The sequence below is a fragment of the Phasianus colchicus genome, chromosome 14, assembly GCF_987193195.1.
Source record: "Phasianus colchicus chromosome 14, bPhaCol1.hap1.1, whole genome shotgun sequence".
Taxonomy (NCBI): domain Eukaryota; kingdom Metazoa; phylum Chordata; class Aves; order Galliformes; family Phasianidae; genus Phasianus; species Phasianus colchicus.
Window position 1 is genome coordinate 17,078,147 of NC_143449.1, and position 144,179 is coordinate 17,222,325.

The 144,179-nt window shown below is 44.2% G+C and overlaps 2 protein-coding genes and 3 long non-coding RNA genes across 12 annotated transcripts in view; 1 reads left to right on the forward strand and 4 right to left on the reverse strand.

The window, feature by feature from the left end:
* Positions 1-26,513: 26,513 nt before the first annotated feature.
* Positions 26,514-99,352, forward strand: LOC149916045 (uncharacterized). 4 transcript variants are annotated; one of them, XR_016471155.1, is made up of 3 exons: positions 26,514-26,648; positions 51,094-51,263; positions 99,229-99,352. It is a non-coding gene; the product is annotated as an uncharacterized LOC149916045 (long non-coding RNA). The 4 variants fall into 4 exon arrangements; XR_016471158.1 differs by lacking the exon at positions 99,229-99,352 and adding an exon at positions 69,600-69,721; XR_016471156.1 differs by lacking the exon at positions 99,229-99,352 and adding an exon at positions 66,769-67,063.
* LOC116229431 (uncharacterized) lies at positions 70,424-105,152 on the reverse strand. Of its 4 annotated transcripts, none has more exons than XR_016471152.1 (5): positions 79,445-79,533; positions 74,200-74,294; positions 73,103-73,326; positions 72,528-72,628; positions 70,424-70,805 (listed from the first exon to the last, which is right to left on the reverse strand). It is a non-coding gene; the product is annotated as an uncharacterized LOC116229431 (long non-coding RNA). The 4 variants fall into 4 exon arrangements; XR_016471153.1 differs by lacking the exon at positions 70,424-70,805 and adding an exon at positions 71,610-71,956; XR_016471154.1 differs by lacking the exons at positions 70,424-70,805; positions 79,445-79,533 and adding an exon at positions 104,848-105,152 and having other exon boundaries at positions 72,246-72,628.
* Positions 105,153-110,681: 5,529 nt separating this feature from the next.
* On the reverse strand, positions 110,682-115,544 carry LOC149916046 (uncharacterized). The gene is made up of 4 exons (XR_016470977.1): positions 115,115-115,544; positions 114,357-114,850; positions 113,900-114,249; positions 110,682-110,977 (listed from the first exon to the last, which is right to left on the reverse strand). It is a non-coding gene; the product is annotated as an uncharacterized LOC149916046 (long non-coding RNA).
* Positions 115,545-121,954: 6,410 nt separating this feature from the next.
* Positions 121,955-126,968, reverse strand: LOC116229618 (protein FAM162B-like). Its single transcript, XM_031594196.2, has 5 exons — positions 126,803-126,968; positions 126,219-126,290; positions 124,751-124,847; positions 123,748-123,856; positions 121,955-123,066 (listed from the first exon to the last, which is right to left on the reverse strand). The coding sequence occupies exons 1-5, from the start codon at positions 126,966-126,968 to the stop codon at positions 122,959-122,961; spliced, it is 552 nt and encodes a 183-aa protein (XP_031450056.2). The 3' UTR covers positions 121,955-122,958.
* Positions 126,969-138,376: 11,408 nt separating this feature from the next.
* The window catches only part of SLC6A14 (solute carrier family 6 member 14), a 15,512-nt gene continuing 9,709 nt past the window's right edge, over positions 138,377-144,179 (reverse strand). For both annotated transcript variants that reach the window (XM_090150386.1, XM_031594195.2), the window contains exons 8-14: positions 143,728-143,956; positions 143,521-143,646; positions 143,308-143,426; positions 141,974-142,073; positions 141,616-141,725; positions 140,296-140,463; positions 138,377-139,702 (exon numbers count right to left, since the gene is read on the reverse strand). In XM_090150386.1, coding sequence (XP_090006512.1) covers positions 139,553-139,702; positions 140,296-140,463; positions 141,616-141,725; positions 141,974-142,073; positions 143,308-143,426; positions 143,521-143,646; positions 143,728-143,956 — 1,002 coding nt within the window. In that variant the 3' untranslated portion in view covers positions 138,377-139,552. The remainder of the gene's footprint in view (positions 139,703-140,295; positions 140,464-141,615; positions 141,726-141,973; positions 142,074-143,307; positions 143,427-143,520; positions 143,647-143,727; positions 143,957-144,179) is intronic.

Consider the following 144,179-nt stretch of genomic DNA (forward strand, 5'->3'; position numbering starts at 1 on the left):
AAGGTTTCATTTATTTTAATCCTTGTTTGTTGATAGGAATCGTTTGGATCTTGGCTCTCTGAAATGTAGGCTGGAGTTCAGCTGCAGTGATTCCACGTGAGATGATTTCTGATCAAAACCATACTGTTTGCATATTTCAGCCACTGATTTTAGAGCAGGTCGGGTTTTCTCTTCAGTTTCAGCTCTGCTGCTGAATATTTTACACGCATTTTGTCTTTCTCCAAGCAGGCTGGGGCACACAGAGGCCAAGTAGTTGAGAATATGAGTGTGACCTCCTTGTGTCACCAAGCATATGTCCTCTGTGGTGATGCTGATGAAGACAAAAAGATGCAGCCCTGTTTGCTCCCCTCCTCCTCACTTCCTCTCCAAAGAAAACTCATCCTGTTTGTAAACATGTTTGTTGGGGTAGGCAGTAGATCTGGGAGTTTTACAGAGATCTGTTCTCTCCCTCACTCTTCATTTTTTTGCTGTCTATTCCCAATGAAGATGAATTTCTTAGTTTTCTTTTAACAACACCATATGGTGTGAGAAACCATGCATCTTGCAGCGTAGGATTACTCCAGAAAAAGTACTTCTTAAGGAATCACATTTCACTTTTCTATCCATATTTGTATCTGTGTAAATATGGATGTTCTGGAATCTAGTTAACTTGATAGAGATGATGTGTGCCATATGGTTGCTGGGACAAATCTCAGCTTCAGTATCACAGGCTGAACCAACATGAAATAGTTACTATTTTGAGCAGTATAAAATGAGTCTGTCAGTTGGTAAACAAGTTAAAAATTACAGAATTTGCTTTTTATAGGGACTCAGGGTCTTGAGTTTTCCACTCCGTGCTCCACACAACATTGGCTTTGCACTGAAGTTTAAACCCCGTGTTCGTCTCGCTCCCCTGGGAATGGGTTAATGTTGAGCAGAGCCCATGAGCGGGGCTGAGGGGTTGTCCCAGTAGGAGCCATGGTTATGGGGGTGGTAGGGATGGGTTCGTGTTTGGACTGGGTGATCTCATGAGAGTGTAACACATCCCGGTTTCCTTAACTCTCCCATTTGCTGAAGGAAGACCTTTCCTTTTCCTGTATCTTTTCTAAACCACTTGGGAAGTCTGTGGTTCCGTTATGAGCCAATAACTTAGCACGTGTTTTGTGTGTGCTATCAGCTGAAGTTTTTAGAACTTGACTTAACTTTGGCTTTTTAACTTTGGCTTTGCTTGATCATTCTCAACAGCTCCTTCGCTGCTTGTGCTCTGTCAGAAGAGAGAGGTGGGATGGGTTCAGCCCTTTTGGGGTATCTATCCACTTGGAGGATACTGGGCAGCAGTGGTGTGGTGTATCTTTCAGAGATGGAGAGCAGTGTTTTGGAAAGGGAAAAGGCAAAAGGCTGTGCAGTGCTTTTTTTGTTTGTTTTTGGATGTACTAATTGTTTCTTTTTGTTGTTGTGGAAAGTCAAAGTGTGCAATGTGTGAGGACTGCAGCGAGGGGAGAGCCTGTGTTTGTGGGTTTTCTAACACTTGAGAGGCTCGTTTGGGTTACAGCCACATCAACATGAGTTGTAAAACTCTACACTGTGCTGGGCAAATATATGGCAGTGTGAGCACTGCTCCTCTATGAGTGCTAAAGCAGTTCCTAAAGGCCATCTCCCATCACTGCTTTCCATCATGAGGATGCTACAGAGGGACTGTGGTTTACAGTGACAACTTGTTTGTACAAAATGTACATCTACATGAGCCATTTCCCCAGCAATCCCATACAACATAACGATGGATATATTATTTAGGCACACAAGGAAGCTCTATAGTCTGTTCTGTCTTTACCTGGTGTAGGGAACCTGCAGGGGGGTTGGACTCGATGATCTCTGGAGGTCCCTTCCAACCCCTACAATTCTGTGATTCTGTCCAAATGGTGTTTGACATGGAAGTGTAGATGAAGCAAAGGTATGAAATTAATTCTGCCTTTTGTATTTCTTCTCTAATTATTTTTTTTTAATCCCCAAAGCATTGCTGTGCATTTCAAGAAGCACCAAAGCATTGCTGAGTACTTTGTTAGTGCAGTAAAAACAAACCCTATGTCTGTGATTGGTTTTGTCCTTCTGACACTGTTCTGTATGGTTACTGCTCTTTTCTCTCCTGTCCTGTGTTCTGGACACACAGTTCTTGTTGCTGGTATGAATGGGAGAACAAACCTTGAGAGACAGAGATGGAAAGGTAGGCACTGATTGATCAAACCCAACCATGTCCAAAATGGGGTCCTCTGACCAGCATGCTTCCCATGAAGCTCTTGGTATAACCTAAAGAATTTCCAGACGCTTGCTTCAAAACATTTGCAAGAGGGTGTGCTTCAGAAAGAAGACAGATTGTTTGAAAGGGCTGCACAGGGCTCGTGCTGCTTCCCCAAACTGGAGTGTCTCTGCAGGGATGATGTGAAAGGAACTCTTTGGGGAAACTCAACCAGCTCTCTGTGGTTCAAAGGCAAGATCTGCTATTGGAGAAACATTAGAAAGATGCAAAGGAAGAACCTGAGATGAGCTTTGGTTGTTGGAGTGGAGCACTTTGTGTTGTTCCCAGCTGCTGTGTAACCCTGCCAGGTCCACGTGGCTGGAAGACCTCCAAAAGCTGCCATTCAGGTAATGGAAGGATTCAGCTGCAGGTGACCCAAAGCTTGAGCACAGGGAGGAGCACAGTATTCACCTGAAATTACTGATGCATCATGTCGTGATGTGGGCATTTTAGCTGTTATATTCTAAACAGGAAATCACAGAAGTGTTTGAGTTAGAAGGGATCCTTAAAGGCCAGCAAGTCCAACTCCCCTGCGTTGAACGGGGTTACCTACAGCTCTGTCAGGTGCTCAGAGCCAAAATAATGGAACACACTGACTTTTTTTTCTGCTTAGCATAAAGCCATCATTCGATTTCTTTGATGTCTCTTCCATGCATTAGTCTGCACTGTTCCACTAGATAAGGCCAACGTGATTTGCTAATGAGAATAGCTGTCTTCACAAAGACAAACCAAGAGTATTTTTAGCAAAAAGAAAGACTAACCAGACCACCAGGAGATGTGGCCGCATTAAATATCCCTGTATAACATACAGACGTAATGCACGGGATTAGGCACTGTAAATCCAGTACTCTTTCCAAGGAGGATAAGTATCACTTTGAAATTATATTTAATTGTCCACTCCAGACTTTTTATGTCATTTAGTTTGTCTGGCCGTGCTATTAGTGCCTTATGTCAGGGAAAGAAAGCCTGCTGTGACCTTACAATGCGCAAACCTCCAGGCAGAGCCTCTGCATCCTCCTCTCAGAACAATCTATTGTGCAGGAACAAAGGCTCAGCATAAAGGAAAATTAACTTAGGAAGTTAAAAAGGCTCTTACAATGTGCAAAGAACCCCTCAGGCTGGTGGTCTCCTGTGCCTGGATGGTCTGGTGGTGATGGGCCCTTGAGCTCTGTGTCTGACCTACTTTGGAGAAGGTCCTGAAGTTGCCACTATGGAAACAGACCTGCTTAGAGGCTGGGAGGTCTCTGAAAAAAAGAGGCCTTTAAAAACCCTTCCTTTTAAAATAATTAAACCCAGGGGTTTAGCAGTAACTAAAAATGGGTTAATTTCCAACTGGAGATGCCTCTCTGTTGCCTGACCTTGTGAGTGCTGACATGCGGAGTTCCCCCAGACCCCTGAATGAACTCCTGATGGCTTTCCTCCTCGAGTAGGATTAAAGCTGCCTTCCCCAATTTCTGGCTGCCTTTTTCATGTAATAAGTGCAGAAGCAAGACTCACTTGTGCAGCAAGCTTGCTGATCAGAGCGCTCATCAGCTTGTTTCTGGAAATGACCCCAGTGGGCTGGTTACAGATGTACCCATCTGAAGCAAAATGACCACTGCAACACATTGCCCAGCACACCAGAAGGTGAGGCATCAGGGTCACAGCTTGCTGATGGCTGATGCTGTAACAGCAGCATTTGCTCAGTGAAGATTTGCAGCCTTCACATCTTCAGCAGCAGCACTGCTGCTGAGCTCATTTGTGCAGTGCTCATTAATGCCCACTGTGTGTCCATGAAAGCTTTCCCTGATAGTGGCAGGACTGTGGGCAGAATCCCCTTGCATGGTGTGGAAGAGCCTGGGCTGTAGAGATATTGCTGTAGAGATTCCAGCTGTTTAAAATGGGATGTCCATCAGATAAAGGCAGCAATCTCTCAAGGAAAATATTTGTTTTATGTGGTTACTGGTAACTAGCAGCACTGTGTTATTTCTTCATGACTGACCTGTAAACATGAGGGGAACAGACCAGAGAGGTGATGGGTGCCCATGCAGTCACCTAAGGTCAGGCTGGATGGGCTCTGAGCACTGATAGAGCTGTGGGTGTCCCTGCTCAGTGCAGCAGTTGGACCAGATAGCCTTCAAGGGTCCCTTCCAACTCCAACAGGTCTATGGTTCTATAACCTGGCTGTGGGTCTTAGCACAGCTTGGGTGTTTTGGCTGGGGAGAAAACTATGGGACGTACTAGAGAGATGGAAGTGTGAAGAATAAAGGAATGCAGGAGCAAGGGAGCACTGAGAAAGGAGAAGAGTGGGATGGTGAGCGGAGCTCTCTGGCTCCCTCGTGTCTCTGCTTTAGCTGCGTGGTGACTCTGAATCCGTGCCGTAATGAGATAGTCACACAGAACAAAAGGTAGTATTAAATGAAATTAATAACTGTCAAAATCTATGACAAAAAAAAAAAAAAGTCAAAGAAAAAAATAGATTTCTAATTACCCATGTGCTGCCTGGTACCCCCAGAACTGTAATTTCCAATTTCATCTTCTCTGGGTGGCCGTGGATATGAATTCATTCAAAGAGCATGGAAAGAATTAAGATTTAATTTAACCAAAAAAAAAAGAAAAAAGAGAAAAAAAAAAAAAAAACTACTAAGGAATTAGATTGGATTCTTAAATTAAATATAAACCTGTAAAAGGGCTGAGCACTCCCAGCCTTCCTCCTCGACAATTCTCCGCAGTAATAAACCAAAATACTGCCAAGAGCCTTGCAAGAGGCTCTGTCCCCAAGCAGCGGGATGGAAGTGAGCTGATTTTTACAATGTTTTTGTTTTCGGAATGAAGCTGAACACGTGGGTTTACCTCCTCACTGTGCTGCTGATAAACCCAGCCTGGCCCAAGATGGGGACAGCTGAAGCTGTTGGCACTGGGAGGCGGGTTTGGGGCACAGCCTGGGCTGGATGTCATCCCTCATCAGCCACAAAGCTGTACTTAGCAGCAAGGTATCAAGGCGTGTGCATTATAAATAGCACTCTGGGTTTAATGGTGCTTTCTATCTGATGGCACTCTGTAATTAAAACTCACGGTCTGACCTCTGCCTGTGGAGGGGAAGGCGGCTCTCGTGCCCACCCTTCACTTATCCTCCTGCTGCACAGACCTGTCACCACGGAGATAAGGACTGAAGCAAATTAAGATGTAGGGATTTCTTTTGGGATTCTTCTAGGCAAAAAAAAGGGTTTTAATTGGTTTTCAATTCTGCGTCAGCCAAAGGTCGTTAATTAGGTTTTACATCTTTCTCTGTATCGCTCTCCTCTTCTTGTTGAGCCCGCTGTGATTTGGGTTCTTAAAGCAGATAAAAATTCAACATTTCTCTTTGTTTTAAAAGAAACAAGGTGCTGATTGAGTCCGTGTGGACACCAAAAATAGCAAACGGCTGGGACACAAACCTGCTAAAGGCATTGCTTTAATGGATTTAGCTATTATATTTAGATTACCTGACAAATGCAGCGTTAAAAACCTCCTAGCTTTATTCTCATTTCTCTTATTTCTTGTTTTCCTTGTGTTCTCTAGCTTGGCAAACTGTCTTTAACGTTCCCAATTGGAGTTCTTAGTTTCTATTCACTTCTCCAATTTATTTTTTATTTTTTATTTTTAAACAAGTTTGCCTGCAGCCTGCATTGCAGAGCTCTGCTGTGGCAGTGACACCCCTACAACTTAATTCTGGCTCGTGTCAATCCACAGTTGCCATCCAACCTCATTGACTTCCTCTGTCCTTTTCTTCTGGTCAATGGAAGCAGCATCCCACCCGAGTGGCCAGGAGAAGTTTGGGAAGGGATTTAATAATTATTTTATCATCATTCTTATTAATGGAGCCTGCACTCTGCAAAGGGATGGGTCAGTCTGGAGGATGTCAGCCTTGGGAAGCAGAGGTTGAGCTGTGCCACCTTCCAAAGTCAATAGAAGTTGTCCTTTTGTCTCAGGCAGATTTGGCACCAAAATTGATTGACTGTCCCAGTAATATTCCCCGTGGCAGATTGTTATTCAAGTCCAGACAGTGGATTTGTTAAGAACCAACCACACAAGTGTGGAGCCGAACTGTTATTCATCTTAACTGCCTGGATACGAACTCACTCTTGGGGCTATGTCATTTCCTGGGAATTTCCACTAATTTCGCTAATGTTCCTAAGACTGAATGCTGCTCTGAGCATCTTTTTCTTCCCAGTGAGCAGCGGTGCTGCTTTGGTAATGTTTCCAGTCCCCATGGTTTGTCTAAACCTGTTGGGACCTTCGGACACGGATCCTCTGTGGTGCACCCATATCCCATACCTCTGTGTAGCTCATGGCAGTGCAAGGCAGGAGGTTAATCCCAATTACAATGAGGGCTTATGTTAATAAGTAACTGATAATATAACAGCTTTACCCAGGGGAGGGGACAACTCAAACGTATGGCCAAACCACATCAGTTCCACTATTTAAAATTATTATTATTGATGTTGTTATTATTTATAGGACAAAAGGTAATTGCCTTATGTTCAGCCGTGGGAGGTTCAGGTTGGATGTTAGGAAAAATTTAGTCTCTGAATGCGTGGTGATGTATTGGATGAAGTTGCCCAAGGAGGTGATGGGGTCACCATCCTTGAATGTATTCCAGAACCATGGAGATGTGGCACTGAGGAAACATGGTCTAGGGTGGACCACAGGCATAGATTGATGGTTGGACTGGATGATCTTAGTGGGTTTTTCCAACCTTAATAATTCTATCTTTATGGGGAGAGGTTGCTGTGTCTTTGCCATCACTGCGCCAAGCCTCTTTCATGGGATTGCTCTGAAATGCAAAGGGATCTGCGGGAGGGGGATGTAGATTTCTTTGGGCAAAGTTGGCAAATTCAGCGTGCTGAGAAGTTGTGGAGTTTTGCTTTCTATCCTGGGAAGGATTTCTAGAGGAGTGGATGCTCAGCAAAATCTGCTGCTTGATGCTGACTCTACATCTGGTCCAAAATAACAGTAATTTTTCTATAGATATTTATAAAAACTTCTTTGTGCTTAAGGTCCCAGTAAAAATACTTCAATTAATGTCTGTTTGAGCTGCTTTGTCATATTTTTCTCTCCTTGACCTTCTTTCAAAATCACGTTATTTTCAGTTTAAAAAAAAAAAAATCAATTTTTCAAAAATTGAAAAACACCACCTGTTTTTCTCCCTGTGCAGTTCCTGGTGAGCAGACCCCTCTGCCAGAGGTGTGCAATGATGAGTGGGGCTCAGCAGCTCTGTCTGCTCCCAGTGGGGCTGGTGGTACCCCAGTGGTACCATGGCTGAGCCAAAGGCATCCTGCAGCCTTCTGCTCACAGAGCCCTTGCAGACAGCTGGTGTGATGAAACCCCTTCTATTCCTCCACTGTGTGATTATTTAGACACCAGGTTTTTCTCGGAGGCAAATGGGAGCAGCTCATGCTCCATGTCTTGCATATCTCCTTGCATGGAGGAGCTCAGATGCCATCTGGGCCCCCCAGGCTCAACACAGTGAGCCAGCACTACTCTGACCACGCTGGACTGGTTAACGCAGCATCAGTGTGGATAATAAATGCTGAGCTGTGTGTGTTGGAGGCACTTCAGCAGCGATACCAATGGCTCTTCAGGGTAGATGATATTGGTGGAGTGGTTTTCAATTTGTTCCTGGCCCATATGTCTCTCCTTTTCAGCGTCGTGATAGAAATTGCTTCATTATGAACTATCTTGCAGCAGCAGACCTCAAAAGTTTCTGAATTAGAAACAAATTGCATCGTTGATTACATTTTTTTTTTTTCAGATCTTCATTCTTCAGGAGATGAAACACATTTTTTATTGCTTCCCTTCCCAAGGGCTTGGGGCAGTAATTACCAAATTACCAACCCAATGTGGGGCCATGTGTCCTCGCAGCACACCCTTCAGCCCGATCAGTCCCTCTGATATCACCTCCTTTCCTCCAGCCCTCAGTTCAAGATTAAAAAAAAAAGGCAAATCCTAATGATGCTGTGCAGTTCTGCACTTCATCTTGCATCTTACTTTGTGTGACAGTGATTGCCTTGAGCATAAGCCTGACACATTCCTCAAACATCACAGCTGCTTCTTGGGCCAGCGGACCTTAATGGACACCATGAGTGGGATTGCTTCCTCCAGTAATTCTGACCCCACAGAGCTGTTCCCATTATCCATTCCCAACTGTTTCACCTCAGAGCTGTGAATCCCACAGGGAGATTTCACTGGCTGCCATGCTATGGATAGGTGAGAGCAGGTATATATATTCCCTGGTCCAATTCTTTTATGAGGAATGATGTGCTAATGGTCTGGCCTGATTTCCATAGATGAAAACATATGGCATTTGATTCCACTTTCCACTTTTCTTCCCCGTCTTGTTGTGTTGCAGATGATTATTATGTTCAGGTAGAGCAACAGAGATGCTGTCCTCTTAATTAGATTTATCACAAATGCCCAGCGTCACGCGTATTGACAATTAGAAAGTGTTCTTTGGATGGAGGTAATTGTCTGATATGGGAACATCGATAAAACAATAGAGTGATTAACAAAATGCTGAAAACATATGGATAAATCTGAAGCTGTTCTCATGGCAAGGGGGTAAGTAATAAGGTTAGTCAGAGGACGGATCCATCACCATTGTGAAACCAAATTGTTTTTTATGGGGTTGTGTGATTGAAGAGCTTCTCGCAGGCTGATCTGGCTGGAGGCCAATGACTGCAGGCACTCGGGGAATGGCAGCACCTTCGCTGCACCCTGCAGTCATTGCTGTGAGCAGGAAGGATAGTCAATACCCGAGTTCGTGTTGTTCATGTTGTCCCTAATTTATCTCATCTCACGCGTACGTCTTCTCCAATATTTTTTGCTCTCTGCACTGGAGTGGAGAAATGGCAGAAATTATATGCTTTAATAGAATTTGGCATTGACTCTTGTACCAGAGAACGGCTGAGATGATGGAGGTTGTGCTGTGCAGCCACTGCCAGCCAAGGCTGAGCAGCTGGGGTTGTTTGGGTGGGGTGGCATGGACCAGCATTAAGAAAAAGAGAGATAGCAAGTCCTGGGTTCATACAGAAAAGACTCAACCACTGTATGTAAGCACTGCGACGTTCCAGCCAGCCTTGTAATCAGCTGTGCTGTACAATGCCGAACCCTTGGGCTCCAGAGAGTTGGGTTGACAATGTCTTCCTTCAGTGCGTGCTTTTTTTTTTCTGTATCTCCATTTAAAGTGTGCTTCTGTGCCACCTATCTTGTGACCATTTCCCTTGTGTCTCAGTACCTAAAATGTCTTTTCTGAGAAGCCTAAAGAAGTGTGGCTGATGTGGTGTCTGACCCCAAGCTTTCCCACTCAGGAGGAATGGGAGGTGATTTGGGTGTCAGCTAATTCTTACTGTTGTCTCTGCCTTATTGTGTTCCTTGTCAAATGACTGAAAGGGAGTCACTATTGTTTTAGGCTTCTGTTTGGAAGTATCAGTTCCATAGCTAATTATGTATGAAATCAGACTGTTTTTTAAAACTCTTTGAAGTTTCTACAAGCATGACTTAAAGTAAGGAAATAGACCAATATTTCCCCTTACTTTGAAGTTACTAAGACCAAATCTAATTGCAAAGTGATTAAGACTGAGTCACCACAATTGTGTCTCCTCTGAACAGTTTTCAAGCAATATTAATACTCTTAAGTATAAAACATTTTTCGTAAATAGGAGCACAGAAGCTGGGAGGTTGGGCTCTGAGCAGTCTGAATTTTATGCTGAACTTCAAGTTGCCTTTCAATGAGTGACAGCATTACATAAAACATCAAAGCCATTCTGTGCACGGCATGGAAAAAAGACCTACCTGCTTAAAAAAGCAAAATCAATGATGGAAGACATTGCTTAGTTGTCTGTTTCTACAACTTTTCCGGGTCCTTTTTTAATAATCATTTATTTATAAGCTGCAGAATTAATGCCTGAGCAGCTTTAAAATGAGGGCCTAGGGATACTCCAAGGTTAACAATTGTATTTTTATTTTCATAGTGTGCTATTTCAGTTATTAAAAGCTATTGGAGCCGATGATAACAGTCACCCATAACAACAGATAATTGAATAGATTTAATGGAGCCTTGATTTTAAAATACTTGCTTTGAATGACAATATGCAAAGCTAAATAGATGATGGATGAGTAAGATTAAATGGAATGGAACTCTGCCTTACCTAATATCAAAGACATTAATATAATTCTAAAATATATTTAAAAGGCCATGAATGTCACGGTCAAGGAGAACACCAATGCCACTTGCAAATGGTAGAGTTGTAAAGGTTGGAAAAGACCACTAAGATCTTCTAGTCCAACCATCCACCTGTCACCAACATTGCCCTCTAAGCCATGTCCCCAGGTCCTGCACCTACCCTTTCCTTAAACACCTTTGGGAATAGTGATCCTTCCACCTCCCTGGCCTCACCACTCCTTCTGAGAATGTTATGCTAGCCAAAATTGAAAGGTAAGTGCCTAAGCGCATCCATAGGGATGCACACTTGTTCTGACTCAACAGCGTTGGCAGCTCATGGAGGTTTGTGCTGGTTTGGGTTTGCACTCAGTCGTGCTGCAGTTGCGTGTTTTGCAATAGCTGGCTTAGGAAGATGGAGGAGTGCTTTGTAGGTAATTAAATTAAAGCAGTTTGCAGTGTGACATGGGGTTAGATAGTTGTTATCTAAGAGTCCAGGAGAAAATAGTATCGAAATGATAATACAGTTAATTAATAAGTCACGAATCTGTCCTGATCTGTTTGTGCACTGTTAAACTTAAAGGAAAGGTGACCCCCTGTGCTGCCTCCTGAGACAGCACAGAATCATCCACAGGGGGATAAATTTGGGTCTTTTTTATTCAGGCCACCTCATTAAGGATTCAGTTCAGATCCATAACGCTTCTGCACTGAGTCATCTGGATCAAGAATAGGACTGTTTTCAGCCTCCAGACCAGGGTGATAAGCAGGTCTCATTAGACATCTTTCAGGGTCACGGGTTAATATGACCATAAATCTAAGGGTAATTTCTCTGAAAGCCACAATGAAGTCATAGTCTTGGGCGTAAAATGTCAGCTTTATTGTTCCAACATGATTTATTCAAGAAAAGCAGCTATAGGTAATTTGTGTTTTGTGCGAAAACATGAACTCGTGCATAATAATCTTAATGGAGCTTGTTTACATCTTCTTGTGCATAATTAGTGAAACATATGATCCAAGTTGTTCTCATTTAGAGCCCTGTTTTGGCTGGGCGATGCGGTGGAGTCGGCGTTGCCAAGAGCTATAGTGCGTAATGCTTTCTGATGGATTTAGTGCCATATCTGCACACAGCAGTGGGATCTGCAAATGTATGACAAAAAGATCAGGGCTATCATAAACAGCAATAGCTGCTGGAAAGGAAAGCTGTGATTCCAGCACTGGCAATTCCTTGGTGCCACACACAAGTGAGTGCCATCAGCTGTGTCTCATGCAGAAGCATGACATGGAGTGACTGACAATACCAATTAGGTGTTGCTGGCTGGACAGCCATTAGCATTATTAAATATTCTTAAATTCTTTCATGTTCTTGGTTATTGATATGTGGTTACTGGAAATCAGTGTTTTGGGTTGATCTTTTATGCTCTCTGGTTAAATTAAAGAAGGAGGAGGATGTTATTTCATATTTTGCTGCCCAACCTGTAGGAAAGCCTGCATTGTTATTGACACTGTAGTTATGATAGTAGAACTGAGCCTGATCAAATGTTTGCTTCCAATTAGGATTGGGTGAACTTTTACCTTTTTGCAGCTTTCAAGCCCATTCTGACTCATACAGATGTAATGGGTTTCTGAGAAATGGTTTATGTAGCCTGTTCCAACAGGAGACATATTTACAGATAGATCATCTCGCTGAGTTACCTCTCCCCTATTCACTCTTCATCATGTTGCGTGGTGTAATTTGCTTGCTAATTACGTTCTTTGCTCCTGTGTTGGATTTATGAAGGTCTTTTCACAGCAGAAATCAGCAGGATTCAATGACCCAGCTGGAAGATAGCTTCAGTGAGTAATCTGCCCTCTGCATGCCCTTTGCCCATGCAATGCCTGGCCCCTGTGCAGCCTCTCCGTGCCCTCCCAGCCCTTCCCCTGCCCCAGGACAGGCTTCTCTTGCTGCAGCCTTCCCTTCCCTGCTTTGCTCAGCAGGAGCTGGAGGCAATCCCCAAACAAGCACCTGGTGCAGAGCCCATGCTTCCCAGTTGTGATTCATTTTGCTGGGGGTGGATTTTCTCCTTATTACCCCAGCCCCTGGCATAAAGGGCCGGACAGAAAAGGAGGTTTGGGTAATAGATATCTGCTTGTTGTTGAAAGTGCTTGCATGAACTAGATAAGGGGAAAGTAGTTCTGGAAGGACGGAGAAGATCAAACTGTATGGACACCAGTTCTCATCAAATCCCCATTCTCGGTCCAGCTGGCTCCCATTCCTGGAGCTGATGAACATCATCTCTGCACAAGGCAGAGCTGTGCCAGGGAGCCAGAAACACAGAGTTGTAGCTCCATTCCCAAGTCAGCAGCTCCATCATTACTTTGTTTGATCACCTCTTTCATTTCAGCTGTTTTCCAGGGCACAGCACAGCAGCTTTTGAGTTTGAGCTCTCTCTTTCCACAGGAAAGGCCATCGTGCCTCTCCCCCATACCTCTCTGTGCTTTCACCCTGCTGCAGGATCTCTCCCTTGGCCTTGATGCTGAGATCTTCAAGTAATGACTGATCATTAGCACACTGTAGCCAAGCTTTAATTTTCCCAAATCAAAAGGCTTTTACAGCTCTGCAGTGTGTGTGATCTGTGCAGAAGGTGTATCGGCTCCAGCTGGAGATAACAGGTATGCCTTACACACAGCCGTGTCCCATGTGCATAGGCAGAAATTGCTTTTCATGTCTTTCCTATAAATGAGGTTCTTGCAAGTAGTTACTGAGCTCAGCATGGAGCGGTTTCTGAAAGAGAGTCTCATCTGAAGCCTTGTACTTCTGGAGCTTTCTGGTCCTGCTAAACCACAGAGTGCTCCCACCACGCAGGATGGGAACTGGGATCCAAACACCCTTACTGAGCTCTGTGGCATTACTGCACCATCAGATCTGTCGGTACCTCAGTAATTCCTAAAAAGAAAGAAAAGAAAAAAAAAAAGAGACTTTCCTGGGTATTGCAGAAGAGAGGCTGAACTTTCTCCAGTGCATTTAGGGATCATCTGACATCAATGAATTATTACTGTTTCAGGGGTGGAATTTTGCTGCTTTGGTTCCTGATGCTGCAGAGCGATGGCACAGAGGCTCTGCTGGGTCATCTGCCAGCACATGGCTGCACGGAGGGGTTGGAGATTCATGATCCTTGAGGTCCCTTCCAACCCGGGCCATTCTGTGATTCTGTGACTTGCAGCACGTGGGGCTGCCCTCCAGCAGCCACTCCTCATCCATTTCCCCAGGCACCACTGTGTTCCCCACTGACCATGGGGAACCGTGGGCAAGCATAGTGGAACTTGGATGGTGACAAAGGGTAAATGGTGTTTGATTTTCATCCAGAGGGATGCCACAGAGCTGGCCAAGCACTGTCCCATGGATTCTGTTCCATCGTGCCAGCACCTTCCTCCTTCCTCAAAGCACACGGGTCCCACCCCTGCAATATTTCAGAAGATGCCAGGCTATTTCTCTGTGGCTGTTTTATTGCCCCAAATGTTTTTCTTTTTATTGCATACTTCAGATGCAATAAAATCAAAATAAAGGGGCCAATAAAAGAAAATGCTCTTTCCTGGCACATACCCTCTCTGCAGATGTTTCCAGAATTGCTCCTGCCTGAATGCTGCCTGTTCCCCAGCACCACTTGCCCTGTTACCTCCCCAAAGACACTTCCTTTAGTTGCCAACACCATTTTCCTGGGGTTGCTTTCCCAACACTCCAGCCCTGCTCTGTGACATGTTGGAGACTGCCAGCAGATAGGACATGGTTGGAAATGCAAAGATGAAGGAGTCTCTGGATGTGCAGCAGCCAACACAGCTCCAGGTCTCTCTGCATTTATTTCAAGCCAGGCGTGCTGGTCCCAGCCCTGCTGACAAGCTTGGCAAAGTGCTGCTCATGCATTCTCTCTCCATTTTGCTTCTAGGGCGTCAGTAAACCAGGGAGCAGACCTGGAGGATACAGGGCTGATCCTTATGGTTTAGGAATGCAGCTCCTTCTCCTCTCCTGGCATCAGTCCTATAAACAACGGAGCAGACTGGAGGCTTCCAAAACCACTGCAGTGGGATGTGACCATGCTGTGCAGAGGCCTCTCATGAAGGAACAGGAGTCCATCAGCTTTGTCAGCCCAGGAAATGGGTTCCCTCTCCATCCCTTACAGGTACCTCTCTCGTTCTCTCCAACACTGATGTGGGAGGCAGTAAATTATGAGTTTGGTATTGAATTCTTCAAATGCAGCCCTTGCTTTGCAATTTCTGCCATCTGCTAGGGTTGAAGGTACCTTGAAGGCATTTATTTTAAATCCTACTTCATAACCAGTAAAATATTAAAAGAGGACGAGATAACCTTGTCGGACAGATTAGATACCAGATTTCTGAATGTTTCTTTATAATATGTTTACAAGCTTGGTTGATTAAGGTAAAAGGCTTATAGAAGAGGACTCCCACCTTGAGAAGTTTTTCTGCTTCGAAAATAACGTGAAGAATTTATGATCATTAGCAGCATGATTTATAATTTATAATCATCAGCACCGGGCTAGTGTAAGATAAGCTGATTTTAGAATAGCTAAATGAAGGCTGAAGCACAAAGCAAAATAAACGTAGGCAACATTGGAAAGATGCTGAAGCCTTTGCGTTGCAGATGAGAATTTAAGGTTTAGTGAGACCACCTGTTTTAGTGTGTGTGATGGCCCTGGGTAAATAACTCAGGACTGGCGGCTGATGTCAGCTCTGTTAGGGCTCAAAATCTGAGCTTGTCTCTCTTCTCCATGCTGTGGAAATGAGAGAGGCCTTCAGCCCCATCCTGCACCTCCTGGGGCTGTAACGCACACAGGAAGAAGCTGTCCTTGGCTCTTCCTTTGCCCAAAGGTCATACAACTTTGTCTTGTTTTTCCATTCAACCTAGCAGCCTCTCACAAAGCCCTACACTGAGAGGAAAAGCTCTCTTTGTGCTGGCGCTTGCCACTGTCAGCGGAGACTTAATTTGTCTTTTACAACGTTGCCTGGCTGCTCCAGGCGTGACCCCGTCCAAGCAGCAGTCAATACTTTCTGTGGATGGAATTAGCTGTGATCTTGTGCAGACAAGGAAAAATCTCATTCTGATCTTGTCACTAGAGGCTGTTTCAGTACTGCCGTACATAAGCTAACAAACAGGAGAGAAAGAGCTGGCAAGGCATGGAAACCCTACCATGAGTTTCACTGGGGAAGTCCCTCCCTCTCACCGTTTACCTCTCAGTTTAACCTTGGTTTGAGCTGACTTTTGCTGTCACTGCTGTGTTCCTACCTGAAATTTCCCGCAGAGGCCCCAGGCAGCAGTGGTGAATCCAACCCAGCACTCGATGCACAGCCCCACGTGGCTCTTGTGATATGTAGGTTTAGTTTTGTGTTGAGAAAACATATATTTATGAGCATTTTGGCACATTTCTCTCTCAATCATTTATGGGTAAAGTAACTATGAGGGGATTTCTTTTTCCTTTCCTCCCCTCTTCCTTTCCTCATCTTTTTTCATTTTCTGATTGCTTGGCACAGCTCTCCTAGCTGAAAGAAGACATTCATAGGTGAGTAAAGGTGAATGTTGATTCTTTATTTTCATTTGGGTCTTTTTGTAATATGTGTGAACACAAACTCCACGTTCTTTCTCCACTGTTGCCCAGTAAGACTACCAGAATCAAAATGGTTTTGTTTTTTGTTTTCCTGCTTCTTCATATTAATTCTGAGGTCTGAGCATCTCCCAAGGAATTGTTGGTATTTATCAACTCATGATGGGTTGATGGTTGGACTTGATGAGATCTTTTCCAACCTTAATGACTCTATGATTGTGTGATTTATGGAAACTACACTGACAATAACATGATTTATCTCATGGGATATTTCAGAGAATCAGGCAAAGCCTCCTGAGCACCTTTAGAAACATTAATAGAATTTTTTTCACAAGGGCTCCTTTTGTTTCCTTGGGATGCACTGCAGATGCCAACGGAGGAATTAGAGGAAGTTCAAAGGTATGAAGTATTGAGTGGTAGAACGGATGGAGAGTGCAGGTGGTTCTTTGTGCAGTGCTTGCCCCAGGGCAGGAACCACTCAATGTCTGCATGCCCTGGTCCCATCCCAGGAGCACAGGTGGATCAATTTCCTGCATTTACAACCATGTAATCCTCTCCAAGTCCCACTGCCCTCTTTCAGGAACAGACATCAAAAAGCACTCTTACTGGTCCACTTCCACATCTTTTTGGCATGCAGTTGGCGTTTCCTTGCTTTATTTTGGGGAAAGTTTGCCTCAAGTCAAATTTCACCCCAATGGCTCGCCCAGGGTGATTCCAAACACATTGCAGTCAAGCTGGGGATGAACTTGAATTCATGAGTACAAAACCACTGCCCATGTTATCTCCTTCCCGTGCACTTCTATTTTCTGCTCTGAAGTGGTTAAGTTTCAAGCTGAAGCTTCTTCGGGATGACTGAAAATAATGGCATTTTCCGTTGCAAGAGGCTCAGCTTTGCTTCCTTCCCCCTCATCGCCTTCACGACATCTTAAAAGGCACCGCCAAGCGCTGCGCTGCTGCTCGGAGCGGTGTTTGTGAATGTGACCGTGTCACCCACACACTTCACAAGGCCAAAGTGAGAAAAGTCACCGAGCAATAACAAATCTCATGCTGTCCGCAGCTTCGGCGAGACAAGCAAACCAAGGCTCTAATGGCTTTGGGCAACAGGCCTTCCGACAGCAGCTTCATGGTAGAGACAGTTACATCACAGGATAAAATTAGGCTCTGGCCTTGAAACTTATCTGTGGCAGAGCAGGAGCTGTAGCCTTGCAGCCATCCGCATCTCATGTAATTCTCCAGAAATTACGCGCTTTGAAAATCCCTGCCTTTCATTCTGACAAGCTGAAATCTTTTCTTATGGCACAAAGTGCTTTCTCTTCTGGACTTTGTCTCCTTCTCTCTCTCCGCCATGCGTTATGTTTAGAACATTTTCTCCTAGCTCATCCTCACCGTAAAATATCCTTTTTATCATGCATACAACAGCATGAAGCAGAGGGATGCGCAGATTGTCGGCTCTTCTCAGGAGTTACTGCAGCCTGTGTGTTTATCTCCCAATCTCAGCTCCCCCTGGCAGTCCATTCATGGGCAGAAAAACAACACAACAGCAAGCACAGATTGTAAATCATATTGCCTCTCCACAAAGCCGACGTGCTTAAAAAGCGAGCAAGCAAAGAGAAGTGCACGCGATGAAAGCCTGTCTCTGCCTTTGTCCTCTGAATGCAGGCTTGCTGCTCTTGGTGTGAGAGTATAAATGAGCAAACTGTAATATAATCAGAAAGCTGAGAGATAATGAATGTTTTGGTACCTCTATGTAGTGACAATGTCAACTGGCCCTCCGTTAATAATAGGTGTGTTTTCAGTGCAGAGCAGGTGTAATAAATCCATATTAAGGCTGGGGAGATATCACTGATTTCCACTTCAATAGAAGCAGATAGCAAAGTCAGGTCTTTTGTGAAACCTAATCGATGACAAACCAACCAATAACGCATGTATACAGAAGTGCTAGAAACTCCTGCAGCCCCTGTGGGCACCACGCACTGCAAATGGGCCTCATTCAGTCCAACAGGAGTCGCTACCAAGGGTAATCCATTACCACATCTATTTAATTTTATGCAAATTCTAATGTTCACAAAGCAATCATACCTGGTAAATCGGTGCAGGAGCTGTGCTTTCTAATTAGTTTTTGCACAGTTCCTTGCTCTGAAAAATTGTTTATTGACAATTATGATAAAAAAGAAAAAAAGTTTTCAAATCAGAACTTTTTTAAAAAGACATCAGAGCGCTTTTCAATGCATCTCCCCCAGGATTTTATTAAGATGGATATTGGAATAGCTTAGGCCTATGGTTTGGTAGGTACATTAATCTATGCAAAAATGCATTAAAAACAAGACAGATTTATTTCAAATCCTGAGAGCTAAAAGCCATATTTTTTTTTTTTTTTTCTGAAAAAGGAAAATTTTAAAGCTCAAGGTTTCCTTGGAAGTCTGCTTACTTTAAAAGGAATGATTTAGTGCTGGCTGCAACCTTGATTGTTTTTCCCTTCAGAGCAGCATGGTAAGCGCTGGGTCGCTCCACTGACTGCAACGCTCACTGTAAAACAATGTGAATAAACCAATGCTGCAGACTCCGAGTGTGAATCCATTTCTCCTTTCCTCCCTCACTGAATATCAGATTGTTAACGAGCATTCATAGTAATATAGGCTGCTTTCACCCTTGTCAGAGATGGTAACTTTGTCTTACTCACAAACACCCCAGATAAGGGTGGGTAAGGGCAAAGCAGAGACTCGGATGAGGCAGGGGAATGTTTGCTCTTGCAGTGACAGGATTAAAAGAATCTCCCCATCCATAATGCATAACGAGGGACCAGGAAAGCGCAGTGCCCTCCTGAGACAGCCCAGGAGCCCTTTAATAATGGAACATTCACCTCTGGCAACCGTGGGCCTTTGGAATTGCTGGGTCTTGGAAGAGCTGATTTCTAGTTAGATTGAAAAGGTCTGACTTATACCATACAAACCTCAGGTTGGACTGAAATTGTGTCTTTGCTCCCAGGGATATCTATGCTGTGCTGGGGCTGTGCTTAGTGGTGCCTTGGGTGTTGCTTGTTAGGCACAGGAGAGACTTTCAGAAGTTCATTAGAGGATAGATTTACGCTCCCGCTTTCTCTCTTTTGGTCTCATGATCTCATCTGTTCTCCTTTCTTTCATTAGAGCTTTATATCATTTGACGCTTCATCAGCGTGATGGTCTGTTTACTGTATGCAAATAATTCCTGAATTATGCATGAATAATTACGAATTTGTGTATCGGTTTCCTGAACTGGCTCAGTGCCATGTAAAATTAGCTTCACTCAAATGCGAGCACAAAAACACGCCGGCACAGTCAAATTAAAGTTGAAGGAAGAACTCACCTTGAAGCGAGCGCAAACTATTGAGCACTGTTGGAAAGGAACAAAGTACAGCTGGAGCCTGGCGGATTCTGCCGTGATCTGAGAGCTTGAAGAAGGCAATCGTGTGTGGTGCAATGTGGTCTTCTGCATTGGAACGCCTCTTCCAGGTGTCATCCTCATGGCATGGCTCGTCCAGCCTTGCTGGCAGCCTGTGGGGCCCTAACACAACTGGCTAATTGTAAATCAGTTGATTAAATTGTAATGAGGTATAGGCATTTAATTTCTCTGCCATGATGATTTCCTGCAAAGCCTACTTCCAAGCACCAGCCTGCCTCTGAGCAGATGAGATGACCTGCTCAAAAGATTTCAAAAGCTGAAGGAACCTGCTGCATGCTGTGCTCCATTGTTATCCTATGAAATTCTGCTCTGAAAAACCCTTCAGCAGATCCATTTTCTGCTGCAGATTTAAGAGAGGTGAAGAAGACAGCAGTCCTTTCAGTGGAAAGAGAGCAAGAACCAAAGTATTTTATTCCTTTCTAATATTTCTGCCAAGAAAGCCTGAACCATGTTTCAAGAAGGGCCAAAGACAGACATTGCATCTTTCTAACTTAGGTACAGAGAAACCATTGAAAAAGCCATTCTCAGATAGCATAAATGCTCATTCTTAAAATCTGAACCAGTGGACATATTAGTCTCCCAGTCAGGCTGTCATTCATCAGAGTTTGCTGTACTCACTTTTCTCCGTGAAAAAAACAAACAAACAAAACAACAACAACAACAACAAAACAAAAAAAAAAACCAAAAAAAAACCAAGAAATCATGGTAGTTTTCCCATTTTGTTAGTGCAAGTCTGGTTTCTTAGCAAATGGAGACATCTTTGCAGTGGTTTCATATGGCCATGAACTCAGTGACATCTATACAAAGGTAAGCTAGTGCCCCATGCTCCGTCCAGCATTCAACACAGATGACCAAATGAATCTGAGCGTATCTTCAGCTGTGGCCAAAGCTGAAGGAGAATTTAATGACAAATTCTGAAGAATCAGAACAGATAAGGCTGCTTTATGACTTTTAACTTGTTCAGTAGCATGTCTCCTTCAAATTCAAAGAGTAATTCCACAGTGCTTCCTCTTGTCTCCCTCCTATTTCAGCTGGGCTCCTGCCCTTGATTAAGGCCAGGAACTATCTTTTGGCTGTGGGCTCACGGATCATCCTGCACGAACGAGCTGTGAGTGATGCTGGGCTGCTCCAGTCTCTTAAAAAAGTTGTACTTCAGCTGCCTCATGCTGTAGTGAGTGCTGGAGTCCTCTTGACTGGGCTGCAGAGGGCTGTAGGTACCCACATGGTTCCGGCTCACCCACCCCACTGGCCACCTCCATCCTCTCTTATCCTGATTTCCCTCTGCCATATGCTCTGGCTGTGTTGGGCCCGATGCTATCTCGTGTCTTGATGTTTGTGATGGTTTCAGAAATTCAAAACGACCCTCTCAGTTTGCAAACGTGATCTTCTGGCTGGGGATGTGAGCTGGCAAAACACAAACATTTTGGCTCCAAGCCACAAAGCCTGGCTGGATCTGAGAGGGAGAGAGCAGGGAAAGAAGGAGGAATTTCTAGGTCTCATCATCTCAGGATGCAGGAGATGGGCAGGCTGTGAGGCAGCTCCTCCACCAGTGCCAATGGGCACAGCTTGCTGGAGTGCTGTGTGTGCACCCACTGACAACCTCTTCTGAGCCAAATGGGTGTTTAATTGGCATGGAAATGAGCCAGCAACATCCTACATCTTCTTTTCACTTCTTGGAATCTCACAGAGAGGGAGAGTGGGGATTTGAGCTTTACAGAGATCTGAGATGCTTTTTCCCTAAACACAAATCAAATATTCAGCCTACTTTGCTTACGCTCTGTCTTTTTATATTTTCTCTGTTTTTCATCTGCTATCCATGTTTTTCTTATCATGACAATGGCACTAAAAGATAAAAACAGCAGCCAGCAATGCTATTCTAATAAAGCAGCAGTTAAAATAGCAAAGAGAATGCAAATTAAATACCATAATCATTTAGAAGCTGTATTTCTATTAAATATAAGTGCTTCCAATCCCAGCCTTAGAACGTAGGTGGATTCTATTAAATTTAATTATTTTTCTAGCGGATTGAAGGGCAAAGGTGTTTCACAAATGCACAGCTGGCAAATGAAGGTGATCTCTTTTAAAAACTGTACAGAAAGGTGCAGTTGTTTAATATATGGATGATAAAGATACTGTTATTGACTCAAACTCTCTTTTCTCTTTTCAAGTCTGCTTTCTTCTGAAGTTGTTCTCCAAGAGCTCCCAAAATGAATCCTTCAGAAATATTAATTCTATATTTATAAATATAAACATCAGTAAAGTTTGATCCATAGTGCATAGAAATGAACTTTCTTTTTGACTTCAGTCAGAGCTGGACTGTGAACCCAAGAGCTGAGATTTTGAGCTTTGTAGGGAATTCTTTGCTGAAATACAGCTCTCTTGGCTCTTCATGAACCATGAACACCTGCCCAGGGAGTGGTGGGGTCACCGTCCATGGAGATGCTCCAGAACTGTGGGGATGTGGCACTGAGGGACATGGGATGGGCATGGTGGGGTAGGTTGGGGTTGGACTTGTGGATCTTAGTGGTCTTTTCCAGTCTCGATGATTCTATCATTCTAAGAAAGATGCAATTAAATGATGGGTGATGGGGAGAAAAAAAAAGAAAAAATAACGATTCTCCCAAATTTCTGCTCCACAGCTCAGAAGCAAATGCTGAAAATTTTGGGAGTTTTTCTCATGTGGTGTCTTTTGGGCCACAGAGAGTTCAAAACACGTGTCAGTTGTCTGACTGGAGATACTCTGGGATGGTCTCAGGTCAGGACTCAGTTCTATTAGGCGTGTTGAATTAGCTTTTCTAAATCTCTCTATTGCCATGTGGAGAAATCACCTCCCTGTGTGCCTTCTCTCCATGTTTACTTGCATTACAGCAGCTTTGCTGAAGTTGAGAAAGTCGAGCCTGAGATAAACATGGCCATGTGAGAAGAAAATTAGCTCCCAGATTGTTTCATTCCATGTAAGCAAAACATTGAAAAAGCCTGAGGATATTTTTTCACTGCTTTATGGTGAAAATAGAGTGAAGAAACAGATTCTAGGAACGGTTGGTGCTAAACTTCATCATCTGTATGTGAAACTTGGAAAGGAGCTATTAGTAGATCTTTCAAGGTTAATGTGACTGATCTTATTTTGTTGATTGAATAAATGATTATTTCCAGAGGGATTAATTATAATCCAGAAGTTAACACTTCATTTCGTCTTTGATGCTGTTTGTACAAATCTTTCATACAACCTTCCAGGCAAACAGCCCTGCTGGCTCAGCATTTTGTGTTGGAGGATTTGCTGCAAATCAAACTATTGTTGTGCATCTTCTTGTTAGAGCTGAGGGGCACTATTCTGATAAAACACGTCCTCCTTTGATAGCGCTAATTTACTGAAAATGGGATGTTTCACAGAACTTCTGCCAAGATGTGTCAGCCTTCCTTGTTGCTTTGCCAGTTGGATGGAAATGAGTCCCGGGTTTCCGCACCCACTTACCTCCAAGCATCCTGCCTTCCCACATCTCCTTTTAACCATCAGGGCGGTGGGACCCAGCTGCTCTCTGGGGCTGCTGAGGGCTGGCTGGACACTCAAGAAATGGGTTCAGGGAAAGAGAAGAGCTCTGAGCTGGTTTGCTTTCAAATATAGTTCCTGTAACCCACAGCTTCCAGGGTTTGGGTACAGCAATGATTTCGGTGTTCTGGATGAAGATTAAATGAGCCGAGACCCTGCAAGCTGCACTCCCTAGACTGGCACACCTAATATTTCATAAGATGTAAAGTTTTCCCTGGCTCTATTTGCTGTTTTGTGTGCAAAAATAAGAAATTATGTTTAATCTGTTGTGTCTGTCAAGACGTAGTCCTAGTGGGGAAGAACCCTGCTGAAGGGGATGTGAGTCATTCCCAACTGCTGTAATTTCCTTTTCTTTTATATTTTTATACCCACTCTCTTCTTTCCTGTTCTGGGATACCTACCTAAAAAAAATCTGTACATCTGTAATGAAGAGGGGAGAAATGTGGAAGCCATCTATGCTCGGTTCTACATTTAGTGCTCTGTTCTGTGGGATTTCCCACAATTAGCTTCCTTCAGCTGTCATCCAACCGGCATAAAGCTCTCCCAGCATCACTGCACCTTAATGGACTTTTTTTTGTGTGGTACAAAATCAGATCTGTAGCTGCACGTATAGATGCACTTCTACTGTGCACTGGTTTCTATTGCACAGCTTTGAATTCATACGTGGAGAAATTGGCACTGCAGATCACTTCTGTTGCTGAATGTATGCAGTATGCCACCAGCGTGTATTTCACCTTTCTTATCACGTTTATGGGCAGTTTTGTTCAAATGTGTGTTTCCCATCACTCGCCTGAGAGCTGATTTTCAAAGCCTGGTATTTTAAAATCAACATTCTTAGCATTTTGCTGTCAGTTTCCCAAAAGATGGCAGTTCTAGGAAAATGGAAGGAACCAGCCAAACGTTTAAAAATTCTTCCTAGGAGATGATCAATCTTTCTCAAATAGAATTGTGACCACCAGCATACTTAAATTACTATTGATTTCTTGGAGAAAAACATACATTTTTATTAGTTTTTCTTCTATTTGGCCTTTGCTCTCAGATCCCTCAATAACAAAACTGGTTATACAAAAAATTTATGATCATATAATAAATAGTCTTCACGATTTAATTAAAAAGTCAAGTAGAAGAGCTGTTTATCAAGCCAAATGAAGAAAAAGCCTGCCATTTTTATGTGATAAATCAGAATATAGACTGTCAGTTTAATCTTCTCTGCTCTCAGCTGATGCACCGTGGCGTGACCTTGTGTTGCTACATGCACATAAGCATTTTCTGAAATTCTTCAGTGTTACAGCCCAGTGCTGCAATTCTGCAGATTGCACTTGTGTTTCTTACTGCCCTCACCAGTGCTTTAGGTCTACCTTTTCCTAAGCATGTATGGCAGCAGGTAACGTTGACCATGATGATGTGTGGTTGCTTGTCCCTAACCCAACCATGCTTTGAACACCCATCAGCTCTTGCCACAAGATGCTGACATTTTCTGGATGTGAACGTGTTGCTTAGTCATACGGAAATCCATCAGGACCTATTGGCACGTTGACATTTTACTGCTGGAAAGGCTCGTAATTTAATGCTTTCTATCATTTATTCTGGGTAAGTTGATGGCTCCATTCACCTGTTGTCCAATGAAAGGTCAGCAGTGGTTGCCTAGCTGGGAGAGGCTGTGAGTGGTGAGGAGAGCTGGCACTCACCTCCTTGGTGATCCTCCAGAATGCAATTTATCATGCAGGGTCATAACATTGTCTTCTTGCACAGCTCTGGGAAATGGCTCTGCATTTCTATATTGTCCAAGGTTCATGGCACTGTAACTGTGCTACCTCGGTGGTATGAAAACTGGGAGATTTCTCATCACCATTCTCCACCGTGTTGTGGTGTATCATGGCTCTCACCACTTCACTGTGATTTCGTCATCACCGATGGTGAAAATTCAGACAAATTTTTTTGATATGTATTCATCCATGTGTTTTCAGAAGTTGTTTCTTTCGCAGTAGTACTAATTATTCATCATCAAATAATTTAAAAGAATTATGGAACTAGCTTTGAAGAGAACAGCAAAAAATAAAAAAATCAGCTGTCAAAGGTAGAGTTAAGTCAGAGAGAGCTTGGATATCACCTAGCTAAAAGACTAAGCCAGTCGTTCCTGTTGTCAGCTCATTGATCCTCGGATTTGATTAAATTTTCTGCAGTGTGGAGAACAAAATACCTGTGGGCACAAATCCTTTGTGAAGATTTAATGGATCTACCCTGAGTGCTGCTTTAGTCACTGAATTAAGTGGAGATAAAAAAAAAATTTCTACTCGCATGGTAATACTCATCATTACGTCTACACAATCAGTTTGCTGTATGTGCATTTGATCTTTTGCTGGCACATAGCAGGGGCCTACTTAGTGTTTCAGCCTGAAATTTGTTTATTGGTGGCAAAACACAAAGACAAAAACGAAATATCAAATACATGACGCACGCCTTGCACCTCTTGCAGACGTGTCCTGTTCCAGTGCGTGTATTAACATAACAAATGAGGATCTTTGAATAGTTTTGCCTCTTGTTAACAATATAGCAAGCTATGTTTGGATACTTAGTGCAAATCTGACCCTTCTTTCATCTTTTCCAGCCATGGCAGAGCACTTGCATGGGAGCCTTGAATATATCAGTAAATGAATGCTGGAATGACCTCAAAGCAAACTAGGATTTACAAAACATGAAGTTGGTGTTTGAATCTCAAGCACAGTAATGAAAGGATCCTGCAATGTGCTATCTCAAAAGTGGGTGTAGTGATTTTGATTCTGATCCCTGGCTCCAATTAGCACTGCTCCATCTCAAAGCCTCCCAGGATTCACAGTGTGGTCGTTAAGGAGCTTGATTAAAATGAATCCAAACTCTTAGCTCCACTAACTGTTGTTCAGTTTCAGTTCAAAGTGAACACGTAATTTCTTCTAACAAAACAAAATCAAAGCTTCTGACTCTTCTGTGACAGGAACTTATTTTAAAAAAGACTAATTTTTTTCCCCGTGTGATTGCACTTATAAGAACCCAACATGCACAGAGTGTGGCTGAAACCAGGGCACTCCTCCACCTATTTCCAGTGTAATGAAAAGAGTAATTCCACCTGATATTGCTGAGACCCCTCAGCCATGGGACTTTTGAGGAAAGAACCTGGGGCACCTTTGACATCAAGAAGGTGGTGCAAGAAGGGCTGAGTCTCCAAAGCATCCTTACCAGAAGACCTTCCAAGCTCTGGATGCCTCACTGTGATTCTACTCACTCCTATCTCCTTTTTCCTTTCACAAAGGTAAGCTTAATTTTCTCCCTCCACATACTCACGTTTTCTGTTGATGTTTCATGAATTTCTAAATGCTCAGAAAAAAAAAAAAAGGAAAGAAAACAAAAGCAAACAATCAGCATTGTGCTGTGGGCAGATGGAAATAATGGTCAATCAGCATAATGGGGTGAGTGCAGACATCAGTCCCAGGTGTGAGAGCACAACATGCCCTCAGCTGTGAGATGCAGAGTGCAGAGCTGAGCGTGCTGCTGAGATGCACTGGTTTTGCTGGTTTCCTGCTTCTGTCTGCTCTTGCTGTATGCCTGAAAATGGAATTTCTTGCTCTTTCAGCCTGCTGAATACAGGTATTCATAACAGTGTCATGAGGGGATATTGTAGTGCCTCTAAGAGAAATACCTGCTGTGCCCTGCTGTTGTGTTGCACGTGTATTAATGTAGTTTTAGGCTGCCCTGGATTTTATACTGGGAGAGAAATAAATTGCCTAAATGAGAATGTAAAGCGTGGTATGAGCTAATTGTATGGGCTGGGCCAGGCCAAAGAAACCTGTGCTGGTCCTCCTGGGAGTGATGCGACAAATTGTAAATTGGGTGTGAAAGGGTATGAGATGCTGCCTAGCACCTGCCAGGCTGATCGCTGGAAAATGTGTAGGTAAAGCAGCGACCGTGTGAAGAATTGAAATTCAGTTCAAGCAAGGCCAAGCATGTGTTTGTTCAGCAGATTATTTAGTCTTTAATCACGGTTAAATCTTTTAGTTGGATAATTGTTTTACCAGACGATAATTTAAATTGCATCGAAGAACAACATACTAAAAGAATTTTCAGCAAGAAGCAGCAAAAGGGAGGGTTTTGAAATCCTTTTTGTTCATTTCTTGTACTTCATCATGTCAGTTTTTACATCTTCTAATTAATTTGGCTGCACTGCCTGCATTCTTCCCTGCAAACGCTGACTCCAAACACACACTGACTGCCTCTGACAGTGTGCCTTGGGAAGCTGGGGCTCATTAGCCAAGGTTGAGCCTCTGTGCAGGGTCAGGAGATGGTTCCCCTTCCAGCTGTGCTGTGGGAATTGGGGCAGATCACCCAGAGAGGTGAGTTATTCTCTTGTGCAGTTTTACATTCAGTGTCTGCATTTCTCAGGTAAAATAAGGTTTACCAAGTCCTTCGTGTTGCTAGAGAAACATCCAGTTTCAGACACAGCACTAAATACGATTCATCTAATTTCGTTTGTTTAATTAACTTTATTAATTTGCCATCCAGCAAACCTGGAAACAGTATAATGATCCATGGTTGTCTTAAAATTTACTCACTGCCTGTTGGGCTGCAAGTCTGGGTGCTGTTGAAGGGAACTGGGAGTGCTAAAGGTCTGAGAGGGGAAGCTGACGTTGGAGACACTGGCAAATAAGAAAGAAATGGGAAACAAATATGGAAAAAGTGATATATTTGTTGTTGTTGTCATTTATTTTGTTGGCTGTTTGCTTGCTTATTATTATTATTATTATTATTTTGACATACTTCATTTTCAGTCTGAAGAACGGAGGGATTTTGGCCAGAGACCTGAAGTAGGATTCTGAGCTCTAAACTCACTTCAGAAGCCAGACACTGTTTTGCTTTGCTTTGGAAACTAGCACGTGTTGGGATTTGTGTTCTAGATGCCAAAAATTGTGTTTTCCCAGGTGGGAGATTGCAGGGGTCCCACAGTCCCCAACTGAAGCTCTGTCCCCAAAGAGAGCAAATAAGAGAGGGAAGGTTGGATTGAACTGGGTGATTCTGTGCCGTGCTGGTGAAGGACCAGTGGTCTGTGATATGTGCTTATGTGTGGCACTGATCTCTGTCCCCATGGGCTCTGCCTTCTTTGAGTGCAGCTTTGGAGCCTGGTGCACAGGGCTGTTCCATGGCACAGCCCATCCTGCAGGATGGAAACGAGCCTCATGTTGAACTGGGAATTGGGTCCTGCTGCCAATGATGCCAATGGCAAGGTGCCGACTGACTTCAGGACTAGGCAGACTGAGCCAAAATTTGCTGCTGTTATGTCTCATTTGCATGGAAATTAATTACCTATGCCTTCAGGCTCATTTATCTTTATGGAGATGGGTATTAAGTCTGGTCCCCATCGATATCTAAGGGTGTTTTTGGGCTGTTTTGGAAACGCTCTGTGGCAAGACCCATTTGAAGCAGTTCTCATTGTGTTGTTTTCTTTACTCTTCTTTGCAACGAGTGTCTCAGTTGAGATAAGTTGTGTATTTCTCCCTTCTCTGTTAATCAAGCTGTACGGAAACAGACCAAGAACAAAGAAGAGAAGTAGAAAATCTACTTGGACTGGCAGTTCATCTACTAGATCTGAAATTTGTAAATGGTTGCCTGAATACTGCTCAAAATGGGGTTTCTAATGGAAATGTATGAGCATGCAACTCAGAGAGACCTAGTCCAGTGCTGAATTTGGCCCTGCTTTGAGCAGAGATTGGGTTATGGGACTCCAGAAGTACTTTCCACTCTTTATTATTCTTCTCTATTGACTCTATATTATTCTAGCCTACAGTGGTACATTTTTCCTAACTTTTTATCCACACTCAAATCCACTAATAAGGCAAGAAATAAAAAAAAAGGAAGAAAGAAAAAGCTTGTGACAAATCATGAACCTGGTAATGAATGTAAGATTACTAATTGCCTATGGCTGTGGAAGCTCACTTCAAGCTGTCAGCAGTTGTCATTCTGCAATAGAAATTTTCCTGATCTGGCTAATAAAATGTAAAGTTGGATGTGTGCCTTTAAGAAAGGGGAACCTTAAAGTGGGGAAAAGTGATACCAACTATCTTGGAATCATTACAGGCTGCTATGAGATGTCTGTGGAAGTTCAGGAGGCAGCAGGGCAATAATTAAGCTGAGACAGCTTCCCTGTACACAGCATCTCTGAAAGCAGCACAGAGCTAGGGGGTATTTTATGTCTTTTTGTATTGCAGCTGAAAATACAGTAGTTGTTATTGTTTTTTTCCTGTTATCTTTGCTTTCCCCTCCCCCCACTTATTGCTTCACTTGTTTCATGGATTTAATGATTATTATTTACCATTAAGAATCAAATGAGGTTTGCCTGAAAGATGATGAAAATGAAGTATTCTGCGCTACGCAATTGGATCAGCCATCTATTTTCAGGCTCTTTGCTGTCAAGATCTCTTAAGGGTGGTGAGGTTTTGCTTGCCCTTCTTTATTTGGTGAAGAAACAGCAGTGAGAAGGCAGATAAGAGAAAATAGTAGAAAATGGAAAGTGCACAAAGAAAACCAGGTGAGGGTAGTAAAAAGGGTAGGGAAGCAGCTTCACTGCTTATAGAAGAAAATATCTGAGGTGTAAGGTGCAGTGTTCCCTGGGTTGCTATTAGACAGGGACAATGGCAGAGGCTGGTGTTTAGCTCTGTATGCAAAGGAGTGCTTGAGAGATGAAGAGCCCACAAGGTGAAAGAGGTGCATCAAAAATTCAGGAGAAAATAGCAATCAAAAGGTTGAGGTGAAATAGATGCTGCTTTTTTCATGGCAAAGGTTGGCGGCCAGGACTTGGCATTCCTGCCCTGGCTGCCAGGCTGTTCAACACCTGTTTTAATAATCTGGTGAGGGAATAACATAACCATCCTGTACACAACACAGAATCAGGAAGGACTGCGGGGATCTTCAGGTTTTAAATGAGTGAAAGCATTGGGTAGTATAAGGGGAATGCTCTTAAACCTGTTCTGGATTACCCTAGGCTGTGCTTAGCTCAGATTTCTCTTTTCTTCCCGTCTTTGTGACACTTCCTAGCTTCTTTCTATTTTCAGGTTTTAAAAATGTGTATCAGTTTCTTTCCTAAACACAAGAATTTGAAGAGCAGAATTTTAGCTATTAAGCTAAATCAGCCTAAATAGATGATGGCTGCTACATCAAGCAGCAAGTGTGCACCCATCCATGCGACCCCGAGAGGCAAAATTACTTCTGTTTCACATGATGACTGAGTTGATTAAAATATTTAGTAGGGTTTTTTCTTTTTTTTTTTTTTTGGTCATGCTTTGTCATGAATATTTACATTCTCCCCTAGTAAGAAGACAGCACAGATTTCCTTCTTGGCACAAAGTCTAAAAATGGCCCTGTTCATCTCAGTGTGTGTTTGATGTGCATGTGGGTAGAGGTTCATGCAGAGCCTGTCCAGTGGTTCAATGTTGGAACACATCTGTGTCTCTCAGTGATCAGTTCTCTTAATTTTGTGGCACACTTGGAGGTAGCATATTGCCACTGTTGTGTGGGTAGGGGTGTGGGAACTGCAGGACAGCACAGGAAGGGACAGGAGTATGTCAGGAGTCCTTTGTGGGCACGCTATGGGTGGCCCAAACTGTAACTCCACTGCAGAAATCTCACCTTTGTTTTATTAGGGAGGATGCTTTGGCTGGGTGACCCAAACCAAATGCTTGGTTGGCCCTTTTGTGTGTGCATGAGACACAGAATCATGGAATCCTTAGGGTTGGAAAAACCCTCTAAAATCTAAGGGGAAATACAGGAGAACCATCTGTGGTTTAAACTGTGATTAAATTTACCTGGTCAAAAATTCCTTGGAGACAGTATTGCCTTTTAATCTGGGCAGAGCTACAGCTAAAGGGCCGTAACATTCCTACAGGTTCATAACACCTGAATGATCGCAGTATTAGAACACTATAAAGAGTTCCATAAGTCAGTGTCACCTCATTACTGTTCAAATGAATGTAATGCTAACAGTGACAACTGCAGAACTCTGGTTGCTGATGGTACAAATTGCATTCAGCTGAAGCTTCGTGCTTCAGAAAACAAGGAGAAACCATAAGATGGTTTAATATATTTAGATGTTTGGAGTAGTTTATAAGGTAAATTGTATTTCATGCTCATTTATCAAGGGGTAGGGGAAAAACTCAATGGCTCAACATTGATTAAAACTCTCCTTGCTGGTAAAACTAAAATCCTTTTTCACTTTGAAGCCCTCTGTAAAAAGATAATGTGTTTTAGATTGTGTTAACACAGAGATTCATGTTTGTGTTCGCTGGGTAATATTTTTGCTCTCGAAAGAGCAAGAAGGAAAGGGCAGCTTTTAGCTAAAGCCAACAGCTGGATGAAATATGCCGTGTGAAAAAGCATTTCTCAAAGGGACACGCTGGAGGTCAGAGCCCTCCATTGGTGGCAGTGGGGACACTGGGGGACAGAGGGGCTGTGGCAGAGGCAGGAGCAGATCCATTCCCACCAGAGCACGGCCAAGAGCTGAGAATCCAGCTTTGTCTGTGCTGAAAGGTTTGGCCACCATAGCAAAACACAATTGCAGCATCAAAGCTGGTTTAACGAGCAGAATAAGCTCAACTGGCAAATGTAGTTATGCTGGCACTCGATATCATTGCCATGTCTTTTGCCAGCTGAAGAGGTGTATTTTTTTTCAAAAAATTGCAGCACTAGTAGAGCTTGGTAGAGCTTAGTGCAAAGCTGGCATGAGGAGTCAATTCCTCTGACCTATGGAGAGCTCAGGGAAGGACTGAAGCCAACACCTCATCATTCCTGGACTCGCTGAAGGATGTAATGAGGGCACTAAGCAGAGGCAAAGCCCCTCAAACTCTCTACTGAAGCACCCCATGATCCCATAGGCACATGGGAAAAGAAATACTGTCCTAACTCTGATTTCCAATGCGGTTTTAGAGGTGTATCTGCTAAACACAAGAGTCAGGTCTGCACAACCTTCCAATATACCAACACAGGGGCAGAGCCCAGTGGTGGCTGCAGCCTGGACCAGTGCTTCCATCAGCTCCATTAACCACCATGAACCTCTGCTATTGCTGGATGGATCAGAGAGCCTTCGATCCACGGAGCCATGCATTTCAAGGAGAAAAAGCCTCATCATCAGGCTTTTTTTCCAGCTTTTCTGCTGGGTGCAATCTCCAAATACCTTCAGAATGGGAAATTCCAAACTGTTCTTCATTGTTGGGTTTTGTGAGTCTGGTGGTTTTGTCTGATGCTCTTTGAGCTATTAGCCTTGAAAACGTGGGCACTTGAGGCAGTGATTTAAGCAGTTTTAGTGCTTTTCTGGGAACTTATAAATTTTTGCTGCAAACGCGTTGTTACAAAACTGTATTTATACTGCTGTTGGCGGAGCTCTCATCCAGAATAGCACAGATCAGAGTTGCACCTGGTGCACTGGGGTTTATTTTCACAGCTCTTTATGTCGGTTTTTAGAAGCCAGGCTTCTTGGCAGGGGAAGGGAGGATGAGTCTTTTTTAACTTGCTGAAATTAGCAGCAGCCAGAAACTACCAAATGATGAAGGCATAGTGGCAATTTTTCATTCCTGCCCTGCTCCTTCCAGGATGGATGCAGTGAGCAAAGATCTCTTTGCTTGATAAATCTCTCTCCAGAAGCAGCAGTGCTGGCTGCTGCTTGTGGGGCTGTGGGGTCCCATGGAGGAGTTTGCAGGGCTCCACGTTCCTCTTCCATGCTCCTGTCTTGTCTCATGAATCTTATAGCAAATTCTGCCTGCAGTTTTCATCTTTTTTTCTCTGCTTTTCCTTGCTTTTCAACATGCGTATGGGTATTTGAAATAACATGAAAAAATGTGAAAGCTGAATGTATATATGTGTTTCTTCCTAGTGCCCGAAGGCTTGTATCATCTGAAATCCAGCTTATTTGCTGCACTCAGAGTTTTCCACAAACAAGCTGCTCATTGTGATGGTGGGCTGATGGCCGGACAAGATGATCTCAGTGTTTTTTTCCAACCTCAGTTATTCTAAAATTCTGTGCTGGACTGTCAGCCAGCTGCATGTTGCAAATGGAGGAGAGGGGTGGGAAATGGGAAGCAGATTGTTCACCTCCAAGCAGGAAAGTGCTGCTATGGAGAAGAAATGGAGCTGTATCACCTTGTGCAGTTCTTGTTTCTGAGTGGAGTGCTTTGGAGAGGACCTGGGGGCTGTGCAGCCCAGCTGTTGCTAACGGTGTCTGAGCAATTAGTGATTGGAAATGATCCTTGGTGCAAAGAGTAACACTCTGGTCTGCACTGCCAGTGCGTGGCTGTGATGGTTTTATTTCCATGCTGGGGAAAGAAAAGCAGGAAAATGTGGTAATGAAGGAAAAAAGGGAGGAAATAAAGGTAAATATCAGCTTTGTTCCTGAGGGAGGATGAACGTGCAGTGGGGTTTGTTGGACGAGATGCCTCCTCCATGGGGCACAGCACTGCTGCAGCCTCTGCTCTCTTCACTCCTCTTAGCAAGCAGAAGATTCTTTTCCCAGCTCTCGTTGTGCCACTCCCATCAGCAGCATTTGTCCAGGCAGAAACTGCCTTGTCCAGAATTACGTCCCTTTTCTCAAATTGCCTCAGCTGCTGATTGCTTAAAAAGAAATCAAATGGCTGCCATGTCCAGCTCTTAAATGTGTGCTGCTCAGAGAGCAACTCAAGGGCTCTCTAGAGAAGTAGCAAGTAAAAGTCTCTTCTGTTTCTCAGTCCTTTATCTGCTCTGAAGGAGGAAGGCAAGTTAGCAGGGATGGCAGGATCCTCATTTCCCTCTGAGCTGTGCTGAGGAGCAGGCAGGCTGGCTGTGCTGTGCGGGTTGCTCGTCCTCCTTCTGTGCCTTGGCTTTATTTTTGCTTTAAAAAACCATGCTCAGAGCCAAGGTGGGAAAGGAAGGCCAGTTATGTGCAGGCTCTATGGGGAGAGATGTGGGCCAGAGTAAGGTCTGTGAGCTGGAAAGTGTCTGGTAGAGTCACAGCTTGAGAAGGGGTGGGAGGAAACAAATGCTTTTAGGGTGGGAATGAGGTTATTCTTTCCTGCCTTTGGCTTAACAGAGGGATGTTGGGGGTTGAGAGCTACTGAAAAGCAAAGAGTTTTTCTGGCAGAGGGATGTGAGCCTCCTGGCTACACCCTGCTGCAACGAGGATTTGGCACCCAAACAAAGTGTTTCTGTGCCACGGCGCTCTCTCCCAACGGTCTGTTTGAGGGGAGAAAAATAAAGAGAAGGAGAAGAAAAACAGCCAGCAGAAATCTCTTAGAGCAGCTCCTGGTTAACGCTGTGCTGTAAGCTTTGAAAATCAATGTTGACAATTGCAAGGTGCTGCACGAGGAGAGGAATGATTTGCATTGCAGACACAGAGCCCCACATTATTTGTGGACACCTGAGCCATGCAGCAGCTGGGAGAAAACCATGGCTGTAAGGGCAGAAGTAGAATTACTGTAGTGTGATTCAAGGGGCAGGTGATGAAAACGTCAAATGGCCTCAAAATCTGGCAGTGACACCATTAGATAGCATGCTTAAATCTTGGGGGTACACTGGGAGAGGTCGCTGCTCTCATCATTTGGAAAGCAAGCAGTATGTTGGGGACCGAAGTCAGAACAAATCTGTGCTCCCTGAAGGATAATAAGGATGCACCTTTGTGGGACCCCTCCTCTCCCAGGAGCCCATGGTGACACTGCATGGGGTCCAAACACAGAAATGCTTTTAGAAACCCCAATCCCAGGGAGTGCTGAAGAAGGTGTTCAACATCATCTACTCGTGATGCAGAGCAGTGCACTGGGCAATGGGCACTTACCACTTGACTGTGCATTTGGAATCAGATGGAAGACCTATGCAGGCTCCTGTGCTGTGTTTTTCTCCTCTCCCTGACTGTGTCTGTTAGGTGAAGATTTCTGGCTTGACCGTATGTGTCTCTGCTTTCCCTGACTTTGTCTAGCATTCAGCAATGGCTCAGGCTCATTCCTACTATCTACATGGGGATATCTGAGCTTCTTCAGACCTTAGAGACCCTTTCTCAATGTCAATCTGGTCATGTTGTGGAAGCTGTGTATAAATACTTGTTTGTGTTCAAGTACCATTAGTGGGCAGGATAGTCCCTTTGTGTCCCATTATCCTCAGTTTTGTTCTTCTCTGTGAAAATCTCAGCTCCGTCTTCCACCACAGACAGGAATCACCCCTGGTTTCTGAGGTATCTCCTCTCGGTTTAGATTGAAACTGCTGTCAGGCTGCGGAAAAGTTTGGCTGTCCCCTATTAGTTTGATTTTGGTGGGGGTGTGGGCAGCAGAAGTTTCAAAGAGCCCATTTGTCAGGTGTGTCTGCAGTGATGCATGTAACTGTATTTCTTTTCTCGCCCATGCAGAGTGAAATATAAGTTTTCAGTAAGGGGTGGAATTTGCCAATTGAATTTGTAGCTTTGGATCCACCAGATTATAGGAAAAGGAGGCAAAAATGAAATGAAAACTCACGACTAAAACCAATGTTTGCAAACTCAATGTTTATTAAACATTATTTTCTATTATCAGGAAGCAACACGCCGGTTTTAGTATCATCCAAACAGAATATGTAGTCTATATGTCTAAATAATGACAACTGCACCTCATTGCTCGTCTCCCAACCATTTCTAATTTCAGCTGAGAAAAAGATGCTTGCTATTCAGCACCAGGCTTTCAGAGAGCACTGATTTTTTTCAGTAGAACATTATGAAGTGTTGAAGACTGAGTGGGTGCCACCAGTCTAAGACTGATGCTATTTATATTCTGCATGTCTGGTACAAGTGATAAATCTGCATAGGATCATATCCTGCAACCCATCCTGGTAAGGGTATTCCTTACCCATAAATTGAAAACTAATATTTATTTCTCTTTAATTAAATAGTCCATTAGCCAAAGACTCTTAAAATATTTAAAAAGAAGTAATGTCATCAGTGCGCCAACTGTGCAGTTACAAAAATATCTCATGCTCAGTAAGTGCCAGGTTTCCCCTCCTTGCTGAATTATGAGACCTTCAGAATGGATGAGGGAACTCTGTGGGTTGAGATTGCCCATAAATGCAAAAGATCTGTCGTTTTTCTTGATCTTCATGAAAGCACTTCTTAGAATCATTGAGTGTTTTGAGCTGGGACTCTTAGAGGACATCCACAGCTCCATCAGTGCTCACAGCCCCATCTCCTGACCTTGGGTGTCTCCAGGGATGGGGCATCACCACCTCTCTGGGCAACCTGTGCCAGCACCTTACCATCCTTATTGTAATCAACCACCTTCCTTACATCCAGCCTAAAGCTCCCCTCTTTCAGTTTGAAACCATTTCTCCTTGTCTTGTCACAACAGACCTTGGTACAGAGTCTGTCCCCTTCTCTCTTACAGCCCCTTTAGAAATTCAAAGACAATTGAAAGCCTTTTCTCCAGGCTGCACAACCCCAGCTCTCATCCTCTCCTATTAGATTCCAGTCCTGGTTTAGTATCACCAGCCCTGGGATCGAGCTGGTGTCTTAATTGAACTATTCCTCTTTTTCTCAGGAGTATTAAGTAAATGTGTTGTATATAGGCATGCATGTATGTAGGAAGTTCTTATCAAAATAAGTTGATTGTGAGAAGCAGTGCGTTTTGTGCTCCAAAATGGCTTACTCTTCATGTTGATGAATTATATATTTTTTTGTTTTCTTTCTGCTGGCTTGGTCACACCCAAGCAAGAAGCTGATGGGAGCACTGTGAGATGCTGTTGTGGTGACTTTCCCTCTCCCAGTGAGCCCTATGTGGGATAGGATCATCTCCCTGCTCCCTTCCTTCAGTCTTCACAGCAAAGATGTGCTCATGCTCCCACACGACTACTGATTTCCATCCAGAAGAGGCTTCACATCTCAGAGGCACCAGATCTTTCCTAACACGTGCCAAAAAAAGAGGAGAGAGGGAATCACAGAATCATTAAGGTTGAAAAAGTCCACTAAGATCATCCAGTTCAACTGCCAACCCATTCCCCACCATGCCCACTAATCAGGAAGGAGGAACATGGAAATAACTGGGCAGAGCAGTTTGCCTACTTCTTCCTCTCTGATCCCCTGGGGATCCAGCCTAAAAGCAGATTTTAAAGCACTTTAGGAAATAAATGTGTTATTTCCAGTAAAATAAATATTCTGCAGTCACTCCACTCCCTGACTGGTACCCGGAGGAGCTAAACCAGAAGCACAGCATCTGATTGAGTGTCCGTGTGCTCTCAGCAGGTGCTTCCTCCTGCCCTGTTATTGCCTTGCATGGTGTCAGTCTGACTGAGGTAATCGAGAAGGACTTTTGCAGCTGTTTTCTCTTACAAGAAAAATATTCCTAGTGGCATGATAAAAAAATAAAATAAAATAAAATAGTCTTTGCGAAGATAGTCTATCACTAGGATTAGTTTACATGTACTTCTAATGCCAAGAGCCCCAGACTGCTTAAAAATAATAAAAACGAAATGTCAAGCAAATAAAAGTTAATTAAATGCACAGTGAAGGAGGCTTAATTTTAGTCCTAAAAGGAGCCAAGGATTTTTCAGAACAGATCTACAAAGGTGGTGAAATCCCTGACTGCAAGGTATAAAACACAGCAAGAAATGAGACAACACCTGAGGTGTATCTGTTCCCCAGGCACCAGCAGGTGAGAAGAGATTATTTACTGGGGGTTTGGGGAAATAAGAAGGCAGTGAACAAACATACAGACTGTGTGCATTGTCGTATGTGATTAATATCCTCAAAAATCTTTGTATGAATGGAGCTCTGAGTTATTCCAAGCTGAATGCAACGTGAGATTTAAAGGTCAGCTCCTTCTCCTTTGGAAGTAGATGGAGGTTTGTGTTTTGCAGGAAGCTGGAGCAAGTTCCAGGCTTTTCTCTGCCTGCTTGTTCCAGCATTTTGGAATTGTTGAGGTGATGAGGAGAGCTGGAAGAGCGAGGGGCACACGACAGCAAGTTGGCACCTCGGTCATAGAGGGGACAGAATGGACTGGCACTGGGGTTCTGGTGCTACAAGAACCTTCCTGGTCTTGGCACAGCAGGTGGGCTTTTCATAGGAGTGCTTGTTTCTTGTTTCCCCTATTGAGACTCTTAACAAGCATAACAAAAGAGTTAAACTGGGGGGGAAAAAAAGCCAAAAGCCCATAGAGGAGTGACTGCCAAACCAAGGGAAAGTGATGCCAAAGCAAAAATTACAGCAGGTTGCAGCAGTGAGAGGATCTGCCCAAAGACCTCCAGCCTGTGCTCTGGTACTTGACACTGCTTCACAGCCAAAGGAAAGGTGTAGGGACTCATTTGGGAACACCCAAAGCCACCCTGAGGTATCCTCAGCTGTGACCATAGCAGAACTGCCCGGAAGAGAGAGAGGAAAAAAAGGTTTTGTTTTCAGTTTTACTTATGTTAAAGGATTCCTTGCTACATTTTATGATAAATTAAAAAGAAAACCACTTAGCAACAGAATATACGAGGCCTGATGTGTTCAATCTTGGAGTCTTGCAAGACTTTCCTTACCTCTGACACATCATTTGCAGCGGGATGTGTGTGCTGAGAGTGTGCTGAGTTTCTTAATGGATGGGTTAACGATGTTTCAGATCCCAAGGAGAGATAGGATGCCCAGAATGTCAGGTCTTCTGTCAGGCTCTTTTCTTTATTCTTCCTCTGTATCTTGGCTGTTTTTTCTTGGTGCTGCCTAAGAACCATTTACACCAAGGAGCTGATATTTCTATAAACTCTTCATATTTAGTCTTTAACAATACAGCAGCTTTGTTAATCACTGTAACAGATTAAGTTAAATGCTCTTTCTCCGAGCTGACCTAGTTTGGAGGTTAAAATTATGCAGCCTAGATGGAAAAAGAGAAATCTGAAAAAAGCTCTCCCTCATCCTATCTGTGTTATTTTACAATATAAAAGGAAGAGGAAATCAGCATCATCAGGAAAGTAGACTTGATCTTGACAGGCAACTTTGGTGATGTAACTATAGGCCCAGAATAGCAGTCTGGAAGACCCCTAAGGAAAATCAATCGTGGCTGTGCTGCAGTTGCAGGCAGTGTGGCCTCTGGAAGCACTGATTTCAGTCTGTGTCACCTCACTCTCAGCTTGAAGTGGAGCAAGGGCTAGAATTACAGGCGGGCTGGGAAATGGGTTATCTTAAATGTAGTTTTGGTGCTGTTGGGCTGCTGCTACAGCCCCCAACCTGCGTGCAAGCTGTCTGCATTGAATTGTAGAGATCTGCTGATACCATCAGAGGCATACAGATTGAAACTGCCTTGGGCTCCTCGTCATGGGTGTGGTGAATGGCTGCGGTGCATGGCTGCCTTTTATATGCAGGGGAAAGAGGTAATAGATTGGTTGTCTTGTCCCAGCACTGGGTCAGACTGCATTTGATAGTATGTAGAAAGATGTGAACTGCTTGTGAAATCCCTCTTATGTGACTATAACAGCTTGGCACTGGGATGATCCTTGGTTGGTCTGTGGGTTTGGTAGTAGGCTCCCTGTGGCATGGCTGGGAATATCCAGATAAGGCAAGTTAAACCTGATTTGTGGGCTTGTGTTCAAGGAATGGTTGAGACGATGCTTTCTGCTGTTAAAGTTTCTCTTTCCACTGATCTCCGTGCTGGTTCAAGAGCTAAGGTCCTCCTCTGGGATGTCTACAGCACAGGAGGAGAAAGGGGGGAGAAAGAAGAGGATGATGGTGCAGTCATAGTTGTTGGGTGCTGTTTTTTTTTCCTTCCAGTTTTGTTTTCTTTACCAGTATTTATGAAAGAGACAGATCTTGCTACTCCATAAAGCTTGTAGTGCAGTACAAAGAAAACCAGCTGAAATGTTGCTGTTAGATGCACTGTGTATTAAGTAAGTGAAAACACAAGAATGACAGAAGGGCTTGGGTTGGAAGGGACTTCAAAACCTATCTAGTGTCACTCCTGCCATGGGCTGTGTGCCCCCACCAGCTCAGGCTGCCCACTGCCCCATCCATGGCCATGTACCTCTGGGGATGGGGCACCCACAGGTCTGGGCAGCAATGCTAGTGCTTCACCACCCTCTCAGTGAAAAATTTCTCCCTGACACCTTACCTAAATCTCCCCTCTATTAGTTTAAAACCCTTCAGGCCCTTTGCTAGATGGTGGCAAACATCCAGTGAAAGCAGTGATAGATCAAAGCTTGTTTTGGTAGAGGAGCTTTGGGATTACCTGTACATCTTTATATGATCACTTTGAAGGAGAAAAAGAATAGAAAAGGGAGCACTTTGCTAGTCTTATCTACCAGTGATCGATGTTATGGGCTCTGGGCAAGAATAAGTGTATAGAGGGAACGTGCAGTAAAACAGAGGCAGTGCTGCAGAGAGCAGTTGTGTCCATGCTGCTCTCCTTGCCCTGATTCCTTCTGCACCCCTGACCACTCCCAGCAGGACAGCTTGCAAGGACCTGCATGGAGATGCCAGTCAGCCTGGGGCGAGCAGGGGGTGGCACTGATTTATTAAATACCTTTTCTAATTGTATGTCATTAGAGAAGTTTTAACCAATCATGGCAAAGGGCATTTCTTTAGCTGTTAAAGTCATAAAAATTAAGTGGCATTTAAATTACAGCTCTGCTCCTTTCGTTTTTACAGAGGTCTATGGACACATTTAATTTCCCCACTCATGACCCTATGACTTGTCGTGCAAGTGTAGCACCCAGAGCCTTTCTTGCTGCTTTTATTTGATACCAATATTCCCAGTGACTACGCAAAGTGTTGCTGCTTGTTGCCTGCTCCCTTCAGATTTATCAGTGCAATTTGCATATGGTTAATATTTGTACCTTGCTGACGCAAAGCTTGATTATTATTGGCCTTTATTAACTTTTTATTTTTATTTTTTTGTAAAGGTCGTTACGTTGCTTTATGGAGATGCTTAAAACTTGCAGAACTCAATGTAGATGCTTTGATTGCATACATAAAACTCGTTGGAGACACCATAATAAAGCTTATTGAGCAGCTAGAGAATGTCCTCCAGTTTGGAATAACTGGATGTGCTTCATGTTTCATAATGAGTGACTCATTGGCTCTGAGGAACAATTTTCCATTAATCAGGGCACATCTCAACCACAACTTGTCCTGTGTCTGTGGGTTAGTCAAGGAGTAAATGCCACCTCCTCGTGAGCCTGGGTTTGCTGGGAGTTGTTCTCTATTGCCTTTTGCCAGCGATGACCTCTTAATTTATACACTGTAATTCTTCAATTCTATTTCTTTTAACCTGCAAGTAGACATAAAAAGCAATGAATGCTTAGTGCTGAAGAGGAAACGGTTTTGTTTTACTTGCTGGCCGGATATTAAAAAGGAAGGAAAAGATCTTTTGTCTCTTTGGAGTGGCGGTACAAGTCAGAAAAACAAGAAGCAACGTGGGAAATCTTTTCTGCCAGATACAATATGTCTGTCCAAATGGGCTTTCATGTTTGGCCATGGAACTCCTGTGATCTCTTGTGGCAGCTGATGGTGTTAGAAGAGGAAGATCTGAACTATACAAGGTTAAATAGGCTTTCAATCTTTCCTTGATACTGAGCCCGAAAATCTCTCAGGACTGAACTCAAAAATTTCTTGAATAATCCATCGTTTATTTTCTAGATTTAGAGGTTCCTACTGACTTATTTCCAGTTTACATATTCTGTACTGGTGTCAGGAATGAATGTCATGCAATTAATTCATTTATCAATCACATTTAGTAAATGGAGATTGTCTGATGTGAATTACAGAGAGAAAAATAAGGCAGATTTATGTCTTTTCTTAACTGAAGCAAAAGCAGTGATTGGAGCTGGCTGAATGAGCCACAAAATGAATTGCCATCATTTCTGTAGGCACAAGCGGATCCTGTTGTGTCTGGGGTCATGTTATTCAATGTCCACAAAGCAGTCAGGCATGTTGGCAAAGCTGGGACGTTTCAGAACACCAGTCGGTGTGGTAATTCATGCCAGACTGCCAATACTCATTTTTTATTGGCCTTTATCCTTTCAGAGAAGGAGGAATAGCTCTGTTTTCTCCCTCTCCCTGTCAGTGCCCAGCCATTGTGGGAGAAATTGATGACAGAACCAAGGGGTTTAACTCACAGATCCTGCTCATACAGAGTGCAGCAGAGAAACTTGCTATGGCCAGGAACCCAGTGCCCATGGGGGAGCTCCTCCAATATGCTGAGGCTCTGGCAGCAGAATCAGAATCATTCAGGTGGGAAAAGACCTTTAAGATCCCCAAGTCCAACCCCAGCCCATCCCACTGTGCCCATCACCACATCCCTCAGTGCCACATCTCCACAACTCTGGAGCACCTCCAGGGATGGTGACCCCAGCACTCCCTGGACAGTGAGGGAGCTGACACGCTCCATGTGTATGATGCTGAACTGGAAACTATGAGCTCCTCTAGGATGAGGTTTGCTGGGCAAATAGAGCCTAAAAATGGGTGTCACTGGATGTAGCAGAGCTGCCCCGTGCAGGGCAGAGTGTGGCATGGTGCAAACTGCCTCAGCTGAGATCAGAGTGGGAAGTGGGATGTGGAGCTGGAGTTTGTGCTGCTGGATATATAGGAGATGGAAACTGTAGGGTTCAGACTGCTGACAAATTCAGAAAATGCATTCAAATTGGTCCATGGGGTGCACACTGCCAGTTAGTTGTCAGTTCCCTGCAGCACCAGGGATAGAAGCTGAAATCACTGGAGACCCAACGTTGGTCTGACTGGGGTGATGCCATCCTGACTGCAACAGGGGAAAATAAATCCATCTTGTAGAGCAACAGCTAACCTGGGCAGCCCACAGCTTTCCTGACATGAGTGATAGCATCTGACAGCTGCCCAAAAATCACATTACCTCTTGGGAGCGATGTGAAGGGGAAAGGAAGAATTGGCTGTTGTCTCTTTTCTGCTTCCTGAACCAGCTCACTGCAGTTGGGCTTTCTAAAAGCAAAAGCCTGCCCGGAGCTGAGCAGATTGTGGGAAAGCAGCTCCCATGTCACTGCCTGCTCCTGAGGAGCTGCTGCCAGCAGAGCTGTGCAACCAAGTTACACACTGAGAGCACAGAGCTGCAGAGCTAATCTCTGTTCTTAATTTGCCATTAAAGTTTATTTTCAGCAAATTATTCACAAACTCCATAGCACAGCTGTTCCACATTAATCTTTTCCTTCTTGCAAATTTTTCTTCACCGAGAGGCAGTTTCTCTCTATTTTCGTTGCTGTTGTTGTTGTTGCAGAGCCAATTACAAGAGGTGGGTGGGTGACTTGAGCAATTGGAGCAGGGTGGGAGTTTGCAAGATCTGCAGCAGAGCTGAGGAAGGGAAACCCTTCTCCTGAGCCCTCTCCCTGCTGTCCAGGCACATCAGGGCTCAGCTCACCAGATTTGAATGCTTCTTTAAAATCACTTCAGACTGCGTTGAGCAGTGCCCATTCTTGTTTTGGAGAATAACAGTGGAAAGTGAAGTAAAATGACCCTATATGTCTCTAAAAGCTTGTACGATTGGAGGCAGAACAAAAGTTTTCTTCGATGGAGCTGAGCAGCCTCAGTTCCTTCCAATGGGGCAAGCCTGTTGTTAAAGGATATTTTGTAATTGTGCCCTATTCCCATCCATTGCAAAGCTCTGACGAAGGAGCAACATGATGATCATGATTGTATGATTGCTGTTATCTGTGCAACATTCCTCTGAAAAATAGACCTCAGTGTTTCAAGACTTCCCTATGGACATGAGTCAGGGGACAGTTCTCTACCTTTAGTGCCAAGTCTTTCCTGAAAACATTCTGATGTGACAATAGCTCATCAATGTTGTATTCTTGTGAGCAAGTTACAGTGATCTCTTAAAAATCAAACAGTGACCTGAATTAACCATTAGCAGAAGAAAAATGGATGCCTTTGGAAGAACTTTAAGCCTGATTTCTATGCACAGTCACTTAGTCTGGGTACTTTGGGGTTTGTGGTTTGCAATTGCTGTCGCCTTCTTCTGTCCAGTTACTTAGAAACATGTCTGAGCTGCTGTGATCTTTTTCAAACAGCAATTTATTTTCCTGGCCAGTTCTATTTTTCCTTGTTAACAGGCTCTGAAATAGTCCAAAATAGAAGGAGAACAGGCATTCAGTCAAAGCAAGGAAATGTCAGATGTGTAAGCTGGTAAATGTTGCATATCTCAAGGTGGGGTGTTTAATGTAAGCAAGAACTGGAAAATACATACAGCATCATTTTTCCTACAAATTTAAGGCTGAACTCTTCTGACCCACGCATCCCGTGTGCCGTGCTGATAGATGTAGGCCTGGATTGCAATATTGAAACTAGTATGAGGAATATATGTCTTATTTGAAAATGTACCTTGCTTGAAATCATTTTATCCATTACATTGTGTTTTTTCTAATCAACTGATCTTGAGAATTCAATTTACATTTACTCTATTCAGTAGCTTGAGAGCCATTGTGTGTTTCAACAGGGTTATTTTCCTGTTTATTAAATCCCCTTGGATCCGAGACAAAGAGTTTATAAGACATGCAACCAGAAATGTGTTTTGGGGCTGTCTGGAGACTGGACAGCCTGGCCTGGGGCTGGGAGCCACAGACAGCCAATAACATTGGATTAGGACTAGAGTGGGAAAATGCATCTCAGCAAATTTCACGTTTGTGACTTCAGTTGCCTTGTAGGGCTGAAATCCTTGAAAAGTCCTTGGCTGGAGAAAGGGAGCTGGGTTTTGATTTCTCTTGAGTCCTTTGGCTGGGGAAGCTCAACGCAATAAAGGTTAATGTTTTATTTATTTCTTTTCTTCCGTTGCTCCGTAGGCAGAGAAGCAAAAAGGAAGGGAAGCAGGTAGAGGATGACTGGGGCATTGTAAATAGGAGAAAGATTCAGCTTAGAGGATGTCTTGTTACCACGTTCTAGCTGTGGTGTCTCTTTTCATCGCAGGGGAGTTGGACTAGACGACCTTCAGAGGTCCCTTCCAACTCTAAGGATTCTGTGATTTATTCTATGTAAAGTAAGATAAAGAGACTGGAGCAGGGAAACATCAGAGCAGGAAGGCAGAGAAATGGGGGTGATCTGGGAGGAAATCCTGACTTCCCTCATGTCTATAGGACATTTTATGTGGATTTCTATGCAACATTTCTGCTGGCAGTTCGCTCTATGATCTCAATCATGAGCAAGATGCTTTTTCCTACCTAAGCATAACTTGCAGCAGTTTAGTAACACACCTCCCAGAACTGGAGGTAAAAAAGCAGTCTATTAGACTTTTCCACCTACCCTTCAGTTTGAAAGTTTGATCTTTGCATCTGAAAAACCCACTGAGTATTGGATTCAAGTGCTCTATGTAGACTTCATTACTGCCTACACAGACCTGCACAAAGATCCACAGGAGGGAAAAATTCACCTGCTTACCACCATCTGGCTCTGTGTTTGATATGGAGCTGGGAAGAACGACTGATGAGTGTAACCTGGGATAAAAGTGCTTCAAATATTTTCTTATCCAAGATCTGCTTCAAATTTTCTGAGGTTATCAGGAAAAAAGGAAACAACAGGTGTCAATTTTCTTAAAGTTAATGAGAAATTGTGGTTTTGAGGCATCTGTCTCCATAAGGGTTAACTAAATAAAATGAGTTTTTTAAGTATAGTCTGTAAAAACAGCTCAGGAAAGACCAAAAGTCCAATTTGTGCCATTGCAAATGAAACTTCCAAAATGGCATCTTGAATTGTCCAACACATTGCTGTCCCAGTCACGAGGCTTTGGACTTCATGGTTTTTGTGCAAACAGCTCCTGAAAACACTTTTGTGTGGCTTTGGTGTAAAAGGGGAAATCTTTAAAACCTCAGAGAATCTGTAAGCTACAACTGTACCCACTGAGGGTACAGGAGGTGCCCTATAGGAGCTCACCAAACTGTACCTCCTCCTTTCTTCCAGCAAACGGAGTCTTACCTAAGCTGTCCTTTTCCATAAGTCAGAGCAGAGCTGAATTTCTTCCCGTAAGATGGAAGTAATTTCCTTCTGACACAAGTTTCTCCTGATGTAAGAGCTAATTGATAGCTTGCAGGGCACTTGTGTTTTCCAGGCTGTTGGTTTTGCTCTAAGCACGAATTTACTCAGTGATGAGAATATTTTGACAACTTTGCCTATCTGTGCTCAGGAGCTGCAGTTTGGTGTGAATTTTCTGGGTGTGCTGACCCAGTTTTAAAGCCTAAAATGAGCATGCTCTCCATTAATATGGAAATACCGTGGCTGGCAAAATAAAACAAAGAAACAGTAAATAAGCAGTACGTTCTGCACAAGAACTTTGGGGAGAGTTTTTGCTTAGCTGTCTGCAGAGTGCTTTTGTCCTTACACTTTCTCCAGGAGGCGACTGTTGAGAAATGATTGGATTCAGCACACACCAACGTGTTGTTCTGACCCACTTGCATGTCCCCACGACCACATCTTCCCAGCAAATCCCTGGCTGTGAGCACACAACCATGAGCACATCACATCAAACAGGATTAGTTTAGAGGAGAAGGCACGTGTTGCTGCCTTATTTCTTCACCTTCCTGGATGTAATGAACGTCTCGTTTAGAATTCTCTCTCATTCACGTTTGTGGTGTTTATTTTTATGTGCTTATTTTCAGGCAACTCATGGATCATTCTTTGGAGTAAAGGAATCCTTTCTTTTTTGTCTGGGTGTTGTTGTGTTTGTTGTGTGAGCAGAGCTGGGAAGGCTGTGCTTGTTTTCTTTTGATGATATAACAAATTAGCTCCTTCCAAAATATTATACTTCAGGGACTGTGATTGCAGGAAGCATGAGAGAACACTGGAATACATCACCAGTTCTCTGTGTGATATGTGTATGTTTGTTGTGTATTGAGTAAGGATTGAAGTAGAAATGTTCAGTTTTTGCTATAAACTCTCCTGGCAGTGCCTTTGTGCTGTCCACAGGTTGCCCCAATCAATAAATACATTAATTAATGTGTAAGACAGCTGATATTGGCATGTACTTCATATGTGGGAAAACATTTCTACTGATTGCACACGAAAATAGAGAAGAAAATCTGTGCTCATCTCTTTTATTTTTGTGGTCTGAAATCTGGCTGTAACTAAAAGCTCGTTTGCTTAATGGGGAATTATTATCACTTTGCTTCACCGTTTCTCTCTTAGGTAGAATTAGCGGGGTTGTGAAGCCATGCAAACAACCATGGCGAGCCCAGCTGTACGCCTGCTGCTCCCATGGAGTTGTCCCTTGTGTTCTGCTGCCTTCTGTTTGTTTGTGAGGGGCACACAACTCATGGTATTGCCATTAAATGTGAGTTCACCTCGGTCATCTTTTATTCCAGTAGCTGGTGGGAAGGTAACGTGGATACCTGCTTGGAGTTGCTCCTAAGATGCCTTTTGTTGGGACAGAAAGAGGAATAATAACTGCAAGCAAAGCTACTGCCCAATTGGATGGCCCTGTTGTATGGGAGCAACCTATTGCTGATTGAAGCAGGGAATTATGATGCTGAACATGGCTCAGAAAGTTACCATGAAGACATTTAGTGTAATTTTAACATGAAGCCTCATCCACAGCGTGTTCTGTATGCAGAGGAACGGCGCTATTTGCATTTGCTCAAGCCAAAATGTCTAATTTGGATCAGGCTTACCTTGTATTGAGGGAACGAGTGTGGGATTGCACATCTGTCCTTTCAGGCTGGGCTCTGTTTTGATACACCACCAGCAGCAGTTGCACTTTTTGAGTAAAACCATCAGAAATTGCTTACCAGAAACTTACAGTGTGGTGAATAGCTTCTTATGACTTCTAACGTTGGCTTGATGGGTTTCCTGTTCCTCTCGTTAGCTTTCATAACGAAGGGAGAGTCTAAAACAACAAAACCTGTAAGGGAAAAAAAAAAGATCCAGTTGGCAACTGCAAGCTGTGTGAGCATTCAGACCGCCCCAAATGTGGGTGTCTGCGGAGTTACTGCAGAGTACGGCAATGTTCATAAGCAGATTACTGAGTCATGAACATGTTTTGAATGTGATTACAAGCAGAGAGACAGAATTAGTCTTTGCTTTCCATAAAAAATTAATGAGGGAGACAGAGAGGGACAGAGAAATTGAAGAGTTCACTTGGTTAATTTTCTAGCCAGCAGCTATCGTAAATGTTCCTCTTATTTAGCAAAGAGAGATACTAAATCTATATTGGTTATGTTGGCCAAGAAAAACTATTAGTGTGCTGGAGGTTTACCTGCAGGCAAACTGTCAGCAAATTGAAAAAGCAACAATATGCTCATTTTTGGGACATTTTGATGCATCTTCCACAAGTGCAGTCAATTAAGAGCTCCTCTGGAAAGTACGTTTTGCTGATGTGCTCCTGTGAAGCAGCTTTGTCTTCTTGTGAGCTCTGGGGGACCCATTCCCTCACTTAAAAGCCAAGTCTGGCTGTGTTGCAAAAGGGGGTTGTTCTTTAGGTGATGCCCTGTTACAGATAGGATGAGACCATTGCTTAATAGTACAGATGCAGCAAGTGCAGCTCCTCGAGGCTATTGTTTCACTTCTTTTATTAACAGCTGCAGGGCAGCTTATAATTGAAATAATACAATCCTAGCAGTGGGACTCTGAAGCAGGGTAGCATGGCTCAAATCCTTTTCCATAGATTCTGTTCTGAATCTACCAAGGTCTATTTACTGATTTGAACCAATATTTCACTGCACCTCATGTGAGCCATGATCCCTGAGCTCTTGCTCAACGCAGCCAAATGGCCACTGCTTAACAGAAATATCTGCAGCTCTAGATTGTTTCAAGGAGCAAAGAGCTCAGATACCATCATGTGCAAAATGGAGCTAGCTCTGAATTACATAAAATATCAATGACTATTTTTTGTAGATATTTCTGGTCCAGGTCTAATGTCCTGCTGCATTGATACTGTTTACAGATGTTTAAAGGAGGAAATGATGAGTTCAGTTCCTACTTAAGCTCAATTCCCAACAGAACCATGGAAGCAACACTTTGAAAAGAGTGATCATCCTCACGATACAAGAATTTTTTCCCATAGAAAATGTATTTTTGAGCTGATGTCAACTTTTTTTTCCCCCCAATCTTGCAAAATGCTTCCTTTTGATAGAAGGCATAAAAAAATTGGTCTTTTGTTGGATATGAGCAAATCTGGCTGGATGTTTCCAAGAGATACATTCTCTAAATAATAACATTAACGAAGATTTCATTCTAGGGTAAATTTATTTAGTATGAGGATATTGATGTACTCTAATTGACTGCACAAACATAATACAGGAAAACTCTTGCCCACTATATGTAGTAAACCAAGTACTATTTCAGCAGACATGTTATGGAATCATTGGCAGTTAAGTCACATATTTAGCTTTTGCTTTTATATTCTCTGTTATGATAGTGTTTGCATCAGCATCTTTGTGCTACAGAAATTCTATAAATAATTCATGCCTTTATTTAAATAACTGTGGATTTATTTCCAATTGGCATGGAAAAAGCCTTTATTTTCTGTATCATTGTGCACAGTTGTCATGCTAGCCTCTTCTTTCAAAATGTTTGTGATTCACTCAGAGCACATCAGTAAATCAAATTACAGCAAACTTAGCCTGAAATTTAATTAGATGATCAGCAATCATAGTTCTCTATTTTCCTAATATAAAGCATCTTATTGCCGAGGGTTTACAAGGCCCTGTCTCTGTACCCGAATCCATTATTCTTGAAACAACATGACAAAGCATTAAAAAGTTCTATTGATTGGCCTCTGTTGAATAACAATGGGCCCTAAGAGTCATTCTGGATTACTTAATGATGTGTAACTCATCTTAGCAAAGCTGCAAGGAACATAACTGTTCTTATGGCTCTTCAGCCCTTGTTCTTGCAGTGCTGGTCAACTTCTGGCCTCAGAGTCCCTCATGGTGGATGGTGGTGAGATACACTATTTATTATGGTTCTGTGAGCTCATTTAAGTCTTTAAGTCCACATCGTCCCCTTGCTCCTAGAAGGATGTTGTAAAGAGCCCAGAGAGGCTTGGGGCAAGGACAGGATACATCCACCTCATTCCTGTCTCCCTGGGGTTGAAAAGAATATGAGAAAAGGTATTTGAAGGAAAGAACAATGACATCCTTCTGCTTCTTCCCCGTAAATAGCATCTGCTGTCCTTGAACATGCAGTAGAACTAATCATTTGAAGGTACTGGCTCACCCCTTTCAGCCGTCCCTCTATTTTCCAGGAGTTTCTCATTTCCCACTTTCAGAGCATTAGGGCACACAGCTTAAAGCAACACTTCTCAATTGCAAAACACATAGCAAAAGAATGTCTTCTAGCAGAAGAAAATTTGGCAGAACTAATTGAGTAGAACTAGAAGCGTTCTGTAAAGAACCACACAATAAAGTAACCTGCCAGGTCAGCAAGCATGGCCGGAGGACACACAAAATTCACTTAGTGATGTGAAGAGAAATAAAATGGGTAAATTAAAGCAATCAAGCGTGGGTGGCAACCACAAGCAGCACGTTACAGCTGGAACATGGACTGCTCATAGTCATGTTGTTGGTTGCTGAACTGTGCATGGGTTGGAAGTTTGTGGATAAAGAATGCAAAGACACGCAGGATAAGTTAGAACAGAAAAACGAGCAGGAAAAGAGTTCAGCAGCTCAGCCTGGAGAAATGTGAAGAAATGCAAGTACTCAGAGGGGGAAGAAAGGGTAAGATGAACATGTGCCTTGATTTCATACTACAGAGCCCAAAAGGGGCTTAAGAACAAGCAAGAAACCCTGCTGACAGACCTGTAGGAGCAAATAGTCCTTCAGTATATTTAGTTTTCCTATTTTCAGGGAAGAAACAGCACAGTGGCTGGGATTCTCCCCAACTTTCTCTTCAACTTTTATGTTTGTTGGGTGTGTTGCAGTTTTCACTACAGATCATTTCTGTGATTTTCTTTCAGATTCTTTGTAAGCATTAGGCTGTAAGCCACTCCTCCATCATCAGAGAAACCACTAAGCCCTTAGACCTTTATTTCACACCTGTTATTTTAACAGTTCCCTTGGGTGTGGGGAAGCACGTAGAAAAACGGTGACTGGACTGGATGACCTTTTCCAACCTTAATTATTTTACAATTCTGCGGCTGAGATATTTTTGCCTTTCTCAAAGGTGTGGAGATTTTGGAGCCTGCAGAGGTGCATCTCGCTGACTGCAGCTCGCAGAAGGGATATGAAGATCTGGGAAGCCCATTCTCATGATGCAAGCCAAGCTCTGCTGCTCAGAAGAGACACAGGTGCTGCATCAAGCTGACACAGCCCTGGCTGGATGTACATTTCCAGGTAAACATTATATTGAAGTAATAGGGAAAGTAGTGTTTGGAAAAGTTATATCATTCTTATCTTTAGCCTAAGCTGGGATGTGTTCAGAGCCTGCTAACATGCAATGACTTTGGAAACAAAAGTAGGCCGTGTACTTGGAAAATGTGTAAAACTGTTTCTCTTTTCCTAGAGGTATTAAAACTTCCTTTCCTCTGCTAAAGTCCTTAACCTAAAATATGTCAAATGGTCTAAGCCTTGATTATATATGCCATAAGCTTATCATATATAGAAAAGAATACCAGTGTCCTTTGTTTGTCTAACAAAGGCTAAATTTAATCTTCAGGGCATAGTGCAAAGAATATCTGTTTATTTAGATTTCTAGCCTGGGGGCTGAGAGGCACAGTTTGTATTTAAGACCTCTAGCTGACATTTGCTAACTTAGTTTGCGTGCATTTAAATGTGTTTTTGGTACCCCTAGGCTTAGAGTGTAAACTGATAGAATATACATACACATATGGCCAAATTGTTCTTACTTACTTATTACTGAGTTATTCCTACTGGAATATGAAGGAGAAAATGAGTTTTGGGTACCCTAAAATCCCCAGATGTTACCAAGGTTCCAGGGATGCAGAGCTGGATGCACTTGAATTTTGCAATGCGTGGAGCAAACAGGGAGGAGAAGCTGTAAACCTGTCTGGTTGGAGCCTTTTCTTGCTTCGGGCAATTGCTGCAGTTGGGGAGCACTAGAGGATGCATGGGCTGCCCTTCGTGTCAGTGTCTGGACTCACAGCTCAGCTCTTGCTGGCTGACACTGTGTAGTTTGGGGGCTGATTGACAAGGAGCAAATAATTTGTGACAGCTCAGAGCAGGATCTTGCAGTGCTGTTTTATGTAACACTGGAGTATGATGGTTGATTACTGTTCAGTTAGAGTCTCTATGCAATCCTATGATGAAGGGTGCAGGCTATAGAAAACGACCTCCAGAAACACTGGTAGGTTGAAAATCAGCTGCATTTCCTTCTCTACAAGTGACTCAGGAGGGTATCTGTTGCTTGAGCATGAAAGAGCTGAAACTGCTGTAAATGGGGGCTCCCCTCAGGTCTAAACCCTTCCAATCTGTGTGGCCAGGTGTCCAGATCTATGCACTGTGTCCATTGCCAAATACAACTGCAGTGGTATCATGCCACACTGCCTACAGCACTTTGAACATTGCCAGCATGTGAGCACAGGCTGCATCCTACTTGCTGGGGTACACCTGGCCCCAGCAGGCAACCATCTCAAGCTGCTCCATGAGATCCCTCTGGCTCATCCTTGCTGCCTGTGGTTCCTTGTTCACCAATGCAATCCTAAGTCTGCAAAGAAACACATTTGCAAGAAAAGCCTGTTTCCAGTAGAAATTACACTAAAAATTCTTGGGAGCGTTCTTACTGTTATGATCGTAAAGAGCTTCTCTTAATGACATCTAAATGTGGGGGTAAACTTCAGCTGATGGCATCTCATTAAAACCAACAGAATAAAAATTCAAATGTGTATCTTCCCCTAAGTGTTTATCTAGCAGCAGGAGTCTATTATCTTGTGTGACAATGTTATCTGCTAACGCCTGTGTATCTGTACCAAATTGGAGATGGATACATTTAGACACAGAGGATTCTGAGTGTTTCTGATGATGAAGATAACCAACAACCTGCTTAAAGGATGGGTGTCGTTTACTTAATGTAATTAAATATCCAAGCACGTTTCTCCATTGTGAAGGTTATTGCACTACAGCAGTGAAATGGGGGCTTCTTACTGCTGGATGCATAGAGAAAGTTTAGATAAGTATTTATTGGTGTGTGTATCAATGCATGGGAGTATACACAGCCTGTACAACTCCTTTCCTTGAGCACTTTTCTGTAGTGGGTGAAAGGAAGCAAGCTATTGTTGTGTCCATTGTCAAGTTTTCCTTCAGGAAAGACTTGATGGAAAACTTCTCTTCTGATCCATTGTGGGGCTGATCCCATCAGCACAGGCAGCCCTTTGCTCCCAGTTCTTCACAACTCACGAACGTACTGGGAATCTTGCAGGTAGCTCTATCGTTTTCTTCTCCCCTTTTTTTCCCAAAGCACACTGTGTTTGATGGTGGTAACAGCCGAGCCAGTTTGCAAATGGGCAATGCACCTCAGTTGGGCTGCAGCAAGGATACCCACAGATGCTATTCAAGTGTCTTGTTCTTGGTCCTGCATACATCAGAACTCCCCCAAGTGCTGCATGCTAAGTGCTCCTGGGGCAGCCCATCCCCAAGGTAACTGCTGTCCCCTGCCAGTTCCCATTCCTCTGTGATACTCAGAGAGAAAATTAGGAGCACTGCTTTATTCTCCATTACGGCTCAGAGGGATTGCTGCTTTCCAGGGCAGAAAATCTGCCTTCGTGATCTTCCATTTCACAGAATGCATCTTTGTGGGAGAGTTTCAAAACCTCACGGCTGAGCCAAGGCAGTCACTCAAGTGTTACATACAGTGAGTCGATGTGCTGCTGCCTTCGAGGCCCTGTGGCCCTTGAGGTGTGTTCCATCAGCTCTGTATGCATTTCAGTATCACTCAATAGGGCGAAGGCTTATCATCATTAATTATGAAGGTTTATGTTGCCAACCACTTAGTTCCTATGGTTACATCTCTAAGAAATTGTGAAATAGGCACTTCAAGGCTCTGGGCAGAGAAACAAATTGACTGTTACAGAATTCATGAATGATAATAACTCATTTACTTATAATGCTAATAAATAATTGGTGTAAAATCATCCAGTGCAGCCTTAGAATGCGTAGGGTATTTAAAGGTCAGAGCTGCTCTTAACTCTCCATTAAAACCTCCATATGGCAATAATGCATCCCAGATAGCAATTACAGTGCTTCAGAGTATTCACTTTGTGAATTTGTCATGTGGTGCATCCCATAGGGCTGCTCTGTGTGTGCCCTGCCTGGTACCACAGTACACTATCTATTCTAAACTGGAATGGTGTCAGCAGACCCGTTGTTTGCAGACACAGCTGTGCCATGGAAAAAATAGACAGTGTCTTATTGCCTCATGAGGCACTTTGGGTCAGATCCCATAAGGAGTGGTGCTCTGTGATCTCTGTAAGATCACCCCTGCTTTAGCCTGCTTCTTTCTTACTATCTCCCTTGACAGATGTCTTTCTAAAGCAAACTCCAAGTGAAGGAACACCACCCTTCTCTGTAAGTATTCTTTCATCTTTCCAGTATTGCTGCTCTGGATGTGATACATCCTCACATTGTGCTTTTGTCCATCATCAACGTACAAAGTAGAAGCTTTCCTCAGCTGCCTATGGCAATGCCACGTGGCTTCAGCTAGTTTAGGGATTCCTGATATGTGAAGGTAATGTTAAGTGGTTTCTCACTTGTTCCAGGCATAGGCTGTGGCTCTGGGCAGCCTGGTTTTGGTGGTTGGTGACCCTGCACAAAGCAGGGGGGTTGAAACTAGATGATCATTGTGGTCCTTTTCAACCCAGGCCAGTCTATGATTGATGAACCATGCTGAATCATGTCCCTGGAGGAAATAATTCCTCCCATCAGCTGAAAAATGAATCTGTTTCTATTTTTCTCATAGGAAAGATGCCATTTTGAATGTTTTACTTAGATAATGTATAATGTTCCCTTCCAAACCATGAGGCCAAACAAAGTGGTCAGTTTGTTACAAGCTCACAGACATGGCATGAATGTCAGTGATAAAGCCTCAGAGCAAGCAAATGGTGTTTGGAGAAGGAAGTCCTGCTCCAAACCAGGATGCATCTGAAAGCACCATCCTCTAGAAATCCAGGAACAAGTTGTTGCTTCAGAAAAACAGGGAAAACAGGCCCCTCACAACCCAGATTTCTGAAAGTCTTTGTAGGCTCTGAGAGCAAGGCCAGGACTTGGTTCTGTGCTGTGTGTTTGACAGCAGGCATTGCTGTCTGTTGGCAAGGCTGTATACTAAATTAAAGGAGAAAAAAAAAAAAAGGCAAGGAACACCCAGAGATTGATGTTCCCTAAAGAAGTCATAGAGATATGATGCTACCTGTAGTGATCTTAATTGTATTTGAAGGTTGAACACTGTATATTTAATGCATTAGCTATGATTCACCATTAGTTTTGGGGGAAAAAAAAAGTGACTTCTTTCTGTCCTTGGGCCAAAACCAAGACACAGACTCTCTCAAGATGAGGTTGCAAAGGCTGGAGATGCTCTGGGCAGCTTGTCACTTGTTTTCTATCACTGCAGATTAGCAAGATGTGAGATGGAGATACCAGTGATGTGAAGAAGTCATGCTGTTGGCAGTGTGATAGGGCAGGAGGAGAACCATGGGCTTGGAGCACTCAGCCCTGCAACTCCTATGTCTGCCCACACTTTCAGGTACTTGATGCAAAATACACATTTCTGTAAGCTTTGACCCATTTGGAAAATGCCCTCATCTTCTAGGCGTAAGGCTGAGGTCTACAGCACAAACTGGAGCTTGTGCCCTTTATTCGTTATGTCACTTCCACTGTTAGCTAAATAAAGAAAACTCCTGCTTCACTTAAATTTAAAATGACACCAAATCATGATTCAAACCTGCACTGACATTTATCCAGTTAGCTGATGTTTGCTAGAGGTTGAAGGGACTCATAAATATAGTTGTCTTCACGTCTCAGGCACATTTCTCAGTGTTTCTTGACAGTTATTAAGTGCATTAATTCTTCTGATGCTAATTTCTTTGTAGGGCTGATGAAAAATGCATTTTTCCCAGGGAGCTGGCACTTGGCAAATATCTCAATGGCAATAAATTAAAGTACGAACGAAGTTTCTGTTGCCATGGTTTTGCTTTCCACTGATACATACAGTAATGTAGCAAGGTACAGGAGCAAACCTGCAGCCCAGATCACCTTGATGCCTGCAATGCATTCCTCTCTTGGCTCTCTTTTGTGTTTTCCCCTGCCAGTGCTATTGCTCCTTGCTAGTCTCTGCACAAAGAAGTTATTCCTAGGTAGTCTCATTGCATACCCAGATTTTGGAGGGGTCTGGGCCTCTTGAGATGGGAGAAGAAAATGGGTTTTGTTGAGGAGTTGCCCATGTATTGGAGCACTTTCCAGCTTCTTTTCCCTTGACACACCACTGCAAGGCAAACCCTGCCAATGCCACATCTCTCCTCTTCACCCTCACCATGTGATGAGGCTGAAAACAGATGGTTGAACTGGAAACGTTAAAGGAGTAGAAGGTTCAGCGTTTGATGCTCTCACATTATTTAAGCTCCCTGAGGCTTCCCAGAGGCTTTAAAGGGTGGGCAGAGAAAATGCAATGAGTTAACTGAGCCGTGCCCTGTAGCAGAGGTTTACTTAACAGGCCTGGTTCTGCAGAAACACCTTGCTGTTTCTCAAGAGGAGATGGTGGAGGGTGGCAAGAAAATGCTGCTGCTTCCAAAAGTCAGGAGAAACCATGGAGATAGCAGTGATCAGGATATGTGCATAGATGCTGTGTCAAAGTTAAAAATTGGTTTATTGGGAAATTTTACTGTGCCTGTGGTCCTTCAGCTGCAGCACCCTGCCTGTCCCAGGTGTCAGCAGAACCCGTCTGGCTATCATGTGATGAGTAGGTCTGGCTGGAGGAAATGGAAGTCCTTGGGAATGCTGCTGAAGGCTTCCCTCAAGCACTGATATTGCTATCAGCTAAACTTGGGTAGGATCATGGACATCATGTGGAAGTGAAATTTCCCAGCGTCCTAACCAAGTCTTGCCTTTTAAAGCAATAATGACATCTGTCTTAATCCAAGCTAAGTGAGATTCATCTGCCAACTAGTACAGCTGTGCAGCATCCTCCAATATATGTTCTGCCCAGAGGAGTTGTTGTTTCCCATCCCTGGAGGTGCCAAGACCAGACTGGTTGAGGCCCTGGGCAACCTGATCTGCTGGGGGCAGCCAGCCCATGGCAGGGGTTGAAAGTGGATGATCTTTGAGGTCCCATCCAATCCAACTACTCTATGGTTTTATCATTTTCTTTCTCCTCTCACCTCTGTCTTCTGCTGACCACAGCAGGTGGGCAGCACATAGTCAGCACTCTTTTCTACGCTGATCTCTCATCTTAGAAGGAAAACAAACCCTGCAGTTATGCATAGGAAGTTGAGAACTCAGCATGTGCATATTTTTTTACTGATAATCTCATTATTAATGTAAAATCATTCACCCAAGCAAAATGGAACAAATATAGCTTCACAGAAGCTTGTTGCTTTCAGAAGGAAATAATGGGAACTGATTGCATGGCTGACCAGGTCTGAGCTGAGTTCCTCTCTTTGATGGACTGGAAATTGCTCTTTGCTCTTCAGCTGGAGAAAAAACCTTTTTCTCCCTGAAGAGAAAAACTGCAAATAAGTTGGTTTTCCTCTTTCTTTCAAATTACGAATGCATTTTTCTTCTGTACAGAACAACTGCTCTTTCTGTTCTTCCTTCAAAACTCTTATCTTGTTGGTTTTATCAAGGAAGACTTTCAGCTATTTTCCTTTTAAATGGCGTGGCTAGATAGAACTTTCAGCATCATTTTAAGCCCACTGAATACAGTTAAATATTCTCTTTGAATTGTACAAATACCATTTTCTGAATCAAATGCAAAAAAAAAAAAAATCCCTTCTTTGCACTGATTCGGAGATGTCTTCTCTCTGAAGCAATGGCGCACTTGCAAAGTTTCTACTCTTAAGATGTATCTGTTTTACCAAATGCTTTTCCATCAGGATTACAGCACGGTGCTGCTGTGATGGTTGTTTATTTATACTCATAGGACTTGATTTAAGCACAACAGCTCAGCAGCAAAACTATCATTGATTTATGGCATGGGCAAGAGGTCACAGTGAGATACACTCTGTGATGCATGGATTTGCAGCCTGAACAGAGAGGAGAGGCAAGGGAACTGATTTGTGTGGTTGCAGGTATCCGGCAGCTATTGCATGGCACCTGCTTGTCTCATTCTGTATAATAAATCTTTTAAAAGTTTGATTGTAGGGACATAATTTTTTCAAAGACAACGGAGTCCCTTTAATAGGCAACAGAGTCCTTTCTTCTCTTGCATCAATTTGTTACTGTAAAAGTAATAATGATATTCCAGCTCTTTTACTTTAAACAATGGCACATCTATGCCTCATACATTATTGAACGTTCCTATTTTTTTTTTCCAGTGAGCTTTTTTTCTTATTTTAATATCACCTGATCTTTGTACAGTTAATTCCCTTGACACCAAGCCATGTGAGTACTGACCTCTGAATTTCAGAATAACCTTGGCCAAAAAAATACAGTGGCTTAATTTACATCTGCATAGCTGAAGGCTCTGAGTTTTTTCCATTACAAAAACCCAGTTTTAGCAGGCTGGACAATATGGATTGGTGAATATGTGCATTCAGTTTTCAGGAGGGAATTTATTCTTAGAAATTGGGTCAAAGAATTTGGTTTGGCAGGCCTGACTCAAAGTGGCTCTGGCTCAAAATAGAAAAATTGCAAGGCAGCTCATTACCAATTAGCTGTAAAATTGCTTTATTTTAAAAGTGGGAATAACTGCTCATCAGCTAAATTGTCCAAAAGTTGACCTCACAGGCAGAATGCACAAAGAAGAGCTGTCCAGAAGAAGAAAACAAAGCCAAACAAGGTACAGATTTTTTAATATACTTATCCTATCTTGCTTCCTTAATCCTTCATAGTTTCAGTACAATTGGCTCTTTCTCAATATTGTACATCTTTTGTACAGTTAACTTAGATGTTGAGCAAAAGGAGCTACGAAGTCTGCTTTTGGCTGGACTCTGAGCCTCCACTGATGTAGACCTTCATTGAGAGCAGCTCAAAAGACCTCATTATGAACACTCTACCTTAAATCCTGCTGTTCTCTGCTTCCTTCTTGCTCTGCTCACAGGGATCTCCAGGGCGTCTATAGGAAATGTGAATCATAGAATCATTAAGGTTGGAAAAGACCTCTAAGGTCCAATCATCCACCTACCGCCATTACTGCCCACGAAGCCATGTTTCTCAGTGCCACATCTCCATGGTTTCTGAACACCTCCAGGGATGGTGACTCCAGCACCCCCCTGAGCAGCCTGTGCCAATGCCTCACCACTCTTTCAGAGAAGCTTTTCCTAATATCCAACCTGATAGCAGGGATGCTGGGGTGCTTCGTTTTCCCCATCACAATGAGGGTGACGTGACCACACGCCTCCTGCTCTGCTTGTGTGCCTTCACTGTGTCAGAGGTTCTTAATGATCCCAAATCAGCTTGTTTGACGGTATATTAATTGGGCAATTCCTCTGAGATGTGCAAGTATGCAACATTTGTGAACGCTTGTCAATTAACTTTTTCCTGTCAAGGACTAATGACTCTAAATAACACCTTGAGCACTGCACTGCATCTTTCCCATGCTGGGTAAGGCTCTAGAGCTGCAAATACACCTGAGAAGATTAAGTCTGCAATGCTAAGCATCAGAGCTATCAATATTTATACAATGGGCAGAATTCATATCAAATCTGTCAGGCAGAATCTGTCACCATGGTGTTTCTGAAAGGTTACCAGCCTTGTGATGTCTGTTTCTCATTTATAAACTGGTTTTAAGATGAACTGCTTTACACTTGGAGTCTTAGTCCACAGGTAAGCTGCCTGATTCATCACTGAAATCATTTCTGGTCTATACATGCAATGTGAGGGGGGAAAAACAGTATGTAAGGAAATCATTCAGGAGATGCATTTTGGAGAGGAGACTCCATCGGGCAGCTCATGCCCTCCCCTTGCTGCTGCAGCTCCCTGCAGCGTGCAGGTGTTGTACAAGTCATGCAGGCAATGCTGATGCTGCCCGTTTTCTGTTTTTGCAAAGGTTCCTAAGCTGTTTTTGCTCCAGAAGCGGGGCGAGAAAGTGTTCAATGCCCAGAGGGCTCTGTGATGCCCAGGCACCACATTTGCTCTGCCAGCAGTGGGTAGGAGGGGCACATACATAAGCCGTGTCGCTACGGTTGCTGCAAACATCAGGCTTGCTCTCTCATTCACTCTCTTCTGTTTGAGTGGAAAATGAAGAAAACATTGGAAAAAGCAAGCCTGGCATTAGCGTTGATACCTTATGTAAGTGCTACCTCTCTTTTGTAATCTGCTTGCTCTGTTACATAAATTTGTTCTGCTCTTTTATTCCCACTGACCTACAAAAAACGATGCTTTTCCTCTTAATGGGAAATTAGTTGTATAGTAAAAATATTTAATGAGGCGTAGAGATGCTGATCCATTTCCTGTTTGAGTCAATAGAGAGGCTGTTCTTGATTTCAGTGTTTTTTTGAGTCAGGCTCCACATTTTGTCCATTTTTTGGTAGATGAATCTGCTGCTTATGGGTGCTTTATCAAGGTTAATGGTCACCACGTCTGTGTCTCCTGGAGAGGAATAGGAGCATAATAACAGAGAGTAAAAGCGATCACTTCATAAGCTGAAAATATGTCATTTTGATGGGATGAGAGGGAATGGCCTCACATTGCACCAGGGGAGGTTCAGGTTGGATGTTAGGGAAAATTTCTTTTCCAAAAGTATGGTGATGCATTGGCACAGGCTGCCCAGGGAGGTGGTGAGCTCACCATTCCTGCAGGTGTTCAAGCACGTGTAGATGTGGCACTGAGAGACATGGTTTAGTGAGCAATATTGGTGATAGGTGAACGATTGGACTGGGTGATCTTAGAGGTCTTTTCCAGCCTGAATGATTCTATGATTAGAATACAAAACTGTGGGTTACGTTGGGTAGGTGACATCACTTTATCCTGAAGGTCTACAGGTATGATGGCTGAACGTCTCTTGGCATTTTTCATCCATCGTGTAATAGCTGACCATTTCTTTAAAACCTGATGCAACGTGACATTTATGTCACATCTGATCTGCTTGCATTGTTTTATGTTATGTCAACTGATGTGATGTAACCAGACATAGCCTAATAGCCAGTGATGTGCAAAACAGGCAAGTATTTTTCTTTCTTTGCTTGGACCAGTGTAAGACATCACAAATGGCAAAATAATCTTTGACTGCATGGATGTGACATTGTCACGTTATCGGGGAAGAGTGACTGCAGGACTATGTGTGACCCCATCATATTACCCATCTGAACAGGCAGCTCAGCTTCATCTTCAGAAATGACAACAAAACACATGAAATCTCCTTAATGGCATTGGTGATGCTGTGTTTCCAGGGGGTCAAACTTCATTGTTACCAAGGTGTTGAGGATGAGTTCAGCAAATGCTTTATGTGTGGCTGTTCACCTGAGTGAACAGGGAAGAGGGAAAGTGTACAAAGAGACCACATTGCTGGGCAACAGACCTGCAGCAGAAATCTGCAGAGAGGTATAGGCAGGAAGTTCTGCTGATGCTTCTGACCCCAGCAAGAGCCATGCAAACGTGGGCTCCTTTGAGCACAGTGCAATTTGGAGGTGCTGTGCTTAAGTTTCTCTGTGTGCAATCCACATCCATGTGTTTGTGGGGACAAAATGCACCCCACCTGCTGAGGGACAGTGCTGAGTGTGGCCATGTCATGGAGGATACATGGCATTAAAGGCCATTAAAGGCACAGGTGAAGTGTTCTGTTGAGTTGCTTTTTCTGAATCGACTCACAATGTATCTAAATGCCTGAACTCACAGACGCAGTATTTATTGTGTCCGGCTGCATTTCCGTGGGGATTTTCCTCCTTTAAGTGATGGGTTCAGAGCAGCCAGCTGACACATGTTACCTCAAAGGTGACAAATATTTTCAATATTCCACTTTCTGCAAGATGAAATACAGTTGGTGGGGAAAAAAAAAAAATCTTTAAGCAGGCCCTATAGGTACAGCGTTGATTGATGTATTTATGGCTGTATGAAAAATAAAGCTAGGAAAATTGTTTGTCAGAAAGCAGAGGGCCAGCTAAATTATATTTGGTTTGCAAAGGCACTTAGGAACACTCGAAGGAAATCAGCATAGGTGAGGAAGGAGGAGTGGCTGCTGCTTACCCCAGGTAACTCTCAGCCTGGCTGCAGGCAAAACTCACTGCTAAACGTGGTAGGGACCAGGATTAGAGAACCTGCCATCAGCTGCAGCATCCAAAGCCAAGCCAGGAGACTGGCACATCTGCTCCTTTGCTCAGTGCTGTTATCCTAAATTGATTGCATCGAAGCGCATCTGCAGCGCTGTCACCAGCACTCTGCTGGACAGCTTCATCTGCTGAGCAGCTGGCTTTCCTTCGTAAGACATGACAATATTTTATTAGACCAGCAAATGGTACTTGATAAAAAGAGTCTTAGCGGTGTTTTAAGAAAATAAAATAAGTTAAAAGCATCAACTGCGCTGGGAATTTGGTGCACAGGCAATTCAGGGCAGCGTGCCCAAATGGGGCTGGTCCCACTCCTGTTGTGCCTCTGTGCATCTTGGTCAGAACGTAGATTTCCTACAGCTGATCCCCCTCCCAAAAGCTGCCAAAAGCAGAGTAGGGGCAGATATTTTCTTCTTTCTGCCCTGGTCTGAGCTGCACACACATCTACAAGCTCAAAGTCAGCGAGAGGGAAATCAACTGCATTAGCAGTGATGATCTGATTAGGCTGGCAGCAGAGCACAGACAAACACAAGCCCTTCCCACCAGCCATTATTATGTCAGGAAAATTTCTGTGACACTGTAAAGGTCCTTTGTATTTTGGTTAGTTGCTTCCCCAGAACAAGCAATGATTAATTTTAATGTACTACTCATTATTTTTTTCCTATTTTGAAAGTTACGGGAGTTGCGATAGCATTTAAAAGGCAAGAGGTGAACTGTGCCAGCAGCAATCTGCAAGCCCTGCTCAGCCCCTGGCATTTTGGGAGGACCCTTGTTATCCACCACACTGCTCAGCTCTTCCCAACGAGATCACTTCTGTAGCTTTCTCCCAGAGATGTATTTTCTTCCCTGGCATTATCTTGTGCTTCCTGTAACTCCAGCAATTCTCGTGTGCAGATGTAGTTTGTAGTGCACTGAAAAACGAATTGGTTTGTTCTGATTTCTCCATACTAAGAAAAGGCTCACAGCTCTGAGGTGGCTGCTGAGCAGTAAGCAGGGCATAACCAGAACTGGGCTTGGAAATTATGACCAGTCATCAGATTCTTATGCTCAGTAAATTGCTTTTAACTACATTTTGCTAACAACAGCAAAAGATTCCAACTACTGTGGATTTCAGCTTTCTTGGCCATTTGCAGACATGCAAATACCTCCCTCTGTGATTTCTCCTTGCAGTCCTGATAGATACTAAAGCAGATAATGAAGCTCTAAACCTGTGCATCCACTTTGCCTGATATTTATGGCTGGTTACTTACAGGGATGAAGTCCACTCCTGCAGCAAATGGTACAAAGGCACCATTTCCCTGCAAGATAACGTATGGTGAGGCAGACAAAAGCTTTGAAAGCTCCCAGAAAAGAGCAGCAATGTAGGGAGGTCGGGCCTCCCTATATTACTGTTCACTGCTTCTTTATGTAATGTCTTTGATATGTGAACACTGGTAAGTGCTGGTTCTCCAGTTCCATGTGTTACACACACAAGGGAGAAGAACTAAACAACACCTGCAGTGCCAAGAGAGCTTGCTGCTCAATGGCTGTGCTCAAAATATTGTGTTAACCACAGAGAATAAATAGTGGATAGCAGTTGCCCCTTACGATCATTGTTGGAACGGTGCCTTTTCTGTGTTCAAAACTCTGCCAAAATATTGCAAGAAAAAGAATTATCCTCTGCAGTCATCCATTCTCTGAGCTCTCAAGGCCTTGGCACAATAATTAAGTTATTTCTGATAATTTTAGTCCGCAGCTCCTGTGCAACAGCAATGAATCATAGAATCGCTAAGGCTGGAAAAGGCCACTAAGATCACAGAGCCCAAACATCAACCCCCCTCTCCACTGTGTCCCTCAGTGCCACAAAGGAGTGATGGCACATCATGCATAGCACTGAATGCCATAAAAACCCTGTGTATCTGTGGGGAGAGCCCACTGCCCTTCTGGTGTGGAAGATCTGGTTTCTAGGATCAGTGATATCATCGTTCCCAACCTCTTCTTTAAGTTTCATCCTTGGATCCGTCCTCTGAGCCCTGGGATTAATCCAAGGGCTGAATCCTTGAATGCGTTACCGTTGAGGATGGGGCTGGGGCACCCAAAAACTCAGCAATTAAAATTCTTCAGATTTCACTTCAGATTCAGTGATGCATTTTTATGTGCTGTAAGATGTTGGGCATAATAGGTGAAAAGAAAGGAGCAGTTGGAAAAGTTCTTTATTACATTTAGTTGAGTAAATAGAGGCATATTCCACATGGATTGACAGGTGTCAAAGCCCAGTAGCTGGGGGACTGTTTGAAAAGAAAGACCAAGGTGGTAAATACCCCTTGTGCTGCACCAGAAGCCTGAAGAGTGAGTTCAAACCAACCTCACATTCCTGTTCTCTGCAGGTTGTGGCTCACGGATGTGTTGTTGGAGGGAGTTTCTGCAGCCTCTGCTATCGGTGTGCAGCTCCAATGCTGGGCGCAATTATGAGTCTGTCATTTCAAATTACCTTCTTATTCTGAGCACCTAGCAGTCTATGAAACCAGAGCCACGTTTCAGACTCCTGAGCCTATAAATTCTTCCATTGTCAATGTTTGTTTTTAGATTGAAGACAAGTGTAGCGTTTGGGGTAATGAAAAAGATATATCTCCGAATCTGTAAGTCCCTTATGTTGTTTTGAAATTGCATGCTACGTGCACCTTCGAAATGCTCTTGCTGCTTTTGTTCGTTGTAATAAGTTGTATAAAAATATTCCCCATTATTTTGCTTTGTGCTGAAGCTGGCAATATTAGCTATTCCACTCGAACGCTCTGGCTAGAAAACTGTGAATTTCTTTTCTTCTGTGATTTTTCTCCTCTGTGTTTTTGATCTCATCACTGAGATGGAAATACTTTACCAGTTAAATGGAGAAAAGAACAGTTAAGGCAGATGCTGTTTCATCATCTGCTAACACAGAGGTCCTCAGCACGCAGAATGGTGGTTTACTGCAACAAATTAAGTGTACAAACTCTTCGTGTGGAAGAAATGATTTCTGAATTCCCTCTGAAACCCCATTTTGTCTGCAGCAAGATGAGTTAATGAAGAAAATTACAATTTCATGTCTGTTAGTGCTATAGAGAAACTTACTTTATCTCTCAAAAGTAGGTTCCTATTCTTTGTTGTTATTTTAAACTCCTTCAGCCATGATTTGGAAACGGTGGCTATGATCATTCCTGTAGCTGAAACTTTCTGTTGTCTTCCTCTTTGCTCAGGCAGAGTGATGCCTTGTTACTTAGGAAGCACCTTAATCTCCACAGGGTAGAATCATAGAACCATAGAATACCCTGAGCTGGAAGGGGCCCGTGAGGATCATCAAGTCCAACTCCTGGCTCCACACAGGCCTATCCAAAATGGTAATGGGTAGTGAGACCATTGGTTCTTTATCCAGGTTGGAGGTGAGAAGCAACAGAGGAATGGCCTGAAGTGCCAGCATAGGTTCAGGTTGGATATTGGGAGTAGTGGGGTCACCATCCATGGATGTGCTCCAGAACTGTGGGGATGTGGCACTGAGGGATGTGGTGATGGGAATGGTGGGATGAGTTGGGCTTGGTGCTCTTGGAGTTCTTTCCCAGCCTTAATGATTCTACGACAAGCACAACCTCCGACTTGCTCAATCCATCCTGCACTGTGTCATGGTTTGATGGGAGTCTTCCATTTCGGGGTGAGTCATCCACACCCATCCCTTTCTGGTTCAGCTCAGCACTTGGGCTTTTTGGCTGTTTGGCAAAGCACTGCTGCTGGAGTTTGATGTGGGAGAGGCAGAGGGTGTCATCCTTCATGACGATGAGGGTGCATTTCTCTGGGGCTGTAATGCTTACAGGAAGCGACAGCGCTGAGTTGGTTTGATTTATCCCACAAGGCAGTAGGTACATCTCAGCACTGAGCTTTTGTGCTTTCCGCCACAGACACAGCCAGGGATTTTATTGAAAGGAAGAAGAGAGTCGCCATGAGAAAATGTAGATTTAGATTCATCTTAAAAAGAGAAATTTAATTTTATTTGTAGAGTAGTGCTTTGGAAATTTTCTCTGTACTGCATTTCTGCTATATCCTTTCTAGCTGGGAAACAATTAGATTGCTGAATAGAAAACTTCTAAGATTTTTCTTGACCAGAGTTTGATTTCCTCTCTATATTTCAAGCCTTTTTCAGGAATCAGAATCATTATAAATCTTGTTATGGTGACCCAGCATTGCACCAGCGTGTGCCTGGAATGGCTTTTTCTCTTTTTTTGGGCTTGTATAGCTCAGAAAAAATGCTTCAATTCTGGTGCAGATCAGGAAAAGAGGGTGTCTGCTCTCCTGGTGGTAAAAGAAAGTCTTTAAAGCATACAGCTATGTCTGGAAAGAATAGTAACATTCAAGAAGAAAAAAAAAAAAAAATTCACGATGTATTGCACTGTGAAACAGCTTCCTACTGTGTTTTATGGCAACTTTTCTGATTATGTCAGACTTTTTTTAACCTACCTTTTTGTTTACAGGGTCTGAGTTAATCTGTCAGTGCTCCTCTCCAACTGCAAGAGCACTTAGACAATTAGTCTACTGCCAGGGGAGATCTGGGGATCGTTGTCGTCAGCGCCGATGACAGTGCTATATTAAGGATGCTTTAGGAATAAGAAATCGATGAGACAGTGGTTTGAAATGACCCAAGGACTTTCCAGCCCGGTGATTTAATATCGCAGTGAATAAAAAAATCTTAGTAAATAGTAGTGGTCTAGAACAGAATCTGCCTGAAGGAATTTTCCGATATTGCTTTTATTTGCTTGTCATAATACATTTCAGCTGCGTTTTCCTTCTTCTGTTCCATATATTATATTAAAGATGAAGGAAAGTTTCCTATTCGGTCTGAGTTTTTCATGAGCCTTTTCTCCTCACTAGTTAAGCAGGAAGACATTAAGATACAAATTTTTAATTAACTGACAGAACAACTTAAGCCAAGTCTGAACGAGGTTCTTCCAGCCATAGATGGGCACCTGGAGAAGCAACAAGGAGCAAAACCCCTCACTTTGAGCCATGTTTAAGTGTTTCTTTCTTCTTCCGTGCAGAAAGAAACCCTTTTGATCTCACCCTTTTGTAAAGTAAATCTTTGTCAGGTTAAATGCAAAGATCCCTATCAGAAGGCACTTGGCTTTGACAAGCCTGACAGAGCCCTATGTACCCTGCAACAGGGTAATGGCTGGCACTGAAATGAAAAGGGCTTGGATAATGAATAAAGAGTATTTTTGTAGCATGACTCATAAGTAATACAAAGGCAGCTCTGGCAATGTCTGTACTAATTACAGACTAGTTGCTATGTTGTTACAGTTGTGTATATTAAGTGTGTGGGATGCTGAAGTGTGTGGGCATCCTGCTAAGCCTGAGCTCAGCTCCCTGCCACTGAAATCCTGTCTGTCCCAGCTGGAAAGTGGGCAATGTATGTAGGTGCCTAAATACGGGCTGAGGATGACTAAATGTGTCTTTCATTACACTTTTTGTTATTTGTCCCTCTCGGTCACAAACTTTTCGAGCTGTCAGAAAACGTGAAGGATGTCACGTGCTGTGGATTTAAGTGCTGAAGGTGCTGTTGTTGTAGGGTGATGCTCCAGGTTCTTTCCTCCTTGCACAGCAATGCAGATTTCTGTATTTAAGCAGTGCACAGTGAAGAAGGCAGTCCCTGTGCTGGGAAAACTGTGCATGGAAAATACATCCATGGATGTTACCTATCCACAGCTATTGTGTTTTAAACTCATCCGAAGCATGCCAGCAAGCTGAGAGCTCACAGTATGCATCAGGTAAGGAGAACACAAGATGCATGTGTGATTTTGAGAAGCAGGAGAGGAAGAGTGGTTTTGTTTTTGGATTAATTTCTCCATTACCAGAGCACTGAGGACAGAAAATTCCTCTTGCACCATGACCACCTTCTCTAATCGTGCTAACGTGGCTGTAATGAAAACAACATTTAGCCTGCCATTATTCTCCATGTGATGCTCCCCTCAATTTCCTCCTCTGTTGCTGACATTCAGGTGGATAAAGCTGGAGTATTCTGAGTGTACTTATAGAATCACAGAGTGGTTGAGATTGGAAGGAACCTTAGAGATCATTGAGCTCCAACCCCTGCTGTGGGCTGAGTGCCCCTAACAGGTCAGGCTGCCCAGAGCCCCATCCATGGCCTTGGACACCTCCAGGTGCCAAATGTTACTTAAATAAGGAAAAACTTTAATTGGGTTCTAATGTTTGAATTCACTTTCCTGGCAAGGATTATTAGTGAGAGTCATACCATCCACACCCCAAAGCAGCCCCCAAGAATTAAATTTTTGCAAGCATAATCGCTGTATCGATGCACTGCACTTCAACTTTGTATGCGTTGAATAGCAACTGCCTGTTGTTCTCTGTAGTGTGCATGCATTTGACTTTCAACAAGAGATGAGAACAGACATTACCTTAAATATTCACAAGGAAATGTCAGCACAGATGAGGCAATACAGGGGGAGGGATGGAGGTGGGCTTGGCATAGATCATTTCTGGCCTTGAGGCACGAATAGCTATTCTGGTCACATTATTCTCAGCAATATTAGTCCAATAATGCAATGCAGATCTTGTCTTTAATGGTAGCCTGCAAATTAAAGACACGCTTATTGTTAAAAACACATTGGCTCATGAAACTTGGCTGGCAGCATGCAATTTTAAGCACTGTCATGGGACCTGCATTAATTAACCACATGGGGAGAATCCTCCCCACTGCAAGCCATAGGAAGGTTTGTTTTCAGAGAGTGAGCACCTTCACTGCTGGGGAGAGCGAGAGCCCAGGTACCTCCCTCTGAGTACTTTGGCATCTCACAGTTTCAAAGATCCCTACAATTTCAAAGATCCCCTCCTGTGCTGCCTCCTGGGGTGCCTACATGGGGCCAGGCAGTTTTTGCATCTGAAGGCAGCTTAATGTACACAATATTTTTGCTACTTTGCATTGGATGATGGCGGATATTTGCCTGAACCACTGCTCACTTAATGCGGTGTATATTCTTTCTTGTCTTGCCTGCAGGATTTGATATAATGATTTCTCTTGCCACACACAAGGCTTGTTCCATTACCATTTGTTTTTGCCCATGTGCTCACAAGTTTTCATTTCCAGTTTATCTCCCCTTCTATACTTCTGCAAATGCTGCGTTATACTGATGTGCTAGAGGCTCGTGTATTCAAGCTTTCTTTATTCTGCTTGGGAAATCACATCTTTGCCTGTTTCTCTGCATGTGAGCATCAACTTTCCCTGAACATAAGATTTACTGTAGTAGTTGTGGTCTGACTTCTCAAACTGCCCTTCTCCCACCATTTGTAGGAAATTTGCTAATTTGATGAAGACATCAAGGCATCTGGTCTCATCTCAGCATGCTGAATTAGTGGGATAACACCATTCCCTGTCTCCTCTGTGGGAGATCATGACTGGAAAACCAAGAAGGAAAAGATGCTGCTGCTGTGCTCCAGCAGCTCTGCACCGATCCATCTGCAGCACATCAAAAGGAAACCACTGCTGATGGTGGTTGTGTGCAATGCGTAGCAGAGGGTACTGAAATTATTTGAAAGAAATCAATGCAGAAAAGGCAAAAGAGATCCATCAGTGTTTTACATACTGTTAAAGGGAGCAGGTTTGTTTGTGGGATGAAAAATACCAGAACTGGGGCCAGAAAGTCAATCTGAGGGTACAAGTAGGGGATTAGTTGTTCTCTACTAAGAGATGGCGTTAGAAAAGCCAGTTTTACCTGTGATACTTGCTGACACAGAGAATCATCATAAAGTTCCTATTCCAGTTATTATCAAGAAAAAAATGTCTTGAACACCCAGGCTTATGTCTCAACCAGTAAGACATCTGAGAAAGGCACATCTCGTTAAGAACAATGCTTTGAATTTTTGTAATACCGTGGATAATTTTATCAGAGAAGGTTTTATGTGGTGATGCATTACATTAGCCCAGTGCTGTGCAAGACATATGGAAATTAGTGATGGATTAGATTTCAGTAAGCTTATAAAAGGAGTCTTGCGAGACCTTTAACCTTAAAATCGTTCATAGCTGAGCAATCCATTAAAATAAGCATTAAAATAATCCTTGGCTGGTACAGTAGTAAGAAATATGCTGGTGATTAATAGGTTTTGGTTATTTTCTTAACAGTTTAATACATAGCAGCGTGGAAAATAGCCCTGATAATGGCAAACACAAGACATTACTCCATTGGGCAAAAAGTTGGATGTGGAGCTGAGATACGTGTCTTCAAGTCTTGTGGTGGCAGTGATGGTATTTCACGCTCACACGTCCCGGCTGGGTGAGGGCTTTGTTTTACCCGTGTAGTGGTTTCCTTGGTGTCAGAACAGATTATCCTGCCAACACACCGATCTGACAGTCATCTCTACACTGTTTTACGGAGCCTGGCTGCCTAATGTCACCCAGCATAATTTTCAGAGCTGGAAATAGCGGCTTAATGGTGGAAGTGCAAATCAGATTTTCCTGTCGGCCACTCGTCCTGCTGGCAGCATGCAGGGCTTGCTGACTCTGCAGGGAACAAGATCACTGTGAAAAGATTCATCACCAGTGACGAGTGCTGGAATATATATGTCTGCATAGAAAACATTGCCAACCGCCTGCATTTTGGGCTGCTGGTGTGTGGCTTACTGCTGCAAAATAGGAATCTCTCTACCAAGTTGTTCTTAGTGGCTCCTTTTGCTGTTGTTTTTAATCAGCAGTGCTGCACGTGGGCTGGGCAACCAAAGGTTGCTGAGGGTCCTGGGTTGTGGCTGGACAATGTGAGCGTGCCTGGCATCATCATTGCTGCCATCCCACAGAGCAGCTGCCTGCAGGGAACCACGGTCATTCAATGGCAAAGATTTTTCCTCTGCCTCTGGGTTGTAGGCTGAGTTACAAACTCATTCCTCTCCAGTTTTTGTAGGTAAAATCATCTTCCATTGTCAATGCTGTTTTGCTATGGGTCTTCACTTTGATGCACTTTGAATGACACATACACTTGATGCGTACTTTCAGTTCTTTTTAAAATAAATCTCCCACTCATCCAACTCTTCCTGATGCGCTGAGTTTAACAGGAAAGTGCTGCTAACTCCAGGCGCTGCCTACTCAGCACTACATATTTATTGATGGTATTTTCCATCACTAATCACAAAAGCTATTTGTTTTATCATTGCAAGAATTGCATTAGCTCTGCTGACCAAGGAAGACCATTAACCTTGGCTGCAGCAGCTCCTGAAATGAACAAAGAGACAAGGCACACAGCAACTCTGAGAGCCTGCATCGCCTCCCACCTTTCTCTTCCAGATGTCAGGTGTTAGTGCAATGTGCCAGGGCTTCAGATTAGTAATCACATCAATCTGAGCGGAGAACAAGCTGTCATAATTGTCTGCACTAATGAAAATTATGATGACAACACAAGAATCCTCACCAACCTCATCATCTTGCACCACAATGGCATGGAGTTATTTAAAGACTTATGATTTTAGTCACACATGCACACCTAGGAACAACTTCTGAGGGTGATTAAACACCACAGCAAAGCTGAGTAGTATGGAGAATTTAAGTGTTGTTTGGTGAGCACTGGCATCATTCCTGCTGTTTTAGAGCAAACAAACTCAAAGAAGGCAGAAGGGAGGGCTGGAGAAGTGCCTCGAATTCAGTGTGGTTTGCAAGCTGAGGATCTACACAAAGGTAGAAGCAAAGGAAATCAGGGTCTCCCTATCTCTGACGTTTACATGCAATAAATACAAGTATTTACTGCATCATCTTCTGAGGCAAATGCATAGAGAAAAGAATCCACAAAGTTTATTCAGGGAATAAAGAGCACGAATTCAAATTAGTTTTTGGCAGTCATAAGAACTACTTTTGTGCAATCTGATCTCCTTCAAACTCTGTCCCCAGTGGTGACTCATGAAACAGAATGTCAAACTATAGTAAATTCAAGGAATAGATGCAGCATTAAAAGACTGAAGGAAAGCCAAAACGAATGTGAAAGTGGGCAGTCAAAAGGAAAAAGAACAAACGGGAAGGCTGGTGGGTGGATGGAGGGGGAACAAAGGGAACCTGAGGCAAGGAGGTGAACTGGGAACACAACGAAACATTGGGTTCCACAGAATTCTTCTCATATTTCATTATATATTCTCTATTAGCTTATTTGAAAGTATTGTTTCTCAAAAGAAATTTGAAAAAGTACATTGAAGGAGGAATGGGAGCCTCAGGCAAGCAAAGGGAGAAATGCGTTCAGACCAGTACCTTCATGGCTTGTAGACAAGGCCAGGGGAATAAACACTTGAAAAGTGCAGTATATCACAACTTGCTGTTGTCAGTCAGCTAAACATCCAATTTCTGTGTTTCTGTGGAGTATGGAAATAAAGCATCACACATCAGAGTACAAGGCGGTGGTGGTACCTCTTGTCGGGTAGAGGAGGTCTGTGGCCTTACAAAGATGCTCTGATAGCATGTACTGCCAGCCCACAGCTAACAAACAGCCCTGCAAACACCCTGAGCTCTTCACAGTCAGCCTGTATGTGCCGGGAGAATTCTAGGCTGATTTCTGAAGGAAACGAGGTGTTTGCAATCAGCCTAGCTTCTTCTTCCCATGCGTGTCCCTGGACATCCTTTAACAAAGTGTGTCAGTTATGGATTTCCATCAGCCACATTTCAGCATCCATGGAAATACTTGGCTATACCCCAAGGAAAACTTGCAAGCCCCAAAGGGACAGCTAAGGTGGTTAAGAGCATAATTCTGCAGATCTCCCAGCCCTGCAGAAGTTTCTGCAGATCTCTCTCTCAGAGAGGGTCCAACCCCTCACTTCCCAGTCACTTACTGTTAATTGTTCCCCAGTTCCAGGCAACCTCAGTGCTACCAGCAGCATGAGAGGGAACATGTGTTACCCAGAGCAATGGGAATGGCTGCTCCTACTGTTAAGTATGGGACAGGTTCATGCAGAGCTGGCACAGATCTCTCTACTGTGGAGCCTCTGGGATGCTTAGGTCCAAGATGCTGATGGTGCATCTTCTCAGCATCATTCTCCGTTCAAAACATCTCTCCCTGTAGCACAAACACACACAAGAGACAGCTTCAGACCTGCTCAGCTATTCACATTTCGAGTGGCTTATGGATAGTGAAGGGCAGGCTACATGTGTGTTAAGCATCTGTATTTATAAAGCATGAGGGCTCTTGTTATTGCACAGCATGCACAGCATTACTAGGACAGGCTAAGAGAGCTGGAGCTCTTCAGCTAGAGAAGAAAAGGCTCTATGGGGGAACTTACAGAGGCCTTTCAGGACTTGGAAAAGGTAAAAAGAACTGGAAAGCTGGGGAGGGACTTTCTATAAGGGCAGGTAGTGACAGGACAAAGGGAAATGGCTTTAAACTGGAAGAGGATAGATTTAGACTAGATATTAGGAACAAATTCTTTACTGTGAGGGTGGTGAGATGCTGGTACAGGTTGCCCAGCGAGGCTGTGGTTGCTCCCTCTTTGGCAGCACTGAAAGTCAGGATGGATGGGGCTGTGAGAAACATGGGCTAGAGGGAGGTGTCCCTGCTATAGCAGTGGGGTTGGAACTACATCCTAAAGGTCCCTTCCAACCCAAAGCATTCTGTGATTCTATGAACATATTAAAGATTTTACTGTATATTTCCCTCTATTGATTTAGAATCACTGCATTTCCTTTCTTTGAATTTTAAGCCTTTCTTTCACTCAAAGTAAAAGGAATGTATATTTTTTTCCTGTGCAAGAAGGCATTGAATTGTCTGTAAAGTTGTCTCACTCACACTAAAGGCTCTGAGAAATTGCATGTGTGGGTCTGAAGCCAGTGCTCAGAGAGCTGGGAAAAGAGCAGCAGCAGCACAGAGCTGTGCTGCACATCCTGTGGTTGAACAGATTCCATTGAGTTCCATTAGCCACAGGAGAAAACTTACCAGCCTGCATGGAATTTTTTTGAAGAAGCCTCAGAGCTTCTCTGTAGGCTCTGTAAACTCTCTTATGTGCTGGGAATCTTCTTTCCAGGAAAATCCTAGGATTAAACAAAGAAAGGGGAGAAGGAAGTGCTTTGATTTTGAAGAGGACAAGAGGGAAATGCAAATTGGAGACATCTTTCAGAAGAGCACTGGATACATGATGGTGCTCTTCAAGCTGTGTCTTGCATCTTAAACAGAGCTTGCAAGGTTAACAAAACCCACAGACAGACACACTGGGAGTGCTGATTCAGTACATTTTACACAGTCCTTTGCACTAGGAAGCCTGGATGGTTCCCAAGAGCGAGCAATCTGGAAATAAAAACGTGTATGATCAATAAAACGAAACGACTTGAGGAAATCTGAGTTTAGTGTTCTTTAAGCCTTAATTGGCTTTGCACATAGCAGAGGTGACCTTGCCCTTTGCAGCTCAGCTGTTAGAGCAGCATGCAGCTCTACTGCAAGATAACAGCACAGGGGAGCCACTGGTGGCACAGAAGACACAGACCACAGGTGAAAGAAGGGCCTGAATGAAGGTCAAAATGTCCCCTGGCACATGGTGAGCACAGGTTTTTGTTCCTGGGTCTTTCAGCACAACTCTACATCAGACGTTGGCTAACACCTCTCTGCAGCCCTGCATGCCTGCTGGTTCCTTATTTTCAAAGGCACGAGATACAGACATACAAATCGCCAACATGGGTGAGCTAATCAAAAGGCAAGCATAAGTATTCAAACAGCGTGATCTATTTAAATAGGGAAGTTAAGCAAAATCCATCCCAACTGGCTTTCAACTCTCAGCCCCATGATCTAAAAATCAATTGATTTTTACTTACAGAATGCTAAATCCTCCTGAGCGGAGGCTTCTCTTTTCTTAGCAGCGTATGTGGGCAGAAGGAACTGCAGAGGTTTTACAGAGGTTAGCCAAGAGAAATGGGCCAGCAGAGCACAGGATCTCCTTCTACAAATCCCCTCCAGATGCATTCATGCCTTTGGACAAAACCATTCCAACAGAAGTGAAATTTGCAGTGACATTCAGAGTGAGCCCATTTGAATGGGATTTGCAGCAGTGCCCAGCAATACCCCAGGATGAATTTTCAGTCATTGCAAGGATTGCCTCCCTCAACACATGTAGCCATGCCAGGCTTCTACTGCATATTTCATCACCTCTATTTTGTAACCTGGCTCTGAAAACTCACTTGGAGCTGAGATGCAACATTATTCCCTTGCAATGTGAAAATCACACCTTCAACTACTTGGAAATTCTGGTAATACAAAAATCAAACCGTACTCAGCATATTTAAGGGCTTTTAAATAAAACACTTTGATGTTGGTGAGAAGCGAGCAGTGTTTTGGGAGGGGAACACACAGGAGCAGCTCACACATCCCATCACGCATCACACATTTAGAAGGAAGTTTTTCACTCAGAGGGTGGTGATGGACTGGAACAGGTTGCCCAAGGAGGCTGTGGATGCCCCATCCCTGCAGGCATTCAAGGCCAGGCTGGATGTGGCTCTGGGCAGCCTGGTCTGCTGGTTGGTGACCCTGCACACAGCAGGGGGTTGGAACTAGATGAGCATTGTGCTCCTTTTCAACCCAGGCCATTCTAGGATCGTGTGATATGATCCAGTGCTGCAGGGAAGGCCCATGGAACGGCAACCTCTGACCCAACCCAGGGCTGCCCTCTGTCCAGCCCCACTGACATGGGGACCCCAATGATTATTTCCCTTCTCGTATGAGCTCTGCATAGGGGATAGGTTGATGGTTGGACTACATGATCTTAGTGGTCTTTTCCAACCTTAATGATTCTATTTGAAGCCTCAAAAAAATTAAAAATAATTAAAAAAACCAACCAAGCAAGCCAAATAGCCACAAAACACAACTCTACCTTTCTACAGCCCTGGCAATAAATCCTCCAATGGCAAAAAAAAAATGGTAACCAGCAGCAAACAGCAGTGCCAGGGGTGATAGGTTTCTGTACGATCTCCTGATGGCGTGGTAAATAACTGGTGTCACTTCCTTGTGATACACTTATTGCTTTATCAGGATAGGCATTAGAGAATACATCACATCCCTTTATGTTTTTCACTTCCGATTAAAATCCTGGCTGCTTCAATGAGCCCTCTGTACACAGCTGGTGATCTGTAACTTTCTGCAGTGCAATGTGACCATTTCTCAAGTCCTGTTCAACTCCAGCTGTAACTTTTCATGGGCAGAGATGGATGCCACAAGCAAAACGCAGGCATGGGCAAAATTTATCTCAATTTATCCTGCACAGAAAAAGTAACAGAGGATACCTTGCTGAAAGCAAAATATACTGCTCGAATGAATTTACAATATGTAATAAAATACAGCAAGAGGAGACCATTTATGTTAGGGGAAGAAGGTAATATATGATGTCAGTAACTCACTTTAAAATGATGCTATTAAGGAAGTATAAAGGTGATAATCGCCTTTTTTAGGAGTTGAAGTTATATTTACAAGCCAGTTGATGTGTGACATCTACCAATATAAAAGAGCCACTTTTAATTCCTTCCAGAAGAACCTATGTGTGTTTTATGCCACTTCCAGGTCTTGCTGCAGCAGCACGTGGCTGAGGCAGGCCCATAGCTGAGGTGATGGCAAAGCCTTCTGTCCTCAGGACCAGATTATAATTGTAGAAAAGCAAAGTGTCTTATGCAATCCACAGAGGAGCTGCTGAGGCCAAACCAAGAATTAAATCAGTTCTTCTGGCATCAGTCTCCAGGCTGACACACAGATATCCCAGCATTGCAGAAACCAAAGGAGAAACACCATCAGAAACATTGTGAGCCAGTGTTGCCCAGTTAGCAGCATCCTACTACAAAACCAAGTTATTTTAGCATAGATTTAAAAGGGAACTGCCATGATTTTGCTCCATCTCCCTCTAGCAAGTGCCATTTGTGGAGCTGCAGCAGGTGTGGCTTTAGAGGAGTTTCACCATTTGCTTTGCCTCCCAAAAGGCTCAGAAGAAAGCCTGAATGTATGCACTCTGAATACTCAAATCCTAGAAGGAAAAAAAAAAAAAAAGTCTATATTACCTTCTAAATCTCATGGCTTGTAAGTCAATATCGTGATTGCAGAGCAGGCTGGACTGGGGAATGAAACCCCTCAAAATGTAGATCAGCTAGAGGAAGCACTCATGAATATTTTACATTAAGGAGGCCTGAGCAGCACAGGCAGCAGATCCAGCCTGGCAACATCAGAATCAGCAATGTCACTGAGTCAGCTTGGCTAGAGAAGGGTTTCTTTGGGAGAACCAATGCTCCCTTGAATGCCTTGATGAAATGACCACTGGTTCAATGGTTCTTCATTCCCAGCCTTGTCGAGAAGAGGTAGAGCTGTAGCCATGCATGGCAGAGAGGACCATTACTCTCCAGACAAAGCATTCCTGTGAATCACAGTTTTTGTAGTCCATTATAAATGTTGCTTTGCAGCTAAACTCTCCCCATCAAAGCAGAAGCATCTCTATTAGGTTATTTAGAAAAGCCCATCGTTATCAGGGTTTAATTCATTGACAAGGTGGGCAATTTAAATACTATCTTTAAAGATGATGAAATTGTACTGACCCCAGGAATGAAGAAGACAACATGAACACCACAGAAACTGTCAGCGACAAAAGTCACAGTGCCACAGAGAGGTGGTTTTCCTGCCTGCTGGTAACACCCTGTGCATTCTCTCTCAATACAGAAGCAGACAAAGCATTACTCAGACTGCATGTGATGCTGATGGAGAACAAAGGACCACTTCTGGTAGAAGCAGTGATTTCCTTCGGGTGCTGTGCCAGCTGCATGCAGGGCACTTTGACATCCCAAAGTGTTCGGGGAGAGGAGAAGCAAGATGCATTCCCAGCACTTGGGAAAGGCAACAAATGACATGAGGAAAGTCATGGTTTCTGGTGACAGAAATCCTTCTGCCTTTTAGTTTGGGAACAGAAATGCTGCCACATAATTATTACCAATTCTAGCTAGCAGATTTGTGCAAAGCAGGCTCCATGCTATTAGATCCTCTAACGACGAGGTCAGTGAACGTTGAGGGGTTTGGGATTTGTACGTTAACTGGAGTGGCACATGTTAGCAGGACATGTGAATTAATGACATTATTTATAACCCATCTCATTATCACACCCAGCTTGATGCCTCAGACAGCTTCTAATTCTCTTAACCAGTTCCTATGGCAGGAAATAAAACTGCTTTGCTTCATCTGTGATCCGTCAGAAGAACTCTCTTGTTGTCATTGTTTGTTTTTTAATGCAAAAAGCTTCTTTCAAAGAACAGCTTTGTGACTGCATGATGCAACTCCCTGCAGCCCAAGTTTCCCATACAAACACGTTCATGTTGACTCTGAGGAATGAACAATGAACAAATTTCATGCCTGATTCCCCTGCTTCGCCTCACTTTTGATCTCTAATATTAGATTGTTATAATTGCTTTTCAGCTCCTTGTGTGCATATTAGCACAGTGCATGTTGTTATAGAAATATGAAATTCAACGCATCGTCCTTTAGATTTTGAGATAAATGTGCCCCTCACTTTTCTTCCATCCCCGTTGTTTGACCAAAAGAATAAGAGAACAAAAAGTTGAAGATATACTTGACAAATATTGAAACCTCAGATATGATTCCTGCACTTCCCCACCACCTTGTCATAGAATCATAGAATGGCCTGGGTTGAAAAGGAACACAATGATCACCTAGTTTCAACCCCCTGCTATGTGCAGGGCTGCCAACCAACAGACCAGGCTGCCCAGAGCCACATCCAGCCTGGCTTTGAATGCCTCCATGGATGGGTCACCCACAACATCCTTGGACAACCTGTTCCAATTCAGTCCTTCAGCTGAAAGAGGAGATTGAAGCCTGACCATTCTTAAACAGAAAATAAGTAAAAAGACACCTTTTGTTATCAAACTACACAGCTAAATGTCTCTCTATGTATGCATTTACACAGGTTTTTAAGAACTTAGAAATATAAGGAAGAGTTACAAGGAAAAGACACCATTTTCCTAAACAGGCTTCACAACAAAACCCACACTTTCTACCTTGTGCTGCCAAGAGAAATCACTACTTGCAAGGTTTGATGCCCAAGGACAAAGGCTCTGACCTGATTTCTGCTCCCTCCTCCCAGATTGGTACACGATTCTTTCAGGCAAAGAATAACGAGTGCCTGTGCATGTGCTGTGGGCTAATTAATGCTCACCTACAAACCAGGGGGTGATTTTTGTTCCTGCTAAATGAAGCCCACGCAGAGGTGGAAGGCCAGCAAGGCTGATGATAGAGAAAGCTGCTGCCCAGTGATGCTTTCTTTCTGCTCCTGAGAAAATAAACACAGGGAATCAATTAGCTCTGAATATAAGTGAAAGTAATGTGACTTCTCAAGCACCTAAATTGTTTTGGTAATGGGAATGGAAATGAATTCATTATGAGTGACAATAACGCTAATCAAGATCCACTTCCAGAGGTTTGGAGGAGTGGGAAGGGCCATAATCGCAGCCATGCTCTCCAGCTTCTGCCTTCCTCCAGGATGAAAGCTGAACTGCTTATTCACAAAGTTAAAACCAGCAGAAATGGGGGCAGGGGAGAACAGCCCCTACGTGCAGCCCACGCTTTGGCAGTGCCATGTCAGCAGCGATGGGGCGAGGGCTCTGCTGCACGTGGAGCTGAGCTCAATCTGAAGCACAGAGCAGCAGAGAGCTCCCAGCTCCTGCCTGGTGGGTGGAGGAGCCTTTTTTGGAAGATGTTTTTTTTTCGGAATCTGCTTCCCAGAAGCCTCTACATGCAGGTGCTATTCTTAATTATATCCTCCATCAGCTGGCAGATCTCCTGCCTGGCAGCTAATCCTCCATCCCTACTGCAGCACTGGGAATCAGCACAAAGCCCTGCCCTGAAACCAGCACTGCTCACCCACACTGTGGAAACATCATTTCCTCACACACACCTCTGCTGAGTTTACTCAGGGGCTGCTCAGAAATAATTATATAACACAATGGGAGGGGGGAGCAGTTGATTCCCATCTCTTCTCTTGCCACAAGATTATCAGGAGAGAGCATGGAGGAGGAGGGTTAAACTATGTGTCATCACATCCTTAAGCTAAAATGTCAAGGACTAAGAGGACCTTGCTCATAGTTGGGCAAAGGACAGCCTTTGCAGGACTTGGAGAAATGTTAGCTCCAAGCAAGCTGCTCCAGTCAGCTTCCCCTGAGATGATCCATTGCTGTGAGCTAATCTGTCATGTTAATTCAATGCAGCAAAACATGAGTAGATTGTACTTCAGCCTTGCTAAATAACAACTGATTACTAGTGACTGCATGGATGGAAGCTTCTGTGTGCAGTTATGCCCTCCCATCCAGCTCAGCCAGGTGATTTCTTTGCAGATGGCTCTGTGTGCAGCTGTGTCTGTCTCCAGGTGATAAGGGGTGGAATGGCACCATGGGTTTTGCTGCCTCTGATTGCAGTAGAGCCACCTGTGCTTTTCTTCAGGCCCCTGTGAGGCACAGCCTGACACTGTTCATAGGGTAGGAACTAGAAGGGAAAAGGGTTCACAGCTCCAAGGGTATGGAAATATCACTATGAAGCACCCTCTGCATAGATCTGCAATGCTATTTTTGAATTATTAATCTTCTTAAACAATCTGAGTCACTGCCTCTTTCTTCCAGATGCACATCCGTGGCTGCTACCATGAAAGCTTCTTATTTCCATCTCTACCAAACCCACTCCCAGCTTTAGGGCTCCTTGGATGCTCCCCATGGCACAGTTTCCTGTTAACACCCACTGCAGAGATCAGATCTCTGTCCACTTTGAAGCCCTCTCAGTTACAGACTTCTCAGCCTTTCTAAAGCAGCAATTACCAACAGACACTAATTAGCATGCTGCTATCTCTGAGAGAGCAGAGCAACTCCAGGAGAGAGGTAATTTTACAAAGCATAAAGGGCAGGTTTGTTAACAATAATTAAAACACAAGTAAGTACATAACAATAGACCTAAAGGTCTGATTTAACTGTATTCTGTCAAGAAAGCAAAGTTAATCCTGAAGGCAGTAACTGCCCCATTTCTCCTGAAATCATGAGTCCATCCTGGCTGCCAGACCAGTTCCCATACACAGTAAAAGCCCAGTTGCTTAATTCAGGCAGTCGGTATGTGATTTTAAATGCAAAAGGAGAAGCAGAGGTCCCAATCACCATTCACTGCTTCTGCTCACTGGAGCTGGCATTTTTAAAGCAGCTCTTGTGGTCCAATCTGGGACCTGACTTCTTTGCAGTTGTACCCATGCAAACTGCTTATTTTTGTTTCTTACAAACTTCTCTTTCCCCATCAGAAGGTCAAACACAGAATTCTCTGCCAAATCCAATGCTTCTCGAGTTAGGAGATTGCTATCTATAATCACAAAATATTTCCAGGGCGTTTTTTTAGCACTGGCAGTCTGAGCCCTCTGAATGTCAGTCAGATTGAAGTCTCCCCCAATAGCTTTCCTCCCCTCAGTTCACGGGACAAAGAGTGAGGAGCCCATCACCCCACTCTTCCATGGGATGCAGTGGCCCATAGCAGCAGTCAGTGTTTGGTTTCTGGGCAGTCTCTCAGCACACACGTCCCCAAAGCAGTCACGGTCATTTACTTCTGCACTGTCAGATGATATCTTGCCATTGCTGGCGAGACCTGCCTGCTCATCTTTGCTGTTCTCAAGATAAATAGATTATAGTCTAAGAGTTTAATCACAGGCAGAAGTGACATCTTTACCTTGCTATATGCTGTCTCAGCTTTATACTCTTGCAACACAGAAGACACCTTCAGCTAGAGTTTGGAAATATATTCAGCATTAATTACGGCAGAAAAATTATCAGGGGAAACTATTTCTGCAGCATTATGTTATGAGTAAAAGGAAAAAAGTTGTTTGCAATAGAGGTGGTGAGACATAGGTTGCCCAAAAAGGTGGTGGTGCCCCATCCCTGCAGACACCCAAGGTTGGGTTGGATGGGCTCTGAGCACTGATGGAGCTGTGGGTGTCCCTGCTCAGTGCAAGAGTTGGACCAGCTGGCCTTTAAGGGTCCCTTCCACCTCCAACAATGCTATGATTCCATGACCTTTTAATTGAGATGTTTATGGAAACACTTTCAGAACAATCAGTGAGATATTCAGCGTTTAGTTTTCACTGATAGTATCTAGTATCTGTTAATAGTATCTGTTAAGTAAAAAAATATGCTGGAATTTGAGTAAGAAGGGTCTTCATAATGCCCTTAACTCAGCACTGGCTGCTCCCCTACCCTGCCCTGCTGCCAGCCCAGCATGGGGAAAACCATTACTGAAATATCAGCTGGAATAACTGCACCTGAGTAGTGCTACTTATGGAGGAAAGCCAATAAGCAGTACTCAGTCTCTCCTTTCATACCACTTAAAGATTTTCTTGCACACGTATGAGGTTGATGGTGCAGTTGAGCAGACAATGACCCCTCTCTATTTCCTACTCTTCCTCTGCATTATGAGCTTATTTAGAGGGCACTTATTGAAAGTAGTCCCAACCTAAATTAAAATGTAATATGAAAAGATAACATTTGGTGGGCAGTATGGACACACAGTGCAGTGGTGTTACACAGCAGACAACGTGTCCTTTTCTTCCCTTGGGCTTTGGTGTTTGCTTGTCCTCACAATGTCACAGCATTTCCCTGCAGCTCCCTTCCAGCTGTGCCACCCTCAGCGCCCAATTCAGAGCAGAAGGAAGAAGTCTGGTCCTTTCTTCCTCACCTCACCTTTCTCAGTTTACTACAAGACAACCTGCAGGAGGACTGAAGAAAATACAAAATCACATCCCATGCAGGCACGAGCCAAAGGGTGACGCAGGTGTCACCGCGTGCCTTTGAGGCTTGCTCAGCTTTGCTTAGCTTCTAACTGAAGCTTATTTATCACTGCGACATCACAAAGGACTGCCTGAAAGCAAACCGAAGGAGGTGCATCAGCATGGTGGGAACTGGCAAGTCTCTGGAAAACTGTCACCTCAGTGCATGTCGTGTCCCCAAGAAGGGCCACAGCTAACATGAAACGCTGACTTAGTGTGAATCCAGCTTTAATTATTAAGTCTGCTAAAAGTGAAGATAAAAAATTCATTCCGAGCTAAATGAAGCTATTAGGAGAACAGTATTTCCCCATTATACATTTACACATACTATATATATAGCTCTGAAAGTAATGCCTCCTATTTATTTCCATGGAAACCACAGCAGATACAAAGAGCACAATGACACTAGTTGATTGAGGAAATTCTCAGCTACAGAACACTTTTTCAGCATAGTCACCACCATTAGTGGTGCATTTTCACCAGTGATGAACAAGAGCTGCATGACACACTCAAACATCTGTACCACTGGGTACTGTCACTACTGCTTAAACTTCCCACCCATTCCATCACTGTGCCCACATCCACTGTTTGGCCTCCATAAACTTACAGCAAATGTTGATGAATGTCAATGGTTACCATTTTTTTCTTATGGAGGAATTCAGTAACACCCCCTTCATTCAACCTCTACTGCCATCCCACCACCACCCGCCTCTGACACCATGGATCAACATAATAAAATAGGAGGCATCACTTTTGGAGCAGCCAACATATAATATATACCAAAGTCTTTCTTGAGAACACCTTTGCTCAGCCCCCCATGAACTCCTGGGAGCTTTTGGCAGCTCACATCTTTGCTGCTTCTCATTTGAGCGCTGGGAACCTCCATGCATGGAGCATCCACAGCTCCTCTGGGCTGCTTAGATTATGGAATATTTAGCATAGCCTAGGAATTACAGCAAAATAAACAATAAATTTAAAAAAAAAAAAAAAAAAATCACATCATTAGAAGCCATCAGCCATTCCTCTCAAAGGAATCCAGAAACTTGTAGGGCTGAGGAGTCAATGCTGGGGTATAGTAACAACCAAGGAAAGGAGGAACACAGAATTATTCAGGCTTTAATTATTCATACTTTAACAAAGCCAGATGCCATGTGATGTGCTGAATTACTGCTAACAGGGTTTTGCTGGTCACCAAGAGCTGTTGGAGCTGGGGTGGAAGTCCTCCTATGGACACCCATTGCTTGGCTTCCCCACCATGTAGTGTTGCTCTCACAAGATGCTTTTCCACCCCCAAACACCACATCACAGTTCCCCAGCTCATTTTTCCACCCCATACACCTCAGCTCACCAAATCTGGATACCAATGACTCCTGGCTTTGTTTAACATCACAGTTAGCTCTACCAGAAAATGAAAGTACCTTTAAGTCTAAAAGTACTTAAAAAAAAAAAAAAAAAAAAAAAAGGGTAGTTTTCGTGGTATCCTTCAGTTAGTGTGTTTGCCAGTACATATAAATTCAGGACAGCCTGCTTCCCTATAAAAGTTTGATGGAGTTGGGCTGGGAGGCTGACAAGACATTGAATTCCAAATTCGGGAAATGTTCAGCTCTATGATGTGTTTATAATTAAATTTATTTCCCTTGAATGCAGCTGAGCATCTCCCTGGCTTATTGTGCCAGGCAGCTGCATGTTAAGGATTATGCCTGTGGAATCACAGAGATTGATGACATGATTTAGCACCTATCTGGAATGATTAATTGAATTAAATATAGCTCACTCGATTTGCCTTAATCCTCTGAGGATAGCCTGGCCAAATTCACACCTTTGCTTTACTCTAGAAACCTTATTAAAAGGGAGAGAGAAAGTGTGATTGTTTTATATACTTAATTAGAATCTTTAGGTATTCAATAAATTGCTACTCTTCAGAGGGAAAATCTGAAAAATTTATTTTCTCATCTGTTGTCCTGCCTGGCTCCCCGCTTTCCCTGCTGCTCTGTAACCCAGCATGGTGGCTGCAAGCTCTGTGCTGGGACCCCCAGTTCAAAAGCTCTCAAAAAATCCACACCACCCGCAGGCAAAATTCAAAAGAAATTAGCTGTGTGCTTGTGGGATTGTTGTGCTGCTCTGCATAGCAAATCGCTGCCAAAGATTCAGCCTGGTGATGAGAGGTAAGACGTGAGCCCTGCCCTGAGCACAGAGGTAAAGCTCTGTTGCCCCTAGGTTTCCCCATGGGTGCAATACGTGGAGGTGGAGAAGCTCTGAAGGCATAGCACTGACATGCATCACACTGTCATTCTGCACATATTTCAGACTTAAAAACTTCATGGACAACTAAGTACTGTAATTTGAAAGAGGACAAAGGTTTTCTCTTAACACTAACGGGCTTCCAATGAATGGTGTGAGTTCTTACAGAATTTTTCCAAAGGTCCTTGACATGTTCTAGGAGGATACAGATGCTCCCAGCTGCATCCTGCCTTCACACACCAGGTTCATTCGGCTCCTGCTGACCATAAAAACAGAGTAGTTTGGAGAACCTCAGGGCAGCTGTTTGCACTTAATGGAGCAGAGAGTGTGACAGAGTGGCCTTCTATCACATCACCATCATGGAACAGAGAGCAAAGGCAATCATAGAACCATTAGAGTTAGAAGGTACCCTTAAAGGCCATCTGGTCCCACTCCCTGTACTGAGCAGGGACAGCCACAGCTCCATCAGTGCTCAGAGCTCATCCAGCCTGACCTTGGGTGTCTGCATCTCATCACCTCTCTGAGCAACCTGTGCCAGTGCTGCACCAACACATCATATTTTCAGGTCAAACCATCAAGAAGTACATCCAGCTGTAGCAGCAGGGGCACGTTGGTATGCAGAAACACACACTTCCACTTGGATTTGAGCCAGGAAACAATATCTAGCATCCCTACAGGGGTGGAAAATAGGATTTTAAATCTCGCAATCTTCAGCCAAAGTAATTATATGGACAACATCATTCATCCCCCATCCCAGCAGGCAACCGTGGGCTTTTCACCTGCAGATACCTGCCTTTTGCTTTGTAATGTCTTTAGTGAAAGCAGAACCGAAATGGAACATCTCATCGCTTACAGTCTGAACCCACCTTTAAACTGCATGATGTTTTATCAATTAGATATCTAATTACTGTAGCATTATAGAGTCATTATGGGCACACTTATAACTACCTAGACAAAAAAAGATAAATGCGCCACACAAAAACAATGAAATCTAAAGTCTTACAGGCTCAGCACCTATTAAAACAACAGCATGTTGCTTGGCAGTTGCAGGTCTAATGCCTGAAAGTGTAGTGCTATTATCTCTGCTATGTGGCCTCTTCATCACTTAAATACCTGTGCAGATAAACTGATGTTCTGCAAGATCATTGTTTGTACAGCACTGACAGATAATTTGGTACCAAATTAAATGCTCCCTTTTTGCTTCCCCGTGCCAACAGACAAAGACACCAGGTTTGTCATAGGTTTCTATGGCCAGTAGGGTTTTGCCCATTGCTTCTGAAAGGCAGCTAAGTTACCAATTTTGTATTTTTTCCTCCGCCAACTAATTTGGATACAACAGATAAAATGTAAAGTTCAGAAAGGTGAGAAAATCCACTGGCTGAAGAAGCTGGAATATTTATTCAAAGCTGATTTAAGGAAATGGAAACAGCTCAGTGAATCTACGCAGACCAAAGTCTGTTTTTCATAGGAGGTAAAACTGAATATAGGTGCCAGCAACAGCCTACGATTGGTGTTACCACAAATCACTGATTTCATTAAAAGCTGTTCTATGTTTGGCAATGCTGACGACCAACAACAACAACAGAAAAACATCTGCACCTTTAGTTCACAAAAACAGACACCAGAAAACAGAGCAAGGACCCAAACAGCATTCAGCCCCCAAACCAAGCCACAATTTTTGATCAACCCACGTCTTGCCCAGGAGTCCTGCTGATGATAACAAGGTTTCTGAGAGACAAAGGAAAGGGGCTTTCCAGTCAGACTAAAGCCACCCCACGTGGACTGGGTTAATTAGTGCTTACTGATGCTTTGCAGCATACAAAACCATACGTTTATGTCAGAATAAATAAGCTATTCCATTCAGAAGGCAACAAGGCTCTGAGAACAGAAGCTGGCTGCTAAGCAGAGTCCTTCATCCTGGTGGCCGAGCAAAAGGAATAGCAGCCAGGCCATGGTCCTGCAGGTCTTTGAGGTTTTTTTTTTGTTTTCCTTTTTCCCCCCTCAAAATAAGCTACTGCATCACCCCAGAAGTGCACGTGGTTCCCTTATTGGGTTCTCTGTGGGTGTAGGATCAGAAGGACAGCAGGATGAGAGCACTGGAAAGCAATGTCCAAGGGTACAACACTCAAGCAGGTCACAGCCATTTTGTGATCTCAGGGAAGGAGAACTGAGAGTTAACTGCTCATCACTTTGTGCAGTTATATTTAACACAGAGCCATGCAAGGCTTGCTTGCACAGCCATTTCTTCTAATACAATCTAAAAATGCTGTTTTAGTAGCACTGCTGGCAAGAGCCATGTAACACCATCGCTGCACATCCATGTGTCAAATGCTAGTGCCTTGGCCCTTTGCTTCATCATCCACACAAACCTCCACACCAGCCCTGACTGCTGCCCATCTGCTAACCTGCTCCACAGTTCATCTGCTTTGCATGAATCTCACGCCACACCATAGTGGGGTTATTTCCTATTTCTACATGATGAGGACTAATTGAAGCTTGCTATGTATGGATGAAAGTAGTCCTGATTGTACTTGGACGCAAGAAAATCTGAAGTGGACCCTTCAGAAATGCTTTAGGGAGCTGTTTTGCAAGTAACGCTCACAAGATGCAGGGAAGATTTCATAAATCAGTGCATGTGATGCTGAGTCAGAATCATAGAATTATTCAGTTTGGAAAAAACCTCTAAGATCACCAAACCCACCTCCAACCCACCCCCACCATGCCCATCACCACATCCCTCAGTGCCACATCCCCACAGTTGTTGAGCACCTCCAGGGATGGTGACTCCACCACCTCCATGGGCAGCCTTTTCCAAAACGTTACCACTCTTGCTGAGAAAAGAGAAGAATTTTTTCTGATATCCAATCTGGTCCAGGGGCATCAAAGCAGAGCCTTTAGTGTCTCCTCCCTGTACAACTATTAGTTAGCCTCTGGTGTTGACAGCATCACTAAAATGCTGCAGGCACCTCTGGGAATGTCCCAGGTCCTGAGAAGGTTGAATTTCAGCACACAGTCAGATGAAGCATTATGTTACAGCCACGGTTCCTCAAACATCATCCTGGCAGCACTGAATGAATATCCGCTAAGAAATTCCACCTGCCAGCTTCCAGGTCTCGGCAGCTGATAAATGGCACCGTGGATCTGAATTCAAGGTGGGAATTTCTATCTCACCTCCATCATTAGCATCTTACAAGAACTACTTTAAGCTTTGTCCTTTGGGGCAACATGCATTATGCATGGTAAGAATCCCTCCATCCATCTTCCAGAATGCATTATCGCTCTTGATAAGGGCTTTCCAAGTCATTTGAAAGGAAGGTGAGCTCACCCATGAATAGAATACACTGCAGCTCCAACTGCTCCTTGCAGAGCCTGAACTGCACCGCGATCATTTCTGCTGCGTGCAATGAGCAACAGAAGCAAGGCAAACAAAGGGCTATAAATGGATCTCAAAGCATCCCAGCAAGAAGTGGTATCCTACTTCACCTGTATTTTAATAACAAATTTCCTATTTCACTAATGTGATGCGCAAACACAGCACGAAGTCTGAACTCAGACTCAAGAGGGTTATTTTTACAGCTCGTGGACGGAGGCACAAATGCCTCCCAGAGACACAAAGAAGGCAATCAGCCATGGCTGCAGTTGGCTGCTCCCTTAACGAGCAGCCATCACATTGATATTTCCAAAAAGGCCACTCCAAGTACAGCTCTGTTCTGATCGTCTTCTAATCCCTCCACATCAAATGCCAAAAATATTTATGCCTGCTGTATTGCATTATAAATTTATATTTCTGAAAAGTAATGAGTTATGACATGACACCAGGCATGATAATTGAACCTGGGGGCCCAGCCCTGCTGAAGCTGTTTTAGAGCTGTCTGACTTCTGGGGGCACAAGTGACCTCTGGATGACATTGGGGATGGGAAAAATAAGACAGACATCCAAACCTATAGACTGGCTTTTCAACAAGGGAGATGTCTAATTATATATCCATTTTGTTTTGCCCTGCAATGTATTGGAAACAATTATTTTACATAGATAAAGGGTGTCAGGAAGGTTCAGTTTCTCTATCAGTTGTGCAACATGGGCATGCACAGAGTGAAGTCTTACCCAGCCATGATTGGGGATGTGTCCTGAAGTTGCATTCTGACATTTATGAGTCTCATTAAATGAGCTTCCTTTATTGATTTGTATGTTTTTTTTTCCATAATTGCAGCATATGAACATTCTTAATTTTTCGTTTCTGCTCCTGGCTTTTCATTTGAAGTGATCCTGAGTGTGGTGCCAAGACATGTAGCAGAAATGACCTTCAAGCTTGAGAGAAAATCATTTCAATTTAGAATCTGTCGATAAGCAATAGGCAGAAGCCTTGTACATTTAATAGCATCTATCAAACATTTTCCCTTAAGAACTTGCTGACCTTCTTGGCAGAGGCCATTCAACAACACACCACTTCCACTCGATGCCTTTATCTAAGGGACGGGATGGCTATTGAGTCATTGCTGCACTCAGAAATTAGGTCAGCTATCAACAGCGACAGATTACAGAGCTCAAATTATGCATTCTCTCTGCTTGAGGAGAGGAACACATCTCAGTGGCCTTTTGGTGCCATACAGTGAGGGCATCCTCATCTCAGCCCTGCTCCTGTGTTACAAAACTCATTTAGGAGCACAGCAGTTTAAGAAAAAGACACTTTAGCAACTTGCAAATCCACCCAATGCTGGGTACATCCTGGTTTTGCTCCCAGCAAACTGGATAACAGCCAACGACATCTTTTGCAGTGAATATTCAGAGGAGCATCTCGTGCTCTACAGCTGTGAAAGTCAGATCAGATAGGGAGCAGAACTTGCCCCAGTGAATTCCACAGGCACAGCTGACAGCAAAATCCATTTCCAAAGCACACATCACGTGAGGGGAGGAGGAAGCTTTGAGCCTCTTCAGTAGTACAGCTTGCTGATTGCTCAGTAGAAGAATTACAAACTGAGATTTTTGGAAAACAGCTGATAAATTAAGAAAAATGTTTTCAGATGATCCGAAGCACTAAGAACACATCTAATGCATGTATTACCATTTCAGCAGAATGAAACAATCACATTTCCAGGATCAGTTTAGTGACAACGAGCTTCACAGAAGCTAAACAGTAGCAAGAACACTCCTTTCTTTCATTTCATAGCATGCACTCTTTGCCAGAAGCACTTTTACATTCTCACCAGCAGTCAGCCTGGAACATTGTGCATGCTGAGGATGCACAGCTCTCAGCCATCACCATGCAGAGGTAACACGCAGACATCCACACACCACGAGCAGATGGTGCACCAAAGAATTTCTGAATGCTGAGGGACCACGCAGAGCAAAAAGGAATTTTTATGAGCCCACCATGAAGTAGCCGCGAGCACAATTAATTGCTGACTATCAGAATAAATCAAACAAGCTCTGCTGTGGTTTGGTGTGGATAGAGGAATGGTTTTAGGGCAGAGAGGGAACCAATGGATCAGCATCACCAGGACAGAGTGACACTGGGATGGGGGCTCTGGAGCTCAGACCCTCACTGCTGTCCACTCTGGGCTTAGAGATGGATGGATGGTGACCCTTAGGTGAGCCACAGTGATACCTTCTCTTCTGGCTTGCAAGTCTACATGGCAAATCAATGAAGGCTGCATTTTATCCAAAATTACTCTGGGAAAGGACATTTATTGATAAAAGTACCATTATTTCCTAATTGGAATTTACTTCTGCATATTTATAAGCCGTAAGAATGTTGAAAGTAGGAAATCTACAGCATTAATTCCTTCCACAAAGTATCCCTTTATGAATAAGAGGGATTTATAGGAACAGAAGATGTATTGAAGTAATGAATCAAGCCAGAAAAAAAAAAAAAGAAAAAAGAAAAATCAATCCACTTTTCATTAAAAAAAAATAAATAAACAAAATCAAAACTTTCAGGAAAATCATTACGCAGAGCTTGATTTCTTCCAGACTTGGAGATGAATACAACAAAATGCATTTGCTTTCTTCCTAGCCGGCTGTTTTTTATGACTCTTGGCAGTGCTGCTAAGTGGAATTGGATGAGTTAAAACTGATGGTTGAAAAGATTGCAAGGAACACGCTGCAAACATGGAAACGCACAAAGAAAAGTCAGGGTTTTGTACAGTCCCAGTTTTAGAGCTAAGGTGCTTAAATCCTGGAGCATATAGTGTTCATCTGTAAGAAATTCTATCCTATTCTCTGAGATCACACCATCACTTTTATATCATTCAGTGATTGCAAAGGATTTGGGTTTTTTTTTTTTTGTAGCCTTCTTTTTAAAGCTGAAAGCAAATGCGTACCCTTATATAAAATGTAAATAAGATTTCACTTGCAGCCAATTCACTCTGCAGTACTTTATACTCCAGCAGAGTACTGAGAGCTCAGGCAGTGCTCACTGTAGAGCAGATACAGATAGAGTCAGTCCATTGCTCACTTCTAGGCTTAGCACAGCAGCAACAAAACCAAGGTTCCTTCCCATTTTGTCCCTTTACTTATTAATAATTATGTTACTACTGCAAAAAGGCAGCTTTTATTATTAAAACACCGTATTGGTAAGCAACAAAGTCAAACTCAATCATCGTCTTGCTCAATCCAGTTCAGACCCCCAAATCCATGCAGATATTCCCTGCACAACTTCCAGATTTTAACTAATTGTACTGTTAATCAAGAACACATCTGCACTGTGATGGCATTCAGTTCTCTTTCTCTTCTAAGGACAGCACAGAAAGGAACCAGGACAAAAGGTTCACATCTCTCTCAGCCGCTCTTTATGCCCACCTAATTAATCTCAGGATGATTAAAATTCGATACAATAAGAAAGCGGTCAATGCCATAATTTAGATAAACGAGCTTCTGCACGAATACTGAAACAATCAAATCAAACAAGCCTCACATATTTCTCATAAGCGAGGGAACAAATACACTTCAATAGCTGCTTTAAATCCCTGATGTTCTCAGATGGCCCTGTCTCATCTTCCAGAGAACAACAGTGGTGTCTCCTACTGCATGTAATGTATTTTCTATACCCTTTGAAACTCAGAATATATCTAATACCTTTCTGGATCAAACCCTTTTTGAAATTCTAAGCCACAAGAAATGGCTATTCCCAGACTTGTTGGCATCAAAGAAGCCGAACAAACATTTCCTGTCTGCAAACCCAACCAGGAAATCTTTCCAGCAGCAAAGCGATTCATGGCAAGTTCCATATCTTTCAGCACCTTTACATTTTATATTCATGAGTTACACGGATGTTATTTGAAATAGAACATTATTCCTGTCTCCATAATCACATTGTGTTTAGAGGCTGTCAGGAGACATTATTGAAGTCCTCATGAAACGCAGTCATGAGAGAGCAAAGGGGTGGTTGGCTTTGTTAGTTACACTGAATATTCTTGGGCAGCTCCGCTCCTCAGTCTCCTACAGATCTTCCAATGGTTTAATTGCAGCTTAGAAAACTAAATAGAAAGCTCAGCCTTGTGCATGGCAGGCTGTGGTTCCTGCACAGAACACAGTGGTGACACTGAGAGGTGCTGTGATTAATGCATTGTGAGCTCATGCGCTGCAATCGCATGAAGTCCTTGCAGGACATCAGCTGTGTTAATTAGTAGATGAGGAAAATCTGTATGTCTTTACTCCTTCCTGTGCTTTACCTCATCTCCTTCACTGCCTCGGCCTTTCTCTGCCAATAAAGGCATTTTCCTCACAGAGCTTTACCAACAAACCTTCCCAACAGAAATGCATTTTGTTCAGGCATCAAACAATAGAATCAGACCTCTAGAATACATTTTCAAACATTTCCACAATGAAAGAAACCACTTACTAGAAAAACCACTACTTGGTGACCGTAAATTTGTTTCATCATAGAATTGCTTGAGTTGGAAGAGACCCTTAAAGGCCATCTGGTTCAACTCCCTGCACTCAACAGGGACACCCACATCTCCATTGGGTGCTCAGAACCCATTCAGCCTGACCTTGGGTGTCTGTAGGGATGGGAAACCACCAGCTCTCTGGGCAACCTGTGTCACTGCCTCACCACCCTTACTGTAAATCAATAACAACAAAGAAACATCTTCCTTATATCCAATCTAAATCTCCCCCTTTTTCAGTTTGAAACCATTTCCCCTTGTCCTATCACATCAGTCCCTGCTAAAAAATCCCATCCCCCTCCCTTCTAACAGCCCCTTCAGATACTGAAAGGCAGGGCACTGAGCAGTGTTCTCTCTGGAAGGTCAGCCCAGCTACCTGCCTGATGCTGCTCCCATGCAGATCATTAATAATTTTTGCCAGCTTCTTCAGCACAGATGAGATTCAGATCCCACATTTGTGTAGGGAGCTACTTTTATGAGCCCATTCATCAAAAGCCTAGGAGAATTTGTCAGCACAACAGGCAAATAAAAATTCTCAAAGAGTCCCCTTCTGCAATCCCCATCAGACAGCAGAGAATTCCCTGCAGAAATCTAAAGAGCACGTTATAATTCAAATTAAACCTAAGTATAAATTGGAATTTTTAGCTTAAAATCCGTTATAAAGTGGCAATCTGAGTGAAGGGCAGGAGGGTGTTTAAGGATGGAGCTACACAACCTTGTCTCACTATGAGGGTTTTTCTGTTGCTTGAAAACCACAGCACAGAGGTGCCCCAGTGCTGCTCCACTGTTACCCTGCAGTAACTGCTCACACCTTGCAATGCAGCACACAGCTGCCTCTGGTTTGCAGAGCTTCTAGAAGGCAATCATCTGTCCACCTGTATCATCCACACCTTAAACATTTGCTGTTTGTTAGGTATAATTTGCAGCCTATTATCCCCATGTTTAAAAGTTTTTCCTTATTTCCTCCTGTTATTCGTAATTTCATATAACTCTATTATTAACAAACATCATTCAATCTGTCCCAGCTCTGGGAGAAGCAGAGCCTTTCCCTGTACTCATGCTATCAGTGAATGAGGTTATTTCCATAAAGCCAGGGAGAACTGGAGTTTTTCTCCTCCTGGTTACACTCACCATGCATGCTGTCAGCCCTAATTCCTCACCAAGAATTCAGTGTCAGGAAAGAGCAGGCTTGTTATCCTCTTTCCCTTCCTCCTTGGACTGCATGTCCCATCACCAAGGCATATTCTTAGCAAAACCTACCTGTCTTTATTCACCCAATGCCAGAACTTCCCAGCCCCCAGATGACAGAGAATCCCACAGCTTAATCCTGACCCAGTGTGAAAAGAGCTGAGAAAACCTCACTGTGCCTCCAGACCAAGCACCCCATTGCTCTAGCAAGTAAATAAATCCCACGCAATAACCCATTAATGCCTCACATTTTGTGCTTTTCAGCATTCTCACATTAATTGCCAAATTATATTAACATTTAAAAGAGAAGGGGAACAAGAATGTCACCTTGGTTGCCAGGGAACCTTGAGAAGCAGAACTCCTTTCAGCCTGCCTGCTAACTGAGGTGTGGGGCTGCTGCCCCACAGAGAGACTGCTATTTCACAGCACTCTGCAAGACTGCAAATTTAAGAAATCATGGGAGAAGGTCAACACTGCAAATCCCTGGTGCCTCCAGGCACCATAGATATCTTGCTTCTCCGTGGAAAGAATTGCATAGCATTCAGAACAGCTTTGCTAGATGAGCGCATCATTTGCCAGTGACCCTATATAGGATGTGGGGGTTCCCAAAAAGGAGCTAGGACTGTCTTTGGAAGAACAAACACATTACAAATCCCACAGTGTCTGAATTTTCTTGTTCTCATGGTGGTTTTTTTTCTGTCTCAAAATAGGATTTTCTAGTGGCTTAAGCTCCCAGCAACAGCCTAGGGAGTTGAATCAGATCACAGATATGTGTATATAAATGGTTCTGCAGAATTGTGTAGAAAGTCAAAATGACACGACCGTGGTGAAATCATAACATATTGGTTTAATGCAACTCCAGCCATTTACTGTGGCAGCAGGGGCTAACTTCAATACGAAATACATATTCATTAGCACTGGAAGTGATTATAAATCCCCTGTGCTTGCAAGAGCAGCAGCATAGCCCCCAGATGCCTCCTCATTTCCCCGGGCAGCTCCAGTGCTGCAGACCAGGAGCAGCACAACTGGAGAAGTGCAAATACATGCTCAGGGCCAGGGAGACACAGAGCTGCAGAAGGTCAGGGCCAGCCCTGCTCCTACAACCCCTGTGCACCTCTGCATTCCCACCCCAGCTCCAAACCCACAGCGAGACAGCGCTGAGTCAGCGTGCCAAGAAGATCCATGTCCTAATTATCCAGCATCCCTAGCATGGCAAAAAAGACCCCCAAAATGACATATTTTCCCTATTTTTTTTTTTTTTTTTAAATTGTCAGCATTGTTTGGTTTTTTTTCCCTCCCCATCGAAGCACTCTGGCTAATTTTGCCTGGCAATCACATCTCATTTGTTTAATAATGACAGGGAATATTTGTGGGTGGCAACAACTTACAGTGCTTTGATGTCTGTTAGGTAACAGAAGGAAAGGTACCCGCAGCAGGAGATGGCAATGATCAGAAGAAACAGAGTTTCAGGGGATTAACATATTCCATCACATTGTCCTCCAGTTTCCAACACTGTGTGGATTACAGCCCAAGTGCCCACTGATAAATCACCGTCAGGGCACTGGAGAGTGCAGCAACACTCACATGGCTGCACCAGCAAAACCTGGTCAGCTTCTGAGCTGTCACTAACACCGCATTCATCTCTGATGGATGATGCTCTGGCAAAGCTTCTTCCTCGTTGTCATGACCTGAAGAAGAGAGCTTGGCTCACTGACGAGCTTACAATTAAGATGCTTGGACAAAGAAACTGCAGCTGCTTGGAGTTTTAGAGGAGAATGTCTCAAAGAGCAGGAGCAAAAAAAACTGCTTTTCATCACTGCAATTTCCAGAAGCTTGCTAGGCATCTCCATTTGAGAGGAAGGCTGCAATTGTCAGTGAAATCATAGGCAGAAAAGCCCACATCCTTGCAAAAGTCCCCTTGTGCACCAGGCTGTGTGAGCTCACAGACCCCAAGAGCACACAGAGCTCAAGCAAACCCAGCACATCCTCCTTAGCACTGCTTTTTGGGACGGGGACCATTGGTCATTCCCAATGTTTTCTAAGCCACATTTAACAACATGTTTGGATGCACTGTTCCTCATGCAACTATCTCCTTAATTTGTATGGTCATAGAATAAATTAGGTGAGAACATGCCTTGTGGCCCTTCTCCACCCATCTTCAAGATGCCCCTTGGTCCTTCCTCCTTGTAACCCAATTCTTTGAGTTGTTAGAGAATCGTGAAATCATTAAGGCTGGAAAAGACCACAAACATCACTAAATCCAACCCCAGTCCACCCCACCATGCCCATAGCCACGTCCCACAGTGCTACATCTCCACTGTTCTTGAACACCTCCAGGGATGGTGACCCCACCACGCACGGGGCAGCTGCATCACTGCAGCACCACTCTGTCTGAGAAGACTTTTCCTAACCCCAGTCTGAACCTCTGCTGGCACAACTTGAGGCCATCACCTCTCATTCTATCACTGTTACCCAGGAGCAAAGGCTCACCCCCATCTCACAACAACCTCCTTTCAGGAAGTTGCAATTTGTCCATCCTTCATCTATATCCAGGCTGAGCAGTTCCTTCAGCCCTCAGCACGCTCCACACGTAATATAAAAACACCAAACAAAGAAAAGCAAATAAACAGTAAAACACACAAACCGACCACACAGGAAATTCAGAATAAAAACGCCTGCTAACTCTCTTATCTCCAACTTATATCATTAAAGTTTCAACTTCTTAAATATATTCCACACTCTCAGCCTTTCTCTGAATTTATATGCTTGGTTATAACTTGGGGGAAAAACAAAACAAAACAAACCTTTAAGGTTTTTTTTAAGGGTTTTGCCAAGGCAAAATGTTAACACTGTTATTCCGGCTCAGACTTCCAGCACTTTTAGAAATTGCAAATTTCCTCATGCTAATCCTGCTCATTCATATTAATGCACGGGAGATCAGCACTCGTCTGATCAAAATGCATGCTCAGTGTTGTGGGCTTATTTATTTTAAATAAGGTTTATCATCAGAATGCAACATTAAGAGAACATTAATGCTGCAAAGGCAGCAAGGCTTGCTGAATTGCTTTGTGGGTACTTAAACCAGTCTTAGGACAACTTTATCCAGAATACATCAGGAGTTAATCAAGTGGTTTGTGGGAATTACAGAGCGGGGAATTAGGAGACATACAGGACACAGAGTCTGTGCCCATTAAAATGATAATCTTTGAGTGATTTGGTAAAGGAACATTAATCCAGAAAGGGAGAAAATTGTATCAGAAGTACCCCAAAGTGTCACAAGATATCTGAGGATGCAGCCTAAAGTCTCTTTGTGTCATTTTGTTTTACATAGGGGAACAAAGTCAATTGGCTCACAGTACTCTTCAAAACCTGTCACAAATGACAAGGTACAAAAATTAATTTAAAGGTCCACCTGAAGTCACTTCTGCAAAGATTAAAAATATGTATTTTTGGAAAAATGACACCGATATATTAGCTCAGAGAAGGCACAAGAGATAAGGGCAAAGGCTGCAGCTTTGTGCATTCCAGATGGATGTTGTTCTTATTCTTACACATTGCATGGGTGCTTGAGACACAGCATCAAGAAGCTAGGAGAGATGGACATGGTTTGATTGGTACTACCACTCCCTCCTCCCTACAAAAGGAATTTAAGGCTTGCAAAGTTGATTACATTCTGTCAAATGTGTTTTATATTTTTAGTTTGGTATATCAGTTATTTTCTTTTCCACTGCCAGTGAAGACATCCATCCCATACAGGAACCCAAATTCAGCTGCTTAAGGAGTTGGAAACAAGAAAAGGCAGGCAAGGCTGAAACTGCTCAGACAATTTTATGGGAATTGCACAGTCCATCTTCAGAGCACCTTTTAAGCCCTTCACCTGACCTGATTTTATTGTCATTTCCATGACTATCCTAGAAAATATTGACTTCTTCAGTATATTTCAATTTCTCTCATTGCTAGATCTGATCTCAGGAAGCTCTGAGAACCTCAGCCATTATCAGAATGAAGCTCCACACTCATTATTCCAGCCTGTTTCTGCAATGTTCTCAAGTAATGAAGCACAGCACATAATCTGGCTGGTCATTTAGCTCCAGAGGACAGAAAGACAGAATTAAATAATAGCAGAACTTGCACTCCTATCAAAAAGATATTTTTGGGCCCTTCCAAAGAATGGATTTTTCTCCACAGTTTAATTTGCTATCCCTGAGGAATCTATACATCCGGATCTGGACAATCACAAGAGCAAAAGCCATTGAATTTGATGAGCCAAAGTTAAAGGTTTTTCTTATTTTTTTTTAACTCCCTACAGGATTGGTGGCACTTTGTGTTTCACCTAAAAGTCATTTCAACCAGCCTGCATAGCAGCCCCAGCAAGGCTCCCTTCTCCTTGCTCCAGTGCTGAGGGACAGGGTCCCTACTTAAATCAAGCTCACGCTTCATTAAAACTTCTTAGAGCAGTCCTGCACAGCAGGGCACTGCCCAAAGCTAAGAAGGTTCCATCAAATTGGAAACCAAGAGCTCCCCAGTGTGCCTGGAGCAGCCCGGAGCAGGCAGATGTTGGGCAGTCAATGGAAAGTCCCCCAGTGTTCTCACCAGGCTTGAGTCAGGGCTTGAATTATTTCAGTTCATGGGAGGAACCCTCTGTGGGCAATGTAGAAAATGGAGTTGCCCATAAGGGGCTGTCCTAAGGGAAGGGTTCACAAAATCTCCATTATATGAATAAACTCATGCTCTTCTTCGCTGAACGTTTTATTTTGGGTCTGCAGTGTTTTGTTTTTTGAAGCAAACGCTATAAGGAAAGAGTTGTGACAACACATGTTTGTCATTCTCCCATTTTCCAGCTCTAAAAAGAGTGGTGAGACCACCTGCATGCAAGCTAAGCCATCATACACATCACCTCATCATCCTAACATGGAGATGTTTGATCACAACAACATCTGCAAGAAAACTGATGAACCACTGCACAGCCCTCACCATCACGAGGACAGAACAATTACCAGCACTGAAGCATCTTCATAAATGCAGCCTTTGGGAAGCTGCTGGAGATGGGACTGAAATAGCAGCTCGTTAAGAGCCTCCTTACAGCCAATCCATGGACATTTTTTTAATGTCCTAGTTAACACTGATGGCCAACATTAGCAAACCCAGCCGTCCATGGCAGAGCACCTGGGTTAGGGCTCATCCATGCACACTGCCAAGCACTTGCAATAGAAACCAGCTGCTGGGTTTGCTCCCACAAGGAGCTTGGCTGGGGCAGCAGCACTGATCCACCAGCCATGGAGAGCTCATTTTGTGCATTTCTTTTTTCCTTTTTGCCCTAATTTTTGCACCGTTCTGTCCTGTCTCTTTCCCCTCTCGCATACACAGCCTTAAAGGAAATGAAGCCTCGGTGGTTGGCTGCTAATTAACAGCTGGGAAGGGCAGGAGCACTGCAGGTCTGACAAACAACACGATGCAGCACAGAGCATCCCACACAGCACTGCATTCCTATAGAGGACACAACACTGCTCTGGGGCAGCCCTGACAGCACGCATGAAGCAGCTCTGCATTTCACCTCCCAGCACCAAGGGCTTTCTGGTAGGTGAAACTCCACAATGGCTGTGATTAAGAATCATCTTTTAAAGGCTTTACAAATTAGCTGCAGCTTTAAATATTAGCAATTGGCAACCATGCTCAGAAGGCAGTGCAGCCCTGGCTGAAGTTTTTTGAGCTTGCAAAGACCTGGGGTTGTGTTTGGTTGTTGGTTTTTAACAGTTCCCATCAGATAGCAGGACACTGGGACCAAACTGGCTGTAAGCAGAGGGTCAAATAGCAATTTCCTCCCTCTGTTATCAGGCTTTGGGCTCTCCTTTTTTGCAGAATTCGTGGGTCAGTTCAGTAAGACACAGCTCTGAGCCAAAGAAAGGAACTCTGATTCTCTTGGGAGTTCTTTTTGTTTGGGTTGTTTCAAATCCAGCAGCTGAAAGTTGCATACATGAGAGCTGCAGGGTTTAAAAGGAAGACTACAAATCTGCTGTCATTTGAAGTTAACCACGAAGACAGCAAATGCTTTCACTTCTCATGGGAACAGAGGGGCTTTGGAGAGTTGATTCTCTTTTTTTTCCCTTTGTAATTTGTTTTGCATGATTCAATCAATCCAAACTGCCTTTGCTGGACAGAAGCGCAAAGAATCTCTTCTCCCTTCTCATTATAGGGCATTTACCTCTGTAGTAACACAAGGACCGAGGTTAGGAGAGATTACATTGCACCCAACAAACTTCTGGTGGTGATTCCAGAGTGAAAGGAAGAGGTCGCGATCCGCAGACCAAACCAGAACAAAAAACCCTGTGATTAAATGTCAAACTGCACAGTGAGAGCAACACATGTATTCACACACACGTGCATAGAAGCTCCCTGCTTTCAGAAGTTCTCTGGCTACAGGAACATTCAGGCAAATCAGCACTCAGAGCAAATTGTTCAAAAAGCACCTACATGTTCAGTAGCATGGCAGCATATCATAGGATTAGATGCAACTTGGCCTCACCTATAATGATCTCACGAATAAAGACAATCATGATGGACTAGTTAATTACAGCTTTCCTATTCAACAAGAATGATACTACTCTGCTTTAATTTTAACAGCAGAAAGAGGTGGTAGAGAATAAAAGGAAAACCAGGTAAGAAATGTATGATTTTGTTAAATTAATCAGTGGTTTTGCCAACCCCCAGCTGACATTCGTAGAAAGGAGGACATTTCATGCAAATGATCCCAGCAATTACTGCCTTTCAGCAGTCAGCACCCAGTTTGTTCCACAGGGCCATTACCTGTCTTTCTATGTGCTGTGGAGCGAGTGTTGTGGTTCCATCTCCTACACACAGCCAAGTGATTGCTGTCCCCAGTCTGCACCCTTCAGCAGTGATTTGCTCTGATCTGTGCAAGGGCACTCTGTGTATCTGCTGCTACACCACTAAACGAGCAGAAATTGGGCAGACATGGGAGATAAAGATATTGCCCTAATGAATTACGTTTCTGTTTATCCATTACAGAGGAATCTGAATTGAATGCTCATTTCCTCCTCCCCCAAACACCAGCTTGTGTGTGCTGTTACCTATGAGAGCAGCAGAGCAGTGAGATGCCTGAACCCACAGCACTGGGGAGCACGGCTCAGCTCCTTTCTGCCTCCATCTCTCCTTGCTTTAACTTTCCACCAAGCCAACTCAGCACAGCGTTCAGCTGTGCCCACGCTGTGGCTGTCAGTGCAATTCAGGGTACTGTTATCTTGGGATATAGGAGCTGCTGCCCTCAACACTTGGAAAAAATCACCTTAACATTTCGTGCCATCGTTTTGTTTGCCTTTGCTCCACGTGGCTTCCATCCTTTGGGCCTTTTTCACACCCCCCCAGTGAGCTGAAAGCAGAAGGGAACAGCACTGAATTTCATATTTTGTTACATCAGAAACGTGATGCAGCTCTGCATCAAGCAAGAGGATGACCTTGTCACAGCCAACCCCAGATGGGCACAGCCCTAGCACTGCTGCAGTCCCTGATACATGAGGTGACCTCAGCAGTGCCTGCATCCTGGCACCCACACCTTTATTTGCTTTCACAGTGGTTTGCAGGGGCTCTGAGAATTCAAAAGCATTTGGTTGTGGTATGAGGAGTTCTGCCCTCACTAGAGGGATGCTCATTTTGGGTGCAAGCCTCACTTTCTTTTGAGCCATTCTGGCCAGCTTTTCAGCCTTTCCTCCTACTCTCAAAAAGAAAAGCATCTCACTTTCTTTGTTGCAGCATGGGACAAAAATGGCTTTGGAGAATCTGGCTGTGCCCACCAAATAAAGCCCCACCACCTGCCAGCCCCTGCCATCCCAGCACGGAGTCTGTCACACTGCTCTGCTCCCACTTCCCCATGTCACAGGGAGACAGATGGTGCAGAGGAATTTTCAACCAGCTCCTGGGCAGGCTCTCTCAAGGAGGGAGATATGCAATGATAGAGGAGCAGACTGACAGAAAGGCATCACAAAGCAAGATTTTGATAAATTTTTGCAGAATACCCAGCAACCTTTAATACCAAGGAACTGATGAGCAGATTGGCAGGGGATGCATAGAGCAAACGCTTTGCTCCATGCGCCATCCATGTAACAGTAATTTTGAACAATTGCAAAGCTGTCCACCGTCCTGTTTAAAACTTCAGCTATTTTCCCCATGAATCACAAGGTGACAAACTTGCCTACCAGCTCAGGACAGTGATCCAGCAGCGGGCTGAGCCCTGCACAAAGCCCCACTGCCTTATAAAAGCTCTCTGAACTCTCATGTCCACTAGTGGATCATAATGCAGGACTGGGATTTTTGTGCTGTCTGCCATGAATTTGACTTATTTCCTTTAGAAATGCTACAGCTGTGAATCCAAGAAACATTAGCCTGTGTTTAGAGGGGAGAAGAAGTGAAATAACTGAATGGATGTCTCTGTCATGCTCAGAGCTCTCAGTGTGGGAAGCACCTACAGAGGCTGCAACCTAGAGCCAGAGAAAACGTCCTCTATATTAGTCAGCTTCTTACCATTGAAGCATTTAACATGTGATATATATTACACACATAGCAAAGCATGTCCTGATTGATCACCATCACACAGGACAGGGAGTTAACAAATGATGAATTCCCAATCTGCAAACCCAGGCAGTTCCCAGAAGCAGTAGAAAAAGAAAAGATGACTCAGACAGGTGGTTTGATAGATCACCATCCAGATGGAACTGAAAGCACTCCATGGCTTTGGGGATGAAGATGCACGGACTTAACCATACCAAATATTAAGTTATCCATAGCCATTACAAGACTTATAGTAACTGAGGATCCCTCCTGAAACCATAACAAAGGAGCATCTAGCTGCAAAGCACACAAAGCAAGACCCCTCAGAAGATGAGCAGAGGAAACCTGCAGTGTTCTACTGCACCATGAGTAGGGACACTCACTGCCAACACCTCCCCAGCTCCAGTGAAGGAGCTGGACTCATTTCTCCCAGTTGAGTCCATCTTTCTCTTGAAAATGCATGAAGAGCCTTCCTGACAAATCATCTTCTTCCCCATAAAATTGCTTAATCAAGATTTCCCCATGCAGCTGGCTTATTTGCATCCTCCCTATTGCATTAATATATGCAAACGGATGGCGCTGCTGATGCAAGCAAAGGAATAAAAGGTCACTGAAGCAAGTTTAATTAAAAAGAAAGCCTGAACTTGAGCAAGAGTTAGCTAAACGGAGACATATTGATTAGCAGAACTAGTTTTAATTATTACAAGACAACCACAAGTTTACTTTGATATTGAACAGAGACAGTCCTTCAGATCACACTATCTCATCTCTCTGACATTTCCAACCACTTGGGAGATCAGTTAAGCTAAAAACACCAGATAAATAGCTGTGAGCAAGCAGAGGTCTGCAGCCTGACACAGGCAGAGCCCCTTCTGTGCTGAGAGATCAAAGCAGATGCTGCTATACAGCATCTTTCTGTGGGCCAGCAAGGCCACAGCCATCTGTGTAACACCATACAGGCACCTCAAAGAAGTAGACAATCTGGGCAGGAAAATCTAATCTATATTTTTTTCTTTGAACCTTAGTATCCATAGGACAAACCGAGGGATAGATAGTCAGCTGTCCCATCCTTGCACAGAGTGAAGGGCAGTGGGACACCTCTGGGATGGTGACCTATCCAAGAGCAGGCTGCTTCTCCCATCACCTGCACAGCACATCCCTGAGACCCAGCAAACATTTTAGGGTGATGTTTTTAAATACACCTTTCCCCAGGGTAAAGAGTCACATCCACCAAAGCTCACATTTTCTCTGTTTAACCCTCTTCTTCCTCAAAGTACCCTTTTTTTTTTTTTCTGTAGCAAATGAGAGAGATTGACTGCATGTTAGCTCCATCACACGTGTGACATGACAGGGAAGCAGTTGCTAAGCGACTACCTTGGGGGTGAGGGACACTTCATAGAAATGTTTGCAGTCATCCATGAAGATGCACACACTGAGGTCTGATTCTGATGCAATAGAGGCAAAGAAATGAGCCCAACCTCTGCACTGTAGGTGAGGTTTAATCGAGAAGAAACTGCTCCCAGTGACTCGTTTCAATATCCTGAACAATCTGATAATCAATGAGACAGAGAAGAAACACAGAGCACCTGGAAAACAGGTGAGACTTCTTATTATACCCAACTCCTGGGTAAGAGCAAAAAATGAGGGCAAAATGCCTGAGCAAAATGGGGAGATACCATCAGATGTGAAAAGCTAATTGAAATTATCCCAGTATAAGTACAATAATTAAGCTGACACTTAATTCTGATAGCAGCTAATTCTCCTCTGAAGGAACCTGCCCTGCAGCAGCAGCCAGGCAGCATGCCTGCCACCCAGCCCTCACCACCCAGCATCTGCACTATTATGAGAACAGACACTGCTGTTCTGAAAGAGGCACCAAGCCTCTGTTTTTCACTTACCTTTATATCCTCCAGTTCCCTCCTACTCGCCTCAGCTCCTGCCCAGCAGCATCAAGCATCCTTTCTCTCTATGCCTCGCACTCACTTTTATTGGGTCCTTCCAGCTCTTCCCTGAGTCCATTGGCTACAGCTTGTATTTTCCAGCTGATCTTTCTGAGCCGGAGGGCCAAACCCAGCTGGAGCTCATCTCCACGAGCCCTGTGCCCTGCGGTCAGCTTTGACCACGGCCCCTGGAAGTGCCTGAAGTCAATCACCCGCAGGCTGCAGTGATTAGCAGAGATTGCACTTAGATCAGCAGCAGCCTTGTGGAGCTCAGGAGCTTTGATTTTGCTCGACAGGAGAAAGAGATGTGAAAAATATTCCAGGCATAATCTCAGCCAGTCAGGTACATTTTAAAGAGATAAAAAGAGCGAAGATTTTTTTGTTGTGAGTGGAAGTGATTTACTTATTTTTCACAGGACTGAATGAAGCACCCAGGGATGAAGTAAACGGTGTGCTGAAGGCACCTGACCTAACATTCACAGCAGGAATAGGAAGAAATTCAGCTGGTGCTTTGAGCTGGTGCAGAGGACAGAGGGAAGCTCCACCCAATTGAGGAGCTTTTGCAATGAGAACTCACAATTTAAAGAGAGGAGAGGCTGGGTCTCTAGAATCATAACAGCTGAAAAGATCTCTAAGGTCCCCAAGTCCAACCCCAACCCACCATGCCCATAGCCACGTCCCTCAGTGCCACATCCCTATGGATCTGGATCTGTGCTGGTGCCTCACCTCTTTCAGAGTAGAATATGTTCCTAATATCCAACCCATTCGATTACATCTCTAAGCAACAGCTAACAAAACGCTTTCCAGATTATGGGTGAAAGCAGAGATGAGGTGAGGGTACACGTGGTGCCCACAGCACAGGTTGGGGGAGCTGCTCTGGGTGTGATGGTGGACAAGAAGTCACAGTCTCCCCACGGTGCCCTATCATTCACCAGGCAGCTCCTGTGAGACTTCCTGAACACCGCTGCACGCTTTTCAAGTTGCAGTCATTAAAATGCAGGCTGAGTCCCTGCTGGCTTCCCTTGGCTAAGTCAAGAGAGCTAAAATCCACTCGTAAGTACTCTTAAAGTTCAGTCGCTGCTGTTTGTACAGAGCTGTGCCGCAGAGCCAAGAACAAAGCATCTCAGTGTCAAGAAATCAAGGAGCCTGTCCAAAATCTCCCACGGTGGCAATCAGCTTAATCTCTATCTGAAAAGTGTATAAAAATGTGAACAGGGTTGTTTTGTTATTTTTTTTTTCCAGCCTTTCAAATCAACACATTTAAAAATAATACGTACGGCTTTTTTTCTTTCTTGCGTGTGACTTCAGCTCTTTGAGTTATCTCCATAACTACAGGCAGAGCTGAGCTGTCTGCAGGATGAGCTTCCCCACATGCAGCACCTAGATTGCCCTGTCCTGGGAAAAGCTGATGGTCTGTTTGCTAAAATGCAGCCAGTATGGACATCCCAGTATAAAAATCTATGGTATGGGAACATTTCTATTACACACGGTTGTTGTCACAGAAAGATTTTCAGTCTTATTGTTGGATGGATGCAGCAGAACAGACAACTGCTGGAATTAATACCCACATTCCTTGCTTCTGGACATTGGACTTTTTACAAATGGAAGGGCTTCCATTAAAAATCTGTGGTCACCTAAATTTTTCAGGTGTATTATTTCTGGATCCTGACTTGTTTGGGTTCTGGACTCCTTCCATCACACCATGCTCCATGTCAAACCCCTCTGAACAAGCGATGCTCCAAATGGCACAGCGCCACGCAGGACATCTCTCTAATAGACTCTCCTGCCTTTTATCTTCTTTCACTTCAAAACACAAAACATTTCCAGGCACTCCAGAAAGCCAGCATGGACTCCACAGTGCCCCAAGATCAATCTGCAGTTTTAATGTACTTTTGTCAGAAGATATTAATGCAGCTAATGGCAACATAATGAGGCAAGGCTTAACCCAGCTGCATGACAACTGAAGGAGATGAATATTATTTCACTGGATTTAGTCCTTTTGTAGAGAAGTGACTTGTCTGTCTGGGTGCCAGACAATTTCCCCTGATGTGAAATCTACCCTTCAGCCAAAAAATAAGAGCTACATTTGACCTTAGGAGCTTAAGCCAACTTAATTTGCGCTGGTAATTTGTGGTTTTGAGGAAGTTACCATCTGGGACAACCATGAGAAACATCAGAAGATCCTGGGAAAAGGTAAAGCACATAAAAGCCATTCATTCACTCCTGGGAATGTGGTCTCAGGTGTTCAGATGAGCAGTGCTGGACAGAGGCAACATCCCTGCATCTCACCATTATTTTCAGGGTGGGATAAATCCTTCCCATCCAGTGCTTGTGCAGGGGTGCTCTACATCTCTTCACTTCCCCAGATTTTGCTTATTTATATGAGAATATTTGCTTATTTATATATCTCTTGATATACTATTCATATATTATTTATACGAATCTCTTGACTCATATAAATGAATTAGATGAATTGTAGAAATCAGTTGGCAATGTCACCAAGTCCAGCATGGCAAAGAGATCGGTGCAGTTCTGATAAAGCCTTTTGCTGCTACTGGGGAAGACAACCCTGCACAGCCCAGCTTGCTGGAGGCCCAGATAGGCAAATATGGGTCTACACATGCACTTCTGCTTCCTTTGGAAAGGCTCCTTAGTTTTTCCTGGCTTAATGCAATTCATGAGAACTGCAGGATTTCACAGCAACCCTTTCAAGTGCCTTCATGCTGAAGGCAGAAAAGTAAACACAAACAGTAAGAAAAAAATAAGATCCTGCCATGGCAAAGCTTGAGAACCCACCCCCCAAGGTGTCCACCCAACCATCCCCAGGAGCCACATGCGTTTCTGCTCTACCCATCACAGCCCCTCTGCAAATAGACCAGAGCTCAGCACTGCTTCCAGCCATACCCATCAGACAGATTTCAGTGGGGATCCATCCAACCATGAGAATGGCATTCATGAATAACCCATCAATTAGCCATCTGCTAAAAAAGCAGAGTCAATTAGACACTTCTTGGTCTCCCTGGGTCAGTGAAGCACTCCCGGGTGGATGGGAGCAGCCGTGAATGGTTCTTCCCATCTCCCATATTTGTGCCACTGGGACCAGGAGCCTCCTACTAAAATAGCTTTCATTCTCATCTGTTTGCTCTTCATATTTTATTTCAGATCTGGGACTAATTTAGTTTAAGATGCACAGTAAATGCATACTGTATGTTGATAAATTATTAGCCTTCTTACATAGCATGCCATTCAGTAAATCCACAGAGAGCTCCTTACCATTCCCTACTGTGAATCAAAGGACATTTGCTTAATAACTCCATATCCAGATGCGTTCAGTGAAGCACAGGGAAAGTGTCATTGTTTACCAATCTGAGAGAATGTCCTAGATCCAAGAAGACATAAATCCTACCCAGACCAGCTGTCAGCTATGCGTGTGCCTCTCTTTGGAAAATCTAGTTTAATAAAAGCAGCACAAACGTCTCCCTACAAGCCTGAGCACAACACAAACAGAGGTGCTGGCTACCAAAACAACGGGCATATGGATTTTCTCCTATGAAAGACTAGCAATAAATTGACTGGGACACAAGCTCTCACCTGCATTAACTCTAGGTAAGTTCACCTTTCTAAGCTCATTCCTTGCAAAAGCTATGAACAGGCTAAAAATTCACCTCCAGTTTCTACTGACTTTTTTGTTTTACTTGTCAACATTACTTTTGAAGCTGGCCTGGAATCCTGTGCTGCCCATTCTTAATTCCTTTTTTTCCTTCCTTATTAGGAACATATTCTACATTGATTTTTTCATATTTTAAGTGACAACAAAAAGCAAGAAGAAGTAATACGAAACTGGAAACACTTTACAGTTGGCAACAAAAAGATGCTTTGGCCAAGTCATAGAATCACAGAATGGTTTGGGTTGGAACGGACCTTCAGGATCATGTAGTTCCCATCCCTGCTATAGCAGGTACAGCTCCCTCTAGCCCAGGTTGCTCACAGCCCCATTCATCCAGCCTGGCCTTCATTGCTTCCAGGGAGGGGGCATCCACAGTCTCAATGGGCAACCTGCTCCAAGTGAAGAACATCTCTTTTAGCTTTGTCTTTTATGAACTGACGAGAGACTGCTCTTTCTCATAACCTCAAAACTGAAATGCAGAATCTCAAAAGTGCAGCCTCTAAAATGGTTGGGTTATTAACTACTGTGCTAAGATTATTTGCTAAATTACAGCATGGAAGTATTCTCCAGCTTATTATTTCCAACAACAGGCATCTTTTATTAAGAAACTCAACTTGAATAATCAAGAACCACCCACTGTGAAATGAATGAAGTATGTTCTCCAGAGAGCACAATGACTTTCTTTACCAGTGCTGTGCCTCAAAAGAATGGCAATACATCCCTGACTTGGCAAATGGGGCTTTGGAAAAGAAATGATGATTTTTTTTTATTATTATTTTTTTCTCTTTCAGACAGATGAAATTGTTTGTTAAATTTAAGCAAAGTCTTAAGGAGTGAGAGGTTAATAAATAGTGAACAAACAGCAGACCTAATGGACCAGCACTAAAGGCAGAGTCCCTTCCTATCCATCAGCGCCTCATTCCAAAGAAACCCAGTGAGTAAAAGCAGTAAAAAGGTGGTCTTTCTTTTCAAACAACATTTAACTCTTAAAAAATGAAATATAGAAGTTAGTGAAAGGGTTTGCTGACACTATCTCTGTTCCACTATCATCACCTCTTCATAGAGAAGAATTCTGGGACTTGCCAGACAGCTGTGCAGGATGAACTGGTTGTTTTGTACCATAGGCTTGGCCAACTGAAGTGGTCTTGAGGTGAGCATGGCTGGGTGCAGCTAAACCTGCCTCCGTGCTTCCTTCCAGACCCGTAGAGACTTCTTCCCTAACTCAGTTAGCAAGAGAATCAACCTAGACCTCATGGCCAGGATGCCCTGTGCTGGGGGAAGCTCCTGTGCTCACCCCTAAGCAGGAGACTTCAATAAGGGAAGATGGCCAGAAAACTCCACTGCAAGGAAGCAAACAGCATGAGCTCAAAGAATTCACCTTCTGCGCAAAGAGAGAGATCTGATGAGGCTCCCTGGTCATCCTGCAAAGGATGAATAAAACTCCAAATCAACCAATTTCACAAAACACTGTGACAAAAATTAAGGAAAAGTGATTTTTTTCTTATTTGGCATGGAAAGAAATTGATGCATTGGTTTGCACTCTACAATCCAGCAAGCTTGAATCTCTGGGTCAGGATGCCTCTTGCACAGTATCAAAGATCTGCACATTTGTCAGCTCTTAACACTTAAGGGACTTCCAGTACATCTTGATTTTATCCAATTTGGTGCAAATTTAAATCTGCTGAGCTTTGCTTGCTGGACAGCAGCAAGAAGGATGAACTGTTCAGAGGCAGCATGATGTAGCATCTTCAAGTCACGCATCAGGAAACTTCTACATAAAGATTTTTCCTTGCCATCTGTACAAATGAAGCTGTCATGCCCATCCCCATGGGCTTCACTCCCTCCTGCAGCAGCAAGACAGGCTCTGCCCTTCTCCACCCTGCTCTGGTGGCAAAGCTTCCCTATCAGCAGCAGTGCTGGGGCAGCCCACTCCTAAAGCTTCACAAGACACATCACTGAGTTCAGATTTGCATTTGGACTCACAACAAAGAGAAACGTATTCTAAGAGGTTCTCTTGGCCAAACTACAAAGCTGGGTTTTTTTGTTGTGTTTTCTTCCTTTGTAAGCGTGTGACATCCTAACAAAGCACAGTCAAAGAAATACAAAGTTTATTTTGTTTGCAAAACTCGTTCAGAAGGCACAATGCTCGCTGTAACAATGCATTGAGCTGTTCCAAGAAACACAGAAATCAGACAGAATACATCCCTCCTCTACTGTATTTGAGCCTTCTCTCTATTTCCATGGAGATTGCAGCTGGAGGGTTACTCTTTTTTTAATTTTACTGGATTTGATGAAGTTCTGTAAAGACTGAACCACTGGGTGCTGGATTTTTCTTCTTTTCTTTTCTTTCTTTTTTTTTTTTTTTTTTGCGACTGACAAAACATCGTTATGTTGTTTGTAGGAATTACGGTTTTTATCTTCCTGTCAACAGAATATGCATGCAAATAGACTTAGATTATTTATAGAGCAACATCAAATTAAACTGCTTGTATAATGACTTAAAACTGGTTATCGCTATCCTGCATAATATCTGTTTAAACACACCACTTGCAACGAGCTTTCCTAATCAAAGGAGGAAACAAAAACACAATGTTGCTAATTTTATGCATGCTGTGCAGCTCTCAGCACTGCAGCGCTGGAGGATGATGCTGTTTTTACCCATATGTGCTCCTCGGTTTCCATAGAGCTTTTTGGAGAGCAATGTGTTGGCCAAATTTTGGATAGACTGGATATAAGGGAAGAAATTTTTCGCTGTAGGGTTAGTAAAGTACTAGCACAGGTTCCCAGAGAGGTGGGGGTGTTCCATCCTTGGAGACACCCTATTTCAGGCTGGAGGGGCTCTGAGCTCCTGATGGAGCTGTGGGTGTCCCTGCTCAGTGCAGGGAGTTGGACCAGATGGCCTTTAAGGGTCCCTTCCAACTCCAATTCTATGATTCTATGCAAAGCTGCTGGAAACATTCAGACACATCCTCTTGCTCCTGCCATGCATTACAGCAGGCTCTGGTCTCTCTTTGCACAGATGCCATTCCCCAGTTGCACACTCACAGCAGTGAGCACAAGATCCCACCCCATGCACACCTATGAGCCACAAACACCATGGGGACACAGGGAGCCCTGTGCAGCCCACAGCCTGTGGTGCAGTGCTTTGTCCCAGGCCAGCAGAACCCCGGCCCATTTCTACATTAAAGCCTGGGCTAATCATTTTGACACACCAGTGCTCCTTTCGTCTTCCCAGCCTTCATGCATAATGGATTTCTTTCTTCAGGGCAGATCACTAATGAGGACAGTATAAGTGTGTTTGTCATTACTCCGTGAGAGCTCTTCCACAGCTATGGCAAAGATCGTTTTGTTTGTTTCTCTTTGCAAGAACAAGCATAGGTCCATCAACTTCATACGTGATGGCACGCAGGAAAGCATGGCTCAGATGCCCTTTCCTGCCAATCCGTGTGGGGAACACATGGCACACCCAGAGCACAGCTGGGGGGAGACAGGGATCACAGAATCACAGAATGGTTGAGTTTGGAAGGGACCTCAAAGCTCATCAACCTCCAAACCATGCTGTGGGCTGGCTGCCCCCACCAGCTCAGGCTGCCCAGCGCCCCATCCAGCTTGGCCTTGGGCACCTTCAGGAATGGGGCACCCCCTGATCTCCTGGCATCTTTTGTCAAGGTCTCACCACCATCTGTGTGAAGAACATCTTCCTAACATCTAACCTAAGCTGCTGCTGCTCCCAGCGCTGTCTCTCTGCACTGTACTCTGCAGTTCTCCATTGGTTTGCAGCAGCCCTGGAGCCCAGCATGGGGCTGCTTTCCACATTTTGCTCTTCCCTTCCTGGCTTTGTCTCATCTGCTCACATCAAGTGAAAGCTGTTCAAATCAAAACTGCTTTCTGGCTGCCTTCCCCCTGGCCAGAGCAATACCTCAGCAATACTGTGAGGGGCCCCACCCCAGCTCCACAAACCCCTCCACCTCTTTCCTCACCCTCTCCTTGCCTTTCTATCCATACACCTGTGACAAGAGCAAGACAGTGTCCTTGTACCAGTGACAGAACTGCATCGAATGTCTGAGAGAAGGATTTACCTGCAGTGACAGTTCATACTGCATTTCCTTGGCTGGAACAGGTGATGATCCCAAGAGATTATGGAAATATAGGATTTATTTCCAAAACCAAACCAAACCAACCAATCAAAACAATAAAAAGGAGCTGGCAGTGTGTGCAGGGCATGCAGGTGGCTCAAGGAGAGCCCGCTCAGCGCTTGCAGGGCAGATCACATCACATCAGAGCATGGGAGAGTGTGACAGGAAATAAATTGGACCTTCAGTCAACCATTTAGAAGTGGAAAGAGCTCCCCGATGGAGGTTATTCAATTTAGTAAGGAAAAAAAATTAAAAAAGAAGAAATGGAGGTGGACACATTTCTTCCTGCCTCTCTATTTTTACCTTTTGGACTCACTCTGCTGGTGATGGAGGAGCTGGTGCCATGGGAAGGGTCATTTTGGTGGCTCTGGTCCACACAGAAGCAGGAATTGCCCTCCATTTATATGAACTGCTATTTTCCTGAATGCTTTAATGATGCTGGGTTTGAAGCATTGCCGTTAACTCATCGAGGAAGGTGCAAAGGATCAAATTCTTCCTTTTTATTTCTGCTGTTCATCATAACTGTAGCCCTGGTTTATGTCACTTATGCATTCACAGGTCTGTGCCAGCTGTGGGATGGGTTCTCCCTTACAATATGGTGCTATTGGCACTGGGAAGAGTGGGTGGCTGAGGAGGAGGAGCAAGGTCCTCCTGTTCTCCTCAGATCCTCTGCCTTCACTGCCCCGTGTTGCTTCCATAAGGAATGAGAAACCATCCCTGATCTCAAAAACGATTGTAGAAGGAAAAAGCAGTGAAAAAATCAAATGAATCATCTTCATTCAAAAGGAAAGAAAGGCCAGGGAAACGTGTATATGCTTACAGCTCCTACACAAACTTCACTTTGCACAGACAAATGCCTATTTAAATGGAAGCAGTCCTACCCTCAGAGCTCACCCTCTGCCCTCTCTTCTGACTCTTGCAGAGCAATTTTTGCTTTCTCCACATTTTCCAGCCAGATTATGGATTCCCTGAACTTTAAAAGTGATTAAGCAGCATGATACTGGCCAGCACGGAAGGCAGGAACTGTTCTGCGGGCATTTCTTAAGCTGTCAGAATCCCTCTGAAAGGCACCTGAGAGCTGCAATCCTCTCAGATTGCCCCGGAGGTGACAGCATTTCTAATACCAGGGGTGCAGGCCAGCAGGACTTTCTGCAAACACATAGCTACATTTTCCTGAAGGTGTAAGGTGCCTGGCTTGTACACGTACATTGCAAATCTGCAGGGCAGGTGTCCTTTCTGCAACCACTCTGCAGCCAAGGAATCCCTTGAGGTGCAGGCAGAGGATGCTGCTCGCTGTGTCCTAAAGGTAGTGCATGCAACAACGTTGGCACAGGAGCCCTCAGCCAAACAGCTCCATGGCACGGCCAGGGAAAGCTACCAGCAGTGCCAGCCCTCTGTTTTCCTGAAACCATGGTAACCAGAGAATGGCTTTAAAAATAATTAAAATAATAAACCTGCTGCATTTCTGGCAGAGAAGATCAGGAGATCGCAGCTTCTGCAAGGTGTGAGGATGCTGTCTCCTTGCATCCCTGATTAAACTGGGGCTATGCTCAGCATCTGCCCAAACACATAATGGAAATTTATCCTGAAGAGCACTGTAAAATGAAGCAGGAGAGGAAACGTCTGCACACATTTGAGCTGAGCAGAGCAGAGCTGACACCAACCCCGTCTGGTGGCTGTGTGGCAGAGGGGACATGCATGGCGTGGGATGGTCACAGCAGGGTCACAGCACAGCTGGCACAGGAGGTGGCACAGAACTAGGAGTCATAATGGGGCTCCTATGGCCTCTGCCAAACACAACCAGAGCAACCCAGTGCTGCCAAGCATGAAAGAAGGGGAAAAAAAAGAAATCATGGAGGGACAGGAAAGCCCAACCAGAGAGAAACTCAAGCTCTGTTCCATCCTTCCCATTTGACAGCTTTTCCATCCTGACTGAAGCACAACGTTGGTAAACAATATCTCGTGTCCTCACTTTCCACTGACATGTTGACGTGCAATTCCTCATCCTTTTTTATTATGCATCCTGAGCACAGCACCCAGAGCCTTCCTGCAGTCACAGCTGACAGCCTGGAGTTCTCCCCCATCGCAGCTAAGGCGTTAATAAAAGCTGTTTTGCTCGCGTTGGTGAGGCTGAATCTGAGCTTAATGGATTTTTCCGCTACAAGAAAGTAAGAAAAGAATTAAAACAGTATTCTGGAATGGCTTAAATCTTAAAGTCACACCGTGATAAGCCAAAGGGAGAAGAAAGTCTTTCTAAAACGTGCCCGGGCTTCAGAGGAGAACTTCAGAAAGAAACATTTTGGAAATAGGGAAGTGCCAGGAGGGCGTTTTCCCCTCAGCAGGCTCTTGTTGGAGGACCTGAAAATTGTACTTAAACACTGAATTGCTCCATTGTTAGAAGCACTTAAAACATAAAACCTACCAGAAACACGTTTCCCTGTGCGGGCTGTGGGAGCGAGCGCAGCTTTTAGATCCGTTGTTATGCAAATCTGCTTCGAGTTTCAAGCTAGGTTAACATCTATTCTCCAGGCAATTAAAATAGGAGTCGCTAAAGTGGTTCTTGCACCGAGGTTAATTTTCTACAGATGTCAAGCGGTGGGTTTGCATTTTAAAATGATGGGAGGAGCCCCGCTCCCCTCTGCCAGGGATGGAGGGTCGCTGGAAGGACATCGGTGTCGGTGCAGGAGCCTGAGGGTTGCAGCTCTGCCCTGACCGCCCCTCAAAGCCAGGTTGAAAATCCCACTTTGCAGCTCCTTGCTGATCCCATCGCAGTCCAAGGGAGCTTGCTAGAAAAGCTCAAGCAACAAACACATCTTCCGTTGTGCCCAGCCAAGATGGCAAGCACCTGAGTGCACCAGGGATATGGGAGCAACAGGAGAGCTGCATTTCCTGCATCTGGGTGATTTAGGCTGGGTTTTCCAACAGGCAGAGCACTGCTGCTTTGTTCTTGCATGAGAGGGTCCCAGCTGCAGGCGCTCAGCACCAGCAGGATCGGTGCAGGGACTTGGGTACCCTAAGGGTGGGCTGAGGGCTGGCTCAGGATGCAGAGCACAGCGAGACAGCAGGGGGGTGATGGGGGGTAATGGCTGTGCAGTTAGAAATCACATTCGTTCAGCCCACGCAGAGGGCTAGTTTCCAAGAGAGCCATTATCTTGGCTCTGGTGTGTGGATATCAGAGCTCCTATGCCCGTTTTATTGGTTAAGTACATGGTTTTATGGCTGTTTATAGCAGTACTCCTGCATACAGAGCAGCAGGGGGGACTGCTGCCTGGGAAGCACTGAGCTTGCATCGATGCCTGTGTGAGCATCCCAACCTGGCCAAGGCTTTTGGATTGGGCGAGCACATGCAGAAGGCTGCCTTAATTTCCAGGTCACGATCCCTGTAAAAACAGCTCCAATCACTTTCTCTTGCTGATGGAAACATTAATAGGGAGCAGGGAGGCAGAGGGAGGCTCACAGCCAGCCACAGGCTTGGAACCACAGCCCTTCGGGAAGCCTCAGCTCTAAAAACAAAACAGAAATGGATGCAGCCCATGACAGCCCACATTTGCACTTGTCCCCTCTCATAGCATCCCTGCTGAATTGCACAACCCCATTTACTCAGCTGTGTTGCATGTGATGCATTTCCCACATCTGGCACAGCAGGGAAAGCAGCTCTTGCTCCTTCCTTGCTAACAGTGGGGATGAGAGGGCCCTGGCAGCACCCACATGTGTGCCTGCTGAGCCCAGCACACACCACAACAAGTGCAGCACGTGGGGCAAACAGAATGAGTAAAACTGAATGCAGTTCTCTCCAACAGGTTTGGAGTTGTCTGAGCACTGCCATGGGACATAAGGAACTGCTCTTGGAGACCTCGAGCCATCCACATCCCTCACCTCCTTACCTCTGAAATGAGTGAAATAGCATCAGCATCCTCTGGGAGCCATTGAAGCAGGCAGGGTTAGATCCTCTGCTTTGCAGAGGTGGTAGAAAAGCAGCACCTCAGCTGCCAGCTCAAAACTTCCACCTTCTTTCCACAGGGCTGAAAGTGAAATTCTCATCATTCATCCATCAGATGAGACATCCGCACTATTTCATTCTGTCTCAAGGGAAACCTGCTTTTGAGATAAAGATAGGCTGGCTGCAGAGATTTTATTTTCCTTTATGTAAATATATGTGTAAAAGGAAGAAAAAAAAAAAAAAAAAACCCAAAACCTGAGGGATATCGCAAATCATTTTCCAAGCTGGTGCATTGCTGTGTGCACAGAAAGTGACTGTGGAGGTGGGTGACTCAAGCTCATATTCAGACACACTTTTGCCAAGACTTTTTATTATTATCATTTCTAATCAAACCAAAATAAAATACCAGAGCTCAGGCTGCTCTGCAGAGCTCTGTGTCCTAGTTCTTCCTGAAGAGGAGGCTGAACAGCCATAAAGCAGTCACTGTACATCCTGAACTTCTCAAGGAAAGGTCAATGTCTCACCCCACAAACATCACAGCCTATGAGCTGTGAGAAGCCTGTATGAACCCCAGCAGCTGTCAGGGTGAGCAGAATAAGAACATGAGAGCAGGAGGGTCCCTGCAGCTGGACACCCTGTCCCCAGCCTTGTCACCCCCAAGGCAGGTGGGTCGTGGCACTGCAGCTCATGCCTGCGCTGTGGAGCTGATGCTACCCTGGGTTGCCCGTAGCAGCTGGGCTCTCACAGCCAGGCTTTAGGATCATGACACCATCTGCTGCACAGCACCCAGGTGCCAGCTAAGAGCTTGGCCTGGGCTGGAGGACACCAAGTGACATCCAGGAACTCTCTTCTCCTCACCCTGTGCAGTTTCCTTCCCAGACAGCATCTCAGCAGGACACCTGTGTGCTCCACAGCCAGGTGCCACCCATGGAAGTCCACAGGCACGCGGACTTCACTGGCAACGAGCTCAAAATACCTCCCCAGTGCATTCAGCAAAAGCAGTAAGGAGATAAAAATTCCTCAGTCAGTACATATGGACAGCTACAGAGAGGCTGTGGGAGGTGGCACGTGGAATGCTGCAGCTGCACAGGCAGCTCTTTGCCCATTTCTGCAGTGTCAGAGCACAGCGTGTGCAGCCCCGCAGCCTCCCCAGCCCACGCGTGCAGCAGTGGGTCCTCAGCTCACAGCATCCCCTGCACAGCCCACACAGCAGCTCTGGGAGGAGAAAAATGGAAATGAGTGGGAGAACACAATGGGCAATGGTTGTGCTTTTGCTTGACACTGAGGAAAATGCTTGGGTGCTTAACTTCCCACCTTTCAAGCCTGATTTTGGCCCCTTGGTACAGTGTGAAACTGTTATGGAGACTGGAGCAGCATTGCTTAAATGGCACTTTTGCATCCCTAGAGGATGCTCTTTAGCTCTGATGTTAGAAATCTGTTGTAGGATGGTGCTAGGACCACGAGAAAACAGCTAACAGAGCTGTGTGCAATTTGCAGTGCATTAATACAGCCTGCAGAAACACCAACCAATGACTGTAATTAGCATATGACTAATTCATTGGGCTATTTTGGTTTCTATTTCATCTACAGAAAGTCTCCTGACCATCTCTCATCTGCATATTACAAACTGGCACGCAGATACCTTGATTTTCTGGTCTAGCCTCCCTGGCAGTTGCTATGAACAGCTCACATTGCAGAGCATACATAAGCCATGAGTGAGCTCAGCTAAATCCTGTTCCAGTCTGTCCTCCTCCCCTCCTGAGCCCTCACACATCCAGCAAATAACAGCCTCTGACCAAACAGCAGAAGGTCTGGACCTCTTCACTGGGGAGATGCGATGCTCCAGAGGAAGAATCAGATCCAAGCTCCAGGTTTCTGTGTAGCAGCTGCCTCTGTGCAGAGCCCAGGTGTGGGACCAGCATGGCTGTGCAGAGCAGAGAAGTGCAATGCTCCACTTGGAGTGCTGAGCCTTTCAGGACTTACCTACTCCTCATCTGACAGTCACGTTGGTTTCGCAATAAATCATACAGCCCTAATGACTGTCAAACCACTTAACCATGGAAAATTGCTTTAACGCTACCTCGGCGCATTAATGAATGATCCTTTAATTAATTCAAATTATTGAGCATTGGTCTTGCTTCCCTGCTAGGCTGGAATGACTTCGTGCCAAAATCAAATGGGAGAGCTGTGTTTAAACTCTCTCTGCAGTCACTATAGGTGTGAGATGCACAGCTCTCCTTTGGGCCAGCAGCAGCCACAGCTTATTGCTGCAATGAGGGAGCATAAGGCTGGAAAGAGGAGGCCTTCAACCTTGAATCTCCTTTGAACAGATCCAAGGAATAAAAGCCTTCCCCCAGCCTTGCAGCCATGCTGCTCCTGCAGGCGTTGGAGCCTCAGGCACAAAGCAACCACAGCCTCTGCAGCATCACCACTGTGCAATGGGATTCCCCAGGGTAGCTGGTAAAAGTCTGAACAGCTCTTTAGATCTTTTCTTTTCATGAAAGTACTAGATTAGGTTATTGATTCGATGCTAATAACATTCGCTTTGATTGTTTATGAAGAGGACTCTAACCTTAGCAAATCTCTTGATACAGGAGCAAATCCAGTGTGCATCACCCAATGGGCCAGTAAGCCAGTGACACCGACCAAGCAACAGTCAGAAACAACAGGTGTTCTGAGAATAGCAGGAATCCAGCTCCAAAGGAGGGACAAGCAGCTGCACACAGAAAGAGCTGAGATGGGATGTTTTCAACTCCATAGTGAAGACAATGTCCAAAGCCTGGAAGCTGAGTGTGGGCACAATCTGCCTTAAAACGAGCAGCAGTTTCCATCTTGGTGGGAGAAAAAACGCTGAAGACATTAAACAGGAAAGGCTTTAAAATGAGATCTGAATGGCAAGATGTTGTCTGCATCTAGGGAAATCAGGGATCCTGCACATGCAGGATGACATGGGCCCTAATGCATACCAGAGAGGAGCAGTACGTAGCAGATGGATGGGAGGAAACCAAGTGTCACTAGAAGCTCCCGAATGAGTCAAAAAGAGAGGAAAAATGAGCAAGGAAGGGTCTGGGATCTCCGGAGCTCAAATTTTCCATCTCACCCTCTGTCTGATGCACTGGGAGGTCATCAGAGACCTCATCACTGCAGCAGAAGAAAGCTCTGTTGCATCCATTGCTGCCCCACAGCAATCCTGGGGAAGGCAATTTTCTGTAAAACAGATGGATTTCCAAAAGCAGTGGATAATATCTCTAATCCACAGTCAGGAGGAATCACAGCATTGATATTAATGGAAGCAGAATTAGGTAAACTCCAGCTACTAAGCAAAATATTCCCCAGCAATCACTATGAGACAAACCTCTCTAGCACCAGCCTACAGCCCGTTGTTAACCATTTCCACGTAGGAATTCATTGCAATGGCAAAAGCCCTACAAGGATGGAAGCTTTCTTTCCTCCTGATGCAGAGGGATAAACAAGAAGGTGAGAGCTGAAAAGACTCACCTCCAATGCTTGAGCCCAGTGGCAAAGCTGTGCTCCCAGCTCCATCCCCTGCCTTAAGGCCAGGCTGGGGAAATACAGGACATGTTTTTGAAAAGGGGAAGAATCACTCCTTCCTAACAACAACTGCCTCCTTTTTAAATGACCAGGATCAGGTTTGACTCTGAAGCAATACAGATGGAGGAGAAATAAAAAACACCACCAGCCCAAGGTGGTAAGGATTTGGAAGCTGTGTTAATTAGAAGCTTTTCCAAAGGAGAGTCAAAGGACTGCAAACACAGACAGATACTGATTTTAGCGAGCAGTGCTAAGTCCCACTGCTGGAGAGGCATCAGCACAATGTCCTCTGCTGGCATCTCCCATTATACAGGGAATGTCTCCAGATGAGGCTGTGCTACACCAGCAGAGTGCAAGCCAGTGATTAATCCGATTGATTTTGGAGGGTGAATACTGCTATATTAAAATGAATTATCTTGTAGCCAGCACCGGAAAAGGATTATCCCCTACATAATGTTCACTGCTCTTTGTAAGAGCCCAAAGGCAGCTGGGTCGTCTGATCAAACCAACATGGCCCATCGTCATTGGATCAGGGAGGAGGAATTGATTTTTCCTTCTTCTTAATGACAACATGTAGTGCAGCAGCTTTATGCACTACTCAACAGAGACCAAGGTTATTTAAGAGGATTTGAAAATAGCCCATATCTGAAATGGGTTGGCTGCTTATTCGTTTTCTTCCAGGCACAGGGAAGTGCAGAACAAGTCACGATTAATGTGTTTGTTCTTCAAACACAGTTGTGGCCATCTCCTTTTCTGCTTTAGTCAGGGAAGTCCAGAATGTGGAAGTGATTTTGTTTATGAGCATCAAAATGGGCTCCTTTGAGTGTTACATGTGTCCTCTTAGTGAGGGCCCAAGAAGGCCATTTAATAATTTAGAACTTATCCAGGGGACTGAGTGTTTTAGTTTATCCCCACATGAACATTAACTCTGAGGAAATTCTTCCAGGTTAGTGCACTAACCAAGGAAACCAGGTCACATCCACCCAACAAGCGTGGATTACCTGTGCCAGCAGAACTGCCTTCTCATCAGAGACTTGCTCACTCTGTACTTGTCCTAGACCATTATTTTCACTTTCCTGAGATGCACTGTGAGGAATACCGCAGGGAGCAGACATCACTTCTTACAATTTGTACTGCACAGGTCTGTGAGTCGGAAACAAGGGCTGCAAACACCGAGATGTGACAGATGTAACGTCCCCTCACACAGCTCCCCATCCTCCACAGGTGTGCAGAAGGAAGGAACCACCACAACCAAACACCCAAAGCCCACAGACCCAGGAGCCCCAGAGCCCAACAGCTGCTGAGCACTGACCCCAAGCCCTGGAGAAAAGCTCACCCTTGCCAGCAGCTTCTTCATGGAGTGAAACACCAGTGATAAGAGGACCGTCATTTTTGGCACAATAAACCCAGATACCTGCATGGAATCTTCCAGACTGCTGGAACCAAGTATACGTGGTCCAGGTAACAAACCTTGCAGCAGCAGAGCCAAGCCTTGGTGTGATTATGTGTAGCAGAAAGGCTGAGCTTGGTTTGCCACCTCCTGTGGTGGTTGAGATGAGATGGTGGGTTTTGTTGCTCCACATCCCTTGGTACCCCATGCAGCATATCCAGCTCTGTGGGCTCAACTTATGGGTCTTAAGGGTTTACCTGTTTTTGCAGGCTGATGGTGATGGGTTCACTTGATGAACTTGATGAACTTAGTGGTCTTTTCCAACCGTAATGATTCTATGATATAAATGATGCACGGAGACTCGGACCACAAGGGTAAGCTGAGGTCTGTCTTAAAATTTAATGACTTTATGAAAATGGAACTTTCAGTATTTGAGGATCTCTCCCATTAAGCACCATCTCAGAGTTTGGTGACACTTTAAATGAAGCTGTGAAGAGAAGTGTTTGTTTTAGATGTAATTGGACAGCTGTTTTATTATGAGTTAATGAACTATGGTGATTAAAAAGAATTCAGTTTTAGCAAACCATCTATTAGCAATTAATCCTAACTAAAATCACAACTAAGCAAGTGCTAGGGAGCTTCCATGCCAACGACTGGAAGCAGAAGATGAAAAAGCAAAGCAACAAAGTGCAACAGGATGGGCAGTGCCCCTGGCCAGGCTCCCTGCTCCTGGGAGGGCAGCTGTCCACCATAACCAAACCACCCCATGAGCCCATGCTGCCAGCCCATGTTCACAGCAGCTCCCCTGACCCAAAGGCTTTTTAGCCCAATTCAGTCACCAGGGCTGCTCATACACCTCCACCTGCTCATGTCCCCCTGTGAGGGGCTAACGAGAGGGGTGGGACAGCAATGATAGCAGAGCCAGAGGAATTGATATTCGACCTCTTCTTGGTTTGAGGACACATTTCACACCTGCTCTCCCTCTGCCCCAAATCCCTTTGGCCAAGCCTGTGTGCACTAGAGGAATTGCACAGCCTGGGATGCTCTCTGACATAGGGTTGCATCCTTCCTGCCTGCAAGGACCACGCTGAGCAGCAGCAGCACCACGAGGAACGGATCCTGAGCTGTGCAGTCCTCCACCCATCGTTCTCACACTTCCCAGCTCAGAGGATGTGTCTTTATTTTAACTGAACCCAGTACCAAAGACCAGAGGCCAGAGAAGGAAGCTGCTGGGGTTTCCACCAGAGCTTCACAGTTCACATGGAGCAGCCTTTACCCTGAGAGAGTTGCAGGCAGAAAGATCCAAGGAGTAAAAGGAAGACAGGTACATATGGCATGTGTGCAAATCACTTCTCTCCCACTGTTCAAGTAAACCTGTTCCTGATCATTGTGCCTTCACAGCAGCTGCCTCCTGATCTTTCTTTGCTTCAGCCCTCCATTTAGCCTTCTTCTCTTCATTCACCTTCAGCAGTGTGTGATCCTTTTTAGCAGCCTTTGGAAAGAAATGGTGAAAAACATTGCATGCATACATACATTTCCTACCACTAAAGTTCCCTTCATTTGCACCACTTGCTTTGACACCCCACTCTCCTCTGATATTTCATGATGAAAGACATGAATGTGCTTCTTTGTTTTACCAATTTCTCAACATTTTCAGCTTCTAAGTAGCAGAAAAATTACACTGCATGATGTTTACAGGTGCATGAGCAGGTAGGAAGAAGGACAGTGCACAACTAGGACGTGCCACTTAGGCTGCGGATCCTCCTTCCATACACAGGAGAAGAGTGGCACAGGAGAAGAGAGCATCACAGCCATGTGGCCATGGTGGCATGCTGGGCAGAACCACAGGAACACATTACCCATGGCCACAGGGCAGGAGCAGGCTCTGCCAACACTGTCTGAGCTACTCCACAACCTTTGGACTTGCTGAAACACTGTGATATGGAGGCACTGAGCACATGAGTTTATGGTGAAGTGTGCCAGAAGGAACATTCTAACAAGCAAATTGTGCTTCCCCATGCCAACCTCATCCCTGGAGAATGGAGCAAGAGAGATCCCATGCTAATATTGCTAATATGGACTTAATCTCAAAGCCTGCCAACTGGGTGCTTTTTTAAAAAGAAAATCCACATAAACCACCCGATAAGTGTGTCATCCAGAATATATTACTCACCTCTTTGCCTGTGATGACCATGGCCAAGCAGCCCAGCAAGGTCAGTGCAATCATGATGTAGCAAACCTTTATTCTCACAGTGTTCCTTGCTGCATCCAGAACCTCAGACCTGCGGAGGACAGAGCAGAGTTCCCATCCTGCAGCAGCATGTGGGAAATGAGATTGTGAGGAGCTGGGTGATGACTCCCCAAATCTTCCAACAGCTGCCTGTCTGTGCACCATGAAGTGGAAGGCTGAGCAGGAGCAGATGACCACCATCCATCCAGAGTCATCATCCTAAGCAGCTTCTTGCAACCACTGCTGAGAAATCTCCACTGCTTTCCACAAGTGACTCACAGCATTTATCTGACCACTCATGCTTGCAAGAGGCTGCAAGGTGACAGCCTGAGTCATTCATGAAATCATATCCAGCTGTGGATTCCATGATGTCTGCAAGGGAAAGGCCAACCCCTAAGGATCCCACAAGGCAGGGGGCACTGGGACTCTGAAATGAAACACAGCCCTGTAACAAAATACCTTGACAGAGGGGTCATTTAAAATCATAGAATTGCAAGGTTGGAAATGACCAGCAAGATCATCTGTGGGTAAAACCACAGACCAGAAACCAGGAACTCTTTGCAGATGTCTCCCACCAGATCTGTGAATAACACTAATGTTCCTTTAATAAAAGCTAGCAAAACTTTTAAAACCCAAAGTGGATGACGTTTTACCATGGTGACTCCTGAACTACAGAGCCACTTGCCTTGCTAAAGATACTTCTGATGAGTCTGAGATGGATGACAACAAAAATAAGTGAACCCAATTTGCATCAGAGGCAAAACAAGAAGTTCATGCTCCCAACTGTCGGGATTCTTTTTGGACACCAGTAGCTGTGAGCACCATTGGCATGGCAGCCCACAAACACCAACCCTGCGAGCAACCTTCTGACTAAGGTAGGCTGGGGTCTCAATCAGCACCACTCAGCAAAATTAAATTAATATCAAAAGAAAAAAGGTCTACTTACGTGATGTACTTGGGAATGTCCTCCTCCTTTTTAAAGCGTCCTGCCCACACCAACACCTTTTTGTCAAAATTTGTAGGCCTTCTTTCATTTTTGAATGCTTTAAGAGATTTTGCAAAAGAAAAGAGTGAGCAAAAGCTTAAGAAGAAGAAGAAAAAAGAATCCATTGAATCAATAAGGCCAAAAAGACCTCTAAGATCACCCAGTCCGATCCCAACCCACCTCACCATGCCCAAATCACATCCCTCAGTGCCACATCCCCACGGTTCTGGGACTCCTCCAGGGATGGTGACCCCACCACCCCCTGGGCAGCTGTGCCAACACCAATACAGTTAAAGGGGAAAGGGACCTAAAGTTTAGAACAGCACTTTTCTATTCTTTGAGAGCCAAACATGCTTTCTAATGTCAATAAGATCCAGCAGCTGGGATGAGATGCTTTATAATATTTAGAACCTACCCATTTTAAAAAATTATTTTCTTTATTTAAGTAGGTTTTAAACTAAAAATCTTCTCAGTCTTCCCTATTCTGAAGGGAAGAGATGTGAGGCTGCAATCACCCACCCCACAGCATGCTGTCACCCTGCTTGCCTCCTGCTTTCCAACAGGGAGCTCAGCAAACTGCCAGCAGCACCAGTAACTCCTCCACAGCATCTCTCTCAGAAAGGGCTGATGGAGAGATGAGGTCTGTGGAAGTACATCCTGGTGGGAGGCTGTCGTTCTCATGCAAGCTGGGTACCAGGTTGCTGTACTCTAATGATGATACATGACACCCCAGCAGAGTGCTGCAGCGATGCCATTAGCATGCTGTCACTGTGAGCATAATGAGAAAGGGACTCCAGCGCCTCTTGATGGAAACAAGTCCAATGACAGGCCACAGTGAGGCCACAGTCCCCTGTGGAAATAGGGGAAGCCAGCCCAAATGCTGGCTTTTGCCTTGTACACCTGTAGAGGCAACCACTGCTTGCACACCCAGGCAGGGCGCACACAAGATGCTGGCTGATGGTGCCCTGTGATGTGGGACTGGTGTTTAGAAGCATGCTGTGGGTGACCAAGCCATGCAGGAAGGGACAGACACAAAGATGCATGGTCTGAGCATCCCATACTGCCTGGCTGCTGCTGAAGGCACAGAGCACCTCTCCCTGCCTGCACTGAGATGGTGAAATCACATTAATTGCCTTTATCCCACACCTGCTCGTGCACAACAGGGGTGGTAAATGGCTGAACAATTCCAGGTATAAATCTTGGCATCCTTACAGGGCAGGTAAATTTAATCTATTGTTTCTCCTACTTTTTTTTTTTTTTTTTAACAGTGCCAGGGAGACCAGAGATGGATCTGAAATATCAATGAGTCTGAATTTGATCAGATGGACAGATCACTGAAAGGACAGATTCCAACCCCAAGAAGATACGGGTAAAGTCCCATGCTGCAGACCCATGGCAGCACTGGCAGCCCCACACAGTCTGTACTCACCAGGGCGAGGAATTTGGTGCAGAAACCTCATCTGCAGTGGGCAACAAGCAGCTCCCTGGTGGGAAGACCAGCCTGAAAGGATGTGCAACCACGGTTAGGAACTTCATTGTCATTGGAAGGAGCAACAAACAAACCCACTGCCTGGAAGTCGCTGCACTGAGCCATTGCAGTGTCCCCTTTTGAACTGGCACATCTCTGCTTTCCAGTGTGCTCTGGGTGGGGACGGATGGGATGTGGCAGCACTGTACCTGCAGGAGTGGGGATTGCACCATCCTCCTCCAGAAACCCGGCAGCAGGCTGCAAGGAGGAGCTTTCACTTTCTTTTTTTAGCTAACAGATTCTCGGACATAAGACATCACTTCGTATTTGCCACCATAGCACCAGAACTATTTAACACACACACACAAAAATCTTTATCCCTCTACTTGGAACTCTCAATTGTCCCCGTATCCCAGAGAGCACTCATAGCACCAACACAGCACTGCAACGGCACAGAACGGGGATCATTTCCCAGCTGTTCCCTGCACAAACCCTTCTCCCCCCATTCTGCAGCACAAAACAACAACCAAAGAACTTCCACCCACCTGGAGCAGCCGTCTGCAGCACTGCACCCTGCGCACCCCTGGCTCTGTTCCCAACACCTCTGGCACAGCACAGCAGTGGTAGAACAGCCTGGAGGTCCCAGGCGTTTAGGTGAGCCCCCCACCTCCACCACCCCACTGGACCACGGCCCAGAATCCTCCCCAGCATCCTGGTAAATCGTCTCGGAAGGCTGACCCTGGGGTGAGTTCCACCAAACTACCGCTTCCTGTGAGAAGGGAGGAACACCCTTTCCCACATTGGCTGCTGACAGTTTGTTTCTACGTCACAACATTTCTCTGTTTGCCAAAATGACACACCTCCCACGCTGCATGGGCAGCTCACGCCCTATGCAGGCACTTCACAAGGCTCCTGCTCTGAGTACTGGTGGAGATTGATGTTATTTTTCTCCCTCCTTGTTATAATAGGACTAAAATAGGACTGTGCGCTATACTTTCCCCAAAGATAAGCTTTGTGACTGTTAATTATCACAGTTAGAGTTTTTAATTGTTCTCAGCTTAAAAAAGAACCTTGCAAATCAGTCCTGTTAAACAACCTTTGGGAAGAGGAAAGGTTTCTTTGCTATCAGAATAAACGCGGTGTGGTGAAAGGAAACCAAACTTGATGTTGCATAGAATTGTTGGAGTTGGAAGGGAACCTCTCTCTGCACTGAGCAGGGACACTCACAGCTCCATCAGTGTTCAGAGCCCAGCCAGCCTGACCTTGGGTGTCTGCAGGGATGGGGCACCCACTGCTTCTTTGAGCAACCTGTGCCACTGCCTCACCACCCTTATTAGAAAAAACTTCCTTATATCCAGCCTAAATCTCCCCTCTTTTACTTTGAAACCATTTCCCCTCATCCTATCACAACAGACCCTGCTACAGAGTCTGTCCCCTCCTTCCTTACAGCCCCTTGTAGGTACTGACAGGTTACTCCCAGCCCTTCCAAGAGCCTTCTCTTCTCAGCCTGTCCTCCTCGGGCAGGATTCATCCCTTGGTTTTCAGATCTCATCAAATCAGTAAACTAAAAAAATATACAAAACCTCAGGTGATGAATGTTTGTCAGCAAGCTCAACTGGCCATTCAGAAATGACCTATAAAGGGTCTGCCCTCTTGGAGTTCACTCTCTGCAAAGTCTGAGGAGCGCTGGAAAGTTTGTCTGACATCAGCTGTGCTAACCAGAGATCAAACCAAAAACACTGCTGTTTCATCATTTTGATGTTTCTCCCGCATTTTGCATGAAACTCTCCCTGATGGGTCAGGAAATGAAAATGCAAAATACTTGTCTCATTTGGAGCACTGAGGTATTTACTCTCCTTAAACGTACGAGGCTCTAAAGCTGATTTACAACCAGAGGGAAAAAAAAAAATCCATCTGAGAGGAAAAAGCTATTGCCAACAGGAAAATGATCAGAACTATTTAATAATACCATCAAGAGCAATATTGCAGATAACCAAAGTGTGCCTGACTGTGAAGGGAGGAACTGCAAGGAAACAGAGCTCGGGATGTTGGCAGGGATGTTCTTTTATGGCTGAGAGGATGAAAGATGTGAGACAGATGCAGCTCCAGCTCCTGGCCCTGAGCAAAACCTCTGCTGTTAATAGAGACATTTTATATTTTTGAGAACACAAAGGTACCGATATTGAGGAAAGGAGAAACTTGAAGCAATTACAAACACTCTTTTTTCACTTTCACGAAAGCCCTGCAACGCATCGGGGCATTACACAATGTGTTCAGCTTAATTTGCTTGTAATTCAGTAAAGCAAATTAGATCCATTTCCAGATTAGGAACCCATACAGAAAATAAAAAGAGATTTGAGCTTCCAGCTGCAAGCTGGATCTGCAGACAAGCAGAAGTCAGCAGCTGTGATTGCACTGGAAGAAACAGAAGGGAAACCTGCTATACTCACTGTGTCCTGATAAGGATTGTCCTGGGGGCTGCAGGATGTGGGGAGGAGAAGGGCTGCATTTCTACAGCAGTTTACAGGGCCCAGCACACCTGAGCATCCCCATAGGCCCCCTCTGCAGAAGAGCTGCTGGGTAGGAAATGCATCTTGTCCAGTTGGTCATCTCTGGTGTCGGGGCAGGTGGTGTGAGTGAGCTGCTGTCATTTCCACCTTAAGAGACACGTTCTGAAATGCTGATTGCATTTTGTCCCGGTGGAAAACACAGGAAGAGATTTAAAGAAGAAAATATATAGAGATATATATCATTTTTATTTTCTTTCTTAGCTTCTCAAATGAGGAGAAAATCACAGGGTTTTCAGGCTTCTGCTGCTTGCCCACTGAGAAGTTGCCATTTGTTTCCTCTTAAGGACACACCAGCAAACAGCTGTATTAACCGCGTCTGCTGTGAGAAGAAAAGCACTTCAGGATTTATTATGCCAGAACTCAGAAGTGCAAAGACGCCCTGGTCTTCATGAACCCACAAAGGCAGTTATTTGCTCCTGCATTTTACTTCTTTTCTTTGGCACTGGGAACGATTATGACCGGGATGAGTTTTGCTGCAGTGCAAGATAGCTAATAAAAAACAAAACACACCGCTGCGTTAGGAAATCAAGCTTTCCCTTGTGTGCACTGTGGATCTTTCTCTGGCTTAGAGCATCTTGAATCCCTTCCTGAGCAGAGGAGAGATGCAGAGCGTTCTGCGTCACCCTCGCACCCTTCTCTGTTCCCATGGGCAGGACCAGCAGCCAGTTCTCCTCCCCTCCCTAAATGTACACAAAAGCCTTTGTGGAATGGGAATTGAAAGGCCACAATATAAAATCCATTGCTCCTTGCTTTCTGACTGCCTTTATGCTGCAATTCCCAGCGCCTTCCCTCAGATCGCAGCCAAACCATCGCACAGTGAGTAATTTGGAGCCAGGTTCTCCGCACCTGTTCTGCTTTTTCTGCTTTCAACAATCACAGGAATGAAAGTTTACCCCTTCAAAAAGCCCAGGTGGGACCAGAATGCCTCCTCCCACCTCCTGGTTCGTTTTCATAAGATTGCACAACAACACTTTTTAGTCACACGTATAGAAAAGAACTCAGAGGACCGTTCAACCAAAAAAAAATATTACTGCTTTGTTTTCACGTGCAATATCCTCAGAGCCAAAAGGCTCAGCATCCCTCAGCCTTCTGTGCCCCAGGAAGCTTTACACATGAAAGACATGATGAGGAGCAGAACAGCAAACCTGGGCTCAGAGGGTTTGTAGGACCAAAACCAAGCATCAGCGCCAGCTTTTCATCACTTCAGAACTTGTTTTTTGATAATCATAGAATTGCTCTGGTTGGAAAAGACCCTAAAAATCATCAAGTCCAACTGCAACCTAACCCTACTACCCTAACTCAAACAACCCTCTCTAAATCATGTCCCTGAGCACCACATCCAGATGGTTTTTACACACAATCAGGGATGGTGTCTCACCCACCTCTCTGGAGAGCCTATTCCAGTGCTCAGCAACCATTTCTATAAAGAAGTTTTTCCTGATATCCAACCTAAACTTACCCTGGTACAACTTGACGCCAATCTTGAGTGTTATCAATACAACAAGGCAGCTGCTAAAAGGGAGCATGGGCAGTAAAGGATACCCCCTCCCTTTCTGCTTTAAACTTCACTTGTGCTTTTAAAAATAAAATCTAGATTCATCTCCCCACCAGTTCCACAGTTGTTGAAAATTTCACGTTTTCCAATGTTAGAATCATAGAATCCTTAGAGTTGGAAGGGACTTTCAAAGGTCAGTTAGTCCAACTCCCCTTTATTGTTCCTATTCTTCCAAGTGTGATAATATCACTGCAAATCTGGAAGAAAATAAATTACCCAGCAACCAAAAATATGGCATCAAACACTACTAAGTGCTCCACTTACCCTGGTAAATGTTGCCTGATTTACATTAGATGAGCCTTCTTGCCATTGGTCTCTTAATATGGGAAGGTGGTAGATATAACTGCTTGGTATTTTCCATGACAGGAACAGTCATTTTCCCCAGGTGAGAAAGATTTGGGCTGGTCTCTACCTTTGCCTTCAACACAAGACAGGATTTGGCTTCCTCCCTGAGCTCGTGTATTTAAGCACTTATAATCAGAATCATAGAATGAATCAGGTTGCAAAAGACCACTAAGAACCCAAAGTCCAACCCCAACCTTCCCCACCGTGCCCATCGCCACATCCCTCAGTGCCACATCCCATTGATCTGGAGCACCTCCAGGGTTGGTGACCCCACCACTTGCTGGGCAGCTGTGCCAGCGTATCACTGCTCTTTTTCAGAAGAAACTTTTCCTAATAAAAATCTAAAAACAAGTGTAAAAACAGGAGATGGAAGGGGTGTGACATGCCCTTTGTACAAAGTGCAAGGTTTATCACACCTGGGGCTGGAAGGACAAAGCTAATAGCAACAACAGTGAGTTGCTGTGCTGACAAAGCCCCAGCACAACCTTTCCCCAGAGGTTTGGGATGATGATACAGAGGTAATGAAATGGCACGTGGCCTTCAGCGCAGAGGGGCTCTGCACATGGGCCAACGGGTTGAAATGAGGGGTGGCTGCCTAGGGCCGGCTTCATCATGGGAGCCATTGGAAATCCTGAGGTGTTCAGGAAACGGTGATGAAATTACAGGCTTTACAACCAAGGAAATCGATGCATTATGAACTTTGCACTTATTTCTGGAATACTGCACGACTGGACTTGATAGCAAAAATGAGCAAAACCCTAAGAGAAAAACAAAACCATTGGAAGGCGAACCATTTACATTTTGAGTCACAGTGCAGAGAAGCACTTAATTTAAACCTTTTCCACACCTGTTTCCCCAGCTGAGAAGCACACTGACAAGGACAGGCTCGTTGCTCACTTGTCACTTAACGATTTTCTTTCCCGAGAAAAATGGCATTGTCTTCAAAAACAGACACATTTAGAAATGTTTCAGCCCATTAGTCGATAGTTTGGGGGGGAAAAAAAAAGAAACCTAATTTAAACAGATTGAACAATTCAGCGTGGAAATGCCTTTCCCCCACACTTGTTTTAATGTAAGGATGACATAGACATTTTCAGCTCCTGCAGAGGAGCCATGTGCTATCGATCAGCCCAATAAACCTGCTGAGATCATTATGAGCCTCTGCTTGATGGGGTCAAATTTTACTTTTTAGTGACTGGTTGAGCATGTATGCAATCAATATAAGAGGGAATGTACCCATGGCTGTACAGGAGGAGGCACTGATGCAGTGACAGGTTTGTCCCAGCAATGCACACCATGGGAGTCCATAACAGGGCCAGGTGCCTCCTCAAATTTATGAACTGTTATGAACTCTGAAGAGAACACAGAATTCTTCCAAAAACTCCTAAGTGAGATACAGCCGATCTGTATGATTAAGTTCAGTTTCCCAGCAGCTTTTACATGACCAAAGGGATCACGAGGAAAAAGCATCTCCTGAGAGAAGCACAGTCCCTCGAGTGCAGCTCAAGGGGAAGGTCTGTGACGCATGGTCCAGGGGCCTCCATGCACCAATGCTGCCATGGTACCTTGTTCAAACTGCTGCCTGCATCTTCCTTCATTCTGTTATGGAACAGCTCATGCGTGCCTGTGTTGGGCTCAGCCATGCCTGGACTGCAGCTGGTGGCTCCTTCACTCCTTGCTTGGACAAGACATTGCAGAAGGAGTTCCAGGTTGTTAATGAAGCTCCTACATAATATAGTAAAGAGATAATGAGGAGGAGGGAAATGAAACACTCATCATGAGAAGACATATGATGACTACTGGCAAGCCAGGAGCTAGCTACACCCTTCATAAATAAGATTTTACTTCTCTAGCAATAACACAAAGTTGTCCTGCATTATCTGGACAGGGTATATCATGGAAATACATACAAAGCCAGAATCATAGAATCACTATGTTTGGAAAAGACCACTAAGATCACCCAGTCCAACCATCAACCCATCCCCACCGTGTCCACCTACCACGTCCCATGGCCATGACCTCTCATCCAGTGTGCTTCCAATGTGTTTCCAGTGTGTGTCATAGAATCATAGAATGGCCTGGGTTTAAAAGGACCTCACAGATCACCTAGTTTCAACCCCCCTGCAATGGGCAGGATTGTCAACCACCAGACCAGTCTGCCCAAGCCACATTAGGTACAGAATCCTCATTTGCTTAGACTTCAGTAAAACACCCCCCACAGTCACAAATACCACGGTTGGTGAGACATATAAAAATGCCCAGTTGGAGAAGAAAGTAGCTAAAGTGAGGATGGTGTTGCCAAGTACATGCAGAGGTCAATGAGATGGAAATAATATAGGAAAATTCAATGGGAGCTGAGATGACCTCAAGGGATTTTGCTATGGAAATAGGGCAAAGAGCAAAGAAGATAATTTCTTTGGGGCAAGGAATGAGGATTTCTGAATATAATAGTTTAACTCAGGATGACTCTGGATTTCCCAGTGGATGCTGCTGAAAAAGTAGATGAAATTTTAAGATGTATGAGAAAAGTCTCTCCAGCAGAGGGGGGACATGTAGAATCCTTATGTGAGATATCTCTGATAGCGTGCACTGCTCAAGAAAGCAGCAGAGAAGAACAGATAGGTGGGCCAAATCACAGCATTGATACCTGAACAGAAGATATGCATTTTCCCTGGTGGATGCCAAGGGCTGCCCATCCCTGCTGCTGCTCCTTGTACCATGCAGCAAAGAAAGGGACTGTTTCCATCCCTGTGTTAGCTAATGAAGCACACATGGTAACGCAGACAGCTCAGCCACATGGCTCACCAGGCTTCTGCAACACTGCCGGGAAGCTTAACTTTGGGCTGTAACTGCACAGTCATTAGTGTTTACAAAACAAGCTTCCAGGGAAGCAAAATTACACACCGAGGAAATAATAAGAAGCAATGTAATCAGATGTGAGAGGGAGATCATTTCATTACCTGAACCAGACCTCATTATTCACCATTTCCCTGGTAAGAGCTGATAAATGCAGGTTAATGAATTTGAGTGCTGTGGACGAGGGGGAGGAGTGCTGGCTCAGCGCTGCCACATGCTGAGCAGGACCTGAGAATCCAAAAACCTAAAGTGCAAGGGGTAAAATACCAACAGACCCCTGACAGCACTGCAGTGAGACAAGAGAGGGGATTAGAATCATAGCACCAAGGTTGGAAAAGACCCACAGGATCACCCAGTCCAAACATCCACCGATCACCAATAGTTTGCAAAGACTAGCTCTATTTTTTCCTATTCCTTTTCCCTAGTTCACAAGCAGCATAGCTCCCAGATTTCACATGAAGCATCAAAACATTTGGCAAGGCTCCCCTGGAAGGACTACATGCATCACTACCAACATAAGATGAAAACCTATTCAGAGAGGAACACACATATCCTAATACTACAGGGAAATGTTGCCCTCGTCTATCTTCCAGTGACAAGTTTTATTTTTCTCCCTACCATGCACAAGCCATCCATCACTTCCAGAAAGAAAAGGTCACTCTGTTCTTGAAACCAAGTCCCAAGCCTGTGCTTGGACCTGGGCTTGCACCAGGGCCATGAACAATGCTGTTGTTGGGAAATGGAGACAATACAACTGCATTGGTGCAGTGGGGTTTGAACATAGAAACATCTCGATTGCCTGCATGAGAAAACGGTGACTTGGCCAAAAGAAGAAAAAAGGCTTGTAGGTTCGTTTATAAAGATAAAACCATACAGCCCCAGTGCCTAGGAGCGAGAGCACTGAGCAGGAGCAGAGGTCCCTCCAGCCATCAGCTCCTCCTCACCTCTCTCAGCTCTATGCTCCAGGGCTTGGCCGATGCCTCAGCAATCACAGTCTCTCATTACAGCCTTTCTGCCCGGCGCGTTAATTTGATCTGTCATTTCACAAACCCAGCAGCTCCCTCTGAACAGGTGGAACATGGCAGATTCCTCTCATTATTTTAGACTTTGTCAAAGCAATATGAAATCAGAGTATTCTACATATTTCTAGATTTCCCCCTGGGCATTCATCATTCTCTGATCAACAGCTGTATCAAATACACCACTATATTACTACCTCCCACAGTGCTGTCTGCAATACGTCCTGTAAATACGACCAGTGTTTGGCCTTTTTGGCTCCTGCTCGGTGTTTGCTTACTCATTTCTCTCTTTGCTTTCAAAACACTTGAAAACTATTGAAAGTAAAACACACGTGCATGGTTACAAGCTGCCTTGCGAGCTTTCTTTCCGTGGCTCCAAGAGGGGACGTACCTTTTTTGAGCACTGAAATAGGCAGACATTCACTGCACACCATTGATGCAATTGTGCCCAGCTTCCACCAGCATTGCAGCCCTACAGCCATTGCAGGCAGGCCTGCAGAGCTCTGCTGGCACTCGATCACCTCTCAGTTCCACAGAAGTGCTGCCAGTTGAGGAGCTGCACTGCTGCTCCAACCATTCCTTAATAAAACTCTCCACTGGGATCTGAGCTGAGACTGTCAGTTGAGCATCCAGCTCAGCAAACCTCTGCCTCTACTTCCCTGCCTGGAGGTCTGCACCCCACCTTGTACACCCCATTGCAATCACACAGCTGTGTGCCCAGCCCCTTCATACTCAGTGCCTGCAAAGCTGCACCAGGTGAGCACACTGGGATGCATCTCTGCCTGTGCACGCTTGCAAGTGAGGGGACAGCCCATGCTTTCACTCAACCCCAGGATCCCACAAACAGGAACACAACTCCATCTTGCTGCACAAGCTTCCCAGCAGTAGCACTATTTGTACCCAGCCGTGTTTTAATCTTTCTGCTGCCATCTAGATTCTGGCAACAACAAAAACAAGTGAATGCAATCCCTCTGTTTGCTTGTTTCCCTGTCTGCTCTCTCTACCAGGCCTGACACAGAAAATTGCTCGCACCAACCATGGAGCTCTTTGCAAACCCTTCTGCATTCCCAGCTGTTGGGCTGGGGGAACCTTGTGCTGTATTCAAGGTGCCTCCACAGACTTCATCTCCATACCTCACTGAGGTGCAGTTTTACCTACACAATTGCCTGTGTTTTCATGCACCGACAAAGCAGTTTAGGAAAGCTGTCTCACATTGGTTTAACTGGGAAAGAAAGTCTGCCTTTATTAATTTTGACCATGCCATCAGCTGTTCTGACCTTAATGGAGCTCAGGTGAGGCTGCCACTGCCCACAGCAATTCTTTCAGCAGATGTTCCAATTTACACGTTGCTGCCACTTTCACCATAGCTTCTCAGTCCAAGATCACGTCCTGTGGCCTGGCCAGAGGCTTCTGTGTTTGATTCATCTCATTTCTATAGCTCTAGCCTTCTGAGGATCTACTGAATAATCCCAAGTAAGTCCAAAATCGACTTCTTTCCCTATTCTACTTTTCTCTTTCCAAGAGTTTTCTTCTCTGTTTAGTTTCACCCATGGAAAGCATGGAATGAGAACAGGGCAACCCTAGGGACTGCACAGAATCATAGAATCATTGGAGGTGGAAGGGAACCTTAAAGGCCATCTGGTCCAACTCCCTGCACTGAGCAGGGACACTCACAGCTCCATCAGTGCTCAGAGCCCATCCAGCCTGACCTTGGGTGTCTGCAGCAACGGAGCACCAACACCTCTCTGGACAACCGGTGCGTTCACCATTCTTGGAAAAAAACTTCCTCAGATCCAGTCTAAATCTCCCCTCTTTTACTTTGAAACCATTTCCTCTGGTCTTGTCACAACACACCCTGCTACAGAGTCTGCTCTCTTCCTTCTCATAGCCCTTCTAGATACTGAAAGGCTGCTCTCAGCTCTCCCCTCAGCCTTCTCCAAAGAGAAACTTGCAGCCCAAAGCACAAAGGGCAAAATGCTAACTTACCCCCTGCACATTTGGGAGCGGGGGGCACAAAGCTCCTCTGTAGGACTGGGAAGGTCTATTTATGGGGATAACCTGTCTGCTGGAGTGACCGTGGTCAACTTCTGTCATACTGCAGTGCCTTACCAACTGAAACACTTCATTAAGACAGTGCAGATCTCAGACAGAGCACCGAGCATCCTTTTTTCCACCCAGCTGAAACGTAAAAGATAATAACACAAATAAAACCAGGAAAAAGAAGGAAAGGGAAAGAAGAGAAGGGAAGAAACACCTTTTGATATTACTGGCCGGATTCAAAGCTCAGCCACCGCCCAGCAGCCATCAGCAGGGCAGGAACGAGCGCCAAATGACTCAGCTTTAGGAGCAGCGCTGTGCCCGCAGCACGAAGCCACGCTGCTCCCTGCTGGTCAGCGCAGCATCGACAGCTCTCAGACTTCTATAACTTGAATTCAAGCCCCTGGACCGCCTTCCCAATGGAAATAACTGAGGGGGTTTATATTTGCTCTCCTGTTCTGGGCCCCTAACTAATTGCCTTGCGTACATCTACAAACGCCACTCGGAATACTTCTTTTTAAATGTTTCCATACTGTAGATGTGGCTTTTCAGGCTTTTTTGGAACTGCTCACACGTCTGTGTTCTCTTTCTGTCTGAAAACATACTTGTGTTTTGAGGCAGTCCAAAATTGACTTCTTTCCCTGTTCTATTTCTCTTTCCAAGAGTTTTCCTCTCTTTTTAGTTTGATCCAAAGCAGAACCGTTCTCTTTTAACATTTTTCCTTAAAGAAGCACGCAAACAAACAGAGTCATTTAGATCCATTGCCCAGCACAGAACACCCTCCCACCTCAGTAACATCCCAGACTTTGCAACACAACAAGCACTGCAAGGTTTGGCACCAGCCCTCATTGGAGAGGAAAGCACTTGGATCTGCTGCCTCTGCACAGAGGGACAGTAACTCTTCATGTAACCCTCAGGGGCCATCATACAACCCCATGGCATGGGCCAGAGCTGGGATTGGTGAAGAATACGAATGCCAACTCCTAAATACTCTTTAAAACTCCTCGGCAGATGGCAGCACTCAGCATAAAGAGGAGAAAATCAGCTCACCCCAAAAACACTGCACACACATGGAAAGGTGGGGTATGCAATCATCCAAATCTGGATCTCCAGCCCTTGAGAAGTTGCCTAATGTCACTCCTCTGGGAGATTCCACTGATAAAACATCATGAAACTGACTCTTAGAAGCACCTATGAGCAGAAGAAGCCTCAGAGGAGTCCCATGTGCAGCAGCAGGGGCTCCCTGCAGGGCAATGGATGGGAACCAGGTGTTGGCTTTCAGCATCTCTTGTCAAAGCTCTCCTGGAACTCTTTTGGAGCTGGTTTGGCCAACCTGCTTCCACTCCACCTCCTGGTTACCTTCTGTATGTTCAGACCAAGCTTTGAAACAGGGCTACTGCATTCAGTCCTTCCTGTTATAAGAAAAGTCTTTGTCCAGGTTGAACCTTTCCAGTTCAATAACCCCAAACACTGAAGAGGCGGTAATACTTCCCACCCCACCACCTGCTGCCCCCCCTCTATACAAAAGGCTGAAATCTCATTTTCCAGCTCCAAAGAGCCATTAAAAACAGAAAATTACATTTTATTTGCAATCAAGTGTTGATTTGTTCACAAAAACATCAGTACAAAACATACAGCAAGGTGTGCGTCTTGGGCAACGAGCCACCATCCACAGTCCTTCAATGTTCAGAAACAGTGACAAAGCCCTGAGAGGAAGGGATGAGAAACCCTGCTGCATTGTTCCCAAGGAACCATTACCACAGTGAGACAGACATGCCCTAGCACAGAAAATGTATGCCTTCATTCCATAGGCCATGTTTTGGGTTTTTTGTTTTTTTTTAGAGGGGAATTCAGTCCTATTGTGAGTGAGGTCAGCTCTCCAGCTATCCCACTAGTTCCAAGGTAAAAGCAAAAGTCTGCTCTCCCAAATACATCACAGACTTCCTCGCTTTTCTGTTTTCTCACCATTTTCAGCAAATGTTGGACTACTGGTATTACAAAGTCAATTCTAACCTTCACCTGGGGGTTCTGCTTCTTTTGGCTCTACCCAAAGACTGATGACATTGTTTGAACCTTTAGAAAGCGCTCTGCTCTCTCATGCAAGGAAAATCCCAGCACAGAACAAGCCTTGCTGGCTGCATGGAGAGCAGAAATCAAAGGTTGCCATTTGGGGCTGCAGAGCCTGAGGACAGATTATTGGAGATATGGGATTTTTGAATTTTAGATGGCTGAATCTGGGCACAGAGCATGACACAACAAAAGGTGACTTGGTGGGCTCCAGGAGAAATAATGATAGAGCAGGCTGCTTCTCACCGCCTTATTTCCAGTGATGGCAACTTTCTGCCACTCAATATTTAGGTGCATAGACAAAATGAACACACTGTGTAGTGAACATCAGATCCTGAGCAGCCTCACAGCATTGAGCAAGGTTTAAAGAAAAATTCTTCGTGTTCCCCTGAGCTGCAGGGCCAGACAACAGCACAGCCCCACACAGCACTGCAGAGGGCACAGCAGAAGGAAGAGCTGCATGCTGCCCACAGCACAGGTGTGCATGCAAGTACAGCACTTTTTGGCTTAAATTTCATATAGCTGGGAAGCATCAGGGGGTGTTTTTATTCTCCTCCACACCAGTAGGCACAGTCCAGCTGGATACTGGTGGGATGGGACCAAGCATGCCCAGTCCATCAGCCTGAGGAGGCTGCAAAGCCTCCTCCTGCCCTCTCAGACCTGGTTTACCTGGGGAGATCTGTTCTTCCCCAAGAATACAACTCTACAAATAAATAATAGGGCTTGCTTGCATCTGAAGGCTGAACTTGGAAGGGCAGAAGGTTGATTGCTGTTTTGCATTGTCACTTTCTAACAGTTAAAGAAAAAACACATCTATGTTAAAAGTTGATCATCCAGAGAGCCATCTCATTCTCGAAAGTACGTAAAGCCAGACACAGTTGGAATCTCATGTTCCTTTTCCTTTTTGGGAGTCACAACGTGGCTGTATCTTTCTCCTCGGTGACATTCCAGGTAGGGACCCCAGTTTGCTGTGGGCCTGCAGCAGCTTGCGATGCGCTGAAAAAGCAATAGCAAGAGGCAGTTCATATCTTACCTTATTCTGGGCTATTTTTAAAGCTTAATAAAACTGTAACTCTAAATGTGTCCCAAACTCAAGAAACAGCAAACGAACCATCTACGTTCTGGACACGTTTGGCTACTGAAGTCAAACAGGCTGAGAAAGCTGTGACCAGCAGGACTCTTCTTGCAAAGCCTGAAGAGCAAACAGCAGATCTTATATTTCTCACTGAAATTAGCAAGTACAAGGCAAAATTCCAGAAAAAGATACAAATTTTCTGGGAAAAAAAAAAAAAAAAATGTACACACACACATATAGTGTTCTAAGAAAGTGGAATAACGACAAAAAAAGCAAAAAAAATCACTGTTGAATGTGTGGGCACACTCCCACAGAAATAGACTTTATCTTCATACCAGACCATAATAGGGTCCATTTGCCTCTGATATAACTACCAAAGATGTGCTTTGGTATATACATCCAGGTGTTGGTGCCTTGAGGTATTCAATGTGCTCTTGAGAAAAAGGCACAGACGTTCCTGACAATGCCATGAAAAACAAAACTGGGGACAATGACCACTGTGTTGTGCCCTTACCTGAAAAAGGTTTCCTTCTGCTTTGAGTATTTTTACAACAGCCACAATGGGAATCCAGATGACACAGAAGATGATCATACACCAACCAACAGCAGTTCCCCATGTTGGATACAGCACTGAGCCATAAGTGGGAGCTGAAAACGTCACTAACGACCAGACCAAAATTGCCTGTTTAAAAATATGTATAAAGAAATAGGAGAGAAAAGCAGATTTCCAGTTGACTTCAACTTGTACCATATTTCCAACTTAGTTTTAAAACAAACAAGCAAACAACCCAACCTATCTACAAATTCTACAGTTTCTTCTTGCTTTCTGAACATGATTTGTTGTACAGGATTCAGTGCTCAGCTATGGTCAAGCAGTAAGACTGGTGGACAGAACTCAAAGAGGATGTTGACATGCAAGCCAACATCTTAAGTGTACCTACATTTAAACAGAACTAGATTTCTGGGTTCTGTTGAGCCCAGCATTGGAGGACACATGTTACTGAGCAAGCTCAGCATCTTTTTCCATACGTTTTACGTGCTCTAATGTTCCTTTACTTACAGGAATGAAAAATAATTAAGATTAAATGGTGGCAGAAGGATGATGTTTATAAGGAACATTTTCTTAATTATAATCTGAAGAGAATAAAGACAATGCCTTCTGGCCAAAGAGACCTGCCACTGCTCTTCGATTTGGGATATTAAGTTCTGTCATACAACAAAATCCAACCATCTACAGTCACAGCTAGGAACAGAGGAGTAATGGAAACCTGAGAAGCTTTAAGTATTTCTACAGAACAAAAGAGAAATCTCAGACAGGTGAACATCTGGACACCCAAAGAATAAACCCATGCAAGAGATCTGTCCAGAAAATGGAATTTCTATCAAACAGGAGGCTAGCTTTTAAATATATATATTCTCTTAGTCTGCAATGATGAGAAGCCAGCTGTTAAAACAGAAAATCTATTTGGCTCCGTGTTACTCCTTGGAGTGTAGATCCAGCTTCCTGAATCTGAAGGTGTAGCTTGTCCTGGAGGGGATGCTGGAGTCACCATCCCTGGAGGTTTGCATGAAACACAGAGATATGGCACTGAGGGATATGGTCAGTGGGCATGGAAGTGGATTGATGGTTGGACTTGGTGATGTTTGTGGCCTTTTCCAACCATAACAGTTTTGAAAAGCATGGATAATGTATAGGATGCTCCACTGACTCAGCTATACCTTGTCTTTGCATACAGAGCGAGGGCATTCATCCCTGAATATTTACATGGAAACCCATCCGTCACCAAATCAATAAATTCTATCATATTAATATAATCCAGTCAACTGTACTCACCACTAACAGCACAGGAGTAATGAAAAACCAGCACATCCTCCACCACATCCAGAAGAAACAGCTCTTCTTCCCAATCATCATTTCAATGTCTTCAATAAATCTGTTTCCTCCTGTGGAAAAACAATCACATGGTGTGTCGTAAAGCACGTATGGACCTTGCAGGTGTGCCTATTTCAAAATGGCAGAAGGAAGGAGGTAGTCAAGGTCAATAACTCCAGTTTTATGATAATTAAACATCAGACTTTAGCCATTAAGAAGTTATAAAAGTTTTACTGCAGAAAAAAAATGTTTAATGTATGCTCTGTCTGGATAATCAAATCTATAGTCAAAGCGTGGCTTTTCAATGTCAGTAATTTACCATAAATGTAGACGATGCCTATTATCTCCAGGACTGCAGCAAAAAGAATTCCCCATCCAGCACAGAAGTGATCTATTAAGTTCACCCAGTAAATTCCTGCCTGCAGGACAAACAAGAAAGATGTAAAAATGTACCCAGTTCCCATAATAACTTCATGCAAATAAAGTTCTGTTGTTCAAGCCACTTTAACTGACCACCAGTCTGAGCTTTTCAAATTCCCATTTCTCTGGGTTAAGCACACATTTGCAAACATTATTTCATTTAAACATCTCTATGAAAAAATTAGAAAGCACATCTGCAGATCTATGGTGTTTTGTCACGTTAACGAGACCCACGTATATTCAAAGTGTATATAGACAGCTGATAGCAAGATTCAAGTTTGGCACTTACAGTATTCATAGTTGTAACATAGCTATATAGTATATATAGCATCAGCTTCACAGTAACATGAAAGAAATAAGGTTAAACGTTGGCAAAGTCTGCTTCACCACCTTTAATGCTGAGCTACAGGAATGGCTGTGCCAGTTAGCAGCTCCAATAGGCTCGTGTTCTTACACAAGTTTCCCACATTGGTTGAACAAGGCTTTGAACACTTGTATGCAGCAGCAGGATCCCAGAGCAGGGAACAGCTTTATATTTCACACTCTTTCATACCATGTCCTTTGCAAATCCCCCTGTCATGTTTCATAACCTATACACTCTACTTGACCATACACTGCTGCCTATTCACCACAGTGATCTTTATAGTCTCAGTCCAATTACACATAGAAATCTGTTTTTCTGGATGTAGTCCTGGCAATTAACCTTTATAACTGTACAAGCAATTGCCTCAAGAAAAAGCACACAGTGTACTGAAAATCCCATGTATTTCTGGAGGAGTAATGATGTGTTAATAGGTTTTTTTATGACTTGAACAGAGAATTTCTCAAATGCTGTCCTGTTTGGTAGTTGGTTCTGAACACAAAGGTCCTATCCACATCTAGCAGCAGCTCCCACAAGGCTGCAGACACGCTGTGTATATATGCTTGAAATTACACAGACAGCCTTCTAAACCCAGTAGCAAATAGTCAGGTTGATGGCTCACAGGCTATTTATACGCCTTCTATTTAAAAAGGCATCTCAGTTGAGTAACCACACAACACCATGAAGTACTCCAGCACATCCCCATGGGAATTTCCTATTTGCACATCCAAGCACATGGACAGCATGGGTGATTCTCTCAGACTCATGCAAATGGAAGCGCATGGGGAAGCTCTTGTCACATTGAAAAGGGATGTTCTGACCCACTTGCAGAATAACTAAAGCCATCGCCAAAACAAAGCATAGCACCTTACCTGAGTAACACAGATAAGACCAAGAAAGAAGAGCAATACACACACACCCAGGGTTATAGGGATTCTCAACTTTTTCATCATTTTGGGATATATATCTTGTATGGTGGTTGTAAGTGTTTCTGCAAGGGAAAGAAAAGTGTGAGTTTTGAAGAGCACAATTTAGAAAGGTTCTGTTCATTTGGGAAGCAATCAGTTACTTAAAACCCCACTCACCTATGGTGGCAAACTGGGAGTCAAGGCCCAAAAGCAGAAGCATGAAGAAAAATAAGAAGGACCAAAGAGGGGAAACTGGTAGCTTGGAGAGAGCCTCAGGGTAGGCAACAAACGCCAGGTCAAATCCTGGAAAGAAGCAGAATGATGGAGGTTACTGCTATACTTTGTTCAAGCTCAGTCATACCAACGGTGCAATGATCAGCCTACCTGAGTCCACAACCTCTGAGACAGGTCTCTTCAACACAAATGCCATATGTCCCAGGACAGAGAAAATTGCAAACCCGGCGAATACGCTGGTGAGGCAGTTTGTTACACAAACAAAAATAGCATCCGAGTAGCAGTTGTTGTGGAACTTGTTGTATGAAGACAAAGCAACAAGTCCACCCCATGCCACAGAGAGGGAGTAGAATATCTGAGTGGCTGCATCCTTCCAAACCTACCAGAACCAAGAACATGGGAGTTATTATTACAGTCATTATTAAATGCACCATAGCTATTCACTGTCCATGGAAGCTTCAAGATTTTTCTACATTTAGACTAAATATCTGATTTTATTTCATATGAACTTCAGAATAGGTAGGATATAGCATGCTGGTGATGCTGCAGTCTCCAGCACAAACAAGGTCCTCTATGAAATCACGAAGGCAACATCCCAAGTA

What these genes read in the sequence shown, in the direction of transcription:
- LOC116229618 (XM_031594196.2), bottom strand. Translation starts at nt 126,968, where the DNA reads ATGCTGGGGAGGATTCTGGGCCGTGGTCCAGTGGGGTGGTGGAGGTGG. An exon ending in GCACCAAATTCCTCGCCCTG is followed by an intron (nt 124,848 to 126,218) that starts GTGAGTACAGAC and finishes AATCTCTTAAAG; the next exon opens with CATTCAAAAATGAAAGAAGG. An exon ending in TGGTCATCACAGGCAAAGAG is followed by an intron (nt 123,067 to 123,747) that starts GTGAGTAATATA and finishes TTCTTTCCAAAG; the next exon opens with GCTGCTAAAAAGGATCACAC.